The sequence below is a fragment of the Amphibalanus amphitrite genome, unplaced genomic scaffold, assembly GCF_019059575.1.
Source record: "Amphibalanus amphitrite isolate SeventyFive unplaced genomic scaffold, NRLGWU_Aamphi_draft 000919F_arrow, whole genome shotgun sequence".
NCBI lineage: Eukaryota > Metazoa > Arthropoda > Thecostraca > Balanomorpha > Balanidae > Amphibalanus > Amphibalanus amphitrite.
In genome coordinates this window covers 164907-295722 of record NW_024882413.1, presented here as the reverse complement: position 1 = coordinate 295722, position 130816 = coordinate 164907, and the positions used below count along the sequence as shown (strand labels likewise).

At 49.1% G+C, this 130816-nt stretch overlaps 1 protein-coding gene across 1 annotated transcript; it reads right to left on the bottom strand.

Annotated features, from left to right (window-relative positions):
* Positions 1-26551: 26551 nt before the first annotated feature.
* On the bottom strand, positions 26552-93176 carry LOC122368058 (insulin gene enhancer protein isl-1-like). The gene is made up of 6 exons (XM_043341672.1): positions 92743-93176; positions 85655-85841; positions 82999-83270; positions 71231-71517; positions 34506-34715; positions 26552-27709 (listed from the first exon to the last, which is right to left on the bottom strand). The coding sequence occupies exons 1-6, from the start codon at positions 92765-92767 to the stop codon at positions 27539-27541; spliced, it is 1152 nt and encodes a 383-aa protein (XP_043197607.1). The 5' UTR covers positions 92768-93176; the 3' UTR covers positions 26552-27538.
* Between the last annotated feature and the right edge of the window lie 37640 nt (positions 93177-130816).

The window sequence follows — 130816 nt, the reverse complement described above, 5'->3', positions numbered from 1 at the left end:
ACTAAACTAAATCAGCTTATTCAACGTCAAAAAAGGCTGCAAATGTCTATTTTACTAGTCAAACGCCGTGATAGGCTGATGTGCCTAGCTAGATGTAGCTTGACATTCCGAATGTGGCCTAACCCTCGCCCGTATGGGGGGGGGGGGGGGTCGAACGGACCCCTCCTCGGTTTTTCGCGGATAACTCGCATAAAAAAGACGCCGATTGCGACGAAACTTTCAGTACCCTCCAGTTGATCAATTTTACACATGTCCTTGACATTTTATGAACCTGACCCAAATGAACTTTGACCTGTGACCTATTAAGCCCAGCTGCCGAGAGCCATGGCAGCTAGTTGGGGAAGCTTCAGTCCAGATAGCATATGCAAGTAGTAGCCATTCAGCAAGTCTGGTGGGAGGCACTTTCAGCAACTGTTCAGGCGTTAATTGGATGGAGAGTCTGGGGTGTATGCGCACCAAAAAGCAGCAACTGCACACTCAGAACATTGGCAAAACCTGGGTAAAGCGAATGAGAGAGGGAGTCAGGAATCAGGCGTGCAGGGGTAGACAGCTGAAACAGGCGAGGAGAGCAGTGGAGACCTGGAGACATTATGAGGAAACATTGGTCTGGGGCCTGGGCAGACACCCAGGTTGAGGTGAGTTGTCAAGACTCAGTCACCCAGACTCAGCACTGACAGCACTGACATCACCATAAATGTTACCAAATGCCATGAATAGAATAGTAAGACATTTTATAAGATTGGACCCTGGGGAACCTCCAGGCTTCCCCCATGGGATAGTTGTCTGTCCAACCCTTAGCAGGGTGGATGTTTGGGAGAGGTGGACAAAGCCCGCGGAGGGCATGTATTTCATGATCGCTACACACATTGCAAGACTTTTTTGATGATATAATAACTCAAACTTATCCATGTAACTTGTCAATTTCAGGACTTTGTGGGCTTTTGTTTATTAATTCTCAGAGCATCATCTTTTCTGATGAGTTACTTGCAACACGCATTGCTGCAAGCTCCAAAAGCACAACTCGAAATGGCCAACCACAGCAGGGTCTCAACCTGAAACAGGAGATTGAGACGCAGAAGAGAAGGAGAGGATCAGGATCATGGAAACAAGAGGGCAGAGGGCCTTGGGGCAGAGGACCAAAATGAATCTGGGTGAGGGGTTTATATAGACTTGACTTCAGGTAGACTACATAGTACATACTTCGTAGGATAGGTACCTACCTAATAATTCCGATGGCAAATCAATATAAAAACTATTTTGATTTGTATCTCAACTAACCACAGAAAAGAAACTTGACATATACCACAAATCCACCCCACCCGGCACAGATAAACTCACAATAAAAATACATTTCAAAATCCGTTTCCTGTTCCGTGGCCTATCAAAAACAAATCCAACAAGAAAATTCATTAAATTTGAAAATGTTTATAACCTTGAGCGCCTTGAGTTGAATCCAAGGCTATATAAACCAGGTAGAACGCTCCGGGAAAAAAATTGGAAACAATAAATTAGTTGCGGCATTCCCTGATGACGCGAATGTGGGTCAGCGGCCGGCGGCCGGCCGCCGCTAACACTGTATGAGGAGGGATGCGCGGAACTTTTGCTTGTTGGTGATTGCGCTAGGCAGTTAAATGGTAATGTTAGGATATGTTTCGAAAGTAAATTGAACGACGCTTCGAACGCCGTCAATGAATTTGCGATATGACGACTATTTGTTTAGTTAGAGCCGGCGAACTTTTACCTTCCGACCACGCGCGGAGGCGATATGGTGCCACACTGGCGGTTTTTACGATAGCTCAAAATTCTTTTGAGATAAAGAGATGAAATTTGACATGTCCTATCTTTTGATCAAGCTGGATCTTATGGTACAAGTCGCATATTTAAGGTAGGTCAGGTTGTTGACCTATGTTGTCGCTCGTGAGCCTCTGCACAGTCCAAAAACAACGCAATTTCTGAACACTCAGTGCCAAGAAATCCTTCACAGAAAGATGACACTTGGCAGAAAGAAGAGTTGTCGGTTTCTTACCGTTCGTATGTGTCGTGTTTTCACAAGAGTTTAGTAAGGTCAGGTCCGTCACGTGACCTCCCCTCATAACTCAATAGGTTTACTATCATAGAAGCGTTTATCAATCGCCGGAAATCTTAGCCAATCCCACTGGACACTGGATCCATACCCACATGGGGCCCTCCTCACTGGCCACCCCCTCTGAAATCCACAATAACATTGGGCTGCGGCCACGGTTATGTATTAATGCTTTTCACTAACAGAAATACAACTTCAACCAGCACAGTGCACGCCGGCCCACAACAGTCCGACCCACGTCCCTGATATCGACTAGCTCCCGGCCGGATGCACATACGCGGAGCCAATCAGTCCGAATGTGACCTGCAGCTTACAATTGCTGTGTCGCATGGCGCATGGCACAGGACGATTCCTAGCAGCTGTCGGCTGGAGTGGAGAAACAGCACGTTGCGACACACCGCGCCGGCGACAGAGCTCAGCAGGGCTGGTTGGAGGCTGGAGCCGGAGGTAAGGGCGAACACAGGCACAGACATTGCAGGACACAGGGCTGCGGAGTCGGAGTCGGAGTCGGTCGGAGTCGACAGTTGTGACCGGAGTCGGAGTCGGAGTCGATTTTAGAAACCCAAGCCGGAGTCGGAGTCGGAGTCACCGAAAATCTATCGACTCCGCAGCCCTGCTAGGTCTGCGGAGTCGGAGCCGGGAGTTGGAGTCGGTCGGAGTCGACAATTCTGCCCGGAGTCGGAGTCGGAGTCGGAGCTGGTTTTTGAAAGCCGGAGTCGGAGTCGGAGTCGGAGTCGCCGAAAATCCATCGACTCCGCAGCCCTGGAGGACAAATAACAGGATGTCAGTTAGGGATATAATTCAAGACAAATGATTCAAGACGGACTGAAATAATACACATTTTGCTCACTTGGATACCAACTTCAAACTTGACGTTTATGTATAGCACCATGGAAACAATGGGCACACAGGAAAGAAACAAAAGATGAGGGTTTTTTAACTCAAGGAAGTAAAACAGCCCGAAGTGCAGACAAGCACATACTTTTGGACTTTGGTAATGGCTATCAGCTGTCCTACTCCTCTTCTCCCTTCATCAACTACTGGACACATTTGAAGCATCATATATAGCACCAATGTCCATAACTAAAGCTTGCAAGTAGTTTTAACTTCTATGAAGCCAAAGGAAATGTGCCTACATCATGCATGTAAACTCAAAATTACACATGCATGACAAAGGAAGCTTATGTAAAGAGAATAGTTGACAAAAGCATCTCATGGTTAAAATTATTCAAAACTGCACACAGGGCAAACATAAAAAGCAGCAAGTGTACTGTTCTGTTATGCTAAGAAATAATCCAAAACAAAATACAATCTTTTCATGTTTGAACTGGTTGTTCTTCTATGCCCCTTCATCCATATCTTGATTATAGATGGGCTGTTACTGTAGGCTGATGAAGTGACACTTGATTGCCTTTGTGCGAGTTTCAGTTGCAGCCTCCTTGGTACTGCACTGGAAAGCAGATTGAATTGAATGCCTCTGAAAGATAGGAATACAGGCAGGGTTAGCTGTAGTAGTGTCAATGATAATAGACATGACATTTTTGTCCTTTGACATACATTAGATGAAGTACAAAAAGGTACAAAATAAATTGGTTTGTTTCAAGACACGCACACTGCACAAAGCCGCGCAGACATTACACAGGCATATGAAATTGGTACACATAAAATTTGATGATTAAAAAGGTCATAACTTGCAATAATAATTGAAGTAAAAGTTACAATCACAATCATTTGATTTAAAATGACATAAGCCACAAGAGCAATGCTCCTATTCTTTTATGCTTTCATTATCCTCCACATATCAACCAGCTTGATACCAGGCTGTGCAATAGTGTGTACATAACCCCATGTTGCCATTTTATTAGAGCAAGTGGGGTTAAAACAACAATGCTAATCACTAATGTCAAACCCACATCTGCAACCCGTACTGCAGTTTCAATCACCTTACAAGCACACCGTCTGGCAGTTTGATAGGCAGAATGGTCATTACTACTTTCCCCTCATATTCAACACATATTCCCTTTATACAAATACAGTTTAGACCTGGTTATGGCAAGCACTTTCGAGAAAAGATATGATTTAAGTCCAAGACAAAGGTCGAGAGAAACAACACCAACATAAAACACCGACTATGTAGCACTAATACTGCCAAATTCATAAAAATATATATATGAGTCGATCAGAAATTCACTGTAGATTTCGAAAATGGTGTCAAATGCCACTCAAATACCCCCATTCGCATGTACGAAGCAATAAAACACTGACCTTCAATTCCGCGTGCCATTCTCCATAGGCCACTGTGTATTAAATAACGCGTTCACTGATAGCAAAAATGAGACCCACATATGACGCGTTTGCTACCAGCCAATCAGCGCTCGAGTCACCGAGCGCTGATTGGTGGAGAGGGCCGTCGTCAGCAGCTAATTACACGTTGTTTTCCTTGAACATGTGCGTGAGCGCTGATGCTGCTCACGGGCTGTTGCCATTTTTCGTAATGCTGAAGGCACGGGAGCGAACCCCCCTGGTTGAATCCAAAGCCATGCTGAATAAAGTCTGATGGCCAAGAGTTGCGAACGAAAATTATAATTAAAATCTAAATCTAAATCTTTTTGTATTTCAGACGTTTCGACAACACTGTGCCATCGTCAGTAATTGATATAAAATATTTCCTAAAGTCACAAATCACATTTTAAAAATAACATCAGCATTAAGAAATTACACATGGTAATGACATTTCGGTATTTTTACATTCGATCACGGTCGTTCCTCACAAGCGTGCTCCGTTTCAGCAAGGATAATCTGGCTGTCGCTACTGCCATCGAATAAAATCCCCCTCTTGTGTTAAGTGTGTTCTTGGTCTTGATGTGTGCAGCCTCTAGTGCCCTCCTGATATTTTTGTTCATACCTTTCTCTAAAATTTCAGCCCCTTCCCACCTTGGTAAGTGCCCGGCCTCATCCACATGAACCACTATCGCATTACTTAACACGTGCCCCCTCACGTCTCTTCTGTGTTCCCCGACACGGGTACCTAGGCCCCTACCTGTCTCGCCTACATATTGTTTTTCGCAAACAGCGCACGGTATCTGATAGACTATGCTACTTTCGTGATCCTTATCTTCGTCGCGTGCACCTTTTAAAATATCGCCACTTTTGTGTCCCGCACTTATCACCGTCTTGAATCCGGCCTGTTCAAGCTGTCGTGCTACCGTATCCACCTTTTCAAAATTGGGAATGCAGAGCAATCTACTCGATTTTTCTATTCTTGCGTTTTCTCTTTCATTAATGTTTCGTTCACGAATCTTCTGGGCCTTTTTCTTCTGAGAAATGAGAAACCCTCTTGGATATTTGAGTTGCTGAAATCTTTCAAAAATGTGCTCCAGCTCGTCCTCGAGATATTCCGGGCTGCACACTCGGTAAGCGCGCAGGAAAAATCCTATTACAATGCCCCTCTTGTACCTCTCGTTGTGTCCAGAAAAATAGTGTATGTAGTCCTCTTTGCACGATGGCTTCCGGTATACCTTGTATTTCAAATTTCGACCCTCTCTGATTATGAATGTGTCCAGAAAAGGAAGTTCACCGTTCATTTCATTTTCCACCGTAAATTGAATTTGAGCGTCTACCTGGTTGAGACTTTGCACTTTTTCTTCAAGTTTCATCTCTTCTGGGTACACTATGATCACGTCATCGACATAACGTAACCATACGGTTCCTTGGCCCATGATATTTAAGAAGTGTCGTTCTTCGAGCATTTCAAGATATAAACACGCAGCGACGGGACTGAGGGGTGACCCCATCGCCAGGCCAGAGTGTTGAAGGTATTCATCATCTTCAAATTTAAAGCTGTTGAAATGCATGCAGAGTGACACTGCTTCAACGTAGTCTTGTTTTGGAATTGGCAACTCTCCTTCATCCATTGTGTCCACCACCTCTTTGATTACGTCTAATGCCCCTTCTACCGGTACATTGGTGAAAAGGGATTTGACGTCCAGACTTGCCAGCCGTTTGTTCGCGAAGTCCTTCCCTTTTAACCGTTCCATCATTTCTGATGTATTTTTGACGTGGCATCCACTAACCGAGCCTAGCGCACGAGTGAGAGGCTTGGCCAGGATTTTTGCTATGCGGTGCGGCGCACTTCCCACGCCGGACGTAATAGGTCGCATGGGTCGACCTGCCTTGTGAACTTTAGGAAGCCCGCGCATTTTGGGGGGTTTGGGGGCCTCCTCCACAAGATGCAGCATCCGGCGACCCCTTTCCGATTTCTTCAAAATGCGTCTAGCGTTTTTGTTGAAAGTTTGACTCTCTTTCTTTATAAAACCTTTAGAAGTCTTTTTGTATGTATCTTTGTATGTATCTTTTTGCGCGGGCTTCCTAAAGTTCACAAGGCAGGTCGACCCATGCGACCTATTACGTCCGGCGTGGGAAGTGCGCCGCACCGCATAGCAAAAATCCTGGCCAAGCCTCTCACTCGTGCGCTAGGCTCGGTTAGTGGATGCCACGTCAAAAATACATCAGAAATGATGGAACGGTTAAAAGGGAAGGACTTCGCGAACAAACGGCTGGCAAGTCTGGACGTCAAATCCCTTTTCACCAATGTACCGGTAGAAGGGGCATTAGACGTAATCAAAGAGGTGGTGGACACAATGGATGAAGGAGAGTTGCCAATTCCAAAACAAGACTACGTTGAAGCAGTGTCACTCTGCATGCATTTCAACAGCTTTAAATTTGAAGATGATGAATACCTTCAACACTCTGGCCTGGCGATGGGGTCACCCCTCAGTCCCGTCGCTGCGTGTTTATATCTTGAAATGCTCGAAGAACGACACTTCTTAAATATCATGGGCCAAGGAACCGTATGGTTACGTTATGTCGATGACGTGATCATAGTGTACCCAGAAGAGATGAAACTTGAAGAAAAAGTGCAAAGTCTCAACCAGGTAGACGCTCAAATTCAATTTACGGTGGAAAATGAAATGAACGGTGAACTTCCTTTTCTGGACACATTCATAATCAGAGAGGGTCGAAATTTGAAATACAAGGTATACCGGAAGCCATCGTGCAAAGAGGACTACATACACTATTTTTCTGGACACAACGAGAGGTACAAGAGGGGCATTGTAATAGGATTTTTCCTGCGCGCTTACCGAGTGTGCAGCCCGGAATATCTCGAGGACGAGCTGGAGCACATTTTTGAAAGATTTCAGCAACTCAAATATCCAAGAGGGTTTCTCATTTCTCAGAAGAAAAAGGCCCAGAAGATTCGTGAACGAAACATTAATGAAAGAGAAAACGCAAGAATAGAAAAATCGAGTAGATTGCTCTGCATTCCCAATTTTGAAAAGGTGGATACGGTAGCACGACAGCTTGAACAGGCCGGATTCAAGACGGTGATAAGTGCGGGACACAAAAGTGGCGATATTTTAAAAGGTGCACGCGACGAAGATAAGGATCACGAAAGTAGCATAGTCTATCAGATACCGTGCGCTGTTTGCGAAAAACAATATGTAGGCGAGACAGGTAGGGGCCTAGGTACCCGTGTCGGGGAACACAGAAGAGACGTGAGGGGGCACGTGTTAAGTAATGCGATAGTGGTTCATGTGGATGAGGCCGGGCACTTACCAAGGTGGGAAGGGGCTGAAATTTTAGAGAAAGGTATGAACAAAAATATCAGGAGGGCACTAGAGGCTGCACACATCAAGACCAAGAACACACTTAACACAAGAGGGGGATTTTATTCGATGGCAGTAGCGACAGCCAGATTATCCTTGCTGAAACGGAGCACGCTTGTGAGGAACGACCGTGATCGAATGTAAAAATACCGAAATGTCATTACCATGTGTAATTTCTTAATGCTGATGTTATTTTTAAAATGTGATTTGTGACTTTAGGAAATATTTTATATCAATTACTGACGATGGCACAGTGTTGTCGAAACGTCTGAAATACAAAAAGATTTAGATTTTAATTATAATTTTCGTTCGCAACTCTTGGCCATCAGACTTTATAAACATGTCTTACAATATTGAACCATGCTGAATAGCTTGAAACTTAAAAGTGTTCTCAATCAGTAAAAGAAACGCCGTTAAACCAATCAAATACAAAAGCTGGCGTTTGCTAGCGATAGCAGTACAGAAAACTGCGCGCAACTGCGGGTGATAATTATGGTCGGCAGTTTTCAATACCACGTTTCGTAAAGTTCCCGCGTTTATTTTGTTTAAAAACCTATACCAATAAATACAAAATTCAATTTTGTTTACTATCATGCTTTAAATAGACCCCACATCGGTCTTGTTTTCTATTAATATGCCATTAACTCTCACCGTGTGACCTTAGGCGGCAAGGAAGCCAACGCATACCAGACCAAAATAATGCATCTTTTAATTCTTAAACTGCAATAAATCATACATATTTTGGAAGAAAATTGAATTTTCATTTCAATAAAGGGTCTTTGTGAGCCCAACAATGACTAGTTCGCCATCTAGCTATGTTTTCTTCCAGAACTGTTTTGTATTCAAAATTCAAAGTTTTAGAATTAGACGTAAATCTTTTAAAGTTCCCGCGTTTCTTACGTTTTGACATTTTAATATGTTATAATGTAAGCGATTCTGTTAATTTTAGTGAAATATTTAGACCCCACATCGATCTAGTTTTTGAGAATCATTACATATAGTGGAACAGGGTGACCATCGACAGCAATGGTGGTTATGTATTGAACATCAACTAAACACAGTTTCCAACCTTTAAAAGGCAACAAAAGGCACAGAATCTGATAGATAATTCAATTTTGATATTTTTTGACCATGTTGTAAGCCCCACATCACTGAAGTTACTCGACAATTCATGGTAGAGCATTGGCAGGTCCGGTAGGCTGAACAGCTCAGAACCATGGTAATTTCGAAATTCAACAAAAGGGAGTTGGCCTTTGATATTACTTTTTGTCCTTCAATTTTAAATTTTGATTGTGAAAAATTAATTTTGTCCATGAACAATTCTTGCAACTTAAGATATATAATTTTTGTAATGGCGGAGATAGCCAACAATTTATTTTCGTTAATGCTTCACAGATTCATACATGGCGTGGTCTCTGATCATAAATAAAAAATATATATACATATAATAAAACTCATTGAAATTTGTTGCTTAGTTCTCTTTTTTAGACTTAAAGGGTCAGCTGAAAATAGTGGTCAAAATACCTTAGTGTTGTAATTTCGAACCGGTTTTACCTAGTACTCTATATACCGTGCTCACTACTGCACGCACGCCCGCGCCGCACCCGCAGCGACCGCCGCCACGCCGCCGCCACCGCCGCCGCCCCGCCCGACCACTCCGGCTCCGGCCAGGCCCGAGGGGTCAGCCCGCCAACCCGATAGACTACCTGAACCGTCCTGTATCGGATAAGAATTTTTGAAAGAGCTGGGCCACCACTCGGTCGCCACCTCCCGCAGGACTGGGTCCATTTAATAACAAAGTCAGCAACTCAGAGGAGCGGAGAACAGGAACGTTAATTTCTAGATGGATACTCATGCAAGGCTCTAAATAGGCGATCACGAACATTTCGGTTAAGAGGACAGGCTAAAAGAAAGTGACGAACAGTTTCACTGGGTGACCCGCATTGACATTGAGGGGAATCAGAAAGCTGTAGGGGGAAAAGGTGTATCGAGTCTGTGATAATGTATTACCTGTTTAATTTGGCTCTCAGTTAACTAGCCAGTAGCCAATCAGTTATGAGTTAATTAGTTGCAACCAGTCACTCATTGAAAAGCACTGATGCATTCCTTCTATTCTGATCAGAACTGACGTATGCTCAAGGTCGATCGCTGAACATTTTCGCTCCGCCGATAGTCAGAAAAGGAAACGTCGCTGCCTGTGGTGAACTGCCTCGAGGCACGCTTGGTAATGAACTAGGATTTTGTATTTGTTGCGAGTAGAGTAACAGATTTGATGCACGAGGCGTAAAAAATGGGCGACATACCTTCGACTCCGGTTGAGTATTCTGGTTCCGACTACGACTCCTATTAAAGCTCCCTCGCGGCTCTGCCAGGCTAGCTGATGGTGCAAACATTGTTTTGAAGATCCGTGCAGCCGTGGAGACGGCTCCAGCACCACTCCGCCGCCCCATGGACCTCAGGAGACGGCTCTTTAGTCCAACTTGCCGCTCCCATGGGCAGCTGTGTGGAATGCTCTTTAGCTCCGACTCTGCCGTTTCTATGGACAACATAGGAGATAGTTCTTGCCCTACTCCGCCGCCGCCATGGGCAACAGTGGAGACGACTCTTTGATGACTCCACTCTGCTACCCCATGGACAGCAGACTTCTCTAGCCCATTGGCAGACACTCGTACCGCTCCCATGGACAGACACTCGTACCGCTCCCATGGACAGACACCCGTACCGCTCCCATGGACACTCCGCACCTCGCTCCCCCGGCAGCCAGATGGCTGCTGCGCCGCACCAGCGGCTCGGACACGCCCGATTGGCACCCCAGTCGGCGGCCGCTTCTGCCGCTATGAATTTCAATCTTCAAACGGGGGTGATTTATGCAAATCATGGGCGTGCGCAGGGGAGGTGTGTGACAGCCTGTCAGCCGGAGACCGCCTACTGGGCCTCTCTGGGCTGGGGAACGGAGCTGGCTTGTAGGCACCTGATGAACAGTGGCTGGACGTCGGAGCTGCGGGCAGCTGATGGACAGAGCTGGGTAACATGAGGCTGCAGCCACCTAATGAGCGAGAGCTAGGTAACAGAGCCACAGCCACCTGAGGAGCGGGAGCTGGGGAACAGAGCTGCAAGCGCCTGAGGAACAGTGGCTGGGTAGCGGAGCTGCAGGTGTCTGATGAACAGTGGCTGGGTAGCGGAGCTGCAGGCGTCTGATGAACAGTTGCTGGGTAGCGGAGCTGCAGGCGTCTGATGAACAGTGGCTGGGTAGCGGAGCTGCATGCGTCTGATGAACGGGAGCTGGTGAACAGAGCTGTAGGGGTCTGATGAACGGGAGCTGGGTAGCGGAGCTGCAGGCGTCTTATGAACGGGAGCTGGGGACAGAGCTGCAGGCGTCTGATGAACGGGAGCTGGGGGCAGAGCTGCAGGTGTCTGATGAACAGTGGCAGGGTAGCGGAGCTGCAGGCGTCTGATGAACGGGAGCTGGGGAACAGAGCTGCAGGAGTCTGATGAACTGGGGCCTGAGCTGGCCTGAAGACATCTAATGAGCGGGAGCTTGAGAACAGAGCTGCAAGCGCCTGAGGAACAGTGGCCGGGTAGCGGAGCTGCAGGGGTCTGATGAACAGTGGCTGGGTAGCGGAGCTGGAGGCGTCTTATGAACGGGAGCTGGGTAGCGGAGCTGCAGGCGTCTTATGAACGGGAGCTGGGGGCAGAGCTGGAGCCACCTGATGGGTGACAGAGCTGCAGGACCCTGGTGGGCAAGAGAGTTGCAGAGTGCAGGCACCTGATGAATGGGGCTGGGTAACAGCTGCAAGCACCTTGTGGGCCAAGACTGTGGTCCTTTATGATCAGATACGAGTTTATCAGCTAGATCAACAAGCGTCTAAACTTATCGATGACGATCTCAACGTTCAGGTGTTGTCGATCTTAAATAGTAGAAAATGTAAAAAACATGACCTTTTTTCCTCGATAATCACCAAAACTATATAATGCTGTACAAATATATACTTTATTTGAAAGAATGTAATATTTCGACCACATGTCTTTTTCAAACAGTCCTCGATCTTGTCTAAACACGACTCAAAGTCGGAAATTAGCTTTAATTTTCATCGTAGATGAGGCGGCAACTGTGCGTGCGTGCGCAAACGAAGGAACCTTTTTCATTCTCTGCCGTCCATTTCCACAGACTGTCTGGCGCCACCAGACTGTCAGGCAGCTCTAAGCTGACAAATCTCCGAGACCGATTGGGATTCGTCATCTGGCAGATTCACGGACTTTTGTGAGAATTGGCGCCCGTCTGATTCGGGCTTATCCGACCAAAAGGCGCAGCGCAAACAGACATAAGCCCGCGTTTTATTTGACTATTGTTGCGACAATGATCTGGAATAATTCTTTACCACAGCAATAAATCCCGATGACTATGTCCCTTTTCGCGATTAGGGTGTCTGCCCATGGCTTTTGCCACCGCTCAGTAATATATGCGGGCCAAAGCCAGAGCGGCGGCCGATATTTCTGAACAGCTGCGCAGTCAGCGGTGAGCACATGAATAGAAAGCGCGCCGAGTGCCCCGAATGTGGCGCGAAATCCGCTAAATCAACACAGATGACGATTGTGGCTGCTGCACGCCGCCTGAGGCTACGGAGGGGGTTCTGGGGACCGGGGAAAGTCATTTAAACGCCGGCCCGCTCCGGGGCCTAGCAATGTCTGAAAGCGGACATCTGTTCCACGCCAGTGGTCTTCGCTGCTTTGTGTTTTCATATCATGCGGTTGAGCTCCTGCGAGATTTTCAATAGCCCGAAAAAATTGTGGGGAGTATGAAGGTAAAATAATTTCACCTCAGATGAGGCTTGCAGACGAGGTCTGATTTCGACATAATGCAGCAATTTGTAAAGACGTTTCGCTAAATCAGGGTCTCTTTCGGCGTGGCATCTTTGTCATCATCCCTGAAGGTTAATATTTACCTGATATTTCAGAAAGTCTTCCAAGCTCCAACGTTAAACAAATGTGGGCATTATAATCTGTCCCGACTCACCTTTTATATGCTTGCATAATGCATATATTGATTATTGGCAATTTCCGCGGAGATAACTGATAAAGCCCCACCAGCCATCGCTGTGTGAGAGGCCTCGGCAGCTGTGTTTTGTTCCATTGTGTATATTCATCAGTAGTACAGCGCGGCACGGCCAACCATTGATTGATGAGCGGTCTGCAGTGTGGGTGGCGCAGTCGCACCATACATCTCCTCTGCTCTGACACTGCCTCAATGGAAACCGAGCTCACATTCCCTGTCCCAATGTGATAAATTACCAACGCCGTGAATTCAGCTACTGTCTGCGCCCAAAATAGACCGATCACTTCATACACCGGATCATGAATTCAGAGTAGCCGTCGGCTGCGGCCGGACCCCGTATCACCGACACCGCCAGCCAATGACCGCTCCCTTTCCACCGCGACCCCAGCGGTCCCCGTCTCGCTCCCCTAACGCCCCTGCTGCTTTTATTTTGCCTACTGAAATCAAATCAAAGAAAGCTTTTAGCTGTATTATGAAATCAGTGCCATAGCCGGGCGGCTGTCGTCGCCTCTAGCCGTTCCCCCTGCTGCGCTCCCCTGCTAAATACGGGGCGGCGCACTTCAAAACTCGGCACCAAATCATTCAATTTTCATCGCGCGGGCTCTGTGTTAGCTGCGCCGGCCGGGACGCGTCCCGCCCACTGCACTGCGAGCGAGCAGCGCACGGATCGGGGGAACGGGGGGAGTCGGCCGGGCCAGCCGCACAGTCCCACGGTGAGGGGTGACGGCGCCGAACAACTCGTATCGTCTGTACTGACCCTGTACCCGTGCCGACCCGTACCCGTACTCTCCGTACCACTGCGGTACAGGTGGAGACTTGAGGCGGCCATCAGTTGGTGATTACACCTTTCATCTTCATTGCTGTCATAATTCCGCGAGCAGGTGCTATTTTCGCTACATTTCATTCTTTGAGGTTTTGTAACTTGTTGTGTTCTTCTTAACATAAATCAATGCAGTGGCGGCGGAAGCAGGGGGGCAAGGGGGGCAGCTGCACCCTAAAGCTATGGAAAGGGGCGCCTCGAAAATCTGTAGAGGAGGCAGGAAGTTAAGAGGTGCGGCAGCCATAAAGCTGAGCAGTGCGACACCGCAACTGCTAAAGGCACTTGTGACACGAAGATGGTGGCAATGACGTGGGAAAAGTATCTTTTGATATGCTGAAGAGTGGAGGACATCCTTATCTGAAACAAAGGCAGATGCTGCCGACCCTGTCGAATATAATCTTGCCAGGCGATAAAGGCTAGGAGGGCGCAGCCACTCGAGAAGCGCGCCATGCGGAAGAGGGGCGCCTGCATGCGAAAGAGGGGCGCCTGTGTGTGGGACGAAAAAGAAACATGGAGACGTCTTTCAAAGACGTCTCCATAAGACGGCGATAAGCCGTAAGCCGTCGGCGATAAGACGGCGTCTTTCAAAGACGGCGATAGCCTCCGAACGCCAACAAGAACATATGAGGGCTTATAGCGTTGCAGGCTCCATGCGACAAAAAGGGGCGCCTGATGGTCGATATGCGAGCGGAAATTAGTTTGTGTAACATTTATCGGGGGCGGTTTGCCGTTTACAACATATGAATGTTAAGGGAGGTCCGAGATTGGGGCCTGTAAAATTGCACTGTCCGTATGGGCGGTTACACCCCTAGTGCTAGGGCGTATTTTGCGTTTTTTTTTTTTTTTTTGTTACTGGGGAGATGATTATGACCAGGAATAGCACTCTGCAAACTTCTATGGGCGCCTGTATAGGGGCGAAACTGATTTTCCAGTGCAGGGACGGCCATCGGCATTGTGGGGCGGCATTCATTCCACTGGGGCGTCTGCCAGTGTTGAAGGGCGGGATTCATTTCAATGGGGCGCCCGTTGGTGTTGATGGGCGACATGTATCACCTGGGGCGCCTATCGGAGATTGGGGCGGCATTAATTTCACTGAGGCGCCTATCGGCGTTGACGGGTGGTATTTATTCATCCGGGGCGCTTATCGGTGGTATAGGCCGGCATTCGCTTCACTGAGGTGCCTATCGGTGTTTTAAGGCGGCAGTAAATCCACTGGTGTCTGGGGCGCCTACCGGCGTCGAAAGGCGACATTCATAATTCATTTCACTGGGAGGCATATTGGTGTTGATGTGCAACATTCATTCTCCTGGGGCGCCCGGCAATGAGGGGGCGGCATTTATTCCGTTCCCCTGGGATGGGCCCCTATCGGTGTGGGGGCGTCGCCGTCGTATTACTTTGAAATGGGGGCACCTCTGGATGGTAGTAGATGCATTCATTTCGCTGGGACACCTACCAGCGTTGATTGCCTGTATTCATTCATTTCGGGCTCCTATCGGTGTTGAAAGGCGGCATTTATTTCACTGGGGCGTCACAAACCTGCTACTCCCACCATAAACCTCAGCCTATTCACTTCACGTTAGCAGTAACTAGAAGTCTCTTAGGGGGGATCCATAGGGGGAGGCTTAGTCTCGGCATAGTCTCGGGTATCATTGCGTCGCGTCGGAGCGATTAGAAACCGGGTTCTAACGATCGAAATTTCGCAGCTCTAACCAACTTGCCGGGAGGACGGATGCAACTTAAAGGAAAAGGGCCACCTTCGTGAAATATGAAGATATCGTTGCTTTTCATTTTGACATTATTATTTTTCATTTTCTTTTTAAAACTGGTGCCAGAAGTGCACAATTCGCGAAAAAGTATTTAAAACTATTTAACATATTGGTACTATGTTGATACTCTCTACGGCACCTACTGTATGATGGCATAGCGATGACGTCACACTCAAGCCAATCAGCGTTCAGAAGACAGACTCGTCGGATTGTGTCAGATAAGCTGATTGGTTAAAGCTGAGCTGGTTGGAGCTGATTGGTAAAAAACCAAAGCCTCGCCGCGGGTGGCTGTATTGTCGGATAAGAACGCATTCCTGGGATAAGAACGCATTCCTGGCGTATTTTCTTTTAAAATTGCCGATAACTACGAATGGAGGCCGAAATCGGCCGTAAGGAGGTAGACAGATAGGTTTTCGGACACGGGCTACAAGATGGCTATCTCACTTTCAATCCCCATGTTAAAGGTGGCCCTTTTCCTTTAAACGCAATTTAAATGAGTGTTTTTTTTTAACAATTCTCTGTCACCGAGTTAGTGTTATGGATTCGGCGCCTTATTCACTAGTCCACACGAAGGTATTGGAACCGTGGAACTCCTTTCGATATGCCTTATTCGGAGAATCTTATGATATGGTGATGAGGTTGTTTCTAAACGAACATTATGAAGGTTACATTTACGCTATGGAATGTACCTAACTATTTCTCGTTACATAAAAACTGTAAATTCTGAACGTGTTAACAGGTACAACACATTGTCAAACGTCTCTTCACTGTTTGTGTTACTACAACCGTGTATATGGTAAGGGGCGCCCAGCGGGAAGGGGCGCTTCAATATCGTTTGCACCCCTATCCTAGAATACCTTCCGCCGCCACTGAATCAATGCTCCTTTCTTCTTACCTTTGGAGTAGAATAATTAGGTGGGGCAAAACAGGGACTATTATGTCTGTGCCGTCCGGGCCGGTGGCAAGTGGCAGCATGTCTGGCGAGTGGCGGCACCCAGCATACCTTCAGGCGTTGGTCACTGCTGCCATCTATTGGCAGCTATTTCACCGCGTAGCGCCGCGTCTGGCGGCACAGCATACCTTCAGGCGTTGACCACTGCTGCCATCTATTGGCAGCTATTTCACCGCGTATCACCGAGTCTGGCGGCACAGCATACCTTCAGAGTTCAGGCGTTGACCACTGCTGCCATCTATTGACAGATATTTTACCGCGTAGCGCCGTAGCGCAGCGCGCAGTCGAATATGTGTCCAATACTGACGCTGTCGAGACTGCCCATTTACTTTTTGCCGATGGAGCACTGCATACGGTGCCCCAAAAGGTTACATTCCTCTGAGTTTGGAAAGTTTGAGTGTTAGTTATGCATGCCTTGCCTACTTTGATCTAGCAAGTCATGAATAGTTTCAACGCTTTCGGCTTCAGTAGTTTCCTCTAAGCATCTATGGCAGTGTTCAAATCACCATGAGTAAAACGGCATGAAAATACGCCATTGCGACAAACGCCATTACGTTGATTTGTAGAGCGGCAACTAGCCATGCTTGTGAATGTACTGTGTTCCGTTTTCCGCCTGCCGGTTGCAATGGGCCACAAGCCATGGGGTACAGGTGTCTCTCCGCTAAAGATGTCAATCAGCTACCAACTTTTTGATAAACCGATACCAAACCGATACCAACTTGGTATTTGGTGTTTCAAGGCTAAGGTATTTCGTATTTAGTTGGTTTTGTGAATCGTCCCTAATGTAAAAAAGGCTGTGAATTTCGTAAAAAGTTGGTATTTTTCTGAGTTTACCTAGTTGGTTCGGATTCGGTATTCTTCCATGGTTATTGTTAGTATTTGATTTGGTATCGGCATCAAAATTTTCCGTAATTGGCATCACTTCTCCCCGCCGCTGACTCCCCCCTCCCTTTCTGCCCGTTATGTGCGGTGTGTACCGCGTACTGAGCACGGTAGAGAGCACCATATGGTGACTCCGCTCCTCCGCTCCGGGCCCGCCGCCCCTCCCCTCCCGTGGGACCCGCCGGCGCATCATGACCGGGACCGGCTAACAGCTTTATTCGCTGTTTTTTGCGCATCATGCCCGCCGACTGGTTTGTTTAAAGGTGCCGCCGGGGCCTGGCCGGCTCCCGTCTCCCCGAGGCCGACCTAATCGGCGGATTCATTATGAAATTGGCGTCGGAGCGGGGCGGGCGCGCCGGCCGCGGACCGAACGGCCCCCGCGGGAGGGGGAGCGGGGCCGCGATTGAATTATTCCGTCGTTACCTCGGCGTATTACGGCGACTAACCTGTTTACGGTGGTGGCCGCCGTCCCAGGTGTCAGCTAGCGGACACACAGCGCGGCGGGTCTCTGTACACTCACACAAAAACACAAGGGCCCCCGGACCCGCGGTCCTGTAGGGTACTGAATAGGGGACAATGCATAATGCGCACACAAACACAATGGTACTTACCATGGAAGATACATGCAGTGCAGATGGGACAGTGGCGAGGAAACCACGCATTAGACACAAATATTTTAACACCCAAACATGCATGGTTTTACCGGGTGTTATACCCTGCCAGAACAGGGCTCAGTTTTCTGTGCGGGCTCTCGTATTGAGCAGCTAACTATCAGTATCAATCAGTGAATTATCTTCGAAGAAAATAGCCGATATACTTTCTACTAATTACTTCCAGGTATCAGGCACCTCGCTTACCCCGGTCTCTTCGCTGAACTAATGAGCTCTTCTTAGTCTCATTTATGTGTTAATAACTAGCATGCGTTCCGCGACAGCAATTAAATCGTGCCATCGAGTTCAGACGGCCACTTACGCGGTGCTTGGCTACCATTTAGAATAAGGCGTGAAGCATTAGCCGGGGACCTGTTGTAAATCATAAGTGCGAATGGGGCTGTGATTGACATTGATACAGGTAATTAGTGCATGGGACCTTCCTTCCTTCTACATATACTCTACATCTACATACACTTCTTACATGTACGAGTACGTACTCTACTATCATGAGTTATGATTCTTCAAATCGTGCTCACATATTAGGTCGTTCAATAAGTAACGAACAATCGGTCATAACTTCTTTATTTCTTTATTTAACACTTTCAAACTTTCACAGATTATAGATCAGACATTTCTGAATGCAGCCTATGCCTCAAACCAGCCGCCGCCCGCCTGCACACACTTCTCCCAGCGTTCCGGCCAACGCCGGAATTCCGCCCGGAAAAACGCGTTTTCCGTCTTTTTCACCCAGTTCATGACAGCGCACATGACTTCAGCGCCGGTCTCAAAGTGTTCACCATGGAGGCCATCGTTTAGGGGACCAAAGAGGTGAAAATCTGAAGGAGCCAGGTCCGGACTGTAGGGCGGCTGGGGCATGATATTCAGCCCTGTCACGCGATCTCCTCGCGCGTGGCGTGAGACAAGTGCGGTCGGGCGTTGTCATGGTGTATGGTGATGTTGTTGACATCCGAGCCGCGCCTCTTCTTCAGGATTGCTTTTCTCAGTCTCCTGCAGGACTGTGATGTAGCGGCCCGCTGTCCATAGTCCGCCCAGGTTCAAGAAAGCCCACCAGGATGACACCATGATAACGCTCGTCCGCACATGTCTCATGCCACACGCGAGGAGATCGCGAGACAGGGCTGAATATCATGCCCCAGCCGCCCTACAGTCCGAACCTGGCTCCTTCAGATTTTCACCTCTGGTCCCCTGAAGGATGGCCTCCGTGGTGAACACTTCGAGACCGACGCTGAAGTCAGGTGCGCTGTCAAGAACTGGGTGAAAAAGACGGAAAACGCGTTTTTCCGGGCGGAATTCCGGCGTTGGCCGGAACGCTGGTAGAAGTGCGTGCAGGCGGGCGGCGACTGGTTTAAGGCAAAGGCTACATTCAGAAACATTTGATCTATAATCTGTGAAAGTTTGAAAGTGTTAAATAAAGAAATAAAGAAGTTATGACCGATTGTTCGTTACTTATTGAACGACCTAATAATTCACCGGTTCATCGTAGGCTTTTCGAGTGCGCTGGTGCGAAAGCCTTGTGTTGAGCTTGCCTCATGCAGTTTCAGTTTGGACGTCACGTTATTACAGCTGAGTTCCCACCCAGCTACGACTTCTTCGCTGGCGCGACAAATGATGATTGCTCTTGTCTCTCATTAGCACTATTCACCCTTTATACACCGGGAACATATTTTCCAGCTCATTGCCGCATTTTCGGCGAGGAGTGGAAATTGGCTCCACCTGGCATCAGGAGAGTATTCAACAGTTTTAGCAAGGTATTCAACTTCGGGTTATTTGAGCGTAACTTACATCAATTGCCGTTCAGACTTTAGAATTCATTAGAATCATTGTTCGTTCACCCTGTGATATAAAAAACAAGCGCACTGCAAGGCATGGTAGTTTTGACAATTATTTCAAAACGTAAACTTTATATTTTGGAGTAAAGTATTCTGGCTTCTTCGCATTACATAGTAAGCTAGAAATTCATGCATTGAAGTGGCTGCCAAGGTGCTATATTACTCCAGCCTTCAGCGTTGAAAATTAACTTTTTTCGCAGATATGTTGACACTCTTAAAAAAATTATCCCTCAAGAGGCGCACCTGTAGACTGCAAACATTTATGTTAAGACGACGCTTTTGTTTCTCACGCACACAGATTGTGTTGTGGCAGTGCCGTTCCCGAATAATTTGTACAAAAACATGCGATATCACGTCGACGCCGAAACCTTCCGGCTTTGGTTGGCCCCCGGCTTTTATCTCTGAGGAAGTGCGCGGCGGGCTGCGGGGCGATTTTCCAGAATATCATTCCGGCCGGAAGTATTTTATCACCAATCCATATCAATTCTCATTTCCTGCTGGGGTGTGGAGCTGGCGCCCATTCAGCCTGCCGCGCCGTCCCAGGCTCCTCTCCGCTTCTCTCTTGCACCCTCGATTCCTCCCCCAGTGCTCAGAAACGCTTCCTATGTTTGGCCGCGTGCGGCTGCCCCGGGGCGCGGGAGGGACCCCCAGCTACCACGGGCACACACCCGAGGGGACGGCGGGAAGAGCATCCGTGGGGAGAGGAGGGGAGGGGAGGGAGGTCGGCGGCAGAGGGGGCTGTTTCCGATACGGTCTCCCCAGTGGCGCCGGCTCTCGGCCGCCGGCACCGCGGCCGAGCGTCGTTCAGAAGGCAGCCAAGCGTTCCGGACGCGAGGGAAGTGGATTCAAAGTTTGAAGAGAGCTCTTGGTTCAGGAATTGGCTGCTGATAGCAGGGGAATTGTTTAGATGGGCCCGGAATGATTGTGTGCCTTCTGACACATGCATCAGTGGTCAGCGGATATTTAGGTGGATCGATCGACGAAATCCCGAGCTGGGCGCAGCTCTTTTAGAGCTGACATTTTATCTCGGGCACTATTATCTTTAGCCTTCACTGATGGATCAAAAAGGGAGCCATGTGATTTTGTGACCTGTTGGTATGTACACCTACCGAAAAATCATCCTAATTAACAACAATTTTCTGATTGAATATAGGGAAATTGTGGCATCAGAACTTCAGGCTAGTGCCGTTTGTGCACTGAAATTAGATTTCTGTCTATCATGATCAATTGTTTGCCAAAGTTGCTGCCATATGCTTATCGCCCATAATACCCCTCTCCATTTATGCGATAATCCTTTCTGTAAACTTTAAACAAATCGATCTAGTCTAAAAACTAGTTGGTTGGTGATGTCCACAAGTTTTTAATTATTACTCTTGAGTGATGACATGGCCAATGCAAGAACTTAGGTTCTTGCATTGGTCATGTCAATGGAGAGGGGTTCTTGACCAATGCAAGAACTTAGGTTCTTGCATTGGTCATATCATCACTCAAGAGTTATAATTAAAAACTTGTGGACATCAACCAACTAGTTTTTAGACTACATCGATTTGTTTGAAGTGTACAGAAAGGATTATCGCATAAATGGAGAGGGGCTGCAGATGTCGAAATGTGACCCATGACTCCATGTATGTAGTTGGATTTTTTTTTATATCCGTGCCCTTTTGGTTTGGTCACTGTTTGCTGTACAGATTCCATGGCTCCTAAGCAAACCTGATCCATGAACTTTCGTTGCATCAGCGGCCTGCAGGTGCATAAATATATATGTACCATTTACAAATCCAATTCTAGTATTCGTCCTCGTCCATCACCAATCTCCTCTCTTAGCCAGCCGCTCCTGGTATCAGGCGCGGATACAAGGGGGGGCCATGGGGGCCATGGCCCCCCCCTTGGCCGATTTTTTTCAAAAATAAAATAAAAAGCTAAAAAGTTAAAAAGCTGAAAAGGGGGCCTCCTGAAAATAAAGTGGCCGAAATCCGATGAGTTTTTTTTAACCTACCCACTTAGTTATTTCTTAGAAGACTAGCTGAGAAGACTTCTTTGTTAGAAGATTGGTAAAGCTTTTCATAACTTGGAGGTCTCTTATACTCACAGAGATGACCACTTTTACAGGGCCTCCTAACCTGCACAGAGGGCCTCCAAGCCTGCACAGATGTTGAGATGTTGCCTGAACAGCTAGATAAGCTCAATAGACGCAGTTTTTTTTTGGGGGGGGGGCCAACAAGTGGGAAGATGGGGCCTCCAACAGGTGGGATTATGGGGGGGGCCTCCTGGTTTCTAATGGCCCCTCCCTTGGAGATTTTCTGGATCCGCCCCTGCCTGGTATGAGGGCTAATGCACTGGCCACGGTCGCCGAGTGGATGAGGGGTGCACCGCCACCTGACCTCTGGCGGCCAAACTCCTGCGACCTCTGCTGGCAGTACCGCGCTGTGCCGCACAGTGCCGCACCGGCAGCTCAATGTTGATGAAAACATGCGGCCTGAAAATCGATACTGTTATGAAAATAGGTACCGAGTTTATGGGTGCATTTTTGGTAACGGATAAACGCCCTTTTCATTACAAACGATGTCATTTTGATCAGTTCTTTGGCAGGTCGTGCATCCATCATGGCAGGTCATGTATCACTGTGGGCTTGCGGCAGGTCACGCTTAGGTACCGCTCAGTGGAAGGCCAGACCCTTCCCAGTGGAAGGTCAGGTCTCGTTCAGTGCGAGGTCAGACCCCGCTCATTGGCAGGTAAGGCCCCACTCAGTGGTATACGGCAGCACCGAGCCATCACCTCATCCAGTGCCCTCCACGCTCCGGTGGCCGGTTACGACCCATAAACCGGGCCCGCACCGGGCGCCGTTGCATGACCGTCGTGCCCGTGAGACGCGTCCTCTGGCGACGTGTCGCTAACGGCGGTCCGTGCCGCTCGTCCGGCCGACCGGATATGATTTAGTGCTGTGTTGGCGCAGACCCTGCCGACCGGCCGCCGGCATCCGACCCCGCTGCCACGTGCACCGCCCGCCGCCCCCGCCCGCAGCCCCCGCCCGCAGCCAGCCGCGCACTTCTGGTCAGGAAATGAGTTGCACTATTTATTTAGGGGAGCAGACAACTCGATGAAGGGTGGCGGCGGCGTCATTAGAAGTCAGACCGCGGTAACGGGGTACAGGGTGGAGATGCATTTGAGGTGTTGTTTATTGTGCTTACGGGGTAGAGTTAATGTTTGGATGATTCGTGGATCGTGGGTTTCCCCAATCGTCATAGTTTTCATCGAGCATGTGATGTCGTGTCTAACTAATCCTTAGGAGTTAGGATGCACCCAGGAAATTTTCGACCCAACGATTTTCAGGAAAAAAGTATAAAAATTGGAAAAATGACATTTTCTCGTTTTTTACATGAAAAACTGAAAATAAAGCTATTTGGGTGTCGTTTATGTGTGAAGCTCGAAATTTTAACTTTGATTGATTCGCTGAGACATCATCCTCCCTGAAACTTCCAAACACCAAAATTTGCCAAACCGAAAGACCAAAAGGATTGTTGATGGCGACGCCGATGTTTTGGCGTCATGTTATATGTTTTGACGAAAAAGATGGGGTCAGAATCGTTCCTTGTAGTATGCTAGGTAAATACTTCCAAACATTCATTTTTATAAAGCGTGGTGCCTCTTCTTTTTCTGCCATCACCACCGTCACCACATCTGTCTTTTGCTGTCATGACCATCGCCACTGTCACCTCCGCCACCGCTGCTGACGTCACCACTGTCACCACAGTCACCGCCGCTGCCGTCGTCACCGTTGTCGTCGCTATACCGTCGCCGCCGTCGAGCCGGTCGGCTAATGCATGGGAAGTCGGCCTAATCGAATTTCCGAGGCTTTTAGCGCGGAAAGGTTGCCGAGAGGGGTGCGTCGTCGGTGAGGGAGGGGACGATGGCGCTGGGGGAGGGGGGGGGGGGCACATCGGGCACGTGACTTCACGGTATCGCGGACCACAGGCTTGTGCTGGAGAAAGAATGGTTGTGTCGGTGTAGATGTATCAAATATTGCAAGCATAAATACTGTTCCTATGTAATGATAAATATTGTTATTCACCTGGGAAGGAATCATGTTTAGGACGAATATTCGAAACACCATACGTATCCAAACGATGTTTAATATCACGAAACGAACGACTAGGATGAATTGTTAATTTTGATTTGATTCTATGTGTGTCTAACTGTCTAGGCTGAGGAAGAAAGCCGCAGTGCTTTCGAAAGCTACCATAAATAGAAAGTACCTGGTGTTTCGAATATTCGTCCTAAACACTACTGTTCCTATGTGTGTGTCTCACGATCAGCTAATTTTCAATATTAAAGGGACCCTCCCACCTTAACATTAGATTTGAGTTGAGATAGCCAAAATGGGGTCCCTGGCTCACAATTACCGGTTTCGGCACTCACAACATCGAGAAATGCCTTAAATCGGAAATATTGAATTTCAAAATTGCAGCATTTTGATTCAGAGGGGCTAACGCATAGGAATACCCCTCTGAATGTGTGACGCCAGCGCAGATATCTAACGATTTTTAAATGTTTGACTAAAACGTTTTGTAGCACGCGGTGGTTTATGCTGCTTTGCGCGCAACAAGTGCCGCACTTTCAGCTGCCAAACTATTGCTTCCAAATAAAGTCGCTAGGAACATCGGAGATCCCAAAAAGTAAACAAAAGTAAAAGTCTAATATCTTGAAAACCGGTGAATATTTTTCGGTGAAATTTGGTAGATGTTCGTTTTCGCTCTTTCTGAACCGAGCGACATCACTTTCATGCCAATTCATAAACTTTTTTGAAGGTGGGAGGGTCCCTTTAATGATATCAAAATGACATGACATAGCAAATATTTTCTAAACATCGTTTTGATTTACTTCTTTTGGCAAAGACATACGAGCAAGGCACATGTCAATGCAAAAACGTATTTTCCGTATTAGCATGCATTTTGTGCATCTTTCTTTGTTTTTCATCATTTCATTTATCATTTGAAGCGGTGTACCTAGATATTCCAGAACCTGGTGAATCGTCTTATCACATTGCCCCTCACCATTACCGTTTTTATATTCTATATTGGATTTTATTTTGTTTGAAAGATGTTCTTCAGAAGTTTTGATAGCCAGCCCATGTAGCTAACGTTTTGTTGGATGTGGTGATAGGGTGCATTGTAACTCATCATATCCATTCGGACGATTAACAGCGCTACACTAAAGCACTTCACGGATAGGTCACTGACTCAGTGCTGTGATATTGAGTTCTACTGTGGATTCGTGAGTGCTTTGCTGAATAATTTATACATATAATAGTTTGATCGTAGATGCTTTTCACTGGTTAATCTGATGGGCATCATTTTTTTCTCAATCAACGATGCATTTGTCATGCCAGCCTGCGTTTTGCCTTGTGCTTTTTAAAGTCCATATGCAACATGCACTTTTCTCGTTATAATCCGAAGAGAAAAACGGCATTTTGCACAATTGTGATTTACGAAAACCTCTGCCAATGGATGTGTGACTCACTTTGACGGTTATCATTATCTATCATCTACCGTGATATCATTTCGATCTCACGTGTCATGACCCATCCAAGATATCAATCGCAATTGGTCTGCTTTCCAAAACAAAAAGAACGGCACATCCCATACACACGTCAATATATTCGGCGCGCTCACAACAGATCGGTCAGGGCCTGGGCCGACGGCTGAGCCCCATTCACGGGTTACACACACACGTAACACTCAACAGGAGTGGGCCGGGGAATGGAGCGGCTGGACGGTTTGGGGCGGTTCCCTCTGACCCCTGTGGGCGGTTCGGCCCGCGGCCCGGAGACCAAGAGAGAGTCGGCACTGGCTGCCGATCGACACATCAGCTGAGACCGCGCCCCGAGCCACACGCGACCTCCGCACGCACCGGGCACACGCACTGCACGCATTACCGTCACGGACGTCAGTCACACACGGGCTGGATTGGTGTAGACTCGCATACGCATTACGCACCCAAATCTGTCGGTCAGGGCCGGACATGGTGATTCAGGCTTGATCTACAACGGTAGAACGGTACAAAAATATCAGAGTGCCAGAGGAGCACGATACTGCTCGTTACCTGGTTTCATGGTTGTTGAGTTGTTTGAGGAAAATCTCGTCACAAAGTTAATTTTTGATCGGGTGATCCCTCAGTTTTGTCAACTGCAAGTCAGGTTAATTGGTTCGAACGTCGCTCACGGCGTCAGTCTTCCAAAGCTTCATCTACTATCGCCTCAGTCTATCAGTCCACCGCCATATCAGTTTGTATGTCTGTGTCGGTCGCACCTCCCATGCACACATCACGCACGCACTAGTGCCGAAGGCTGGTGGCACACATCCAGAACAACACGGGGGGTTTCGCAGAGGGTGGGAGGGTGGCCGGTAAACCGTGCTCCCCTTCACGCGCTAATATCACTGGTCGGCGGGCCCGATGTGTGGAGGAGCCGTCTATCGTCGGCCCTCTGAGTATAAAGGCTGCCGCATTGGCGGATCCGGGATATTTTGGACATTTACCTATCTCTGCAACAATCGAAAGTTACGAGAAAAACTGCCGTTTTCCTCTCACGGATCGAAAACTTGAACTTTTTTTTGAAAAGGATTTGCTCTAAAATGCATATCAGTGAATATGGCAATTCAGAAACAGCTTTACGGTTTCGCAAAAAAAATGGACGTAGTACGCCCTGCAGGGTTAACTGTCACCTTTTTGGATCCGCCAATGTCGGCTGCCACTGAGCCGGAGCGCCCCACCGAGCCTCTTACACATACAGGAGTGCCCTATCCCGGCAAATCTGGGGCCGTCCCCCTTGGGCCACAGGTCCACGCAAACGTAACGGCACGATAGAGGTCACACGGTCCGATACATGGCTACACACACTGGCACAGATGCGGGTGGCTTACCGGCAATCGCACGCACACACACGCACACGCATATGGGTGAGTCTAGTTTGCTGGCGCGAAACAATCAGATACGCCGGCTGAAGCAAGGAAGCGATGGCGGAATTAAAACGCATTCAAGAATATCATACGATTTCCACATGAGCTATGCGCCATGGGCATAAAGAATGAGGAAACTATACAATGCTCGATAGTTAGCCATAAAGTGCCGGATTATCCTACCTCTAATGCCATCGAGAAAACAGCTGCAAGGCGAACCTTTCTTGCCCCTACAACTACAAATGGACACATCTTCCAACAATAAACTTAGGTACAAAGCAAGAAATCACGATCACCTTTTCGCCTTCGAAGCTGGTTTCAAATTCAGGGTAATTGTGGCGAAAGGGAAACACAGGTTCAAGGGCTGATGATTGGCTGGGTCTGAAGGTAATCGAGGGAAGATGAAGTTCAGCCAGACAATCAGACGTTCAGCTACACCCTACAGCTCCCGCCGCAATGTCCTCCCGTGCCTCAGCACCAGGTCCGAGTGGTCTACTCGGCAATATCACCAGACCGAGCTCCGTTGTACTGTACTGGTGAAACGCTAACACCGAACCAAAGGCTGCCTCCTCCTCAAACGGGATCCTCAGCGGCATCTTCAGGAGCCGCAGCACAGAAAGCTGCTCTCCTACGAACCACACGAAGGCGGTCAAATAGGCCGCACTCCTCGGCTCGACAGGCGGACAGGACTTACCAAATGACCACAAGAGGCAACACGAGATAGAACACTGGTTTCCACCTAGAGCAGGTGCCCAAAAGAAGCGTCCTCTCTCTCGGGCCGCGGCGGCCGGGCCGGTGTGGCGCCGGCCGCCGCGGCGTACGCGGATATCACAGAGGCGAGTGAGGTGAGTCGTTCAGTCTCAGTCGCTGTGACTGGAGAGGTCGCTCTGCTGCTCGGCGCAGTCCACCAGCAGCTCGTCGGGCGTGGGGTAGCGCAGTGGATCCGTGTCGCCGCCGAACGCAGGCGGCTGGCTGGTGGGCACCGGCGCCGAACCCGGACCGGCACCGCCCTCCAGGCAGAAACCGTGCATCTGCGGGTAGAGAGCTGCCGTCAGAACACGCACATCTAGCACTTACAGGACGGGGACACAAATACTTTGCATTATTCGTGAGCGTCGGGCTATGGGGTTTCTTCCGACACAGTTTCTCATCTCGACCCTAAATAATTTGTACGTGCTTTCTAATTTTACTCTCATCTCTTTCTCCCCATTCTCATATCAATTACCTTGCATTATCCCCTCCTTTCCCTCTCTCTCTCTCTCTCTCTCTCTCTCTCTCTCTCTCTCTCTCTCTCTCTCTCTCTCTCTCTCTCTCTCTCTCTTTCTCTCTTCATGCCTCAGCAGCAGTATGCATGACTGGCTCGGGAGCGGCAGTGACGTCGCTGTACGCTGCTCTGAGCTCGCTCGGCACCTAATCAGTTTACCCGTCGACAAAACGAACGGATCGCTGCGCCAATCCGTCGGCGACATGTCGGCATCCGTGTGCGACGATCGATCAATGACCAGAGTCGGTCGGAACACCGCCGGCCAGCGGTGCGGCTTAGCTCACGAGAAACGGTGCATTGGTATGGAGGCGTAGTCGACAAAAGGCATCCTACTTATGGAATGAAGGCGACGTGTTCGGAGGTTAACCGCTTCGGTGAAATTTAACGTACAAAAAGACGGATATTGCCTCAATCGGGACAGAATCCGTATAAAGTGCACGGTCATAATTGATTAATTGCGAAAAACCCTCGATGTAATAAGCGCATAGTTGGGCTTCTTCGTGTGTGCTATAACGAGAGCAGTCGCAGGTTACCAGGGAGAGGAAAACAGCGTTTCATGCCGGAAAGAAAAGCTTCGGCCAAAGATTATTTCAGCCCTTAAACTCATGCAAGATGCAATAATTTAATTCACCATGCTGAAAATCACGCAATGCAATCATTTAATCCACCTACAATATTTCAGGGAGAAGGCTTTCTGAGCTCGTACATGAGCTAAGCGCTCCATCAACCGGGACCCAGGGTCCTCAATCACGTCTTGCAAAATGTGATCGGAACACAAAAATGTGTTCAGGGGGCGAATGGTTAGAACTAAGTAGCAAACCTTTCGTTAGCAGACTAAACCCCAAGAAAGCTCCTTGCACTGTCCAATGAGTCATTAGCAGCGACTTTGTTTCGTCGTGGGCTATTCTGATGTTCTTATGGTTTCGCATCGGGGCTTAGCACTTTGCCGTATTGCTGATACCATGAAAGGATCACTAATGGGATCGTAACTGGGCACACAGCAGACAGGCTCCTCCTCATGTTTCCACTGAAAGGCCTGGAACCCATTTGGTGAACCGAATCCCGCGTTTCAGACCGGCACGCCACCATTGCTGAAAGCGCACTATGCTTGCGAGGACAAAACGCCCATTAGCGACCGGAACAGGAGCGGAACAGAGTCGGTCCCTTGTCCGGCTCCAATGGTCAGGGGGCGCACCTTGCACGTGCACTGGTCGGACGCCGGCGGCCCTCGGACGGCGCGGCGCGTGCCGCTATACACCGGCCCCCGGCGGGGGAACTGGACACGGGGACGGGGACGGACTGACGCGGCGCCGGCGGCGGCGACCCTTCCCCCGGCCGGCGGCGACTAACGACGCCACTTGTCACCGCCCTGGCCAGTTGTCTCCGGTCGGCGCAGCTCCCCTCCGAGCGGAGACGGAGCGCCCGCCGCTGACCCCGCCAGACGCCCCCGGCGCCCGCGGGCGCCCCGGCCCGCCCCGGCCATCCGGCGCCCCTCCACTGCCGCTCTGCCGGCCACGCCGCCCACTACGCTCTGTCAACTCCAATTTGGTCATTTAATTTCGCGTCTCTTGGGGGGTCGGCCGGCCCCGGCTCTGTCCAGTCGCGAACGGAGCGACGGAGCGGGCGTAATGGCCGGCGGGCCAGCAGCCGGTGCATTAGGCCAGGAAGTATCGCGCTCCTTTATGGCACATCAATCTTGGCCACCGAGGCCGCGATTCGGTACTTTTCTGGGCGGCTAGGTGTTGCCAGCGCGATCGGCGCGCTGCCTTCCAGACTCAGCAAGGCTTGGACGCTGGGTCGGAGTGGGCTTCACACATCACAAAATCAGAGCGACGGAGCAGCGGTCCAGTTAGGCAAGAGTCTTATGTGGGGTAGTGAGATTGTCTATGGACTCGTTTTAACAAATTTGGAAAGTTTTACAAAGTTTTACAAAGCGCTAATCCAAAGTTTTACAAATTTGTATTAAAGCCCAGTACCTAGATCACGCTTCGAATACTCCTATGAATGATCGGTAGACTTCATATACACGGTTATAAGTACTTATTGCGGTTTATGAAATGCGCAGTGGTCTTTGTTCTCATATTTCAATATTCACTCTGAGACTAAATGATATCGAAAACCCAAAGCGAAATTTCCCAATCAATGTATTCTCTTCAATGCCGATGCTTTGTGACACCATACCGATTGCGTAGCCTGTTCACAGGTCACATCCTTTCTAATGCTAAGCTCCGAGCCAGCCTTGCAGTACCCAGTGGCCCTTGCCACTCCACGGGGGCTCGAACCGCCGACATCGAGGGGCGGTAGTAAAAGCGTCGGACATCGGGTGGATCGCTCGAACCCATTAACGGGCGCAGCGAAAAGTGCAGCCTTGCCGAGTGTATGGCCGCTGTAGGGCAGTAAATGCAATAAGTGGAAGACTGCGGAGTTTTGATCGCGGCGCCGGCGACCATGACAACGCTAAGTAGGGTGCGGTACTTCTGTCGCGAACGAACATTATACCTAAGTCAATATTGAATACGAATGTATTTAGGTGATAAAAGGGCTGAAAATCCTCCATTTTGAATGCAAAATTTCTGAGTTTTATTTTAGGTTCCATTGGATGTCAACGTTTAAAAACAAAGCAGAATGCAACTAAACACGTTTCTGAATTCTAATCTTTACATACCAGGCTTGCCGAAAATAGTAACCGCTAAAAAAAAAAAACAGACTTTTAACTCGAGGTATATATTACATTCACTCTTCCTCTACACCACTGCTGCCCGTGACGACCCCCGGAGAAGAGAGTTGGGGAAGCCACAAGCCAGGGCACGCGGCTGACTGACGTCAGGAAACGAACCGACTCGGGACTCTCGGCCGGGTGCGCTGCTCCGCCGCACCGGGAGTCCGGAAGCCGCGCAGTTCCGGTGTGTTCAGTCGCAGAGGAGCGACTGAACCAGATCGGAAGACTGCATTGAAGTGGGTTTGGCTCGGCTAGGCGACAGGCTTGGGCCGTGACCTACCAACAGCCGCCGGCGAAACAAATCAATGCACTGGGCTCCGGCCTTGAAGCATATATGTAGATAGTATATAAATACCTAGCGTTAGGAAACATGGAGTGTTGACAGCATGCGTTATCCTATCGACCAATACCCAGCCAGCATGCCCATGTGGGCCCCACATGGGCAGTTGATGGGCATGGTGGGCTAGGTGGGCCATGGGCTAGAGATGGGCAAATATGTGGGCTGCATGTGGGCCCCACATGGGCTGCCCACATGGGTCCCACCAAGTGGCCTACCTGGGCCCCATGTGGGGCCAAGGTTATAATGCTGGCTGGGTATGCTCAGTTTTTCGAGACATGTAAAGGGGGCAGTGGACAAGAAGTCCGCTGAATTGAGCGGTCTTTTCGAGAAGGTTTCCGTCTTGCATAATTTTTACCTCATAGGAGAGGTCGGGCATTTTGCTTTTGCTTTGCCCCATTTTCTTAAAATGATGACTGAGTATAAATCGTCCGCGATTATGAACGCCAATAAGATTGAAACGTCAGTTTACACAAACAAAGGGCTGATATGAAATGGCCTCAGTAGCGCTAGACGGGGTTTCCATTACCTAAGAGTTACGTACTTACATACCTTTTGATATGCATGTCTGCATGTTGATAATTATGCTTCGAAATGACAAGCCTTTGGTGCATCAAATGTAATGAAATTCCAAGTTCCAAGATTCCGAAAACAGCTCAACATGTTCCCGCTGGACACCAACCAAACTGGGTTGGCTGTATGACGTAGTTCCGTGCTATGGTTACTTAATAATTTAAAGGCAATCAACTCAAAGTGGTAAGATTCATATTATAATAACATTGTCGTGCATATTCTAGTGGTTCAGGTGTTGGAGACGTGCAAAGTGACATTAAAATCTCACCCCCAATTACACTTCCGCAACACATGGAAATTTGTCTTACGCAACTGATCTCTCGCCATCTTAATCAGGTCCGCCTTAAAATATTGATGTGGTACTCAGGCTCAAACTAGCGCAGCATCATAGCTCTAGCAATCTTATAGATGTTTCAGAGAAGAAAATGATGCAAGAAATGTATGTGGGCTTTATCGAACTTCTACATCAATATCAACCCCACGCTATTGAATACTCATCCCAACTATTGCGCTATGCGTATAAGCAATCAAATGCACCAACTTTTCATAAGGCCTGCGTCGTTTTTAAGAAAATTTAAACTCACATGAGCTATGAATTCATGAAGTTAAGAATACGCATGGGCTTAGCGTTATTGGTGACCGGCTTACCGTCAGGAATACGATTTGACTACATGCAAGCAGCTCTACTCTCTCCTGCATTCAAAGATCCCTTCTGTATACGCCGCCCGGCTACGTCGTGCCTCGACGGCCGTACCTCCGTCACCTCAACCCGACATCAAAGGCGCCGCTTTCAGTCGATCGCTGTACCGATATCGGCCCTCTCGGTCCCTGCCGCCGGCGGAGCAGCTCGCAGGAGGCCGCTGCACGGCCGGCGTGCTTATAGCACGGCACGGAGCCGGTCCCTGAACTGCTGGTCGGGAGGAGTGTGTCGTGATGTCACACCATGTCATGACGTGACCGCGTCACTGCACAGGTGTCGAGTCAGCTGAGTGATGAAATGTATGCAGCTATGGGTTCGTCCAGGCCCCCAAATTCTTGCGTCTGCCAGACGGGAGGAATCTTGTTGAGTGTTGACTATTTAAAGATTTGGTTTGAATGTTTTTAATGCCATCTTGTCGCTCCCAACGGCTACAGTTTCTCTATACTTTCTGTTGATTGGCCGTCGCTATTTCCTGTCGCTTCAGCCTCGGCTGACCTTTCCGCTGCCGTGGGGCGGCTCGGCGGAGCGGAGAGCACACACCTCTGCCGGTTCGGCGGACACCGGGCGGCACGTCAAAGGGGCGCGCCGCCACCTCGGCGCCGGCGGAGCAGATCCTATCGGCGCTCGGAGGTCCCGCCTAGCTGCCGCCCTCGGGCAGTCCTCTGATCGCTCTGCCCTCCTCTCCTCTCCCGCTGGAGAGAGAGAGGGACGGACGGGGGCAGGCCGGGTGTCGCTCTGCCAGCGGGCAGCCTGTCGGCGCAGCGGGACACCCTGTCGGCGCCTTTCAGCGATGACGCGCAGCCGACGAAGCGAACGCGTCCGTCCCGCGGCCGCACACATTTCTTCATCGGTGCCGACAAGAATGCCATAATATTTGCCCGCTTAAGGAGAGTCCATTACGTTAATTACGGGTGCGGTAAAAGGGTGCATTAGAGGCACCGGTGGCCGGTAGGTCGGACGGTCGGCCGCGCCGGACCGAGAGAATGACACACTGAAGCAGGCCGGCAGAAGAAAGGACGCTGATCGCTGGGCGGTGTCCGCATTGTCAGCTCACAACGGCAGCGGGAGGACACAGGGGGCCGACCTGGGGGCCAGAGAGGATGTAACGGCCAGATAACGTGGAACGGTTAGCCAGGCCCGCAGAAGAGAACTGAATCCGGATCACCGTCGGTAGAGCCGGCCAAAAATCCGAGAGGAAGGTGTGTTTTGTTTTTCGTGCATTGCCCTGCACTGGCAATGCTGCTGGTGATAATTAAGCTATTTTTATATTTTGATAACGCCTGGTCAAACTCACGGATGATGCACATGTTTGGGTTCCAGCCAACCTTGTGCTGTGTGCACGTCTCCTACGTCTCATTCATTGTAAATGAAGCAATAGCACTTCCATTAGGGATGCCAGGAGCTGGACACAAACATATGCATATCATTCCACCAGTTCCGACGAAATGGAAATAGTACGCTGGCTCCTTTGATGAGAATTTACATAATCCAGTTGTCTGGTATGGTATGTATGGGACAACTGACCTCCACATGACGGCGCTCATTACCCAAATGACGTGTGTAATAATAGACATGTCTTCTGGTGTCATTTGTCATGATGCCTGCCGCCTTTGGAAAGCAGAGCTAGACAGTTTGAAGGAAATTGGCGCGTCTATCTATTTTTCCACGCATAAAGTCACTAATTAAGCTCATCGCCGCCCACCGGACTATATGTAGTGCTTCAAAAAGAGGTTTCAATTAGCAGTGTGTACGTAAAGTTTTTCATCATGAAAATTAGAATATCACATATTTACGACAATCGATTCCGGTGCGTGCGAGGTGTTATACATTACAAGCACTGAGCAAGCAAAATAAGTTAAGATCTCACCTTATCCGCTATTGAAATGGTGGCTTGTTTGGAGTCGTGCCGACTGCCGAGGCCTGCCGTATACTGACCTCGGTGTCAGACATTGACCCGATGTACTGACCTGGATGGTTTGTTGCTGGAGGGTAGATTTGGGTCAAGCCATGACCTATCGACTGCCTTACTGACCTGGGGTCAGACATTGACCTGCGATATACTCACCTGGATGTTTTGCTGCTGGAAGGCGGGGTTGTTGGGTTATTTGCCTTTACTGACCTGACTGGCGAGCTGCTGGAAGGCAGGGTTGTTGGGTTATTTGCCTTTACTGACCTGGCTGGCCAGTGGCCAGCTGCCGGAAGGCGGGGTTGTTGGGGTCGAGTCTTTAACTAACCTGACTGGCCAGCTGCTGGAAGGCGGGGTTGTTGGGGTCGAGCCTCTCGAGGTCGGTGTTGAGCGCGAACTCTGTGAGCGCCTTCCAGGGCGGCTGGTAGGTCTGCACGTCCACCATGTGTGCTGGCAGCGGACTGCCGTGACGCACGGGTGAGCTGGCTACCAGCGGGATGGCCTGCATCTGGCCGATGGCGCCGAACCGGCCGCCGCTCTGCCGGACACAGAGGGAAGGGGTTAGGTACTGCGCGCCTGGTGAGGGGTCCGAGGGTCACACTCACAGTGAAGGAAACTCGTCAGAATGTCACACAGGTAGAGTCGTTTAACTTAGGGCGGGCATTTCTTCTGTGAGTCCACTGTCGTGTACCAACTTGATGAGCTGGCCCATCTAAAATCACAGAAGAACTGGAGAAAATTACATCGTTATCCGTAAAGAGACATGCTGGGTTTGGCGCATAATAATGTCAGCCAAAACGCTGTAATAATTAGTCTGGCCGTCGTCGGTCACTTGTTGATTTTCCATTCATAGCACGCCGATATGCATGATATTCACTGCAAATAGCCATCAGTCAATAGCATAATTGTACGTCTCCATAAAACGCAGTCCATCTTGGACGTTTTAAACTGTGGATCCGTGTCAGTCGGCTCGTGACAGCGTTTTAATCTGCAATATTCGAATGAGCAAACAACTACATAGATGCTTTAACCTATCGATCGGCACTTGTAAACGAGGCTATTTGAAAACACGATTGAACCTATAGAATGGAGCTAATCGCCTGCATGCTGCATTGAACATGATGTTACAGCGCCTCAAGTCCCATGAAGGCACTCGTAAAGGTGAAATGTTTGGCAGCGTAGGTATGCGATATTTGCTACTACTATAGCCTAAAGAGGTCAGAAACTTCAGAGAAACGGCAGATCATTAGGTGAAAGGTGAATCTTTATGGCACTTTCCGCATTTGAGATAGTGCAGCGATATGGGAGAAATAAAATCAAAGGAAATTAGCACTCTTCTCCTACAATTCCGACGTCACCCATACAATACAATTCCGACGCCATATCCTGCACCAGCTAGGTGCAACGATATCATTTCACTATCACTGTACTCTGTATAAACTATGAAGCAGTCTGAAAACTTGAGGACGTTGGCCACCCGTCTGCATTCAGCATTCATACGCCAGACTGGCTGACTGCGGCGATTGCATTCAGTGGATGATTGAATAGTACATGAACAGTAACGCCTCCTTTTGCTTTCATGCATAACATATACCCTGCTGACTAAACTTTCCACTTTTACTTCATCCATGTTTTAGGACCGTGCCACATTAGCCACTCCATCACTCAGTCGGGTCGGGGTGCGAGGCCAAATGTGGCACTCTGTGAATCACTGGCACCACCAGTCAGTCAGTCCTGCTCCGTTTTCGGCTGGCCAGAGGTGTCCGATGGAGAGTTAACGTCGCCTCTGAGGTCGGGCCACCCTGTGGGCCGTGCGGGCAGCGGTGCCTTTCGGCCCTCTGTCTACCCTCGGTCACGGGTGAGGGCCGTGTCCCACACGCACGGGCCGCACTACGTCACACACGGGCCGCCGGCCCGGCGATGGATTTACAGGGCTATCGGGGTGGGCACCGTCGATCCGGACCTACCCCGGCACCTGGGCGTCACAGAACGAGAGGCACAAGGAGATGGCGTGAGAGATGGACGGTACTCTAACATCCGGCTGGGCGGGCGGCGCGTCACCGTCCGCCCCCGCCCCCGCCCGCGCGCAAAGCCGACCCGCCCCCGCCGGCCCGGCCAGTCGAGATATCCTGGTCAAACTTTGAGGAGAGACGGGACGAAATATTATCGGAGCAGCACCCACACATGGCACCAGGGTACTGGGAGAGGCGGGATCTGCCAATACTCGTATCTATGTAGATATAATACGAAAAAAAAACGACGTACCACGAATGCTGCAATAGGCAACGAAAATTGTATTTAAAGATAGCGGTTATCCATTTAATTTTTTGCGTGCCTATTTCTCATTCACTACATAGGGGAGAGTGGGGAAAGATGCCCAGGGTTTTACTATGTCGTATATTATTCGAAAATGACGATCAGAAAGCAAGAACTTGGAGTTGCAACAGAAGCCGACATCGTTTTTCTCCAAAAATATCACACTTCGTGTCTGAAATATGATAACTTTTTTGCTATTAAGCATTTTCCTGAAGAAGTGAAAGGGGGCATCTTACCCCACAGGGTGGGAAAGACGCCCCCTGGCGTTGGGTAAGACGCCCCCCTGCACTATAAGTGACATAAATGGGTACGTGAATCACCTGAACGAATCAGTAGTCCCTTCGGGCCTGCAGTAGACACCAAACGTCATTGCAAGGGCCCTCAAAAGTAGTCGTAAGGGGCTTCAGAGGTCATCGTTAGGGCCATCATAGTCCAGCGCGGCCAAACAAGCCTCCGTGGTGGCGTTCGGAGACCACTGTGGGGCCCTTATACATAGGTCTTCATGATGCTTGAGGACCCTCGAGCCCATCGTGGGGACCTCAGATGCCAGTGCGGCCCGTGGAGCCAACCTAGGAGCCCTCAAAGAATGTCGTGAGGGGCCCTGGAGCCAATAATGGGGCCCACAGAGGCCGTCGTGAGGGCTCTCAGAGTCAGATGCCGCCCAAAAAGTCGCTGTGTGGGCCGAGAGACCGGCATGGGGAGCACCCGACCGTACTGGACTCTCAATAGTCCCAGATCGGCTTTTGTTTCTCATCACAAGTATGTAATAAATGATTTGACGGGCTGCTTGAAGGACAGCCTACGGATTTAGGGGGGCGTCTTTCCCCATCGGGACAGGGGGCATCTTACCCCAAGGTACCGAAGTAACATTAAATTAGTACAATTTTTTAGCCATAAAACTACACACTGAAACAAACTGTTTGGGACACAGTACACGCATGTTAATGTATCACGACTATAGCAAGGGACGCAAAAATTGTCTACCTTCTTTGATATTTACAATGTTTTGACACCAAAATATTTTTTGAAAGCAGCAAATAAAAAACATGCAATCACCAGCCAGCCGTTGCCCAACTGAGCTTCGCAAATTTTTGTGCAGTTTACAAGGCAGGCTTCCGCTTTACGCTAAGAACATTAATTTCCAGGTTCGATTCTTTGTTTCGCCGCTAGAGGGGGTGGGGCGTCTTTCCCACCCTGGGCATCTTACCCCACTCTCCCCTACGAGTATTTTCAGCGATGTTGCTTTGCACTACATATCGAGATCGGAGTGCTCACTGAGCCTCGACACCTGCGGTCGGCGGAGGGCAAATGGCGATCGGAGTTCACATCATCCATCTCTCTCCCACCGAAGGAGCGACGGGGCCGTCACGGCCGGGGGAGTCGGCGGCGCCATGAACCACTCCGTCTGGGAATCTTCCCGCGCGCGCCGCCGCCGAACGGCCATTCCAAAATGGCGCCACACAGAATGCCTGACATTCTGGCTTTGATAGAGCTTTTAGATCGGGCATATTCCCGGCCGAGCGGTGAAATCTCAATCGGTATCTAAATGACGGCCGTTGTTGGCGGCGTCGGCCCGGCGCTGGCCAGTGTCGGGAGGCTGGTATCGGGCGCGCATCGGCTGCGCGGCGCCGCGGCCAAACACATTTTACTGAACAATTCGGCTAATACGCGGCCCCGATGGGTATCGGAGCTGGCGGCGGCCGGCGGTCCTTCTGGAGCGGACGATAGTGGCTGGCCGCTGTCACAACAGACCGTCATTAGGGCGGGTCAGTGACGGCGAGCGCCGGGCACCGAGCAACGGGCGATAGAGTAGCACCGTCACGGTCTGTTCCTCCACACCATCACAGGGCTGGTTACAGTGCTTTACACTTCACAGTCACAGCCCAGAGTGTTCGACGTGTGCACTACACCACGTTCCGTTCCTCTGTTCTGCTCGAGTGACACATGATTCGAATCGGTCTCCTCTGGGTCTCTGGGTCTATTGGCCTTTTGGCCATATTGCACCTTCTATTGACCATGTACGTCAAACATCACTCAAAATACCTTTTTATTGCAAATAACTTCCGTCCTTGTCAAATAGATGGCATCACATCGTGCATAGGAAAAACGACTGTTTTTTTTGTCCTTTTGACAATTTTGACGTCTTATTAGATTCCAGGCGAACGGTTATACATACCTTCATAAAACAGTTCACGGTTTTTAAACGTCACTACTCGGATAAGACAATTTAAAATCTATTTGACAGTAATGCATCGGTGCTTTGGCTCACATGGCAGGACTTGTCGGGTTGCAAGGAAAAATTTATTTTGTTTGAAGAACGGTAAAAAAATGAAAAGAACAAGTTCAAGAAATGTGTTAGTACCTACTACCTACTACCCGGCGCGACTGTGGTTTGAAATATTTGCTAATACATGAAATGTAAGTCAGAGACCTAAAACATTATCACTCATCGCGTGCTATGGTCAATATTATTCCAGCTTTTGTGAAACGGGTTTAGGCTAACTTTTCGTTAGCCTAAACCCGATTTTCAATTTATTTTAATTTACCCTAACTTTTTGGATAGCATAAATTAAAACTAGTGTATTTTGATAGGAACAGCCCAGATCCGAGTTTATACTAACTTTGGAGCACGTTAGCCTAAACCAGATTTACCCTAACCCGGCCAATTAAACGATTCTGTTAGTTCATATTTTATCCACCAGAGTTTGCTTCATACTCAAAGGCCTTCCTCGTCCAGTAAAAGATCTGGCAGCGATGTGCCACGTCGATTTGGAAGCATGACTGAGATACAATTTCGGCGCAGCTGTTTGCACGCCGGAATATCTTTGAGCGTTATTGTTGTTGCACGTGCAGTCTCAAGGATGGTGGTCGTTGCGTGTCTACAACAGGTAAGCTAAATATTGTTCTCCCTAATATATGATAGATCAGGTTAAGTAAACAGCCAGAAGAACTCCACCCGCCCATATTGTTGTCACTTGTCTCCTTGTTTTGTTTTGTTTTTCCACCTACCTTCTTGCAAAAAATTGCCTGTAGGTAGCTTGTGCCTGCCATGACATGACTATGTAGAGTCCATACCGGTATCCCTTTTTGCTTTATCTTGGCGGCTATGATGGTGGATACTAGGCTCATGTGTTGTTAATGGTTACATCACTTTTCATTTTGAAATGAAGGAGCAGGGCATCCTTACAATTGTAAAACTAACCATACTTTGTTGGAAGCTGTTCTTTTAGGTTGTGCATCAGTTGGGTAAAGGACGAGGCTCAAATCCAAATATTGATTGACCAATGAAAGGTTGGAGTGGGCAGGGCCATGACCATGTAACGAAAAAATGGACGTGATTTTGTGCATCCTAGCTTTCAAATGAAAAAATAAGACATTAGCAAGTTGTGATTCACACAAGGCCTGTACTCACTCAGCGCACAATTAACTGGCGGTCCTAATAAAGTAAGTTGTGACTCAAGGCCAACAGACGTTTGACGGCAATTGCTGATCGAAAGAAACGTGCCAGAAAAAGTGAGTAATTAAGAGATGGTAAATAGTTATTATTTGTATTAATTTGTTTACAATATTGTCAATTATAGCAAAATTAATTATTATTCAATACTTACTATTTTGTATTTGTTTTAAAAACAAATTTCTAAACTTTTTTCATAGTGTCGATCCATTTATGGAATGGCCAGCTGATTGTCTGCCAAAGTGGACGCCCAGAACCTGCAAAAAATATTGTCATTTTCGGGTGAATGTGCGTACTTTCGTCAAGTATTACTCGTTAACTATCATTCCTTTGGTAAATGGAAGCTTTTCTCTTCAGTGGGTGTACTCAATACCGCATGTATTGTCCCGTTACACTGAATGCACCCCATCATAGCGGGGGCTGCATTTATGCCCATATATGGTCATAGGTACAAGATCCATTTATTGATCGATCAATGTTTTTATTTCTGCCTCAGTTTCCCCAATTGGCATGCTTCTTGTAAAACACTGATTGGCAGTGCTGCTAGCAGGTGGCAAAGAAAAATGATGAAGCTAACCACACACAAAAAAATACAGCCAAAATAATGACTGTTTTTTATGCAAAGCATGCTAAAAGGCAATCAGGAAATTGATTTTTTTTATGGAGGCAATCTGGTGTCAGAATCAAACTATTGATTCCACAAACATTAGTTTGTGTTTTGTTATTGATAGTTTGGCTATTAACAAAATTGCATAGGCGTAGGAAGTTAGGAACAGGAGGGGCCAGGTGGGCAAGTGCCCACCTACTTTTTGAGGTGGGGGGCCGGGGGCTACAGGGCCTCCTGTAAGGGATTTTCACTGGAGGGGGGGAGGCGAGGCTCAAGGAGCCAAACCTAGGGTTCCCTCAAATCCTGTTTTCTCATTGGATTTAGGCCACTTATTTTTAGTCATAGCCCTGACACGATGATCTTTTCTTAACTAAGAAAAATAAAAATAGTAGCCTATCTTATCCATGCTTTGATATTTATTTGTAACCCTTTCACATTGCCCGACCAGGTGGTTACAAAAAAGAAATACAAAGGAAATACAAACCTCCCAATTTTAACCCTCACCCGCACATGGGGGTTGGTTGCCACCCCCCCCCCCCCAGGTAGTCTTTCTGCTCTGCACTCAACATTTTTAGAGCTAGAAGGCTGATTTTTCGTATAGCTGCTCCTCTATCCTTTCTTGATGTCCACTGAAAATTTCAAGAGTCTGTGATTTTTGGTTTCGGAGATATGACCTTGTTTTTCAGGTCATGTCATGACCCAAATGGCCAATTCTCAACATCTTGCGTTTGCCATGGGACTTGTGAGCTTTTGATACCTTGATTTCGGCTTTTTTTGCCAGTCTTACCTCCCACCTATCATGGAACATGTTGTTCGACGATGTACAGGTGTCAAGGTCAGGGTCAAGGTCAACCTAGGTCATCTAAGATAATTGCGTTTTAGGCAAGCTGAATTTACTTTTTGTGAAGTTTTTTTTACTGCATTTTTGGTAAAAGCTTCTCAGATCATGATTTCATGTAGGTAATATGGACACAAAAAAATCGGTGCACACATCAGAATACACACAGACACACAAACACATATAATTGAACTTGACCTAACTTGACCTGAAATGACCTCAGCAGTAAAAATTTGGTCGGGTAGTGTGACAAGGAGGTTCTAGCTGGCTTGGCACCAGAAAACAGCATCGTCATCGGTATATGATAAGCAGCGCACTTGATATCCAACGGTGACCCAAAACAGCAACATTTTTTAGTTTGACCTGACCTGGAAGGTCAATTACTGACCTGAGAAGTTAAAACTGGGTATCATTGGATTCGTCTCTTCCCAAAGAATCTTTTTGGTCTTTACCGCTAAGCTCTATCTCCAACAGGAACGAAATGGCGCGGGGGGTGGCAACCACCCCCCCCCCCCCCCCCTGTGCGTTCTAGGATGGGAAAATGGCATGTGCGGGCGAGGGTGCTATCTTGCTCAAAATTTTGCGCTGAACCTGAATCCCCTTTCAGCATTTGGGGCCTGGGGGTAGGTCTGGTCAGGTGGGCTCAGGTCAACCAGTGTCCAGTAGCTAGCCTAGGTGTCATGCCAGGTAGCCAAAGTAGGTGTCAATCACCACTGAAAGGGAGCTTCGTAACATGGGAAGCTTCGTAACATATTTTTTTGGCACCAAAACCTCTCCTGAAAATGGATCCTAAATTCGACATCTGCAAAAAGGACACTAATACATGTTGAAACTTGAAAAGGTGAAGCAAGGTCATCTAAGCTCAGTAACCTTGACCACCTGACACCTCAGTAACCTTGCGACCCTGACACCTACCATAAGGCATGGTATTACAATCATCCCACAAGTTGGCGCGTTTTTTAAGACACAAATAGTCTGAAAACGCGTCGATAATGTGCGCTAACACGCAGAATCGCGATTCTGCCATGCCATGGTCTCTAGAAACACGCCATAGGTCAAGGGTCATGGGGTTCGGGGTCATATAATTGTCATGGTGTGTGTAATTTTGATTAGCTCGTGAATGCGAAAAGTTTCGCCGCGATCGGCCACCTTTTACGAGTTTTTTTTTTTAACTGAGGGTCATGGGTGGGTCTATCCGACCTCCCAATAAGCGCGACGTTCAATTTCTCTCAAACACAGGGTATATTTTAACAAACTGACTGCGTCCCATTTGGGGACGCAGCCTCCTGCCTTTGGGACGTAGCCCTCGCGAAATTTGAACCACTGCGTCCCACACTGAAATGACAGGGTGTCAGCGAAAAAGTGCTAGCAAAAATAAGTAACATGCCTCGGTCTTTTACTGTGTGTAACAGATGTTGCTTTTCGATTGCTTTTTGCCCTGATTTACTATGTACCTAAGCACAAACATGCCCTCTCCATTCCTTGTGCCTTGCCCTATCCTGAAGACGTACACCTTGTTATATCCTCCCCTACTATACCCCTAGGGTATGTGCCCTGCCCAGTGTCCTGTCCTTACGTCTTGTACCTTGCCCTGCCCTTCCTTCAGGCCCTGTGCCCCGCCCTGTCCTGCCCTCAAATCCGATACCTTACGAGTATGTACTCTGCCTTGAAGTTGTATGCGCTGTCTTCCCATCTTTACGCCCGTGCCCTACCCTAGTTTGAAACCCTGTGCCCTTCTCTGCCCTCAAGCCTTGTACACTTGTCCTGCCATCAGACCCCGTGCCCTGCCTTGCCCTCAGGTGCTGTGCCCTGTCCTGCCATCAGGTCTTGTGCCTTCCCATGCCCTCATGCCCCGGCCCAGCGTCCTTCCTCAAGCCTGATGCCTTGCCCTGCCTCAGGCCCTGTCCTGTCATGTTTTGCTACCAGGCCCCATGTGCATGCCCTGCCCTCAGACCCTGTCCTATTCTGCCATTAAGCCTTGTGCATTGTCTTGCCCTCAGACCCCGCCCTCGCACTAAGCTGCTGTGCTCTGCCCTGTCATCAGGCCTTGTGCTGTCCCATGCCATCAGCCCTGTGTCCTACTCTGCCCTCAAGCCTTGCACACTGCATTTCCCTAAGGTCTCGTGTCCCACTGCTCTCAGGCGCTGTGCCCTGCCCTGCTATCAGGCCTTGTGGTGTCCCCCGTCCTCAGGTCCCGTGCCGTTTCCCGTCCTCATGTCCTTACCTGTCCTCACAACCTGTGCTTTGTTCTGCCCTCATGCACTGAGCCTTGTCTTGCCCTCAGGCCCCATACCGTGTCTTGTCATACATTCAGGCCTTGTGCCCTACCTGTGTCCTTATATCTTGCTCTGCCCTTAGGTACTGTTTCTTGCCCTGCTCTAAGATCCTGTGTGTGTGTGTGTGTGTGTTGCCCTGCCATCAGGTGTGGTGTTCATCAGGTGTTCTAAGGCCCTGAATCTTGCACTACTCTCCAGCCTTGTGTAATGACAGCCTCAGACCCGCGCCTTGCCTTGCCCTCGGACCCTGCAACCTACCCAGTCCTCACGTGCCTAATGTGTCTTATCTTAGCGTCATGGCCAGTGCCTGCCCTGTCCTTAAGGCTCAGACTCTGTGTCCTGCCCTTCCCCGAGGTCCTGTTTAGAGATGTCAAGGTCGAGCCCGCAGGCCCGGCGCCGGGCCCAAAATCGGGCCCGGCAGGACTTTTGCATGGCCTGAACGCGATGCTGCCGGGCTCAGAATGAACAGCGTAATGCTGAAAGGATATACCGCCGGGCTTGATGCCGGGCTCAAGTATGAATGCTGGGCTTGATGCTGGGCCCAATAAAACTTGGTGCGGTGCCGGTTCGGTGCTAGTCCCGGATTTCGGGGAAATTTGAGATCTCTAGTCCTGTTTCTTGCCCTGCCCTCAGATTCAGTAGGTACTTATATTTATACAAATAAAAATATAAGACTTTAGCTTCTATCCCTGGACCTGGGGACTGAGCGGAACCGAGGGAGGCAAGGCGGGTAATCACAAGCAATATAAGTGACAGCGTTTATCCCTTCCGCTCCCCTCCCCAGTGGCACCGCCCACCAGTGTCCCAAAATTATATTTTGGCTTGGGTGTCAGAGGGGAAAATTATTCCGTAGACAGGGTGAAGAGAGTGGAAAATTGCCGGTAAGGTAAAGCTAAGAACAGATGCGAGGGATAAGAGTGGAGTAAAAACAAATTGATAGCTTAAATTTTCCAAAAAAAAAAAATGATAGGGTATAGCGTGTAATGTAGGAAGCATCGATATGTTGTTTAAGACCATATACGCATATGCCCTTTGCTTTTTACGTTCGGAGTGGAATATTCATCTTAAAAGGTTGAATTGAGAGTGGAAAATGGTTTTCATTTGGATGCCGTTTCACACCCAAATCGATTAATTTTGGGACACTGCCGCCCACCGCCCATTCACAGTCGCATTCACATTCGGTCCGTCCTTTGCGAAAAAAGAACGCAACTGTACGAATCGTCGAATTCCGAGACTGGCCAAAAGCAATCACAGTCCACTCAAAATATCCCACCTGCTGTCCCTCCACCAGCACAGTACACAATGACACATGTATACCCATGAGTGTCGATTTCCGCCGAGTTGGAGGTGCCTGAGCTTTCTCAATTCCACGCCGGCTTAACTTTAAAGCCGCAGCAGACGGCGCAGGTCAAGGGCACCGCTAGGGCGGCGGCGGGCTTTCTGCGCCCGGGCACCCCCCAACTCAGCGGAAATCGACCATGGATGTATCTGTACATAATCCCAATTGCATTATATACTATTTCGCTTGCCATGTGCCCTTTCTGATCGAAACATGTGCCCTATGCCACCTTTGGGACGCAGTAAAAAATCCTTAACATATGCCCTACAAACACTAGGAGCAAACAGCTTCTCTAATCTTTTGGCTCTGCGAAATTCTTATTGGGCCCAAAAATTGCTTAAAAGGATGAACTCTCCGGAATGCCCGGGGCCAATCGTCGGTGTCGACGTAGCCATTTCTTCCCCACGCCCCGCTACCCTCAATCCCCACCGACAGAGCAGTTTATGTCTCTCTTTTTGCCCGAAACAATAATCATACTTCTCGGTGTTGAGCGTTAGATTGATTGAGAGAACAATCCTCCGGGATCTGTCCTCAAAGGGATGGACTGGGTCGCCTTGGGGCGTCAGTGGGTGATCGTGAAGAAATTGTGGATTGTTAGATTACCTTAAAGTGAAAATGTATTGCCTTTCTGTATGATTGGCTTAACCCTATTAGTGGCAGGCTCCTGGCTACCATATTAGTGGCAGGGGGCTGTTTGGAGCCCCCCTTGATATCTCGAGATCTAACCGGTCGATTTTCAAAATTCAAACTGCATTCGATTCCCCTCAATGTGATCTACATTTCAAAGAAAGAAAAGTCCCAAAAAAGCAAATATAGGGGCAGTAGGGGGGTAAAAACTGCAAATTTCAGAGGCTTTTCCAACTGCTCACCACGGCCATGTTTTTCAACTAATTTTGACGCAACGACTACCAATCGATACAGAATGAACCGAAAATTAGCATGCATCATTAAAATGCATGATCAACTAGGTAAATGTATTTGGGGAACTTAAAATACCATTACCAAAACGGATTTGCAATGGTCTTTTGATGTTACAAAATATGTGATAGAATGACTACTAGTAGATTGGCAATTCATAGGCGGCGTCAGAGCACCGAAGTTGGGAGGTGAAATCGACTTCCCTTTCTGCTTTCCTGGAACCGCCTATGATCCATCTCTTGTGATCACTTGTGAACCTCTAATACCCGAAAATAATGTTGATCCACCCACAGAATGAATACCTACAGTTGTAGTGCACCAGCATAGTGATCCTCACCCAAATGACTCACTTCGTGAATAGGACCTCCCAATGGACCTTCCGATGCCCTGGAACCGCCCCTGATCAGGGTATCAACTTGAAAATTTCAAATGATGTGCCTAGTTTAGTTCTAAGAAAAGTCACAAAATTTCAGCATCTTTAGCCGTTTCGAAGATATTCTCGAAAAACCTGAGGGATGGATGAAAACAACAACTCCCCTGCCACTAAAAGTGTTAACTGCCTGCCCCCCCCCCCCCGCCCCAGTGACGCGATTTTAGCTCCACTGGGGGGCCAGCGGCATCACTTGCAGGGGCCACGGCCCCCAAGTTAACATGCTAGAGGGGGCCCTGGGGGCCAACCATATGTTTTTCCGCCCCCCCCCCCCCATACACTTTTAACTCGGGACCCTCTCGTCTCGAAATGAGAGGACGTTGTAACCTTCCAGAATAAACAAACTCAGTAAACATAAGTTCCACGTATCTCCACGCACGGACTCCAAGGGACCCTTGTTGATCCAAGGAGGCCCTCTATCCATACTCGTCAGCGGAGGCTCCTGAGACTGATGGCCTGAGAGGCGCTAGTGGATCTGAGGAGGCCGGAGGCTCCAATATCCAAACTGGTCTGGGAAGGCCCCTGACACTGGCGGTCTGAGAGGCCCGTCTATCCACACTAGTCAGAGGATGTCCCTGAGACTGGTGGTCTGGGAGGCCTCTCAATTTACATTAGTCAGAATAGGCCCCTGACACTGGCGGTCTGGGAGGCCCTTTACCCTCACTAGTCAGAGAAGGTCCCTCTATCCTCAATAGTCAGAAGAGGCCTCTGAGACTGATGGTCAGAGAGGTCCTAGTGAATCTGGGGAGGCCCCTCTCCACATTGTTCTAGGGAGGCCCCCGAGACTGATGGTCTGAGGGGCCCGTTTATTTATACTGACCACAGGAGCCCCCTGATATTATTGGTCTCAGAGGCTTTCCTGTTTATACTCACCAGAGGAGGCCCCTGGGATTGATAGTCTAACAGGCCCTTCTATTTATACTAGCCAGAGGAAGCACCCGAGACTGGTGGTTGGAGAGGTCCTACTATTCGTAATAGGTAGAGGAGGCCCCTGAAATTCAGGGTATCAGAGCCATTCCTATGCATACTAGCCAAGAGAAGACCCTGAAATTAATTATCTGAGAGGCTGATCTATTCATACTAGCCAGAGAAAGCCCCTGGGATTAACCCTCGCCCGCACATGCCATCTTCCCATCCTAGAACGCACCTGGGGGTTGCCACCCCCCGCGCCATTTCGTTCTTGTTGGAGATAGAGCTTTGCGGTAAAGACTAAAAAGATTCTTTGGGAAAAGACGAATCCAATGATGCCCAGTTTTACCTTCTCAGGTCAGTCATTGACTTTCCAGGTCAGGTCAAACTAAAAAATGTTACTGTTTTTGGGTCACCGTTGGATATCGAGTGCGCTGCTCATCATATACCGATGACGATGCCGTATTGTGGTGCCAAGCCAGCTAGAACCTCTATGTCACACTATCCGACCAGGTTTTTGCTGGTGAGGTCATCTCAGGTCAAGTTAGGTCAATGTCAATGATATGTGTTTGTATGTCTGTGTGTGTCTGTGTGTATACTGATGTGTGCACCGATTGTTTATGTGTCCATATTACATGAGATCATGAAATGAGAAACTTTTACTAAAAATACAGTCAAAGAAACTTCACAAAAAGTAAATTCCGCTTGCCTAAAACGCAATGTTTCCAGATGACCTAGGTTGACCTTGACCCTAACCTTGACATTTGTATATCGTCGAACATGTTCACTGATAGGGGAGGTAAGACTGGAAAAAAGGCCGAAATCAAGGTGTCAAAAGCTCACAAGACCCATGGCCAACGCAAGATATTGGGTATTTGTCATTTGGGTCGTGACATGACCTGATGAACAAGGTCATATCTCCGAAACCCAAAATCACAGAGACTTGACATTTTCAGTGGACATTGAGAAAGGATAGAGGAGCAGCTATACGAAAAATCAGGCATCTAGCTCTAAAAATGTTGAGTGCAGAGCAGAAAAAACTACCTGGGGTGGCAACCATCCCCCCCCCCATGTGCGGGCGAGGGTTAATGATCTGAGAGGCCCTTCTATCTGTACTTGCCAAAGGAGGCCCCTGAGACTGATGGTGGCCAGAAGAGGCCTTCGAGACTGATGGTCTGAGAGGACCTTCTATTCAAACTATGCAGAGGAGGTCCCTGAGAATCAAAGTCCTAAGAGCCCTGCGGCGGCAACTGGCCGTTAAAAAAATATGGCCTATATTTTCATATAGAAGGGCCTCTTAGATCATCAATCCCAGGGGTTTTCTCTGGCTGGTATGAATAGAAGAGCCTCGCAGATTATTAATTTCAGGGTCGTCTCTTGGTTAGTATGAATATGAGGGGCTCTCAGACCCTTAAGTTCATGGGCCTCCTCTGCCTTTTATGAATAGTAGGTCCTCTCAAACCACCAGTCTCAATTGCCTCCTCTGGCCAGTGTGAATAGAAGGGTCTCTCAGACCATCAGTCTCATTGGCCTTCTTCCGGCCAGTATAAATATAAGGGCCTGTTAGACCATCAATCCAAGGGGCGCCTTAGGTTAGTATAAATGGAAGAGTCTCTCAGACCATTTATCTCAGGGGGCTCCTGTGCAGCTGTGGCTAGTATAAATAAAAAGGTCTCAGACCATCAGTCTCGGGGCCTCCCTAGGACAGTGTGGATAGAGGGGCCTCCTCAGATTCACTAGGACCTCTCTGACCATCAGTCTCAGAGGCCTCTTCTGACTTTTGAGGATAGAGGGGCCTCTTCTGACTAGTGAGGGTAGGGGGATCCCAGACCACCAATGTCAGGGGCCAATTCTGACTAGTGTGGATGGAGGGGCCTCCCAGACCACGAATCTCAGGGACCTCCTCTGACTAGTGTGGATAGACGCCAGACGGGCCTCTCAGACCGCCAGTGTCAGGGGCCTCCCCAGACCAGTGTGGATATTGGGGCCTCCTCAGATCCACTAGCGCCTCTCAGGGCATCAGTTCCAGGGGCCTCCGCTGACGAGTATGGATAGAGGGCCTCCTTGGATCAACAAGGGTCCCTTGGACTCTGTGCGTGGGGATTCGTGGAACTTATTTTTACCGAGTTTGTTTATGTGTGTGGGGGGGGGGGGCAAAACACATGGTTGGCCCCCAGGGCTTCCTCTGAGATGCTAGGGGGGGGGGCATAGCCCCCGCAGTGATGCCGCTGGCCCCCCAGTGAAGCTGAAAAGAAAAATAGGTCCTCTCGGCATCACTTATCATTCTGCTAGGGACTTCATGGTGGTGCGCCGCCCCGCATGAAAACTGCGTGGCTTGAATCAGGCATCAGTACACGTTCAGAAACTGAGTCCACCTGTGCAGCCTGGTTGAGTGGCTCTAACCAATCGCTAGCCAGGATGTTGCGCCGGTAATACTTATCACTGATAGTGGTTTTCTGTGGCGTCATGAACAGCTTGAATATTACACAGCAGCTGAACATGCTTCAGGTCTAGATTTTGGCCGGATGTTTGACGCCGGGCGACGCCGTTCGAGCTGCTGGCAGCCCACACATGGTCAATTTGACGGCTCAACGGATATCGCAGCTCGAACGGCTTCCTATCCGACCAGGCCACCTCATTCATCTCTTCCTTCGACCAGTGGACACGCCCTGGCCTGAGTCCAAAGGTGGTGGACTGGTTGTTTTCCCGTCAATTTCATTGTCTTTTTCAGTTTGAAGGGCAGCAAAACCAAGCTAAAGGGCGGGTAATGGTGAATCATGATGTGGGACCTCTTATTATCTGCCTGGGTAAGAATTCGAGTCTGTTTGCGTTTCCCTGTCGCTATCTTGACAACTCTTCTCACCACTTGGCAAAGGGCGCCTTTTGCGATCGAGGCCGGACTGAGTCTGCCACCAAGTCCCAGTCTGTTACGCCTCAGGCAGATGTGCTACTGGCTGCTGCTGATGTCCAGCTGCTGACAGACCAGCTCCTGGCTCATGCCACCATGCCACCAACACTTAGCCTTACTACGAAACGAGAGACTGTACTCCCTTCTCTCCACTTCCTTGAACGAAAACTATCAAATGAAATCGTTGGCGACTCGACTCTTACTCAGAGCAAGAGTCATTTCGCAAGGTCAGGTCACTGCTGAATTTAGAGCAGATACCAGAGATATGTCTCATGGAGCTGAGCTGGCGGCCGCCGCGCCGGTGCACGCGTACTTGCGCTCGTGACATCCGTGCTGGGGGCACTCGTATGTGAACCGTGGTGGCGTTGCCTCTGTGACCCGGGGGCTACCTGGCCGGCTCGAATACGCGGCGATGGCGGGCAGGGCGCCCGAGTTCGATGCGGACGTTGAGTGCTTCGGTGCTTATACGCGGCGGTTAAATCAGTACTTTATGGCGCAAGATATCGGGAGTGATCAAGAAGCAAAGAAGCGGGCCGTGCTGCTTTGTGCGATCGGCGCAAAAACGTTCGGTCTGCTGGAAGATCTTATTGCTCCAGCCACTGTAAGGCAGAAAACATACGATCAGCTGGTCAGCGTTTTGCAAAGTCACTCCGAGCCGGATAAATCTGAAATAGTGGCCAGATTCCGGTTTCATTCGTGCTTCAGGAATGACGGTGAGACAGTTGCTAATTTTCTAGCGCGGCTTCGCAAGCTGGCTAAAGACTGTTCGTTCGCACCTAATGTCCTTAATGAAATGCTGCGTGACCGTTTGGTCTGTGGCATACGGAACGAGTTGCTGCAACCTTGCTTCTCAGTGAGCCGGGGCTGACGCTCCAGTCGGCGGAGCAGCTGGCCCAGGCACACGAGTCGGCGGCAGCGAGTGCGGCTGAGCTCAGCGGCGGTGCTGAGCAGCGAGCAGATGGAGCCTCCGTTCATCGGCTGACTGGTGCCCGGGGTCCGCTGCGGCTGCGTAGCAGTTCTAGGGGTGCCAGTGCTGCCCGCGCTCCTGCCGGCTACAGGGACGGCGGTGGCGGCGCAGCGGACTCCAGAGCTGGTGGTCGGCTGCGCTCTCAGCGTGACAGGACGACGCCCGGGCCAGGTGACAGCACGGCGGCGAGCTGTTTCAGGTGCCTGAGGTATCATCAGCCGGACACGTGCCCGTTCATCGATAAGGCGTGCTACAGCTGTGGCCTCAGGGGTCACGTCCGAGCTGCCTGCAGGAAGAACCAGCAGCACCTCCGCCATGTCTCGGCTGATGGCGACGCGTTACAAGGGTCGGACGCGCAGGAGGGTAGCAGAGAGGACGGCACTACGCAACCGAGGAGTTCTAGTCCCGGGACCGGTGAGGAGGTGTACAGCATTTTCACCGTCCGGACCGGCCTCGGTGTCAGGCGACCGCCGCTGATGGTGCCGGTAGCGCTCGACGGTCAGAAGGTCGAGATGGAGCTGGACACCGGGGCGACTCTGTCGGTCTGCTCTGACGCCGGGTTTCGGCAGCTCTGGCCCTGTGGAGGGCCGAAGCTGGAACCGTGTTCGGTGAAGCTGAAGACCTACAGCGGTGAGCAGCTGCCAGTCTTGGGGCAGGCTGCAGTGAACGTTCAGTACGGCGGACAGGCTCAGCGACTACCTTTCATCGTAGTCGAAGGTGGCGGGCCCTGGCTGTTCGGCAGGAACTGGCTGGGACACATCAGGCTCGACTGGCCCTCCATTTGTTGAGTGACTGCGGAGACCCGTGTGCAGCCCATCCTGGACGAGTTCGCTGACGTTTCAAGGAGGAGCTGGGCTGCTATCGAGGCGGGGAAGTCGGCATCGACGTAGACCCGGACGTCCAGCCTCGTTTCTTCAAGCCTCGCACCGTACCGCTGGCCTTCAGGGAAGCTGTGGACGCCGAGCTGGAGGACCAGATCCGTGGCGGACTCTGGGAACAGGTACGGCACAGCAAATGGGTGGCTCCCTTGGTGGTTGTCCCCAAGGCTGGGGGTCAGTCAATACGGGTGTGTGGGGACTACCGCTTGACCGTCAACAGGGCTGCTAAGGCAGAGCAGTATCCCTTGCCGCGTGTGGAGGAACTGTACTCAAAAGTCAAAACTGTCGGGATGTACCATATTTTCTAAGATCGACTTGAAAAACGCGTATAATCAGCTTCCGCTAGATGAAAAGGCCCGCGAGTATCTCACGGTAAACACCCCGAGGGGTCTTCTTCGACCCCTTCGGTTGACCTTCGCCTATTCGAGTGCAGTGTCGCTGTTCCAGCGGACGCTGGAAACTGTCCTGGCTGGTATCTCTGGGGTTGGGGTCTTCTTGGACGACATTGAAGTCGCAGGTGTCAATGCCGCTGCGCATGACGAGGCCCTCCGGCAGGTTCTTAGACGGCTGGAGGAAGCGGGTTCTAGGGTCAACAAGGCCAAGTGTAGCTTCGGCGTCAGCAGCGTGACCTATCTGGGGCTTAAGATAAGCAGCCGTGGTGTGGAGACCACCGACGAGAAAACGGCCACGATTGTCCGTGCCCCGGAACCGCGGGATGCTAAGGAACTGCGTAAGTGGCTAGTAATAAACTACTATGGGAAATTCCTTGAGAACCTGGCGAGTGTCTTGGCTCCGCTCTATCGTCTTCTAAAGGCAGATCAGCCCTGGCAGTGGGCTGAGGCAGAGAAGTCTGCTTTTCGGAAAGCCAAAGAGATGCTAGTTAGCCCTCCTGTACTAGCCCATTTTGATCCCGCCCTTCCGGTGGTTCTCGCCTGTGACGCGGGACCGGTCGGCATTGGCTGTGTGTTGAGTCAGCGGACGTCACAGGGCGAGCGACCTGTGGCCTACTATTCGCGCACGTTGAATGACACCGAAACTAGATACTCACAGACTGATAAAGAGGCATTAGCTGTAGTGACCGGCGTTAAGAAATTTCACTATTACCTAGCGGGGCGAACTTTCACTATACAGTTAGATCATAAGCCTCTCATAGGCCTCATAGGAGAGCATAAACCTTTGCCCGTGATGGCGTCACCTAGGATGTTCCGCTGGGCTCTGATGCTTGGGGCCTACGATTACCACCTTGAGTACCGGCAAGGATCTAAGCAAGGCCACTGTGACGCGCTTAGCAGGCTGCCTTCGTGCGAGAAGGCTTGTTCGAGCGTTCCAATGCCGGCTGAGACTGTCCATTTACTTGAGTTCATCGACTCATCCCCAGTGAATGTGTCCCAGATACAGCGGTGGACCGCTCTGGATCCCGTGTTGTCAGCGGTACATCGATATGTCAGAGATGGCTGGCCGGATGTCAATAGTGTTTCCCTCAGCCCTGATTTTCAGCCGTACAAGTCCCGTATAGGTGGACTGAGTGTGCAGGATGGCTGTGTTTTGTGGGGGTCACGAGTGGTGGTCCCGCCGCAGGGACGGGGTGCCATGTTAAAGTTATTACATGAAGGTCATGCTGGCGAGTGTAGAACCAAAATGTTGGCTTAAATGTATGTTTGGTGGCCAAAAATCGATGACGACATTCGTGATATCGTGAAGTGTTGTGTGAAGTGTCAGGAACTGAAGGGCAGGGCCCCTGACGCTCCACTGCATCCTTGGCAGTGGCCGACTCGACCTGGCAGCGAGTCCATGTAGAGTATTGCTCGGCTAACGGATAAATGTTTCTGGTGATAGTCGACGCCCACTCCAAATGGATGGACGTCTACCCAACTCGTTCCTCCAACTCACTGATCACGATTGAAAAATTACGAGCGTCGTTTGCGTGCTGGGGAGTGCCAAGAGTGCTAGTGACAGACTACGCCCAGTGTTTTTTATCACAGCAATTCAAAACGTTTTGCAGTGTAAATGGGATCAGGCACTTAACGACACCCAGCCTATCACCCAAATCAAACGGCTTAGCCGAAAGAAGCGTGCAAAGCTTCAAAAACGGGCTGTACAAACAGATCTCGGGGTCCATTGAGACCAAGGTCTCTCGATTTCTGTTTAGGTACCGCACAACTCCGCATACTACGACCTCATGTACGCCCGCCGAATTATTTCTGGGTCGTCTGCCACGCACTTATTTAGATGGTGTGCTACCAGATAGGCAGGAGCGTATACGGAGACAGCAGGAGGCTCAAAAGACGTACCGTGATCGAAATGCCCGTGAACGATGTCTGAACCCGGGTGACCCTGTGTATGTGCCTGCTGTCGATAGATCGCAGGGATTGGAGCGTTGTCGGTGGGCGCCCGGTCGTGTAGTGTTCGTAGAGGGAGTTAAGGTCACTGTGGAGCTAAATGACGGAAGGGTGATTGTGTGGCACGCCGACCAGGTTCGTGAGCGATATTCAGCTGTTCCGCATGTCGCTAACGATCCTCTCCGTTCCAGAGTGACACCGATACCTGCTCCTGATCCGGTCACGGAGAGCGCCGCTGCATCTGCACGGCATGCTCCCGTTCCCGGACAACTGGCCTCCACTCCCGACCGGCTGCCGGCTCCTGATCGAGCGCCTGCTCCTGGCCGGCCGCCTGTTCCGGCGCCGCCAGGGCTGACCGGAGCGGTGCCCGCGCCGGGTGTGACCACCGTCCCGCCGTCCGCACCCTCTCCCAGCGCGCCGCGGTACCGGCTGAGAGACCGGTCCAACCTGCGGCCCCCAGACCGATACGTGGCGAGCTATGAGTAGGCGTTTTGTTTCAGTTGTTATTTGTTCTGTGAGGTGCATATTTATTTGTTTGTCCATGCTGTGCAAGTATTCGGGGTGGAGGAGTGTCATGGAGCTGAGCTGGCGGCCGCCGCGCCGGTGCACGCGTACTTGCGCTCGTGGCATGCGCTCATGACACTCGTATGTGAACCGTGGTGGCGTTGCCTCTGTGACCCGGGGGCTACCTGGCCGGCTGGAATACAGTTTGGACCGAGACACCGTCTGTGATAATATGCATTCATCCAATTTTCCAGCTTCCACATTAGACAAGAAACTGTGCGAGCAGATATGGCGAAAAAATAGATGTTCGGATAATTTCGTTACACCCCTGTATGTTCTAGTGCAAACTAATGCTATGATGCTAGGGGAGCGGCTGCAGGCTGGCGTAGCGCGTGCGGCCTTACGGTGGTTGGGTGAACGTGCCACCTTCTGCTGTGGGGTGGGTGGGGTGGGGGAGGTCCTCCTTGACCCCGTGCCGGCCCCGCCACCTGTGCTGCGCCATCTTTGGGCTGGCGACGGTGTGGAAGCGCGTACCTTCCGTCAGTTTTCCAGGCAGCTGAAGTCTGAACTCGGCGCTGGCCTTGTCGTCGATGTCTGCGCGTGAGCCGTGACGGGTGCCACAGCCTGCTGGCACCGGCGGGTACGTGCCGTGTACATGTGGTGCGGACTGCGGGACCGACTTGAACCACTCGAAGCCAACGGAGACCAGCCACCCTCATTCGCTCAGATTTATGTGAACGACCCACGAGCCGAAATACTGATGCCGAGGACCACGCACGCATTGTGGCATCACATAGAGAACACCTATTACATCCGGGAACGACTCCGAACGGCCATTTTCGGGAAATTTACCGTCCGCGGTGAATATTCCTGGGAATATGCTCTGAACGTATCAACCGAATTTGATGTTAGTGCCGGACCCGTGGACTCAGAAGTCAGAACTGCGTCACTAATGCCTGTTCATAAATGTAGCGCGGCGTGAGCCATCCATGGACTGCGTGTTTCTTTTTTTCAACCAAAGGTAGGCACTATACCTGAAGATGCTTCTTTGTAACCAAACCAAACAAAAACTAACAACCTAACCTAACCTAACTTGACCTAACCTACAGCCTACAAACCTACAACGCGCCAAAAATTTCAGCCGCCGGCGGGATTCGAACCTTCGGTCCTCTGAACACGGGGCGAGTGCGCTAACCAACCACTACACCTCGCAGACAGCTGGCCGGATAAAGGTGTTGTAAGTCACTTGACAATGACGCACTGGGATATACTCCGTATAGCACCTTTCTTTAATTGGAAAAAAGAATTACGCCCGTGGACTAGCCTCTTCAACTCCGTAGCAGTGTCTCCCAATCTGCGGAAAGTTCAGCTGGTCGCATGATAACCGTGGCGAAGTTTTCTGGCTCTGTTTCAACGGCTCCTTCATATTCCCTTCATATCAGCATAAGCCAGATTTAGGCTAACTTGCAATTAAACGATAAAAAATGTTAGCTTAAGTTTCGTTAGGGTAAATTAAACGGTGTTTTATTTGGTTAGGCTAAGCCCGAAAAACGCGTATGTATGATTTCGTTGTGATTTAGGAAGCGTCAGATTAATCACAGCTTCATTAGCCGTTCGGTGGTTGCCAAGCTCCACTAACCCCGCCTCAATCGCACCAAACATTCAGTAATCGAACCCAGCCACAACTCATCCGTGGGTCCGTGCCAGGGACAGGCCCCTCCCTCCCACACCATATCGCTTTCCACGTCCGTCTTCCGACTCCCCGCCGCCGGCGTGACGGAGACTGGCGACAGGGGTGACAGGGGCGCCAGCGCCCGGTCCATCCGTCAGACAGCGCCTCCGGCCAGAGGTGCGGGGGACCGGACCCGTAGCGGACCCGGACCCGGACCCGGACCAGATCTGCTCCATCCGTCACTCAGCGCCGCCGGCCAGAAGTGCAGGGCGCAGGGCTCGTGCCGCCCCGGCCCGCCGGCCGATCTCCGCACTGGCCACCCTAATGACCCGCTACCGCGGCGCCGTAACGTAATGGAGAGCTCGTGCGGCGCGCCTGTCCCATCTCCTCCTCCCCCGCGCCGACCGACCTGCCCAGGTCGGTATCGCACATTCCGATCACCCGCGGCGCGCCTGTGTCCAAAGTGCCTGCCAATTGCCGTCGTAAACCCGAGTCCAGATCGTCCTCCTATCAGCGCTTTTTCAGTCGCCGCGCCTAATTCTTCATCTCGATCTCCATCTCGCTCTCTTTTTTCTTCTTGATCCTTACTTCTTCCTTGTCTGGTTCTTTATCTTCGTCTCCGCCTTGGTCTCGTTTCTTGTCTTTACCTTGTGTTTTTCTTTTTTTTCTTTTTTTTTCGTGTGTTGTGCTATTGCATTTACATGATAAATCTACATTTCCCTTCCTCTGTTCCTGTTCTTCCTCATTACCACAGGCCGTTTTTCATTTCCTCTCCACCTCTCCCCCAATCTCTCCGATCCCTCTCTAGCCGCCCCTGTCGTCGCCGCCGTGACCCCTGCCGACCTCGTCCGTCGCCGCCGGCGCAGTCGGAGCCCGCCGCCGTCGTCGTGGGCGTCGGGCACGATGGGCGGCTGGAGAGGGGCCATAAATCGCCCGCTAAGAGTGTTGTGCCGGTCGGTCGGCGGCACAGCGCTCTCTCCGTCGCCGTCGACAGCCGTGTTGTGACGGCCTCCAGTCGCGTCGCGGCGCAAAAACGGTCCGTCAGCGCGGCGGCGCGGGCGGCGCGCGACCCGCGCCAGGAAGTGCCGCCGCCGCAGCGCCGCCGCCGGGACAGCCACCCAATGAATGACGTCGCACCGCCGCCGGTGGCACCGGAAGCCGAAAAACGGACGCGCGCCGTGTCGTGCCACGTGCCGCATGGGCTGTAGCGTCATCACTCGTCATCCGTCATCCGCCATCCGTCAGCCGTCATCCGAGATCCATCTCGAGCTAGTCCATTGATTGCGGTGGTGGTGGCGGGGCGGCGCGGCCCGGCGCGGTGGCGGCGGTGGCGGCGCGGGGCCCGGTTTTTCTCGCGGCTATCAGTCAGGTATCGGCGGCGTTTTTGTCTTGGCCGGACATCGCGGTGGCTGACAGCCGCCGTCCTGGCGCCAGCGAGCGAGAGAGAGAGAGAGAGAGAGAGAGAGAGAGAGAGAGAGAGAGAGAGAGAGAGAGAGAGAGAGAGAGAGAGAGAGAGAGAGAGAGAGAGAGGGCCGGCCAAGCTCATCTGACACCGGGTACCGTCCGACCCTGGTGACCTGCTGTCACCTCCAGTGACCCGTGTGACCCGAGCGAGCCGTGTAACCCTGCACCACGTCTCCGGTCATTCGTGCGACTGTCTTTGGAGTCGTCCCTTACAATCTGGCGGCACGGAGCCTAAGGACAAGTCACCACTCGTGTTGTTAGGGCTTATCTTCCGTGCCTTATTGAATATTCATTTATATTGCATCATCGCGGCACATGAATCAGTGTCCGAGGCAGATTCAATTCGATAGTGTTTGAATAAACTCAAGATATAGCAGCCGCGTGCAAACAACGACTTACGTTCGTCAATGTCTCGACGGTATTATTAATCGCGTGCAAACGTTCCAATTGAAAATATCCAACTGTTAAACTTTGTGGTGCCCGCTTTACGCTCCAGCTTCTTCAACCTGATGAGGTCACTCTACGCTCCCAGACTCCCCGCATATGACCTGTCTGCCCCCGGTAACCCCAGTGCCACCGTTATGACCCCGTGGCGCCACTGAGGCGGCGGCCTGTCTCATCAGGGCACGAGCGTACGACGGCGGGACACTGGCCGCGCCGGCCCGACACAGGTAAACAATCAACACCGGTCTTAATCACCGTGTCTATCAGAGAGGTTTGGAGCCGCCCGGTGGCGGCGGCGACGGTCCCAGCGGCGACCGGTTCATTGGGCTGCTGGCGGCAGCCTGAGTGACCGGTCCACCTAAGGCCCGGTCCAATGGTTTTCCCAGTAGCAATATTCCCTGCTGGCGATGTCGGTAGCAATATTCAAGTACCACAGGGACAGATTCACTTGCTGGCGCACGATTAGAAGTGAACTGTGATTTCAGTAGTCTTTACCGCTTGATGCTCGACCACAGTCAGCCAATATGTCAATTGTTTGACGTCAGCCTGGGAGGCGCTATACTAGCCGACGTTGCTTGCAGCCACCGACCACAGCCAGTTAGCACCGCTGCCTGTCTGACCGCAGTTGAGTTTATCAGAACCACTGGCTGCCATGCCTGCAGTTACTAACAACAGCCAGTCAGCACTACTGTCTCTAGTCAGCGACCGCAGCCAGTCAGCTCCGCTCGCGCTGCTACTTATAATATGTCAGCAACCACATCCCGTCAGCTGCGGTCCGACAGTGCGCCCAGCGTCACTCGGCCTGCTGCTGTCTCGCCCTGACAGTAATCGGCTCACCGCGTGTGCCTCCGATCCGCAGCTCACGTTCATTCCGACCCCTCGGCTGTCCGTCTGACCATCCATCTCAATATTGTTTGCCAGCGTGCTCGCTCTCCCTGAAAACCACTCGGCTACCTCTCATCTTATCCATCCGTCTGTCTGTCTGTCTGTCAATCTGTCGGTCTGTCGGACTGGCCAGTGCATGCCCCTTTGTCTCTTGGTCTGCCACTGCGATCTAACCGCGCACAGGCGTGTTGGATTCTTCTATTTTGGTTTGTTTATTGGATGTTTATTCCGCTATACCTATATTTACTCCTTTCTTCTTGTCACCCCTCCTTCTCCCTCCCGTTTTCCGTTTTCTCGTCCGGCGCCGTCGCCGCTGAGGCAGATTACTAGACCCTCCCCCTCTCCCCGCCACCCCCGGCGCTCTGCCCCAGGCGGCGGCGATCAATGGTTTAATCTTGGTAATGGAAGCCGGAGGTGAGACCAGCTAAATATTATGGTTAAAGTTGCCCTGTCATTGCTTCCGATAGGGGGGGCGGTCGCCGCTCTGGCGGCCGCCAGCAGCCGCAGGCGGCACGAGCCATCACTGTTTGCCTTCTCTGTGTGTATGTGTGTCTGTGACGTGGCTGGGACCGATGCGGCCGACTGCGCCGCGAGGGAGCTGCCCAAGACTGACCGACGGACGGACCCGCGTACGGACGGAGTACGGACGTACGGGGATGGACGCCAGAGGGAGAGCACTCGGCCGCTCAGTCCGGCCCGCTCGGGCGTGAACTCAAGTGTAATGAATGTGTGAGGCGGGGACGGCAGGGCCGTGATTCGCTGTCGGGAGGGACGTGATTTGCTATCGGTCGGGCGCGGCGAGCTCTGATGGATTGTTTCAGGGGCGAGAGAAGGGCTAACCGATTCGGAAATCCAGTCGACCCTTTATGTAGGGAGAGCGAGGCCCGACAGCTCAAGGGGGATGCATGATTTCGGACGCTTCTGCACTCGCTGTGCCATGGTGGTTATATCGGTATTTTCGACTGTTCTACAGCAAATATTGTTCCAAGTAGGACTTAAATAATTTCGCCTGATCCAGCTCCGCCTGTTCGGTTTGTTCAGCCCAGCCTGGACACTGCCCAATGTCCAGCCCGGCCCTGTCCACTGTCCAGTCCGGCCCTGTCCACTGTCCAGTCCGGCCCTGTCCAGCCGTACCCAGCTCAGCTCGCTAATCCCCGTCCCTGCCCCCGAGCGGGGTCACCCGAGCACGGGCCGACCGGCCGTAGATAACTATCGCCGCCTCCCCATCGCCGGTCGGCGGGCCCCCAAACAAATATCGGCGCCGACGCCGCCGCGACCTCGGCCCAGCTCTTTCAACTGTAACGATTTCCCGGATTAGAGTAACTGGAGCAAACGGGACGGACTCAGAGCCGTAACACAAGACAAAATGTTTATCGAAGATTTTACCGGTATTTTCCCTCAGAGATCTATGTGATGTTTGGAAAGATTCTGTATCTTTTGGTCCCGATCCATTTCCCCTAAGAAGATGGAGGCGGAAGGCCTTTGAAGAATGGAGATGGGAGTTCGTTTTGACGAAGGATGGTTTTCGCGGGTATGGAAGCATGATTCCGAAGGACATTACGCACGAACAACATCCAACTCTTCAGAACGATGCTGAGCAAAAATAAAACAAAATAATGCAAAATACAGCACTGAGCGATTGAATATGATTCCAACAAGAAAACGAAACGAATAGAAACGGAAAGAAGCATTATTCCGGAGAACATTACGCACGAACAATATACATACAACTCTTCAGAAGGACATTGGGCAAAAAGAAAAAATAAAGCAATTTAAAATGCAGCACTGAATGATAAGATCTCGATGCTACAACACTGAAGGAACTATGTAAACGTCAGCAGTACTGTCCTGGCCTGAAGCTGACATATTATGTCAGCATCATGTAAGTGTGTAGATATGATGTAACTATATGACGTACAGTTATGTACAGTAATGTAATTAGTACAGTACTGAGTACAGTACCTAATGTAGTAATTAACCAGCTGCAGCGTAAACAATTTTAGATCACTGCGTTGAGGTCAATACCAGGTGCCCAAAGGCGAGGCATCAGCAATCAGAGGCTGAATCCTGTCACTAATTCATTAATTTACACGTGGCAACTGACATGTCAGCGAATTAGGCCAACGAACGAGCTATTGTTTGCAGTCTCGTGGGCCATTTCTGTTTCAACTTCCAAATCCGGCGAGCCCACTAAGCCGGCTGGATCCCGGCAAACCAAAGATTTGGCCACCGATCCACCGAATCGGCAGCTGGTCCACCCTATCTGGCCCTCTCAGCACGAAATGTCCACTGTTTTCGCTGCGATAGGACCGGATGATTACCTGAGCCATTTTCTGATAATCGATAGACCGCCTCTCGATGCTGAGTACAGATTCAACAGTCGGTTTGCGATCAAACACGCCGAAAAGTCGCGTGGTGTGTATTTCCGAGAAGCGCCGGTACTCGTCGGAAGTGGCGGACGCCGTGGGCGGCAACAGGAGTGGCAGGCCCGACGGGCGCGACGCTGCGCCGGCCGGCCGCGTAGGCGCAGGGAACGGCCCACTGGCGTCCACCGCGTGACATGAGGCAGCTTGAAGCTTCAGACGGCTGCTAGAACTGGCTGGACGACCAAACGGCATGGATTGTTGGTTAGATTGAAGTCCCGCACCCCAAGATGCATCACGTTTTTCTTTTGTTGAGGAGCGACTGAAGGAACACAACACGGTTGAATTTCGCTTACCAACGACGGACCGCACCTGCTGAGAGCAGCGGTGTCGGTGTCAGGCACAGGGTCAGTTGCGATCTGCATTGAACTCCGAGATAAGCTCCTGCCCCGTTAGTAGCGGTTCAGACATGATAACGGCCAGTGTGCTGTATATCGGGCGTCACTCGGTATCACATTCAGACAACATGCAAATGACCCATGACGGTCACATCACCCCTGTCCGCCCGTGCGGCATGGGCGGCAAATGATTGCCAGGTACTACTGCCAATGCTTTCCAAGTCCCCCCTCCCTCCTGTAAATCCTCCGAACCCTGTCCAACAGCCGCCGTTCGCTGCTCTGCGGGCGCTTACAGTACGCCGCCGGGTGCCCCGCGTCGTGCGTGCACGGGCGGCCGGCCGGCGCCCGTGAGTGCAGCGCTGTGTGCGTAAGTACGGTGACCTTGCAGCGGCGCCGTCCAGTCGGCCCGGCGGCCGACCGACCCGTCCGCAGGCTCCACCTCGTCTCCGGGGCGGCCAATAGCCGGGGTCCGGCAGCAGTCCAGACGAGCTACTCTCGGCGGCCGCGCCGGCCGGCCGGCCCTCTGCTGCCCTCTGGGGACTGGATGAGCCGGCTCTCAGGTGGCCCGGGGCCGAGCGCCGCTCTCAGCGGCACGGAACGGCGAACGGCACGGCGGGTTACGACACATGATATAGCGTACGGCGCGCGTTACGGTACGACATGGTACGGCCGCAGAATGCCGGAGTACGGCGGAGTATGGCTGGATAGATATGTCTCACGGCAAGGCATGACGGGGGCAGCAGCACGAAATCGTCGCCGTGCAATGTTTACCTAATCACGCGCTTCTGTCCGCCTTGGATGGAGCTGAAGGCCCGGCGGGGTTCAACGCGTACCAGCACGGTTTTCAAGCCCGCGGAAGGCAACATCCTGGGGACTAACGGCGAGAGGACCAGACACAGCCTGGAGTTCGGAGTCTGTCCAAATATGAGGTGTAACAAGGATTCTCAGATACTCGGAAGCAAAACCAGATATAGGATGAAACACTAACTGGGCTCGACGCCTACCGCCACCGTCAGTTACTCAAGATCCGACGTTCTTGTGGGTATTACCAGCCAGACTGCTGCCTAATGCTTACCGGTTGAGCTTTGAAAACCACATCAACCGACGAATCAGCTCAATCAAGTTAGTGAATCAGTTGAACTTCTCTGCCGTTCAAAGAACTCTCCATCATGTCGAGTTCATGAGGATCGCACGAGTTTTGACGTTCTTGGAGACATTCTTAAATAGGTATAGGTATACGGACTTGTGACCTATGTGGCAGTAGTTGCAGATAAAACATATGAGTGAGAGTTCCATAAACGCTTCAATGGCGTGGCATAGTTTCAGGTGAACCACATTATAGGTACAGACACTTTCATCATGCTCTGGCCCCATAGGCTATCGTTATTTGGTCCCTAAGTTTCAAAGCCAGAAGTACGACCTCGTAGTTCCATTGCTTCACAATTATGGAAAGCGTCCCGTAAAATTTTCAGCATAAATGATTTTTTGCTAAAAGTATCCACAGCTGCCAATGCTGAGTAGCTCATGCATTTGGCAAGCAAAATAGTCATAGTAAGATGGGACGCGATAGATTAGAGGCGTTACGTGCGCATCTTATCTAAATTAGCATGTTTGACTTGAGAGTTGATGAATAAAAATCCTTTTAGGAAGAACTGTTTCCATTGCATGATACCCAAGGACACAACACTCGCTTTTCTTTTCTTTTCTTTTGAATACGCTTCCACAACCGTATAATAAATGTACTCATGTGTGAATGTCCTGACATGCACTCTTCAGGAGAATCATGTGAAATAATATAAGAATAGCATACTCAAAAGTTGGCTGAAACGCTAGGTAATAAAACAGCTATCTGTACAATTTACCTCTAGACGATACTAATTAGGCAATAGATAATGTCGGTTATCAAAGTGCCAGCCCCAATGTGTCCGGAGTTGTGCCATTAACTAATGTTAGGGCGACGGACGTGGCGCGGCAAATGTTGCACGCCATAAAGCAGTTAATGACGGCGAATGGCGGCTGATAAATCATACTACCGGCCCGACCGTGTCAGACAGAACAGGTGACAGTGGCGGGCTGAGTTCTGACAGATCCAGGTGACAGTGGCGGGCTGAGTTCTGACAGCTCCAGGTGACAGTCGGCTGACGGTGGCAACAGCCACGGTAAGGTAAAACTCACACTTGGTGACAATATTTGATTCACCAACCTACCATAGTAACAAATAACCGTAATTAAAGCTATAAAACCCACAGCCACATCCATTTAGTGCTAAATAGTTACAAACCCACAGTCATGACAACATTGAGGAACTCTAGTCCCCAGACGCACAGTCAAGGGGCAAGTCACTGAGGGCAAGGAGCAGCTCTTGCCAAAGTCTTTTCGAGACCGTTAACCTAGGTAACAGAACATCGACGTTCTAAAAACAAAACAAACTGCGCGCAGTGACATCAGTGTGCACCAATGCCTGACCGCGTGGGCGTAATGCCGGTAGTTTATTTTCGGCCGATTTGTCAGCAGCCACGCCCCGTGTCACGGCGATCGGTGCCCCATGCCGAAGTCCACTCTCCGGCTGACTCAGAGAGCCCTGAGGGCGATCTGGTCCGTCTCGAACCACTCCCCTACCGGACCATGGTCTGAGGTCCGACCGGCGCGGTGTCCACCGAGCCGGTCACCTCGGCCGCAACATCGCCCGCGCACAGCCTCTCGAGTGATCAATACGGCCGTAAGTTTTATAACATTGCCACTAAAAACGCCGCACCGGTCTTTATGGCTCCAATTATAGGGCAACTTTGCTCGATGATAAATTCATTTTAGTTTTTGGCTAATTAGATGGCGGGCAGCGCTCGCGCGGCTCGCCGGAGGAGGCGCTCGTGTCATGTCTGCGACACATAACGGCAGGCGCCGTGTCGCGGCCGGCCGACCGCGCCGTGCCGTGCCGCGCGCCGCCAGCATTAAGCAAATTATCTCTGTGCCGACTATCGATTTCGGACGGCCACCGCAGTCGGGCGCAGAAACAGACGGCAGGCGGCCGCGACACCCCAGTCCAAGACCAGAAACAGCAGGCACCAGGCCGCGACACCATAGCGAGGACCAGAAACAGACTTCACTCGGCTACGGCCAAAAACAGACGGCAGCGGGCCACGACACCACAACAGGGCACATAAGCAGACGACACCCGACCACGACGCCATAGGAGAACGACCAGGGCAGTGATGGAGAACCGACATGAGCGACAGAAAAATAACAATGAGAAGGCAAGCAGAAAATTAAGAGCAGTGACAGATATCGGCAAAAGTCATGTGGGTATAATATAGTGTTTACAGCCGTAGAAGTAACCTCAGCCACAATCGCAGCCACATACAGCCAGCCACAGCCACAGCCGGGCGGCGGGAGCTGCGCCCACCAGCAATCGATGACATCAGAGCGGCTCGGCTGTCAGCCCGTTCCGGCCCGGCGTCCACCCTTCACTTCCGTCCTTCCTTCCTCCTTCCTTCCTGTTTTCCGCCCTGTCTCCTCCCGTCTATCTTCACTCTCGGTCTACCATGCGCAGTCTCTCTTTCCCTTTCCTCTCTCTCTCTCTCTCTCTCTCTCTCTCTCTCTCTCTCTCTCTCTCTCTCTCTTTCTCTCTCTCTCTCTCTCTCTTTCTCTCTCTTTCTCTCTCTCTCTCTCTCTCTCTCTCTCTCTCTCTCTCTCTCTCTCTCTCGCACCACGCTGCTCCCACTGTCGTTCCGGACTCTCTACCCTCCGCTTCTCAATATCTGTCTCCCCACCGTTTGTTCTGCGCACTTGAAACGTAGGGAGAGTTTCACAAATGCTATCGGTGGCACGTGCCGTTTGGATTGTCTCAAGAGGGTCTGCGAAATCTTGTGCTACTCGTCATTTGCGTTTTTGTCACATTTGTTATCGATTTCAGATCTTCCACGGAAGGCATGTATGAAGGATATCAACTTTGTGTGATTGACATATTTTTCAAGTGGGTTTAGCCGGTGATGTAAGCAAAGACAAAGAAGAGATAGAAAAAATGGTTGGTAAAAGGTAAGGTACAAAGCTTAGCAATCATATCAAGTCAAAACAATCAGTAGCAATTATGGTCTTGGATTGTAAGAGGCATGTGACCTGCTACCTCATAACTCATTGCGCCACAGGGCACGGGGCCATTCCGGACACGAGTCGCAGCGGTCGAAACTTCCGAGTGCACCGCCACCAATTGACGGCAGTTTGTTGCAAAATATGGACCGGATATAACAGCGGCGCTCCAAATTGGTTGGTGTCGATTGCCTGTTCCGGGCTCGATGGGAGAATGGCTTGGCGGCGGCTATGGTGCGACCAATGGGCACGCCACGTGCCTTGCAGGGCCCCTGGTGTGCCCCAAAGCCGTCCGCCGCCCGCCGCCCACCATCCGAACGACATACATTGTCTGCCAACCAGGGCCCCGGCGTCTGCCCGCGCCACTTAACGCATGCATTTTTAATGTCGCGCCGTGCAACGTCTATTTACTGCCCAGTTATGTTTCTGATCCAACAAGCGGGCCGGTGGAAAATGAGCCGTTTAAAGCTCGGCACACAGGTGCACAGTGCTACAGCCGATAATTGCGGCCGGTCGCCACTTCTCGATGAGCAAAGTTGTTTCTAATTTCCTGTGAAACGGGCGAGTGCAAATATTGAGTCCGTATTTCATGGGAGGGGGATGTAATAGAGCCGCGCAAATGCAGCAAAGCGTGACTATTGGAAACAGTACCACCACCTGCTGCGGGTCGCAGGGCTTTGTGCAGGGCCTTACACGGCAAGCCCTCAGGGCGCCATTTTTATTTCTTTTGATACAATTTTGTATGTCGGGTTGTGAAATAAGATAATTTTACCATTTGAATATTGACCCTGAATATTGCGGTTTTGCTGAGAGCAGGTAATTTTATTAGTTTGCTCAGGATTGAAAACATTGATGAATTTACACCAATAATAAAATTGGTGCAGATAGGTACACATAAACTTTATCTATGGGACTGTGACTACTTCAGAACATTTCGGAAAACGATAAATACTGAAGCCATTGATTTTTCTCACCCTTCCGATATGAACGATGTAGCCCTACATGCAACGATGATACCTATTCTCCTAGCACTCTTGTAGGTAAAATGATATTCTTTGTTGGCAGGATATAGTTTAACCCTCGCCCGTATTGGTGTTTTTCCAGCCGCGAACGTATAAGGGGGGGGGGGGGGTCCGTTGGACCCCCCCCCCCTTGCCGTTTCGCCCCTGATCGAGCTAGAGCTTCGCGGAAAAAACGAGCGTGTTGCCCGTGACGAGAGGAAGCCGATGATACCCAATTTTAAGGTCCTAGGTCATTGGTTGACCTTGCAGGTCAGGTCAATGACCCCAAAGGCGGGAAAATCGGGACCTGTTACAACGTCGTAAAGTGTGGCTGCTATGGGGGTTTTTCGGGTGCTGATCACGAATATCATGTTAGTTTTGATCACAGATGATGTCTTTTTGTATTTAGGCCAGGTCGGGTCAGGTCAGGTCAGGTCAACCAGTAAGCGTATTCGTAGTAGGTGGCAACCGCCTCTGACAGCTTCGTAACATGTTACGAAGGCACCAAAACTACTTCGTAAATGTTCATATGGTTGCTAAATTCGAATTCAGCTCCAAAAACTGGCCTAGAAACATGTAAAACTCGAAAAAGTGAACCAAGGTCATCAAAGGTCAATGACCTGACCTGACCTTCAGGTGACCTTGACACCCACCATAATGCATGGGGGCAACATCATATCACATGTTTGAACGCTTGAAACCACGAAAAGACTGCAAACGCGCGGCTAATGCGAGCCGACATACACCGAATCGCGATTCCAGCCAAACATGGTCTCGAAAAGTAGGTCACAGGTCAAAGGTCATTTGGGTCAGGGTCATGAAATTTTCAGGGTAGGTGTGAAATTGATGAACGCGAGGGTACTGAAAGTTTTGTCGCGATCGGCCGCTTTTTACGCGAGTTATTCGCGAAAACCATGGGGGGGTCCGTTCGACCTCCCCCCCCCTATACGGGCGAGGGTTAAAGTCATTCAATGTAGCGTTGTCATACGACGGCTAATTCATAAACTGTACCGCTTTCTTTACATAACTCGAATGCACCACTTCATCACCAACATGCTTTGCGAGGCACACTAGTCTGCAACAACGGACATTGATGGCAGTGGTGATGACATATTGCATCTCTGTTAACAGCTCAATAACAATCACGTAACAGCCTCACCCACCGATTGGCCAACACCCCCGGCCAGTATGGCTCCTGATGTTCCAGCACGCCCCGCGGCCATTCCTCCTGTCCCGTCCGCGGCAGCGCGCGATGTTGAGGACCGACAGGACCCCCAGATGTTGTCAAAATACCACCGAAACAACAAACGGCCGGCCAGCGAGGCCCAAACAATGGCCTCACCCGGGCCACACATCAATTAACGCCACGGCACGGCCAAATAAACCAACTGTTGACCTGTCACCGCACTGCAGTCGCAGTCAAAAGGGCAGACTCAGTCACAGGCACAGACCCAGCCTCAGTCACCGCACCAGACTCAGTCAAAAGCACGGATTCAGTAAGTCACCACTGCAGTCAAAAGCGCAGTCAGTGTATGCATTTCCAGACTCTCAAAGAATCCGTCACAGGCACCGACTTAGACAAAGATTCAGTCACTGACACAGTCGCACGCAGTCGCAGCTAGACCACTGCTTTATCTGAGTAACTAAAAAGTAATACCTAACCAATAACCATGCCAAAATCATTGAGCCACTGTGACTGTCACGGCTACAGTATTGCCCTGCGTCACGGTCAAAGACATTGGCTTTGTCAGACTGCGTCACAGTCACGGTCAGTGTCACAATCATTCGTCTTCACACCTTGTATTTCGCGGATTCAAGCTGATGTTCCAGCGTTTATCAAGGTAAGATACATCTTTCATTCCTTTTGTTTCTATTAGCAATGATTTGAAGATATCAATCGCTTGAAGATATTGAATAATTGATGCACTGGCAATATTTGGCACCACATTCGTTGCACATGTAATGCTAGTAAATAACTCACACCAGGGCCCATTATTTCAGCAGTCCCAAGTGTCTGAAAATTGTGAGTCGTAACTCGTAATGCAAGTTAAATTGCATTTTATTGAAGGAAACACTTTAAGCTGGTAAACAACTCCTTGTGTTGAACTTGGTCTTGAGATGCCAAGAATAATTTATGAAAAGTCTTATTTCAATTTCAATTTAATTCATACTGCTATTATTTACCACAGCTGACTATTGTTTTTCGAGTGCCTAAGAACAAAAGTGATGTACTGCAACGTTAACAACAGCATCGTTAAGGAGAGTTATATACGTTTTTATTTACTTCTGTCAAAACCTGCTTTATTTGCGATGTTTATCAGCACAATGAAAACTATTTCAATCTTCCCTATTCTCTAAGCGAGGGTTAACTCTGTTGTTACTCATTGTAGAGTAAAACAGCAGCGTTTATCCTCTTCGCTAGGGTAAATTCTGTTGGTAAAGTAAAACAACAGCGTTTATTCTCTTTGCGAGGCTACATGAATCGATTTTACTCGCCGGTGTGTGACAAAAAAGTTTGTGTGCCTCGTACTCTCTCCTAACGCACTAACACTTCAGGATTTATAAAACAAGTTATCAGTGTACCCAGGTGTGAATGAGCAATCATGAGCGAATATGATGAGATGGCGCATGAGGGCCCAATGCGCATGTGCATGAGAGCTTCGAAAGATGAATATCAAAGTTGTCAGCCACTTGTGTCATTCAAAACACAAAATAGGAAATCAGACATCGCAATGAAGTCAGAAACACACAGAGAAAGCAAATACGATCCAAAAGCACAAACCTAACTGGCCGCGCTCGGCCAGCGACGCATTGCACAATTTGAAAGAAACTAATTAGCCTTGAATTTCCTTTGCCACAGCACTACCTCGCACGAATTCTCTCTGTTTGCAAGGGAACACCCGGCGCTATGAAACACCATGCAACGTTGCCGCCACTGAATGGCTTTAGAGATTTAGCATCAAATATGCATGTTTTAATTTGGCACCGATGATACAGCGGTGGTAATTTGGCCAGTTAGCGGCTTAACGAGCGCTCCACCGCAGTAACAACGCTGGAATGTGGCACGTACTCGTTTGAAGCACGTGGCTTCGTGCCGGTGTTCGTTGCTATGACGTGTTGTTAGGTCTGTTCGCATTGTCTCCTTGGTCTGTTCGGATTGTCTCCTTTGGAGATGACAAGGCTCAAACCTTATGGCGATATTCTTAATTATTTTTGCTGGGGCTTGGATATGAATTAACTATGTAATGTTTATAGATGACCGACTTCAAGGGTGTCAATATCAACGTTATTAGTACCCATATTCCATATCGCAACCGACAGGATTCCGACGAACCGACGACAGACATCGAAATCTGTTCATCTCGTTCTGCCTTGCTGGTTTCGACGTGAGGAGTTTGGTAAAGGCCTGTGACTGTTCCGGAGGTTCAAGCATGCATGCTATAACTGTAATATCTAGTGTATGTTTTTTCAACAGCACAAAACGTTCCCTTTTCTGAGTTCCACTGACCGCGTGCCTGCCCGTTTCAGTTCAGCCTCTGTCTGTATGTTTGTGTGCACCTGTGTGTCTGTTGGTGTCCCTGTGTTCTCCGCTGTACAGGGACATGCTACTGTCGGCCCGATAGTATCGACAGGCTGGCGGAGCGGTGTGCCGGGTTGCAGTGACGCTGTCGGAGCCGCCGCAACTGCACTAATCAGTCTGCACGCCAGGGTGGACTTAGTTGGGCCCACAGCCGCCCGCCCGTCCCCGGAGAGCCCTAACCGAGCGGCGCTGCACGCGGCCCCGCGCGAGGGGAGGAGGACCGCGCCATTGCAGAGGGGCGGTCAGCCGTCACAGTCAGCCACCCGCACCGAGAGTCAATGCTTGCACATTGCACAATATCCACCGCGTTTGATGCCGTATACCTGAGCATCATTGGGTATAAAGTGAAGTGAGGATAAAGTTGGGCAAGTCCCCAAAAACAATCCATCGAAATTCCAAAACTTCCATCACTATTGAGATCGTCATGACCCCTGGCCCTGGAATGAGGAAAGACCGAGGCCTAGCCAGCCGGCCACTCACCTTCCCCTGTTCCTGCATCTGCTTCAGGTAGATCTCCCGCTTCTTGTCCTTGCAGCGCTTGTTCTGGAACCAGACGCGCACCACTCGCGGGCTAAGCCCCGTCATCTCCACTAACTGTTCCTTCATGAGCGCGTCCGGCCGCGGGTTGGCGTTGTAGCAGGTGCGCAGCGTGTGCAGCTGCTTTTCGTTGAGCACAGTCCGCACGCGGGTCGTCTTGCTGTCACCGGTCTTTCGCTCTCGTTTGCTGGATACGGTGGCGTCGGAGCTGTCGGCCGAGGGCGATGGCACTGCCGACGAAAGAGCGGCTGGTCAGGGGTTCAGCCGAGTCCGGGGAGAATCTCCGTGACTCAAAATAGATAGAACTATTCAGACATAGACGCAGATCCATGTCTGAAGCTCATCAACTCGTCAATGGAACTGTAATGCAAGAAGGAACAGCACGTGAAAGGTCACATTAGTGATGAATAGCTGGTGAATATGGGAAAGAATTCAGTTATCTCTGCGGCCTTCAATCTTTGAGTAGCATCCACCGGGATAAATAAAGTCGTTCGAGGAAGTAATCCTCTGCAGAGACAACTGAGAAAGCCCAGGCTAAAAAGGTGACTCAGACGGACAAAAACCTACTTAAAGGTAGGCTGACGGGCAGCTCGTAAGATAGGCACACAGTAGTGAGTTACTGAAGCTTCTCCCAGCAGGGCGAGGTGCGGCACCTTTGAAGAGGTGTCATCAAAAGGGCCGCACCAGAGCGACACTCCCAAGGGTCAGAGGTCGACAATTACATGTGTTCATCGCTGACACGCCGAGCGCAGTCACTGAGGCAGCACGCATGAGAGTAACATATCCCACACTGCAGATTTGTGACCCGCAATTAAACGGTGACTTAGGACACACGTTGAGTAGGCATTATTTTACAGCGGCCCATTTAACAGGCTGATTTCAAACAATGCCGGGAGCTTACGGTGGAGTTACGGCCCTGAGCGAACATGGTGGTCTCAGGGGCATATTGCAGCCATTTCTAGCAAGCTTAAGTGACAAAATAAAGAACGTCAAAGAAGTGCAGCAGCGAAAGGGTGCCAAAGATTAAAAAGGTATATTGTCCTTTGTTCATTTTCACTATGCAATGCATTCCGATCAATATAAGTAGCGCTCGGTTTTGGCGTAAAAAAAATATTGCCGTTTTACCCTTTCCTTTTCCAATCTCCTTATGCTTTTAGCACAATCAATCGTGCAACAATGCGTGGTTGACAGCCAAAGTTCGCAGAATAATTGTCCTATTCTATCCAAATTTGACTGACCCTCCACTACAAGCACCCTCCCACGGCCAATGGAAAGTCCGTTCGATGGCTGGCCCCAAAACAGGCCCATCACATCGATCCGACTCCCGGCACATTGAAATATAGCCCGTGACAAGACCTGACACGCGATGTTATTTAAACTCGCCGGGCCCGACTCGGGTCTGGGCGGCCGTGCGCGAAACTGATCAGTAATTCCGGTGGCTTTATTAGCTCGTCCGCGGCCGGCCGCATCATGGACCCCCGCGGCGGCGGCAGGGGCGGCAGCAGGGTCAGGCGGCGCCTCCCGCGGCGCCTGCGGTCGGCGGGCTGCCTGATGACGGCACTCTGCCGGCCCCACATCACACACACCGCTCAGCGCGCGGTCAAGTAACTCTATTACGACTCCATAAGCGGAGCTCACTGTGCTGTCGGTGCATTACAGGGGCCGAATCTCCCGGGTGTAGACTCTCAGGTTTTCTGCGCTGGACGCGTCCTTGGCCGCTTCTCCCCGGGGTCTCGTTTTGTATCTCATTATGATAAATTATTCTGACTTCTAATTAGCCACGCGCCTGGCAGCCGCCAGTGGTGACGTCATCCAGGTCGGGGCGGGCCTAATTGGGCGTGTGTGGATGGGGCCTGGCGGTACCCAGCTGCCCCCCCCCCTCTGAATGATCCACTGCCCGCGGGGGCACAGGATAGTGACCGGGCCCATAGGATATAGAGAGGTGTGATGGTTCCACCGCACGAAACAAGCGCACTGACGAGAGCCGTGGTGTGGATTAACACGTCACGATGAGCAGGCATCACGAACGACGAGTGACCTGCTTTATCACTTTTATCAGCGAAAGATAGCATGATTGGTTTGCTTTATTGAGAAAGGTTTTGGAGGCCAGCACCAACAAAGCATAGCTTTTTGCTACCAATTTCATCATGGTTTGCCTACTTTTTCATTTCATCTTCTTGATTTTGGTTTTTACTTTTTAACTACTAGATCAGAAAAATGCGTGAAGAACTACACACCTGAATTGAGCTTCCTGATCAAGGTATTGGACCCTCAAATTCATTTTTATCAAGAGCATCTAGCATTTGCTTATCCACTGCAAGAGTAATGCATGCGCATCGCACATTGCACATTGCGCGGGTCCAGTGTGGCATTCCAGCCTGCGCTATCTGTACCTACCGGCTACCACCCACGCACTTACATCTCAAATGTGTTACGCGTCATCTGAAAACCTCAGAGATCCAACAAAGATACCGTCAGCACGACTGTCCGACTGTCCGTCCGACAGGAAATGCCGCCGCTCCTCCTCTATGACGCTCTTCCGGTCCGGAGAGAGGACGACCGGTCGCCGTGGGAGGACATCCCTCCGCGTGGACACTCCGATCAGCTGCTCAACTAATCCCGATTCGCGGCGGCGCGCCGGTGTGGCGCCACACTGGCGGCTTCCGCGGTCCGACCGGCCCTATTAGTGTCCAATAAATGAAATATAACTCAGCCGGATTTACATACGGGCGGCGCGCGGCTACCCGGCAGACATATCAAACAGGCGGCGCGTGGACGGCGCAGAGGGACGAGGCGCCGGCGCGGCGCCGCCGCCACTCGGCCCGGCGTTTTATGTCCGCCGTGGAGACCGACTGACGGATCCACCCACCGGCCCGTGAGATAATGCATTGACGCACTCGCAGGGAAAAACGCCGCCACTGCACTGGGGCGCTCCGACGAAAAACGGGGCGCGGCCGCCCAACGATTGAGCGATTTATTTCTTGTTGGCAGTCGGACGAAGATTGACGTGAATTTCATGGAGGAAAAGAGAAAATGACTAGGATTGTTCGGTTGGAAAGCTAAAGGAGAAAAAGACACTTTGCTTTCGTGCCTGGACAAAATCTAACTTAAATGACATTCTCATTTTGAATTAAACCTCCCCGGCCGAGGGGGGCGGGCGGGTGCCGCACTCCCATGGGTTTTTTTCGCGATAGCTCCGAACACGCTGGCGATAAAGAGCTGACACTTGGCATACCTGACCTTTGATTCAAGACAAATCTTTTGACACCGACTGCATTTTCGGGTCAAGTCAGGTCACTGACCTATGACGTCATAAGTGAACCTCTGCACGGTCTTCAGATGTCGCAACTTCGCAGCGTCCTCACTGCCAGAGGACTGAGGAGCTTTCACAGGGAAATGAAACTTGCAGAATCTAATATCGATTACGAGTCTCACAACTTGTATATCTCGGATTTTTCCGAAAGGTCATATGAGGTCAGGTCATTTTCGCGACCTCACCATTATGAGTCAATGGGGAAAATGAAAATTGCTATTCTGGCGCCGGGAACGATCTCCAACTATCTAAAGCACACAGAATCGTGCTTTGGTGCACTCCTTGCAAGGTTAGATGCGTCACTTTTGCAATGTTGACCTTGCGTGACGTCATTTATGACGTCATTAGGGTCATATTAGTTTTTCGTCAATAACTCCCGATCAAATTGAGCTAGCGAGTCGGGAAAGCCACCATGGACTCAGGAAGACCTGCCGAATCGAATGATATGCGCCATGACCTACTTCGTCCAATTTCGTGACCTGGGGGTGCTGACCTGACCATGACCTGAGGTCAACACGGAACACCCTAAGTTGACCTCACCCAAATAAAAAGTACATCATTCGACGCGCCTGAGCGAGGCGAGTACGATGCTGCCAAAATCTCGGCTCTGCGGCTGTTTTTTGCGAAGTTATTCACCAAAAACGGAACCGTCCCTTGGGGCACTTGACCTGACCTCAGAGGTCACCGGCTTACCTAGGACCTTAAAATCGGGTATCAATCTCTGCGTCTCGTAACGGCGCACACACTCGTTTTTTCCGCGACGCGCTAGCTCTTCCAGTGGCGAAACGGTGAGCGAGGGTCGTACCCGCTCCCCCCCCCCCCCCTCGGCCGGCGCGTATGTAGAAAACCAATAGGTCCGGCGAGAGTTAAGTCAGCAGTTATTTCAAACCATCAACATAATTTGTAAGCGAATGTTTAAAAACCTCTTTACCGCTTCCCGGTCAGAACCTTTTATGACGCGGGCGGTCAGAGTGGGAGTTGATAAGAATGATTAGCGAGGGGAGCATAGAATCGTTTTCAAAGCGATTGTGGAAAACCAGCATACGTTAAAAGACAGGAATTTCAGGGGTCAGGCTCAAGAGAAGCACAATGCCTGTGACTGCGTTACTGTTCCAGACTACATAAGCTCACAATTAGTCGGGAACTCAGGACTCCTTGGGAATTCATTAGGGAAATCGAAAATGCATTGCTCCGAAATGCTCCAAAATGTTGTTTCCGAGATGCACTTGTGTAATTGTTTTCCCACACCAAATACATAAAGGTAGTTGTAAAACATAGGTATATCCTTATCCAGCTCCCGAACCCTTTCACGACTCACATACGTCCTGCCTGTGATGTCAGCTATGGTATTACGTCTGTTCCACGCAATAGTTCCACGTAATACCGGAATTACGTGCAGTGTGGACGGCTGGTCCTGCATTACCATTCGTGATGACAGACACTTGTGACCCGCATGAATTACATGTGATTCGCCTGAGCTGAGGCACGTGGCTGATTAAATACCCTAATACAAGTTGCAGGCGAAACAGTGAAACATGCATGTCCGTGCCAGTATGATAACAGCGGGAAGTGTGATTAGGGTAACTGTGGGGAAAACGCACCCCTGGGTTAAACGCCTCCCCTAAAAAAAATCGTATTTCTTATCGACGGATAGGTGTTTTATCCTGTCTTTCAGAACAGTCAGCTGCTTGTTTACGCAGGTCTCTATTTCCGGTTCTGCGTCTTGAGGAGCAGCGTGGGTAGGAGCTGATGTTGGTTTTGGGTGTTGTTTTTGTTGTTTTTACAGAAGATTCCTAATATTTTGATGCCCTCTTTATATCACAAAACTTGCTATTGTGCACATCACTCAAAACTGCGTTTTATTGTCATTCTGTTGAATGTATTATGCTGCGGCGTTAGTGGCGCGTTTTTTGTCAATATTTTGTTGACCGGAAATGGAGTGGATGGGGCAAGACGCCTACTCGATGCATGGGGCAAGACGCCCCCAGTTTTCTGAAAGGGGGGCGTTTTGCACGGTGGTAAGAGTGCAGGGTAGCGCCCTGTAGGTCGGGGCCGAAAAGGCCTCTCCCTGTCCTTTTTTGCTGATATATCCTAAATGACTGCAGATATCGTCACCAAACTTTCAGGACTCCTCCGGGCATCCATTTTACACATTGCAACAAAATTTTATTCCAAAGGCTATGATAGGTTGACCACAAATGACGTCAGAATGACGTCAAGTTCTGCCATGCTATTCATTTTCTGTTGATGGATGGGGTGGGGGCGCTTTGCACATGGGTGTGGGCGTATTACCCAGGGTATGGGGCAAAACGCCCTTTTGTAAGGGTATGCGAAAACCTTTTTGGGGGGTTAAGTACCACACGCAGGTGTCTTTTCTTGGTCTCAAAGCGTAGTAAAAAGAATGAGCTACATGATGGTGCCCAAAGGTTTAAGTAATCTGTGTTGGGTTGAGTGTCAGAAGGTTTCGCGCTTAAGGGGGGCGTTTTTGACCTATTCACCCTACATATGTGAGGTTATGATAGCAGTGATGTATAGTAAACCAATTGATACCGATACCAAACCACATTTTAACAATAAACATGGAAAAATACCGAAACCGAAACGACTTGGGAAACTGAGGAAAATGCCAACTTTTTACCAAATTCACAGCCTCTTTTGCATTAGCGGCGATTCACAATGCCAGCAAAATACCAAATGCATTAGCCTTGAAATGCAAAATAGCAAGCTGGCGTCGGTTCGGTATCAGTATACCGAGAAGTTGGTATCTGATTGACATCTCTACTGGAGATGTCAATCGGATACCAACTTTTTGGTATACCGATACCAAACCGATACCACTTGGTATTTGGTATTTCAATCCTAATGTTCTTGGTATTTTGTTGGTATTATGAGCCCTCACTAATGTATAGGAAGGCTGAGCAATTGGTAAAAAGTCGGTATTTCCCTCATGTTATGAAGTTGGTTCGGTATCGGTATTTCCTTACGGTTTATGTTGGGATTTGGTTTGGTATCGGTATTCAGATGTTCTGTAATTGACATCACTAATCTCTACTAACTGTGTATGTAGTGAAGATAATTTCGGGGATTAGTTGACAAACTATGGGAAATGTTCGTTGATGAAAAATACGTATAGGCATTGGGCAGGATGGTTTTAAAGGGACCCTTCCACTTTAAAACGTTCATGAATTTGCATGAAAGTTATGTCCCATGGTTCAGAAAGTTCGAAGATGAATATCTATCAAATTTCGCCGAAAAATAATCACTGGTTTTCAAGATATTAGACCTTTACTTTTTTACTTTTTTACCTCCGCTGTTCCTTCGACGTCATTTGGAAGCAATAATTTGGCATTCTTAAAGTGCGGCAGATGTTGCACGCAAAGCAGCATATACCACCACGTATTATCAAAACGTTTTAGTAAAATATCTAAAATCGGTAGACCTGCGCTGACGTCACAAGTTCTAAGGGGGCATACAAATGCGATAGCTCCTTAGCATCTGAAAACTGCAAATTTGAAATTAAATATCTCAGAATCTAAGCTTTTCTCGATGTTGTGCGTGCCCAAAGCGGTAGGTAAGTGCAGGCCAGGGACCCCAATTTGGCTATCTCAACCCAAAATCAGGGTTTGGTGTTTGTATATTTGTTCATGAACAGTTCATGAACAATGTTTGTTTGTTTGTTTATTTGATAGTTAACGAATGTTGGCATTCAAGGTCACATGTTCACCAACGATTCTCTGTTCACGAACAGTTCATGAACGTTCATGAACGTTCATGAACAAGTCATCATTTCTGATAGGTCTTTCGAGCAATTATTATCATGCGGTGCGGTGTAGACACGACTGCAGGCATGTTTTACATGTGAAAAATGCACCAGTCATATCTCAAGCACATGGAATCGTGATTCATAATTATTATTGCAACGCTGAGGCTTAAATTGTGCATTTAAGACCTTGCATGACGTCATATAAGACCCCACTAAGGTTGTTTGGTGCAGTCGAAGCTTTTCGCTAATAACTTTCGATCAAATTGAGCTAGCGAGTCGGTTGAGCCATCAATTGACTCAGAAAGAGCTGCCACATCGAATGACATGCAGCATGACATCCTCCATGCAGCTTTGTGACCCGAGTGGCTTTGACATGACCTTGACCTGAGGTCAACATCCTAAAAAGACTTAATCAAAACAAAAGTATATCATTCGACGCGCCTGGCCACGACGAGCACGATGGTGCCATATTCGCGGCTCTGCCACCATTTGTGGCGAAGTTATTTACCAAAAACCAAACCCCTACTTTATGACACTTGACCTGACCTCAAGGGTCACCGGTTGGTGTAAGACCTTCAAATCCGATACCAATCGCTGTCGTTCGTAAAGACGCAGACGCTGGCTTTTTCCGCAAGTATCTATCTCAATTAGGAGCGAAATGGCTACGGAGGGGGTCTTACATATCTACCCCCTCTTTACCGTGTTCGCGAACAGTTCATGAACGTTCGCGAACTGTTCGTTGTTTGTTTACCAAAATTTGACCGATGACGTCACTTGTTCGCGAACACATTTGTTCGTGAACAGTTAGTTTATGTTTGTTTATTTAAAAAATCAAACAAACACCAAACCCTGCTCAAAACTAATGTTAGGGTGTGGTGGTCACTTAGAAGAGCTCTAACAGCTATGAGTATAATGAAACGACATAAGATTCAATAGTAGGTAACTGTCAGCGTTCAACGCTGCCTTCATATTGAGATCCACTGAAACCAAACTGGCCACTGTGGACTCATCCATAACCGTGTTGTATGCACATACGACTTTCCGGTGAGTTTTTGCTCCAGCAATTGAGGATTTTAGTTAATTTTTCTATCCTTAGTTAATGGCTATCTTAGAGTCAACTTCCACCGAGCTAAGAATTTAAATGCGAGCGACAGAAACCAATCGAACAAGGATTGCTTCTATGAGATTTTGATAAAGGTTTGTTCCGATACTTCTATCTTCCAGTCAGCAGGGGGGCATGTGAATGGTTCATACAAAAACAACAATAACAAAAAAGCAGTGGTGACGAATGCATTATATGCTCCAAATCAAACGGTACCATTTTCATCCCGTTTCATTGTTAGGTCTTGTGAAATGCAAACATTAGACCAAATCATATGCTAAGCTATATGGACTATTGCACTGACCGTGGCAGCATGCCAGTCATTCTTGCATATCAAACGCCTTCACGTTAACTCTTTGATCATACACGTAACTTCACCAGTGTTGCATTTGCATTATTGAAACGAAATGTCCTAGTTACAGCCATAGGGATTTGATTCTAGTAAACATTTCACCTGGCTCGATATACGGCCGTTTTGGGCTGCGTACAACTCACTGTCATGACGTGGCGCCTCATTCCGATTGGTAAGCTGCCAGCGGCACGTGCCACGTGACGTGAGTCGCACGTGGAACACGTGCCGGCGGCGGCCCAATCCCCGCAGGCCATGACGAGGCACGCCGCGCGGCACGGGACGGCTGACGGCCGTACCGCCGCGCTAATGTGCGTGGGACGGGTAAAGGGGAAGAGGAATGCGTGGAACGGGGAACGGGGAAACGGGACAGGGAAACGTTTGATGGACAGCGAGTGGGGAAACAGGGGAAAGGGCGCACTGGGTCGGTGGGACGGTTAATGGGAAATGGGAGATACTGGAGACAGGAAAAGGAGAGCGGGGAAATGGGAGACGGGGAAGGGAACATGCTTATGTGGGAAAGGGAACGAGGGAGTGAATGGGACGGGATGAGCAAATGTACGGCAACTTAATCCACTACGCAAGACAAAAACAGGGTACCGAGATGCGCACAAAAAACAAGAAGTGCATCAAAATGAACTTAACTGCGCAAAGTGTGTGAGAGCCAGCATAGCATACCTAAAAGAGGCTGAATGAAATAGCTCGCAAATAAACGTAGTCAGCTTTTGCGCCCATGACTTGCAGCACATGATGCGTATGTCTGTGCGCATTCGTTTGTGCCTTTCACGCGAGCGCCGTCACCTGTTTGTGTGTATTCACGCGCTCCGGAGCCCCGTTGACGTTTACCTGTAGTCTACTCTGCGCTGTGTACTTGAGAAGATAGCCAGTCCCCGGCTCTCGATACGGCGCCGCTGGCCCGGCGATGCGCCCTTTTCTCAAACAACGGCCGCCTATCGGAGAGGAATGGAATGCGCCGGTGCGCGCGGTACCCTTTGAAGGCGGCTGCAGGCGTGCGCCGGTGCCGCGGCCGGTGCCTGCTGATGTGACCGGAGCGGCTAGCTGACACCAGACTCTCCCGCTCACACTGCCGTCACCGGCTTGAGGAAAGATGTGGTGATGCGCCTCTGGTGACGTCGTCTAACTGACGTCATACTGGTAATCACTGTTTCCAGACAGGGGACCAAACTGGACAGCAATGTACCTTGTTCTGCTCTGAGCCGTTCTGCAAAGTAAGCACGGTCCTATAAGGAATGTGCTGGCGGTATGAGCATTCTGCGATACTCTGGCGTTCCTGCGGGTTCAAGTACCTACTGCTTCTTTGGTCACAGGTCCGGAAAAAAACTTGAAGCTAATTTAGCTATTTAAGCAAGCTGAGAGTTATTATAGAGGCGCTTCACTTCCCTCTAACTACCTTGCTCGTCAGTTCGCCGTTCCCTGTTCCCTGCCAGCCGGCACCGAGTTCCTCACAGCATCATCCCGGTCAGGTGCTGGCTGGCCAGCACCAATCGTCGGCCATTCCTCCCGGTCCGCGGCGCGCCTGGCGCGTCTGAGACGGCATGACTGTGCTGCTGCTGCTGGCCAAGTGGCCCTCTCTGGCGGGCCCACACCGGCACATAATGAGAGGCCGGCGCCGGTCAGCCGGTCACAGCCCGCGCACGCCAGCTGACGCCGCTACAACCGCGGCGCAGAGGCGACAAATGTGCGCCAATCGTCGGTCCAGAACGGGTGGGCGGTGCAGCACGGCCATCTGCCGACCGAGCTGTCGACAACTGCTGACATACGGCGACGAACAGACCTGTCAACAGCTGCTGACACACGGCACAGAACAAAACCGTCAACAGCCGCTTCGGACCGCGGGAGATGTGGTGCAGAGGCTCGATGACAGGCCGAGAAAACAATTATCTGTCCACGGAACATGCAGGCATTTCACAGGTGTAGGCTGCGAGCAGCCGCATTTTTTGTGCACTTCTTGTGCACGAAAGTTTGGACTTTTAGGTTTGGAATGGAGCAACCTTATTCGAGTGTTGGTACTCGGCTCACATAGAAATATCTCCTTCGTCTTTCACCTTTGATGTAAATCGGATCACATTTCTGCTCTCACGCTTGAAGCAGCCGTATTGTCAAGATCACTTCACTGCTCATATTCCGCATCTCCCCTCTCTGTTTCCCCTCCAGCGTTCCCAGCGTTGGTAAACGGTGGCTCTGGAGCCACGCGCCACCCCATCAGCCGGAGACCATCAGCGCATGCGGTATCACGGCCGCCCCGTCGGCGGCCACTTGTCGCAGTGTGATACGGACGCAGATAGCGGGGTGCCCGCGCTCCCTCGGCACAGACACCCCGGCGCGGCGGCCAATCATAATCAAATCCACCGGCCGCGCCTATCGCTGTTATCTCAATATGTTGTGCCGCCTGCGGGGGCTGCTGGCCGGGCCTGTGCTCTGTGCCCCCCTCCCCTGACAGCTATGATGCCCGGCTGGATATGGTCCACGGAGCACACGCCTTGGCCACCCGGCTAATCCGAACGGGCGCGACACGCGGCCGGCGTCATTGAAAGCCGGGCCCTAATGAAGCGCGAGCCCCCCGCCGGCCCGGGTGGCCCCCGCCCACTGATCACGTCCCCCGGGACAGCAGCCACGCGTAATCTGTTTTAAAACTGAGAACCCCGCTTGGAGAGTCACCAAAGCAGAACTGGTTCATTGAGTGAGGCGCGGGCGTGTCAGGTGTCCTGGGAGCGGGTCGGGCGCGGGGCCGGGACACTGGGGATGCGTCTGGTGTCTGGGGGAGGGTCTGGTGGTATCGACCGACCCGGATAGGCCGACCCCTGGGAGCTGCACTGACAGACCGCCGCCACCGGTAGCCCCCGGGACACTCAGGGGGAGACAGGTCAACAGGGGAAACACACCAGCTGGTGCAGAGGCTTACATAATGGGCAAACGTGTTCATCTGCTGAATCACTAGAGGACCAAGCCACGGTAACAATCAGTGACCATAAATCACACAATCAGTGGTGGTACTAGTCGAGTATCTTCCTGCTTACATGGACTCATTTTCTCGAGGTAGAAGTGAGGCTGTCAAAAAGTAAATTGAGCCCCGCACCCCCTCCAAACAAATCCCGAATATTCCCCTAAACGAGCGGCAGAATTACAGCTGACATGCACGGAGAATGCGCTTCTCACCACCCACCTGAGGACTTTGGCGTGGCCGCCTCCTGCTTGAGGTCCAACGCCGCCACCTTGGTGTTATTGTTGTTGTTTTCGCACAGTTTGTCCGTCTGGTGGTCGTCCTTGCAGAAGAGGCCATGCTCGGTGAGCGCGAACTCGTCACCAGGCACCAGCTGCCTCTCACACAGCGCACATCGAAAACACTCCACGTGGTAGATTTTGTCCTTCGCGCGCATCACAAAGTCCGTCTTTCGAAACCCATCACCGCACTTTTCACACTTGGTTCCGAACAGCCTGAAACGAAACAAATCAGTCGTCAAAGAAGCATTTGTTCGTGACAAAATCGCAAAACGAAAAATAGCTTTTAAGGCCTGGCTTTGAAAAAGAACAAATATTTCCTCCCACGGTTTAAAGTATAGTTAATAATTTAAGTCGGCTGGCACCGAAAACTTTTGAATACTTTGACGAATTGAGCGTATTGAGTGGCGGTTGTGTCGACAGACCCGGCGCACGGGCAATTTACCAATGAAACACGAAGGAAATAACTGTCATTAAAACGTGTTGTGGACAGTAGCTGTCATCATCAGGCCTCAACTGTCTGTGGCTTGCCTCAATAGCTGTTGTTTCATTCCTCCTTGTTTTGCCCACCGCACGCCCTCATTTCGGTGAAACAGCATTTCGGGATTGTCTGCACCAACTTTGCTTTTAGTGGTGCGCCGAATTCTGCGACCAAAGTTTGGGCTATTGATTTCACATTGTTCCAGGGGAAGATTGCTGTCGTCGACCAAATTGCCTTGCAATGCGGCCCGTGAGGCTAATTATCGTGCATAGTACGAGGACGTGCTTTCAAACGTCACATAACCATGCATAATATTGCTTTAGCATTTCCACCGTCATTCTTTGGTAATGCTCTTAGTCCTGGCTCGATGAAGAACGTTTTTGCCGGCCATGCAGAAGAGGGAGCACATTTTCTTGTTATGTAGTTAGGTTCTGACAGCACTTGCATGGTATAATTAATGATTGCATGTAATTGCGTGTATATAGCTATTTTCATTGTAATGCGCACCCACAAACAGTTTTTTCCTCAAACAATTACTTAGCACCGGAATAAGGAAACAGATAATTGTGAGAAGCCCCGTCAGACTACTTGTAGTGACAGTGGGTTGATTCACGTTGACGTCCTTTATTAGTCCTTTAGGATATAGTTAATTCGCTCATGTCGTCTCGACCAGAGTTGCCGCCACCGTCACGGCGCCACCGTCATTATCACGGTCACTATCGCCGTCACTGTACCGCCACCACCACCGTCCACCGTCACTGTCATTATCACTGTCACTATCACTGTCACCGCCACCGCCACCGTCACTGTCACCCTGTCACCACCTCTGTCATTGTCACTGTCACCCTCACTGTCACTGTCACTGTCACTGTCACTGTTATTATCGCTGTCACCGTCACCGCCACCGTCACTGTCACCCTGTCACCACCTCTGTCATTAACCCGGTTTACATAGCATATTTGACGAGGCTCTAGCTCGTTAATTTGGCGATAATTTCGTTGCAGTGGTCTTCAAATATTTAGAGTTGATCATTTTGTAAATTGTTAAGCACCATTGGCATCTTTTGCAACATCACGGACGGAGATATAAGCTTGCAACAAACCCTATGTAAACGCGTCTATTGTCACTGTCACCCTCACTGTCACCGCCACACCGCCACCGTTTCCGTCACCACATTCATCGCCACCGCCCCAATTTACATTGGCTCGAGCATGCGACAGAGCGTAACCAACTTTTTACGTGTGACCATATCACAAGTTGGCACAATGTAGCTCGCGTGTGAGCTGGAGCGCAGGTCAAAACCGTGACCGCGCAGCCCTCCCCGTGACGTTTGGCGGCCGGTGCGCCTGCCAGCCACAATTAAACATTAATGACGGGCGGTAATTTGAGCGGTGATTGCTCGCCCGACACCGCTTTTTGTGTCGCTCGCTGCTGACGGCTGCATGTTGAATCAGATGTGCCGGTCCGATAGGGCGCTATCAGCCGAGTGGGGACCAAAATGAGCCGTCTGTGCCGGCCCGAGCGGCGAATAACGCCGCCACTGTTCTCGCCACTGTAGTCAAACAGCGCTTGTCGCTTCAGCGGACCCCGGGAAACACGGAAACACGGAACGGTCAAAGTCTGACGGACGGACGATCATGTGATCGGAGGTCATGGCAGGACAGGGAGTACTGGGTTATCTCGGTCTCTGTCTGGCTGTCTCTCTCTCTCTCTCTCTCTCTCTCTCTCTCTCTCTCTCTCTCTCTCTCTCTCTCTCTCTCTCTCTCTCTCTCTCTCTCTCTCTCTCTCTCTCACTCTCTCTCTCTCACTCTCTCTCTCTCTCTCTCTCTCTCTCTCTCTCTCTTTCTCTCTCTCTCTCTCTCTCTCTCTCTCTCTCTCTCTCTCTCTCTCTCTCTTTATGCCTGTCTGCCTGTCTGTCCCTCTTCCTCCCTCTCTCGTCTCCTTTTTATTTTTCTGAGCTCGTTAATCATCTAGCTCATTTAACAATACCTTCCACTTTCATGTCATTGCATTTCATCACCTCAGGTGTGCATTCAAAGCTAAATATTATTATCTCCTACAGGTAAAAGCTAAGCCGTCCAGTAACCTCCACTGATATGCTGTTTTGCCGTGAACCCACCTGACGTAGTCGCTCTTGCAGTAGGTCTTGCTGTCCCGGACGAAGCAGGTACACGTTTCGTCCAAGAACTGGTTGCACTCGGCGCAACGGAGGCAGGCGGCGTGCCACTCGAGGTCCGGGGAGACCCGCAAGATGTACTGATCGTGGATGGCGCCGCCGCAGCCGGCGCAGTGTGACGTTTTCTTTCCTGTCGAACAGAAACCAAAAGACGGTCAGACAGGCATCAGACAACACGGAGTGCATTGAGGCAGGATTCTGTTGCAACAACGAGATGTTTTCCTACTTGAAAATGTTCAATAAGATCAGCATAGCTGAACACACGATCTTTGGTGCTGACTGCTGAGGAAATGTTCGTGTGTGGACTGTGGAGTGTCGAAAATTGTTGTCCATCAGGAATCAGGAATGTTTGATCAGGGCAGAGCGACGACGCCCCTCAGCCTGACTCTGCACGATTTTGGACGTCATGGCGTGTTTCCAGATTGGCTCATGGCTGTCCAAAATAAACCGCTGCCAGAGCACGCAAGCACGTTCTCCATTGATCAAAATCTACGCCTACATAAATAAATCATAAAGCGTGCCAGCTATGAATATTTACATCCATAAACTGATTACCGTTTCCGCACTATCTCACATAATCCATGCGCATTTTCTGCAGCACTGCAGGCGTTATCCGTGAGTGGGCGCCCAAACTAGATGTCGTAGAGTTCGGAACTAGGCGCATCACTCCCAATATTGGCCGCTAATCTTCCCCGATCTGAGAGAGCAGGACAGCGGGGGAACCAGCGGGTAATAGCGGGGATTGGCAGCGGCTCAGCGGAGGGAGTAGTCAGTCGATAACATCTTATCTTGTCCGAGTTCACCTGGCATATGTCGCCTCCCCTCTCCAGCCAGCTGTTCGGAGATCAGGGCAAGATCACGCCACTTTTTAGCCGCCGTGCCATGACGGATGTTCGCAGCCAGGGCCGCTGTTTTTCGCATGAGTGAAAACGTGTGTCTAGAGGAGGATGGAGGTGAGATGGATTAGCCGCCGCTAAGGTGTTTGGTAGGATTTGATTCGTCTCGAACACCTGTTCATGTCGATTCTCTTCTGACGTTCGCCGCCGTCATCGTTACGGTGCATCTTTCGGCACAAAGTTTATCTGCTTTACTGGATGTCAACATCGTTTCTTCTCCTGAGTCTGAGTCTGCATCTGCGTGTGCTTCAGGCTCTCCAACTTTGTGCCAGTTTCTAGCACTGTCTTCGTCTGACGTCCCTATTCCTTCATCCCTATCCTCCACCCCTATCCAGTCCCAGTCCTGTCCTGCTTCCCCCTTCTTGTCTTATCCCCTCCCGTCCCACCCACCCTGCCTCTCCATCATATCATCTCGACAGTATGCCTCTTCAAAGTTCAAACTGACGTGCACTTTGCCATCCCCTTTTAAGTCCGCGGTGGCGTCCAATCACTAATTTCAGACCGTCCAGGTCAGGGGTTTTATAAATCGAGCATGCTGCACCAGCACATCGCCGGGGTCTCACCAACTGACTACGGGCCGGGCTCATCCTGTGCTTCTTTATCCATACATTGCTGCCATGCCTCGTTTCATTCCATATCACTGTCTGCCGCGTCTTGTATAATGCCACAAAAATGTTCACATACCCAGCCCTTTTTCATTCTAAACCTCCCATTTGTTCTGCATTTTCTAAGTCGTCGCTTTCTCTCTTTGGTCATTTCCTATCCCGCATCATTTTTTTCTCTATAGCATATCCCACCATATATCCTGGTTCACCCTTCATCTCAACCCATTCACGAAACTTCAATTATCACTTGTCTCCTTGTGTCAACAGATGCCCTGTCCCGTCCCATGAGGTCATAAGAGGTCAGCAGAATTCACCAGAGGTCAGCTGAAGCAGGGGTCACATCACGGTCACGACCCTGAGCGCCGTCCGCTCGTCAGATGTTCCACCGTGATAACGCACACGAGAGACAGGAAGGCGGCGATTATTTCCCAGTGAAAACGGTGTGCGCTAACAATTACTGTGACGCGATGTAACAGCTGGCTGATTCTGAGACAACACCGGCCACCGAACAACGGGCCGCACTTGAGCCGTTCATAATCGGGCGTATTAGGACGTCATTGAAAAGGTGGAAGGAAAGGCGTGATTGTAGTGTGTGTGTGTGGGGGGGGGGGGGGGGAGAGACTCTGCGGACAAGAAACGAAAGAGAACGAGATGTTGAACATGTTTCTGATTTTTAAATCTGTATATCTTTGATAGCCCGTGGAGTGCCTAAGGCTCAAAAACGCAATCGAAACATGGCCCATCTATGACAGAACAGAACTTTGGTCTCATTGTGACAGTCTTTTCATGAATAACCCAACGAACGCTTTCATTAGGATGTTTTCAGAGCAAAACAATGAGTTAAAATCCCAAGTATTTCCAGGTTTGAGTGTGTGCAATCTTCAGTATTTTTAGTTGTAAATCGTTTGTAAAATGCTTTTAGAATTTAATATGAATGAAAAATGTGTTATTTATCATGAGTGATAAAAATGGTAATTCCCATCCATGGTTAGAGGTACCAGTTGTACGGCATGTTATTGAAAGAAGGAAATGGGTGATGCAGCGATTATTTGAAAATTTATTGTTCGCCAAAGAAAGTCGCACTAATCTTCGGCTAATATCTGTCGGTTTATATCTGTAAGCCCTTTCTAACGAACGTAGAAGCCTCAAACAAAGTGAGTGTGTGCATGTTGAGGGGAGGCAGCACCCTTCTGGTCTTACTTTGTGAGAAACGCTACACACCTATGACCTATGTATGTATGTACTACTAAGGACACACGTCTTCGCATTGTTGTTGTCATGATTCTTAGCGGTATCTCCTCAATCATAAAATTTAATTTCATGGAATGTTGAGACTTTTGGTAAAAGTGATGAACACAAGTTTCGCAACTTATATAGCTAAATTTACTCAAGGCCTTAGTTGCCTCAGCCACACTTCCCGGCTTCTACTTCTACACCAATGTCTCCTCAGTCCCAACCGTGGGTCATTAAGCTTCTTCAGATGATCCGTCAAATGAGTTTGTAGTTTTTTCCAAGCATTTAAACATTCAGAAGAGAGAAAATTATCAGATGTCGTTTAACTGATTTGTTAAATGTCTAGTGACGATTAGCAAACTGTTAAACATCTAGTAGACATTCCTGCCATATTACTGTCACGTTATTTTCACCAGTATGCGCAGGGAAACGCAATGAAACATCATTTTCCTTTTCTTTTTTAGTTTCTTTTTTGGACTTCATCTTCAATGTACCTGTCAATTTCAGACCGATCACATTGTTTGGACCGTTTTTCAAAGCTTCATCTGTCTCTGCTTCTTGTTGTCTCAGACTCTGCTGATATATGTCGTATTTTTATATAAAATGTATTTTTTTACCTTCAAGATCCCGAAAGATATCGGCGGTACGGGATAAAATTATCAAACCGCTCGTAGGTATATTTTTTTACACGTCTCGCCTTTCGGCTCGACGTTCAAAAGATTTGTTCTACCTACTCGCGGTTTAATATATAAGAAATGTCTATGTTTAACTGATAAAGACAGTTACAAGTGTTATTCAAAAAACATGTTCTCTAAATTAAGCAATGCACTAAAAATGTGCAATTCACTTCTCCACAAACTGCGGAATGTGCATATTTGCTTACTAGTTCACTTTACCAGCAGATAATCAGGACCACGTCACCGACATACAACAAAAGAAAAGTCTCTTTTGCTCCATCCGTGTAAAATATTCACTTGGGATTTTCCTTCTAAGTTTCCTTTTCATCCTCTTTAGAAAATAATTTATGGACTGTATGGACAACCTTTCATCGTCTTTGAGAATGCTCCCAGCAACCAAGATATTTTAAAAGTCTTTTGAAGGTATGCCTATATGTAATGTGTTGGTCATAACCCTTATCCCGCACCGTAGAGAGTGGTTACAATTGCTTCACATGCAAAGAGAGAGAATTATCAGATGTCGTTTAACTGATTTTTTAAACGTCTAGTGACAATTAGCAAGCTGTTAAACGTCTAGTAGACATTTCTGCCCTTTTACCGTCTCGTTATTTTCACCAGTATGCGGATGGAAACGCAATGAAACATAATTTTCCTTTTCGTTTTTTAGTTGTATTTGGGACTTGATCTTCAATGAACCTGTCAATTTCAGACCGATCACATTGTTTGGACCGTTTTTCAAAGATTCATCTGTCTCTGCTTCTCTTTGTCTCTGGCTCTGCTGAGGTAGGTATATCGCATTTTTATATAAAATGTATTTTTTACTTTTAAGCTCCCGAAAGATATCGGCGGTACCGGATAGAATTATTAAACCGCTCGTAGGTAGAAAAATCTTTTAATCGTCTCGCCTTAAAACCCTCGTCCGCACATGGGGGGGGGGGGGGTTGCCACCCCCCAGCAGTACTTCTGCTCTGCATGCACTCAACATTTTTAGAGATAGAAGCCTGATTTTTCGTACAGCTGCTCCTCTATCCTTTCTTGATGTCCACCGAAAACTTCAAGATTCTGTGGGTTTTGGTTTCGGAGATATGACCTTATTTTTCAGGTCATGTCATGACCCAAATGACCAATTCTCAACACCTTGCGTTGGCTATGGGCCTTGTGAGCTTTTGACACCTTGATTTCGGCCTTTTTTTGCCAGTCTTACCTCCCACCTATCATGGAACATGTTGTTCGACGATGTACAGATGTCAAGGTCAGGGTCAATGTCAACCTAGGTCATCTAAAATAATTGCGTTTTAGGCAAGCTGAAATTACTTTTCGTGAAGTTTTTTGACTGCATTTTTGGTAAAAGCTTCTCAGATCATGATTTCATTAATGTAATATGGACACATAAACAATTGGTGCACACATCAGTATACACACAGACACACACAGACATACAAACACATATCATTGACCTTGACCTAACTTGACCTGAAATGACCTCAGCAGCAAAAACCTGGTCGGGTAGTGTGACAAAGAGGTTCTAGCTGGCTTGGCACCAGAAAACGGCATCGTCATCGGTATATGATAAGCAGCGCACTTGATATCCAACGGTGACCCAAAACAGCAACTTTTTTTGTTTGACCTAACCTGGAAGGTCAATGACTGACCTGAGAAGGTAAAACTGGGTATCATTGGATTTGTCTCTTCCCAAAGAATCTTTTTGGTCTTTACCGCGAAGCTCTATCTCCAACAGGAACGAAATGGCGCGGGAGGAGGTGGCAACCCCCCCCCCCCCATGTGCGTTCTAGGATGGGAAAATGGCATGTGCGTACGAGGGTTAACATTAGTTTTCAGTTGAGATAGCCAAATTGGGATCTCTGGCTTGCAATTACCAGTTTGGGCATGCATTCACAACATCAAGAAATACCTTAACTCGAAAACATTTAATTTCAAAGTTGCAGCATTTTGGATTCAGAGGGGCTAATGCATTTGAATGCCCCTCTGAATTTGTAACGCCATGACGTTATCTTTTTTTGCAAAAGACGAAATGTACTCCGGGTTTGGCAAATGAAATTACTTTTAAGCTAACTTTAACATCATAAGGGCAAAATATCCGTCCAAAAGAAGCATTTAGTAATTTCAATGGAGCTGCTCCATGATTGACACTTGTCGAGCTTGTGTCGAACTTTGAGCTTTCATAGCAACATTGCAGCAAAGCTATGTTTAGAGTTGATTGTTTTGTGTGTTCCGACGATTTTTGGAGCAAGTCAATTCAGTGGCCTCCGCATAACATGGGCTGACGCGAGGGGAAACTTTGCTTGACTACGAGCTACTGAAATCAATATCTGAGCTGATTTTGGATGGATCAAACTGTCTTTAGCACATGTGTTATGCCACTTAGGTGTTGGCTATCTTTTATTGACAAAGTTCTTCAGGCAAATGAAAGCGGCCAGCCAGTAGTTTGCTATTTATAGCAAAAGTTTGCAGGACTTTGATGCAATAAATCCTCTGATGTTAAATGTTTTGCCAGTTTGTGTAGGTCCGCGGTTAATCTGGCTTAGTCTCCTATCGTGGTGCAACTTCAAAACAGCCCATTGCTCTTCACATATCACCACACCTCAGTGCACATTGAACAATAAAGGGCTTCTTGCATGGGCTATCCACTCTTGAGTCTTTTCAAGTCCTTGTTTATCCCAAGGATCAAGTAGTTCAACTCATCATCAATGAGCAGAACAATGCAGTCACAGTTCTACCTTCAGAAACACTGCTTGATACGCTATGAATAGAAGCCAATCCAAGTGTTTATTCGGCTGACTTCTGTTCACTTTGTGACAGATTCAGTATCAGTATCTAAACGTTGAGTCTTGATTGTCGTTGAACCAGCTATGTGCTAACTGCTAGCCCTAGCAGCCCTGGACTCAGCCCCTTGACCAGCGTTGAGACATTGAGGTTGCCCATCAGCAGTGCTGGATGGTAATCAAGCATCAGCCCCTTCAGTGCTGTGGCTGACCTTTCGGATCGTTGGGAGATCCGTCAGCTCACGCTTCCGACCAGCGCGGAGGCAGTCCCTCTAGGCGATGTCCTAGCGCAGCCGCATGCAGTTAGGGCCTGCATGGAAGCAGACCCTTACTGCAGACTCTAAACCATGGAAAGAACATTCAATGTGACCAATTATCATCAGCAGCTCCAGGTGGAATGTCAGTCAGCACTGTAAAGAGAGTGCTGGTCCGAGCTGAAAACAGCGCTGGGCGTTTGGAAGCGGTCGGCACTGCCCAGCGCTGCTGTGACCAGCGCTGGTCGCGGTGGTCAGCTCTGCCACCAGCGCTGGCCACCAGCGTCCCTGCGGCTGACCCTCAGCAGCCGGCACCACATCATTAGCACGAAAATCCGGCCAAACGCTCGCTCCTATCTCCGACATGATAAGCCTGACAGCGACTAAAAGCTTTTCCATCCCGGTAGCAGGAGCGCCAGGTTCTGCCGCCGGCGAGACGGAGCCTCCGCTAGCAGCCTCAACGTGGGCATCTTTGGGATAGGTCAGGTCGTGTCAGGTCAAACAGGTCATGCCAAGGCCAGGCTAAAATTAGTTCAAGTAAACACATGCACTGATTAGCGAAAGACGCTTGGCTCCTGCTTACCGTGAGCTCCGGTGTGGTCGCCCATTGCGAGGGGCGGACGGTGGCGGCCTGTCGTCCAGTCTGGTTGCTGGATCTGGTTGCTGGTTGACGGATGACGCCCACGGTTTGGTGGCTGGTCCCAGTTGCTGGCTGCCGACCGTTGGTGGTTGACCAGCGATGGGCTTTGGTTGCTTACCAATGATGGATGGCTGCTGCCCAGTGGTTGCTGGTCGCAGTCCAATGGTTGCTGGCTGATGTCCAATGGTTGCCGGTGGTTTGTCACCACCAGCCGCAGCAGGTCACTGGCCGGGCTCTAATCACGTGACCGCGGGTTCTGCCGATCTCTGGGCACTGATCACTGGTGCGGTGCTGGTTGCTGGTGGTGGCCGCTGGTTGCTGGTGGCCGGTGGCTGGTGGCTGGTGCCGCTCCGCCCGCCGGCCGGCGCCGCTCTGACAGGGCGCCGCCATTTCCCGGCCCGCTGGCCCCGCCCCCTGTCACGTGACCGTCGCGCTCCGCCCGCCGTCTGGCCAGCATTGATTGGAGACGCCGGCTCGGCGGCGGCGGCGGCGGAACGCCTTCGTCCGCCGGGACCCGGAGACGAGCCAGCGCCCGCGGGCAGAGGCGCTGAGGAAATACACTCCGGCACGGGTCCACGTGGCCCGGAGGCCGACATTGTCACGCCAACTCCCAGATCGATGTTCGATATAGAGCGTATCGTGCTCCATCGGAGCGTGTTTGTGTGCTATTTTCGTAGTTTACCGAATTATCACCAAGTTTAATCCGAAAACGAAGCATAATTGTTAGAATTTGAATTGCACTTTGGATCATGAACTTGAACTAGATTCTCACTTTAAGTGTAGGTAAGTGCTTTTGGAGAATTTTGAACATTTTCGTTGTCTCTCTTTTTTAGGGCATCATATAAACTCGATTTTTTCTCAGTTTAGTCCCAGCTCAAGCGTGTCCCTAAAATGTGCGTGGCTTAATCAGCTATGATATATCTACGGAAATGAGATGCCAAACAAGAACAACAACAGCAACGAAACATCGGTGTGAAATATCGGTACAGTAACTAAATGCCTGTTCAATCAAATTTGAAGCCATCGTTTCCTTACTGCCGATCGATCGAGACATGTTCTCAGGCTCACTTGCAAAGAAACTCTGAAAGAGATAGTTTCGAAAGAGGGGAAAATTGGGTGCACGTATGGGGCAACAGATCACACGAGCTATTTGGAAATTATTGGCACTTCCAGAAAGGTGGTTGGAGACTCAGGAAGAGGGCAATGCTCATAAAAAAACGTTCCCAAGTTTCCATAGCTTCTCGGTTGCTCCTTTCTTATGCCTATGCTCATGCGGATGGACAATTAGGGTTTTTAGGGAGTGCTCGAGCACCCCTAAATGTGCTTTTCCCCTGATATGTGCTTTTCCCCTTAATATGTGTTTTTCAATGTAAAAATTATACGCTTCCATTCGCCAGGTGCTGAAAAGCACCCCCTGGGAGTATAACAATTATCCGCCCCTGTTCATGCTGGTATGCACCGTAAAGTAAGCAAATTACAACAGAAGTTATTTGCTTTGTTTCCATTCTAGGAACACTACGTACTTTCACGAACTTCCGGCGCTGTTGGAGAGGCGACTGCCCAAAATGTGTTCCTCGGTTCCGTCAATGGTGAAAATACAACACAAAACCGAAGGAAAAGATATGTAGTGGGAAGAGACACGGAGAGGGAGCTCGTCATATCACTTGTCAGTCTAAATCTTAGCTACAAGGACGCGCTGGAAAAGGGACACAATTCACCGAATTCCCAACCTTAATTTCCACAACTATTTTTCGTCTTTTTGGACTTCACGCCAGCAACTAGCTGTGTTTTTGGATTCCGTTTTAGAGCAGTGAATTCTATCTGGCTAGGCATTACATTGAAATATTCTACAAATTTCTCTCGTCAATATCAAATACTCACAATCGTTACCTTCACCAATGAAGCTCGCATTGTGTAGATCACGGCCATTCTTGAACGACAATTATCTATGGTTCAGTATTTTGTTTTAGCTGCTTCGGATAATAAACAGCTTCACTCTGCAGGCCCGATGGATGACCGTTTATAACAAAAATATGCTAAGAGTGTTAAGGCGTTTTGTCATGAGGTGTTCTCACTTCTCAGGGGATAGGTGCTGGTCAATTCAGCAGTCGCTGTGGCTCTTAGAACAGCTGCTTGTTGGACAGTCGCTGCTCCCGAACAGCTGATCGGTCGGGGCAGTCACCGATGACCGATGACAGGGTCTATTTGACGCGATCTGCGGCTCGAGCCCACGCTCGCCGGCGGCGGTCGCTGCCGACCTGTTGTTTATTGTTTGTTGGTGCTGGCACGAGTCCAGAGGAAACACGGTGTGCTGTGTGGTCCTGGACGGCCGCCCGGTCTCACAGCCACTGCCGACAGGGACAGAACTGATGAGACGCGCAGCATGGCTTGAAACACGGCTTACCAACGTCAGGAGGCCTAGCTCAACGTTGCACGCCTAGCTGGCGGAAGCAGCTCTTCCCTGGTTTCCGCAATCCGCATGTCATGTATGTATGTGCTGGCTGTTTGTGTTGATCCTCTTGCCTCACAAATATTCTGTATTTTCTACTGCATAAGTAGCCTGACACTATGCGCCCATATGCTTCCAAGTTCCCAAAAGATTTTGCGTTTTCCTGTGAGAAAGAGACTCACTAATAAGGTTTAAAAATGCTGCACTTTGAGCTTACTTGGTGGAATTGTGGAATTACCTAGATGATCTACAATGTTGACCATTGGTTCAACCTTCTCTGGAAGGATCCAGTTATTGCCGATTCTGAAATGTTTGTTAGTGCGTGCTTTCCAGACATCCATGATCGGAAAACGTACTTTTTTTAGCATTCTCCTTGCAATTTATGATTATAGTCCGCTTTTTTCCAAAGTGGTTTGGCTCCAAGTACATTTTCTGACATGTGGTAATCGACATTGTAACCCGATTACGACACGCTGACGAAATTTTGTGTAAAAAACAATTCGGAAGCTCCTACCAGAACGATTTCTTGTGGATTGACCCTCGCCCGCACATGGGAGGAGGGGGGATGGTTGCCACCCCCAGGTAGTTTTTCTGCTCTGTACTAAACATTTTTAAAGCTAGAAGCCTAATTTTTCGTATATCTGCTTTTCTATCCATTCTCAGCGTCCACTGAAAATTTCAAGTTTCTGTAATTTTGGGTTTCGGAGATATGACCTTGTTCTTCAGGTCATGTCATGACCTAAATGATCAATACCCAACATCTTGCGTTGGCTGTGAGTCTTGTGAGCTTCTGACACCTTAGCCCTGTTCGGGCAGCGCATCCTACTGCAAAATTTTGCACCACGCATGCGCAGAAGGGGTCTCTCGGGTGCCAGGCTCCGCCCTACGGCGTATGACGTCACATGTGTGACGTCGGCACGCGCAAAATCTTTCAGTTTTGCGCAACAAGAAAATAGTAGCTGCAGGAGGCGAAAGTGGCGCGGATTAAAGTTTACCCTCATATATTTCTTATTGTAAGTGGTTAGTATGGTGTTGTTTTGGTATCATTATCTTTCTTTTCAGTGGCACATTGCTATTAACCACATTTGAACGCATTTTACTTAGTAACTGAACGAAACACACCAGTCCATCCGCGCCACGGTTCGCCGCGTGTCGCGTGGCCCTCGGCTTTGCGAACCGGCGGAGAGGGGGCGGAGCATGGGCGGAGCTAGGCGGCTGACATCATCGCATGTGTGACTTCACACTCAGCAAAATATTTTGCGCGGACCCGAACAGGGCTCTTGATTTCGTTTTTTTTTTTGCTAGTATTACGGATCACCTACTACATATCATAGAAAATGTTATTCGACGATGTACAGATGTCAGGTTCAAGGTCAAGGCCAGCCTATGTCATATAAAAACATTGCATTTTAGTCTAGCTTAATTTACTTTTCCTGTATGTTTGATGCAGTCTTGCAATGCAATCCAGCCATCCAAGAAACTTTGCGCGAGACGTTTTCTTGGATGGTTTTCTTGGATAGCTTGATTTCATCAAGGGCTTCTGTTTTAAAGAAAATTTGTAAGCTTTGCTGAACTGTTAAGTAATTAGAACTGCCAGTATTTCAGTATTTAACATGTAGTTAATGTTACTGTATTTTATTTATGCATATTTCGGCCTTTTTAAGCAAATAACGAACGATATAAAGAAACATACAGGAAATAAAATCTAGGACTCTACCGCGACGAAATATTTCTATCTCGAGTTTTCAAAGAATTTCATGCACTCGGCCAAGGCCTCGTGCATGAAATCCTTTGAAAACTCTCGATAGAAATATTTCGTTTTCGCGGTATCGTCCAAGAATGTATATTCATGACGTTTTTTACAGCATTTTTGGTAAACACTTCTCAGTTCATGATCCCATGTATGTAATAGGGACACACAAACCAATCGGTGCACGCATCAGTATTCACACAGACACACACAGACATATAAACACAAATAATCGACCTTGACCTAACTTGACCTGAAATGACCACAGCTAGTGGAAACCTAGTCGGATAGTGTGACAAAGAGCTGTTCTAGCTGGCTTGGCACCACAAACGGCATGCAGCGTCATCGGTAGGTATATGATGGTCACAGGGACGTGATATTCCAACGGTGGCCCCAAACAGCAACATTTTTTAGTTTGAGCTGACCTGGAAGGTCAATGATTGACCTAATGAGGTTAAATTGGGCACCATTGGATTTGTCTCCTCCCAAAGAATCTATTGGTATTTGCTGCGAAGCTCTATCTCCAGCAGGAACGAAATGGCGTGGGGGGTGGCAGCCCCCCCCCCCCCGCCCATGCGCGTTCTAGGATGGGAAAATGGCATGTGCGGGCGAGGGTTAAAGATATAATTTACTTGTCACAACAATGCAATGTAATGTGTAACTACCCTGTAGAGAACCGCTTACTCGATTTTGACCTCGGAAACAGTGAAAAAAAAACAGCAACAAAGTTCTCCTAAATTTGTCGACACTTCATGCCATCGCAAGGAAATTTGGTGCCAGCTGCCGCGAATGACGTCATCATAGTGTGCTCATTTTTCAAGACACCATTTCCATGCATGTACCGAGCACAATTTTAACCTGCGCCCCGTAGGGGGGGGGGCCGAAACGTCCCCCCCCCCGTCCTTTTCCGTCGATATCTCCTAAACTGCTTGAAATATCGCCACCAAACTTTCAGGACCCCTCCGGGCATCAATTTTACACATTATGAAAAAAAATTCCAGAGGCTATGATAGGTTGGCCACAAATGACGTCAGAATGACGTCATGTTCTGTCATTTTCGACCGAAAAAAGACCTTCGCGAGAAGACCTGTCAGGCCTACAGCTTTGAAGATACAGAAAAATGGTCAGGACATAAAAGGTGTAAAATTGACAGAGCTACAGAACTGCTATCTCGGATTTTTGAAATTTTTGAGTTTTGACCCCAAAAATCAAAAAAGCATTTTTTTTATATATTTGCCAAAAAATCCAAAAAGTTTTTTGAGTTTCGAAAAAACCGGAATATATGTGATAGTACCTACTGTCTTCTATCTACATACCAAATTTCAGATCAATACCTTGTTTTTTTTTTGGCCAAGTTATAGCGAAAAAACTGTTCAAAAATGATGACGTCAAATTTTCAAACTCAATTTTGGGAAATTCTGGACATCGTAGAGCAAAACAAAGACCACCATTAGACTCCCCGTGACGAGCTGCATTGACTCGATACCCATTTAATGCAAAAATATCAACTTTGAAATTTGACCTAATTTGACCTGACCTTGACCTGACCTTCACCAAAACGTGACCTAGGCTGGCCCCAAAGGCTGCCTAACCCACATAATCGCATTTGTCATGTAAAATGGACCATAAACATGTATCACACGACACTTCCATATTGTGACCCCCGGTGACCTGACCTCGCTGTGACCTGACCTGGTATCAGTGACCTCAGATAGCAAAGTATGTGTTTGACGAACAATGTACCATCGATGGTTTTCAATAAATTACCAATTTACTCGATTTCACAACACAATTCTTGAAATGCCTGTGAACGGTGAAAATCCGACCTTTGACCTGACCTGTGACGTCATCGGTTTGACCTAGGTCAATGAAATTTGGTCACAAGGTAGTTCCCGGTTGGGGCTATCGAACGCCGTTTGAATTTGGAAAATCGGCCGGTAAATGTCCGAGATCTTAGGGGGGGCCGAAACGCCGCCCCCCCCCCCCCCTACGGGTGGTAGGGTCCGCCGGTAGCCCTACGGGGCGCGGGTTAAATTGAAGATTTTGGCCATAAGAAATTCTTGGCGAGACGCTGAAGCTGCCACAACTCAAGTAACAGCTTCGAAAACGAGCTTGGAGCTAAACAATTTTTGCAAAAAAAGAAAAAAGGCACGTACATACCTGTTCTGTTTTTACATGGCTATATGTGTGTTGCGTGAAGCCCTACATGACGTTGGTAGGGGCATTTGAGGTCATCAGAGTTTTTTCGTCAATGCGTTCCAATGAAGTAGTCAGGAAAGCCACCGATTGCCCTACTTAGCCGACATGCCGAATCGATTGATGTGCGGTATGACTTTCTTCTACTAGCGTAGTGTCGTGACCTGAGCGGCTTCGACCTGACTTTGGTCACCACTCCTATGTAGTTTGCCTTTTGCGAACAAGCAGTAGGTTTTTGACGCCCTTGAGCATGACGAGGACTAAGACTCTCTTAATTGCGGCTCTGCGACTTTTTTTACTAAGTTATTTACCAAAACAGGACTTTTGGCGAGAGGCCTGTGTCTTGACCTCAGAGACCGCCAGTTTACCTGAGACCTTACGATGGGAAAGCTTGCGCGCACACTCGCTTCTTTAGCGAAGCTCTAGTTCAATTAGTGGATAAAAGCAGCAACCAGCCCCCCCCCCTCCCCGCTCCACTTGCCCGATTTGGTTATCTTTTGTTTTCATAGGCAATGACATGACGTTTTTACGCCTTTTTCAGTTTCTTGGTGACTTTAAGCATTACATTTTCTCACATGCACATTGCACATCCTTTACATGTGACTTTGAGCATTGAAAGGGACTGTCCCACCTTAACATTAGATTTGAGTTGAGATAGCCATCTTGATGGACGTTCTTTGAAAATCAGTGCCGTGAAAACCGTTTCTCCAGCAATTACTTCATCGCAAAGAAATTTGAGTTTGATTTTGACATCTGTGCAAATAAGTGCCACAATGTATTGGTATTGGCACTTAAATCTGATGACGTCATCAGGCTTTCGAACGTCCGTTAAATGTTTGACTAAAACGTTTTGTAGCACGCGGTGGTATATGCTGCGTTGCGCGCAACAAATGCCGCACTTTTAAATAAAGTCGCTAGGAACAGCGGAGATCCCAAAAAGTAAACAAAAGTAAAAGTCTAATATCTTGAAAACCGGTGAATATTTTTCGGTGAAATTTGGTAGATATTCGTTTTCGCTCTTTCTGAACCGAGCGACATCACTTTCATGCCAATTCATAAACTTTTTGAAAGGTGGGAGGGTCCCTTGAAACCCTCATCAGTCCAGAATGGTTGATTGCAGAGAGGCAGGCCCCCTGATCTGATTATTGTTTTGTGTGATAGATTCGAGACAGCCCAGGTCGTATTGCACTCAATCATTGCTTTATTTTACGTTATTCTTCCTGCACTTTCTTATAATGCTACGCCTCCCCCTCAGGTTTTCCACGAATATGTATATAAAACAGCTGAAACGCACAGGTTACATCCTTTGATGTATTTTCCGCACACTATAAAGCTTCAAACGTGGTCATTTAAGTCAGTGGCGCAGCCAGGATTTTATTTCGGGGGGGGGGGTCATCGCCTCCAAAGCGGGCCCCCTATAGTGTGCGGGCCCCCCACTCATTTTTCAGAATATCCATATTTCATACGCATTTTGCTGAGCGGGCCCTTACCTGCACGATAACCCTGAGCGAGTTTGAATCGGAAAGTTTTGATAGAACAATAGCTCGGTAATCACCCGGTGTTCAATTTCTGCGCAAATTGACCACGACAGAAATATACTATTACTATGAGGTATGAATTCGGATCTTTCGAGGCCGAAATGTGCCCCTTCCGCAATATGCATAGCATACTCGTGCACATTACACGGAACTGTTGCCTGCTTCTGACAAGATTTGACCCGCGCACCGTAGAGCTATCGGCGGACCCTACCACCCGTAGGGGGGGGGGAGGGGGAGGGGAGATCTCAGAAATTTACCGGCAGATTTTCAAAATTCAAACAACGCTCGATAGCCCAATCGGTGAACTACCTTGTGACCGAATTTCATTGACCTAGGTCAAACTGATGACGTCACAGGTCAGGTCAAATGAAGGATTTCCACCGTTCAAGAAATGTGCTGTGAAATCGAGTAAATTGGCAAGTTATTGAAAATAATCGATGGTAAAATGTTCGTCATACACAAACTTTGCTATCTGAGTTTACTGATACCAGGTCATGTCACAGAGGTCAGGTGACTGGGGTTCACAATATAAAAGTGTCGTGTGATACATGTTTTATGGTCCATTTTACATGACAAATGCGATTATGTGGGTCAGGCAGACTTTGGTGCCAGCCTAGGTTACGTTCTGGTGAAGGTCAGGTCAAGGTCAGGTCAAATCAGGTCAAATTTCAAGGTTGATATTTTTGCATGAAATCGGTACCTATCGATTCCATGCAGCTCGTCACGGGGAGTCTGATGGTGGTATTTATTTGCGCTATGTGGTCTAGAATTGCCAAAAACTCAGTTTGAAAATTTGACGTCATCATTTTTGAACAGTTTTCGCTATAACTTGGCCAAAAAAGACATATTTATCTGAAATTTGGCATGAAGATAGAAGACGGTAGATACTATCATATATATTCTGTTTTTCGAAACTCCAAAAACTTTTTGGATGTTTTGGGTAATTTATCCAGAAAAATACATTTGTGATTTTTGGGGTCAAAATTCATTTTTTTTTTAAGCCGAGATAGCAGTTTTGTAGTCCTGTCAATTCTACACCTTGTATGTCTGACCATTCTTCTGTATCGTCAAAGCTGTAGACCTGACAGCTCTTTTCGCAAAGCTCTTTTTTCGGTCGAAAATGGTTGAACATGACGTCACTCTGACGTCATTTGTGGCCAACTCATCATAGCCTCTGGATTTTTTGAATGCGTCTTTTTTGCTGATAGCCTCTAGAAAGGTCATCCGAGGTCAGCTGAGGTTACAAACAGACTTTTGCCAATAACTCTCGATTGAAAAGAGAACGCTGGGGATGGCTTCATTGTGTTTGTCTTGTGGAGATGCATCGAATGATATGCAACATGACCTATTTGGGTCACCACGTGACCTTGACCGGAGGTCAAAATTTGACCTTGACCTTTCCAGGTAAAAAAAAATATATGTTTCGAAGCGACTGAAGGAGAGAAACACGATAGTGCCGTAGCCAATTCCTTATCTTTGCTGGTTCAAAAGTTATTTTGGAAAAGTTTTATCCAAAAACAGCTATTTTCACAATATTTGACCTATGGAGGCTTAACTGTTGACCTGAGGTCAATTTTGATGATGATCTTATCAAAAGAAGAGTTCAAAAGCTATCGTTTACTCTTCCATGCGTTTTTCTAGCTATCATAGTTACTGAGAAAACTGCATGTTTTCTGAAAAAAATATAATGACATTTTGCAAATTTTGCCCTTTGATGACCTCCAGGCTCCAGTGACCCCAATATTGCTCTAAGTTGAAAAATGACTAAATACTTTCAAACGTACGCATTGAGAGCTATCGACTGATTTTTACAGCGTCTTTCTAGCCCACTTAGTTTTTTAGTTAGAAGTGGGTGGTAATTGGGTGGTAACATATGCCCCCCCCCCCCACTAGGGCGAAGTTGGCTGACACCGCCACTGGGGTGCGGGTTAACCCTATTAGTGGCAGGGGGGGGGGTTGTTTTCATCCACCCCTCAGGTTTTTCGGGAATATCTCCGAAACAACTAAAGGTACGTTGCTGAAATTTTTTGACTTTTCCTAAAACTAAATTGGGCATATTCCCTGAAAATTTCAAGCTCATACATTTACCAGGGGCGGCTCCAGAGCACTGGGAATTGGGGGGTCCTATTCGTGAAGCGAGTCATTTGGGCGAAGATCACGATGCTGATGTATTATAACTGTATGCACCAGTTTTACGAACAGTGAATGAAAGGTATCATGTGATAACATATACAAGGTTATTGTGCATCCTCTTTTGACACGTTTTTGCTATAATAGGCGGATCCAGGCGTCCAAAAAGGGGGGTTATGTTTTACCTCCCAACATAGGTGCCCTGACACCGCCTATGCATGACCAATACAATTGTAGTCGTTCTCTCATAAGAAAATTGTAACATAACAAGACCATTACCACCCTTTTTAGAAGCAGTACCAACAAAAACCTTATTTACTATACTTTTTGTGTACCCCCAATCTCAATGATCTTTATCCGCCTATGATTTTTAAAAATGCATATTTTTAGGATCCATGTGAATTCCTGGTTCATTCTCTATCGATCGGCAAAAGTTGCGTTAAGATTGGTTCAGAAACCTGGCCGTGATAAACAGTCTAAAATGTATCTGCAATTTGCCCGTTTTTACCCCCCTCTACCCCCCTATTGACATTTTTTAATTCTTATTTTTTTAGAAATGTAGATCACGTTGAGCGAAATCGAATGCCGTTTGAATTTTGAAAATCGGCCCGTTAGATCTCGAGATATCAGGGGGGGTCGTAAACAGCCCCCCCCCCCCCTGCAACTAATAGGGGTAGCCAGGAGCCTGCCACTAATAGGGTTAAATAGCTTTAACCTGCCATGTCAGATCAAGGCCGCTCAGTTCACGAAACTGATCGAAAGCATAGATTTCGATTTGGCAGGTCTTGTTGAGTCCATTGATAGTTTTGCCGTCTCGCTAGCCCAGTTTGATTGCGAGTTGTTGACGAAAAATTCGAATTCCAGCACTCAGCATGGTGACTCGGAATTTTTATATTGATGACCTTAACTCAGGTCAACTTCTTGACCTCCCCATTATAAGTCAATTGGAGAAAAAGCAGCTCGCTGTGTTTTCCACTAAAACGCGTCGGAATGGCCCAATATACCATGAACGACCTTAAACTTCGTTGCCGCGGTTTTTCCGCTATTTACGAAAAATATCAGGGAGGTGGATTTTTAACCCTCCCCTGTCGGTGCGCGGGTTAAAAATCAAAGAGAAACACGCATTTTTAGCTTTTTTCCAGTGTCTTTTTTCTTACCGATAGCATCCGTTTTCACGATGGGCTATCCGGCGAGTGCACCTAATTTGACCAAATCTGCACCTTATCTCTTTTACAGCAAATATCTTTATTTCATGAATTTATTTCAGTGTTTTAATCGATGATACTCTCTGATAATATGACGAAGCATGCATATAAGCAATTAGTGCAACCCTAGCTGACAGCTACTAAGAGACACACTGAACCTAATTTGACCAAATCTGCACCTAATCTGCACCAAATGTGCACCAACTGTGTACCAGATGGCCGTCGTGAAAACGGCTATTACGTATATACAGAACATTTATATCAGTAGGTAGCAAGTACATATGTACATTGTATCTTACAAAATTGTTATAAAAACATAATTTTTCATGACCGAGAGCAGTGTTAATTTGGCTGAGCTCTACTCACAAGAAAACTTCCAGCTTGAGGATAAAGTTGCAAAACAAAAATGGACAGAAAAATGAATATGAATGCTACATCATTCTAAAAACAAAACAAAGACGTGACGGTTGGTATCATGAATAAAATTACATACCTATGCACGTAGTATGGCACCACCAGTACCTATCAGATAGGTATCAACGCAGAAAAAATGCGTGGTATAAGTATACGAGGGTCGAGCATGTGAGATGCTGCTGTATTCGGCGAATTTTCCGTTTCTGACACCTCTCTCGCTAAACAAGGGTGAGCACTGAAGCTCACGTTTGCCCCTATGAGCGGCCACTGCGTGTCGAATGCCGCACTCACGCCGCATTTCGTGCCGCCTTTCCAGCCGAGCGGCCAATGCTGCACGGCTCATTCACTTCCGCTTCATTTGTGGCGCACGCCGCACAAGCGCCACATCTGTCGACGAGCAGCACCCTGTTGACTAATGACTCGGTCCGTGCATCACATTACTACCGACACATTGACTCTCCCTGCGCCGCCGCTGCTGCCGTTGCTGCTGTGGTGTGTGGTCGTGGTCATGGTGTCTGGTGATGGTGATGGTGGTGTGTGGTGATGATTGTGGTGATGCTGGCGATGGTGATGCTGTGATGGTAGCAGAGTGTCTGCGAGTGGCCGTTTTTTGTGGAGAAAAAAATGGCCATGTTGAGGCTTACTTCTAAATTTTGCCCTTTTTAGAGTGATTGAGTGGTCGCGGTCTGGGTTTGCGATTGAGATTTAAGAAACTTTCATATGATAAAGGATAGCTTCGGCAAATATGCGTTTTTCACAAACACATTCCATGTAAACCGCTGCAGTTTTTGGGCGCCGCCGCCGGTGCTTTGTGCCGCTCCGAGTGGGTCGGCGCGGGTGACGGTCGTGTTTTTGACGTGTGCCTGTGTGTTTTGGGGGCGTGTTTGCCGACACCCGGTGGCGATGACAGACGAGATGGCCCGGACTGGATGTCACGCTCACGCTCGGCGACCGTGTTTGTTCAGGGGGCAGGCTGCGGGGGACGCTCAGAGACGGTCTGGGGGCTGCGGTGTAGCAGCGCCGGCCGGTGAAGGTCTGGAGCTGAGGTAGCAGTGCCGAAACGAACCCAGATCTAAGAGCTGAGGGACCGATCAGTTCCGGGTCTGGGGAAATTATACCTTTGTGGCTTAGTTACCAAATGTGGTGTTTGACATCGATGCACTTTTTGGTCATGGCTGTCCTCGACGGCAAAGGGGCATAGGTTTATACGGGTCTCTTGCAGTTCGCTCCTTATTCGATATTAGCCGTTTTCACGACGCGCTATCTGCTGAATGCACCTAATTTGACCAAATAGAGTATGACAGTTGGCTTTGCCACCAAACCTGCCTCTACTGCTTCTGACAGCCGCCGAGCTTGCGTTTTCGATACCTAGCAAGCAGACTTGTGATCAGCTCAGTTGAGCCGGCTCAAAAATCAGCTCAGCTCTTGAGCCGGCTCAACATTTTGCCAAATTGTTGAGCTGTGAGCTGAGCCGGCTCAGTAATGCATTGAGCTGAGCTGCTGTCTGAGCTGAGCTGAATGAGCTTGAGCTGAGCTGAGCTGATTGAGCTGAGCTGAGCTGAGCTGAGCGAGCTGAGCTGAGCTGATTGAGCTGAGCTGAGCTGAGCGAGCTGAGCTGATTGAGCTGAGCTGAGCTGAGCTGAGCTGATTGAGCTGAGCTGAGCTGAGCTGAGCGAGCTGCGCTGAGCTGATTGAGCTGAGCTGAGCTGATCCAGTTCTAATTCTTTTCAGTTCATGCTTGGAAATTAACTCAGGCTTTGATGCTTCAGCTATGAGCTAGCTATGGAGTGAGCAATTACACTGCCTTCGTGATCGCACTTGAAAATATCAAAACTCTAAAGAAATCAATAGTAATCACTAATCAAGCTTAATTTCTTTCACCCATATTGCATGGAAATTGGAAGACCAGGGTCTTGGCCAATTTACAGGATAATACAGCCAGTCTCAAGTTTCAAGTCTTACTGCAAGATGAATACCTACTGTCAGGCTTTGATGCTTCGCCTTGACACTCTGCTCCGCAATGTACAATTCAGCATTCTTCACTTTGTTATTTAAGCAGTTATTTAAATTAATTTTATCAATAAGGGTTCTTACCTCTGCATAAAATATTTACAATTAGGAATTAGCAAATAAAGTTCCTCTTCGTTGGTTGAATGTGGGCTAAGCAACCATATCCTATTGAAAGTGGGGTGGGGCAGAGGCGCTAACTAGAACTCTCACCTTCTGATGTCCATAATATGGGAAAAGCTCCCTTATTCACACGCCGACTATGAATTATAATAGTGTTGACATTGCCTTGGTTGAGATCAGGGTGGTGTTATAGGTTTCACTGATAACAGCACGCTGCTATCACACGTGTCAAATGGGGTTTCCATGGAGATATAAACAAACTCTTATCTCCAAGTTCCAACACTACCCCAAAATGTAACGTCAGCTCCTGGCAGGGTGCCAAGAGCGGATGGCGGCGTGGGCGTGCTACTCTCGGCCGTGAAACACCGCCTAGTTGAGATGATTCCATGACGTTCTTTTCGTCTAGAAGATTTTCGTCGGACAATTTTTCGTCCGCAGATTTTCGTCCGACTTTTTTCGTCTCGTATTTTTTCGTCTGTACATTTTTTCGTCCGTGCATTTTTTCGTCGGTACATTTTTTCTGAGCGGAGACTGAGCTGAGCTGAACGGGAACTGAGTTGAGCTGAGCTGAGCTGAGCGGAAACTGAGCTGAGCTGAGCTGAGCTGAGCGGAAACTGAGCTGAGCTGAGCGGAAACTGAGCTGAGCTGAGCGGAAACTGAGCTGAGCGGAAACTGAACTGAGCTGAGCGGAAACTGAGCTGAGCTGAGCTGAGCGTGAGCGGAGCGCAGCCGGTTTGAGCGGAACGTGAGCTGAGCTGAGCCGCGTTAAACTGAGCGGGAGCTGAGCGGGAGCGGATAAGACGGAGTTGAGCTGAGCGAGCTCACTTTTTTCTTGAGCTGTCACAAGTCTGCTAGCAAGAAGCTTTTATTTCACAACATAACCTCCTCTTGTAGAGGAGAAATAAAGAATGAAAGAAGGACACATATAGTGAGAAAGAGATAGAAGTTGCATTCATCTACCCTTCAGCACACCTCTTTCATCATAGACAGTCACTGCGTCAGTCGGTGCTGAGCAGAGCTGCCTCATCTACTGGCAGGTCCCGCTATTAGGGCCGCCTGTCGCCGCGCCACATGTCGGGCGATTCCACAGAAGGGGTAAAGGCGGCTCCAGTCGCGCAGAAAACGCCGCCACTCTTTCTGCCTCATTGGGTCTTTGATCCCTTTATTTTGATCAATTCGGCTACCATGCGTTAAAAATTACCTCGAAAAAACAGGGGAGGGAGGGAGGTCGGAGTCGGGCCGGGTTAGTGCAGCGTGGTGGAGAAACGGTAACATCTGTCGCGGGAGAGAAGGGTGGGAGAACAGGCGATCTCTGAACGCTGGGTGGCCGGAGCGCGGCCGATTTAGACGGTGATAGAACAGCGGGACAAGTGTCAGACGATGCATGCATGGCATGAATTCTGCTGGGGCAGGATGCCCTGCATGCCTCGTGCATCAACATAATTCGAAGCAAGCTGGTTTCTTATCCAATGGCGAAGCGATGCCAAACAAGAAATACTCGCATTTGTGTGTGTCTTTGATGTCTCATGCAGTTCCATTGTGGATTGACCAATGCCTGTGTAGTGTCTGTCCTGCGCCCCCTCCACTGTCTGCCTCATGCAGAGTCTGTTCACTGTCCAGTTTCTCTTCAATGCATTTTATTGAGGCCGGATCACCAACCACAGGTCACCATCTCCCTACCGACCGTGCGACCCAGGCGTGCGACTGGTCACCCAGCGGACTGCGGTCACTGGGCTCTCCACCGGCGGCGGCGGCGGCTCGACCAGTCTGATCCTGATGTTATTACTGACTGTCGGCGCCATGTCGCCGGTCATTGTAGCTGTCTAGTGTCTATGTCGCGCCACACCGGCGCCGAGGCGCCCGAGAGTGGCCGCAAAAAGCCACTCGGCCACGGCGCCGGGCGCCGCCCGCCCCGGCCAGCCGACCCGCCCACCACCCCCGCGGCCGCGGCAGCTGCACGAGGATGTGTGAGCATGCAGAACATGCAGAACAACAACTGGGACCCTACGGGACATCACTGGGCCATCTGGGGTCATATGGGACACTGATGGACCCTTTTGGGTCCTTCGGAAAACTTTCGGGTCTCTCTCGCTGAACTGCACTGACTCCTGTTGGGTCACTCGAAAGCCTTTGGGTCTGATTCAATCCAATTCGGTCCCACCAGAAATGGATGGGGAGCCACTGAACTTTGAACTTTTTGAACGCCAGCGAATACCGCAGGACTGGACTGAATCCTATTGGATTTTTTTTTGTCCTTCTAGGCCTAACCAAGCCCTATCAATAAGGTTGAGCACGCGCTGAGCCCATACTGGAGCTAACACAGACTCGCTGGAGCTTTGATAGGCTCTCACGTAGTCCACCGTTTCTCCCAGACTTCCTGGAGCCTTCCCAGATATGTTCCCACGTAGTATGAGACCACGGCTAATCCTCTGAGGGGAAGTCGAGGTTTAGCTCGGCGCCGGGAGATACGGTACCGTGTCCCCGTTCCTAGCTATCCGACTGACTGGAGCCAGCCAGAAGCTGGACGATCACGAGCCCGCAGAAAAAGCCGTCCCAGCTCCCAAAAACTGGTGGTGCCGGTCATTTGTGGACGGCAGACGGCGCCAGCGACCGGGCGACGAGACGGGGCCGTAAATATCAGGTGGTCGAGATCGGCAGACTAGCACTCACGGGTACACAGGCGCCATAGGCCGGAGTCACGGTCTGGTGTTATGGCCCGGTGTGACAGTCTGATGTCAGTGCATGGTGTCACGGACTGCTGACAGAGTTAGAGCAGCTGCCACAATCTGCGTACCAATGCCGTAAAAACCGGCACTATAGAAAACTGTTGTGAAAATATCAATCATATTCCATATCACCTAGTTTTACAAGCTCAGTTCGGCATTTCTCTGTGAGCCAGTGCCGCTGCCCAGACGTTCCTCTTACCTCACCCAGAGCCCCACCGGAAAGTTTCGCCGTCACCTCCGCCATCCATCTCCATACAGTCCCAGTCGCACGTTCCCGACCGCCCCTGTCACTCTGCCGGGACCACCCTCCTCTCCCCTCCCTCTCTCTCCCCGGCCCATCCCCCACCGGGCACGGTGTTCGATTTCGGGCAGAAACCCTCCTGTCCTGACCCAGCAGGCCTGTTTATTTGCAAGGTCAGAAGCGTTCGGTTCCTCAGTAAACATTCAGACACGGGGGTCGGGCGGTGTAGGACAGGGGACGACGGCAGGGACGCGGATAGGACGGGCGGGGAGGAAATCGGAGCAAGCGGGGAGGGAATCGGAGCCAGCGAGGAGGGAATCGGACCGGGAGGGATGGGGATCGGACCGAACGGAATCAGTGGGGTGAGTACGAAAGTCGGGTGGGTTCATATCTAGTGATACGGGATAAATGACCTCGTAGAGACAAAGGTGCACGAGTATCAGACCAAGCTCTAGCTAGATGTGAAGTATATCGGTTTAGGAATAAGGCAAATTTAATCGGACTAGCAAGGTATGGCGGAACGGGTCGAAAATCGAACCGGATAGGGTGAAAAATGACCCAGAATGGACGGATTAGACTGATAACTGACCGACAGAGAATTCCGGGTAAGACAAGGTGACAAAGTTTGGAGATCAGCTGATCAGTCGACGACGGTCGTGGTGTGTAGAAAGCTAGAAACGACTGGGAATGATCGATTGAGCGGTCAGGAAAGATCGCGGGTGGTCTGGGTGGTCGGGTCGTGGCGGCAAATGAGCAGTCTAGGTCTAGTCTGAGGTAATGGAACCGGCTGACCGGGGATCTGGCCGGGGTTAGCCTTTTCGGCACCTGACAACTCGGCTGTTTTGATGGCCGAGGGCGGTGGCAGACCGCCACCCATGTCCAGACAGTAGCAAACAGGGTTCCAATCAGCGCTCGCAGGCGAGGTGCTAGTATAATTAGGGCCAGGACGCAGCGGGAGCCGACAGACAGGTTGACAAGGGACACGACAGGTACGACGTGATCAAAACTTACCACCCATAGTCATGATCTTGTCTTGGGTGGTTGAACAGGAACATAACTTATGCAAATAATCCCCAGTTGCGTCAAATGTATGGAATGGTATGGAAACAAACTTATCAGAGTAGGGAAAAACGTTTGTAATGTGCACTTTTGGTGTTATAACAGCGCAGAATGAACCACACACAAAAAGGTAGGACTCTGTACTGTGCCAGCTACTGCTTCATGCGTAAAAGTTAGAAATTTAATTATTTCATATTTTCTCCTTAAACGTAGCCTCCTCTTCATCCTCTCTGAATACATTCCATTTGCCTCGTTCCATACCTCCTATTTATTTTTTATTCTTTTCACATTTTTTCCTTGCACGAATGCCCCCAGTTGTGGCCTCCAGCCAATGTATCAGCACTATTCGCCGTATTCAGTTGCCACTAATATGCGCTGTGTATCCGTTCCACTCGAAACTGCCACAATGGGTTTGCGGCAACAATACCACATCCGCAAGTCGAATGGTCGCCGCTCTCTGCCGGCGGCCGCCGCTTTGTAAATCTTTTTACGGCCCTCCGGCGCTGTGTGGGGTGCGCCTAATGGCAAACTCCGTCTGCTCGACCTCCAAAGGGGTCCCGGCTGCGCCGCCGCCGCCGCCGCCGCCGCAGGCCGCACGCGCCTCTGTCGATATCGCTGTCATTGCTCGGCGCCGGCGACGACCCCCAATGGACTGCGGCACGTGACCCGGCCGCGTGCCGCCGCCGCCGGTCACGTGATCGCATTGTCAGCTGACCAATTGGTCCAACCGGCAACAAATGAACTGACACACGCTCATCGGCAGCGCGCGCGGCCGGCCACAATGCCGTAATGAGACGATTGTTGGGCGGCAGCCGAGCGAGCCGGCCGCGCTCGGCTCGTATGAATTTTAATTGTTGCTGCCGGTGTACACTGGCCTGGGAGCCAGCCGACCTGTCAATCATGCGAATGGTGCACGCCACTCTGGTCCCGAGGGCGTCCTGCGCTCCTGGTTCTGGTCCTGTGGTCCTGGACTTGGTGCCCGAAGTCTGATCGCGAGCTGGTGCAGAAACAGACCATATATGTACAGCTCTGACACTGATGACACAGCTCGAGGACTGCAAAGCAAGAGCGGAACGGCGCACGACACAGCGTTGGAAGCAGCGGGCGGCGACGGGCTGGTTTGTGTCGATGTAGGGGAGAGTGGGGTAAGATGCCCAGGGTGGGAAAGACGCCCCATCCCCTCTAGCGGCAAAACAAAGAATTGAACCTGGAAATTAACGTTCTTTCTATCGTCGTGATACATTAATATGTGTGTACTTTGTCCCAACCAGTTTGTTTTAGGATGTAGTTTTAGGGCTAACAAATTGTACTGATTAAATGTTAATTCGGTACCTTGGGGAAAGATGCCCCCTGCCCTGATGGGGAAAGACGCCCCCCCCCCCTAAGTCCGTACGCTGTCCTTCAAGCAACCCGTCGAATCATTTAGTACATACTTGTGATGAGAGACAAAAGCCGATCTGGGACTATTGAGAGCCCAATACGGTCGGCTGCTCCCCATGCCGGTCTCTCGGCCCACACAGCGACTTTTTGGGCGGCATCTGACTCTGAGAGCCCTCGAGACGGCCTCTGTGGGCCCCATTATTAACTCCAAGGCCCCTCACGACATCCTTTGAGGGCTCCCACGCTGGCTCCACGCGGGCCGCGCTGGCATCTTAGGTCCCCACGATGGGCCTGAGGGCCCTCAAGACTCAGGAAGACCTATAAGGGCCCCACAGACCACAACGTTCTCCGAATGCCACCACGGAGGCTTGTTTGGTCGCGCTGGACTCTGGTGGCCCTAACGATGACCTCTGAAGCCCCTCACGACTACACGACTACTTGCATCTTACCCAACGCCAGGGGGCGTCTTTCCCACCCTTTGGGGTAAGATGCCCCCTTTCAGTTCTTCGAGAACATGCTTAATAGCAAAAAATTATCATGTTTCAAGCACGAAAGAGTGATATTTTATGGAGAAAATGATGTTGGCTTCCGTTGAAACTACAAGTTTTTGCTTTCCAATGGTCATTTTCGAATAATATATGACATAACAAACCCCTGGTCATCTTTCCCCACTCTCCCCTAGATTGTATTGGACTCACAGGTGTCCTTTCCTGATTCTGCTTGAAATCGTTCGGGGAGTGGTGGATTATGCATCTGGCCACTCAAAAAGTATTTCAGTCTCCATTAAACGTCATGACCTAGCGCAGGTCTCATGACAGTGCTTGTATTGTATTGAACAATCATGAGCGATCCACATTCTGAAAGTGCGTGGCGATTTGCTTGCCCATTATGTTTCTGCTGTCAGTGCTGTCATAAAGTAGGCATGTCTCTCATATATAAAGTCGAAGTTATGCAACGCAGTTATGAGCATGGGACGCTAAACAGTCATTTTGATGTACCTATGTTTGTTTGTTTTTTTTACACCGTACCTTCTGGTGGATCCCAAAAAGGTGACTTATGCGTTCTTTCCCAAAGAATTTCCCAGTTTTCAAAAATTCTACGGATGTTATTCGTACATCTTTTTGAGTTGCTGTTGAGCTAAAAATGTTTATTCCATTAGAGCATATGAGGAAAGTGGAAGCATTTCGCCATTTTTTGACGCTACGGGAGAAGCCAATGCCCTAAATTCTCTCTTTAGATCCACCTGTGCTGATGGCCGATATGTGTCACTTTTAATACACAAACGTTATGAATTGTCAATAAACTTTTTTTGACTTTTTTGACAGAAAACAAGGACAGCCATCTCTCTCTCTCTCTCTCTCTCTCTCTCTCTCTCTCTCTCTCTCTCTCTCTCTCTCTCTCTCTCTCTCTCTCTCTCTCTCTCTCTCTCTCTCTCCCTCTCTCTCTCTCTCCCTCTCTCTCTCTCTCTCTCTGGATTCCTTTTTTGATTTTGTTTGCTCTAAAAATTCATGCTCTCACCTTACTATGACACCTTAACCTTCCAGGCGGTGGGGAGGGGGGGGGGCATTTTTTGCCCCCCCTTTAGTTTTTTCGATATATCTCGAGAACCGCTGCGCCGATCGTCACCAAACTTTCAGTACCCTCCCGGGAGCAGCTAGCGCACATGGTGACCAAAATTTTTTTCCAAAGGCTATGATAGGTTGGCCGGTAATGACGTCAGAGTGACGTCATTTTTGCCATTTTCGACCCAAAAAAGGTTTCGCGGGAAGAGCCGTCAGGCCTACAGCTTTAGAGATACAGAAAAATGTTTCACACAAAAGGTGTGGAATCAAGAGGGCTACAAAACTGCTATTTCGGTTTTTCGAAGTTTTTGGATTTTGACCCCCAAAAATCAAAAAATAGATTTTTTGAATATAATAGCCGAAAAATCCAAAGTTTTTTGAATTTCGAAAAAACCGGAATATATGTGATAGCCCCTACCGCCTTCTATCTACATACCAAATTTGACGATACCTCTTTTTTTGGCCAAGTTATAGCGAAAAAACTGTTCAAAATTGATGACGTCAAATTTTTAAACTCGATTTTTAGCAATTCTAGACCTCGTAGCGCAAAACAAAGACCACCATTAGACTCCCCGTGACGAGCTGCATCGAATCAATACCCATTTTATGCAAAAACATCAACTTTGAAATTTGACCTTTTTTGACCTGACCTTGACCTGACCTCCACCAGAAAGTGACCTAAACCGTACCTGATGGTCTTATAACCAACACCATTGAGTTGGAAATGAAAAACTGGCCATAAAACATGCATCGCATAACCTTAGTAAAGTTGGGCTCATGTGGTGACCCTTGGTGACCTTTGGTGACCTGACCTGTGACCTGACCTGGTATGACCAGTGACCTCTAATAGCTGCATATGTACTAGACAACTGACGCCTTATCGCTGATTTTCGACAAAATGCGTTTTACTCGGTGTTATAGCGCTTTCCCTAGAAGCCCCGTGAACGGTGAAACATTTTATCTTTGACCTGACCTGTGACGTCATCGGTGACCCCGAGGTCAATGAAATTTGGTTTCCTTCGACAAATTTGACAGGGCTATCGAACGCCGTTTGAATTTTCCGGATCCGTCCAGTAGTTTCGGAGATACGGGGGGGGGGCAAAAAAGTGCCCCCCCCCACCGCGCGGAAGGTGGCTGGTAGGCCCACCGCCTGCCGGGTTAATAGCTCAAACCAAGCAAGCGTCATGACGCGTCAGCCTACGTTCTTTTTTCATCCACCGGCCGAATATTTGTTGGCATTCAAAAGGCAAATGTTCCTTGCCTTGTATCGGCCCAAGATTTTTACAGATAAGGTTGGGACACTAGTCACGTGGTCCTTTTTCCTGCTTTTCCCAACCCTCTCACGATTTTCATTAGCCTTGATTTATTCTTGAAACACCTTGCACAGAGGCGTTTGTAGTTAATGTATTTACAAAGACTAATTCAATGATATTTTAAAGTAACAAACACATTTTTACTCGCAATCTCAAACAAAAGTTGAATTTATTCGCGTTTCATTAAATTAATCAGCTGGCAACCATCACCCATCGTCCTCGGTGTAGTCGAACTTGGCGCACTCGGATAGTGTTCGAAATTCGTGATGCTTACTTGTTGCTATGACGACCGGGCAGCCCTACGCGCTTTTCATTCGTCAACAAGTGTTTGCGGTCACACTTTTGAACACAGTCTTTATGCGTCAGTTTGTGTGACGCGTCATATCTGAAACATATTTCGTGAGGCTCCAAAACCATTCAATTCATCTCCTTCAAAAGAAGTGTTTTGTAACATTTTTGATATCTTTTTGGGCTTAATTGCTAGCACCATTCATCTTATCTTGCGTGAGGATAGTCATCACTCGGGGACCAGTAGGGTGGTCCACATCTACATGGTAAAAAATAAAGTTCGTCAGATTCATCGGGCCGGGTCGGAATTCTTGTCGATACTATAGCACAAGCTTCTGTGCAAAATTTCATTAAGATCGGATGATTTTTTCCCGTCCCGCAAAGCGGTCAAAGTTTCCATTATACGTACCAGTCTTTAGTATAGGGCGAATATTCGTCTTTCAACATTGCCCAGTCGTGCCAGCGGCTATCTACCAATGAGCTTGCCTGCTCATCGCACCAGCCCTCTCTAGCCTTCTCAATGATAGATCTAGTCTTCCTATCAGCCACAGACAGGAACGATAATCCACAATTCCTGTTGCAGTTGCTGTTCTCCAGTGCCAGTAGCAAGCCATATATATGCCAGGAGGTGCGATATGCATTACGCTAATTGTGGCTTTGCCTGCGTTTGGGATCACCGCTGCAGCTGCAAGAGGCACACGCTCAATCACCGAAATGTGGCTTGTTTTGGCAGCCAGAAAAAGCAAATCCTTGCTGGATGAAACAGTCTCTTACGAACGAGCAAGTGCAGGGCGCCTCTTTCACTTGGCACTCACCATCCGTCTTCCAGCCATGGGCTCCCGAGATCCCGTCGTTCAAGCGGTTTGTAAAGTGGTGGCAGCTCACGGAACGAGTGTCGTTCAAACCGCTCAATTACTTAATCGATTTCGCCGACAAGATGATTGTCACCTGATGCGCGTTGCTGATGAAGCAGCGGCCCTGGGATGACTGCCGCGATGTGGTGCAGTTCACCATCGTCGTGATGGACGGTGATTTTGAGGCCAGCATCCGGAACCAGTTGCCTTACAACGTGGTCGTTGGATTGCAAAGGTGATGAACACACTCAAGATCATTCTCTTCTGCCAGCTCGCGCTCACCGAGCACGAGAAGAGGACGATGGTCCGGTTCACCACCTTAATTGTCACAAGGTAGGTATAGCATCGTGACTGTCTGCCCATTGATCGACCTCAGCATGGGGAACTGACATCGCCCTCCTCAAAGGCCCTCGCCGCTTACCACACGGATATCGGAAGGTAACCGGGAAAGGTGATAAGCAAGGTCTCAAGGCCATCGGTCTCCTTCTTCGGCGTCGGGACGGCGGTCGAGGAAAAGCAGGCGATCGCCACCTCCTTGCAGCAGCGGCTAAGATAGAAGAACCCTCCCGCGTCGACGTCGCCCTCGACGCAGTGGAGCGGCGCTCGCTGGTTGCTACGTTGGTCTCGGCACCGCCCTCGGGGCCAGTCACGATTTCCTCAAAGTGGACCCGGCCGAAGGGTCGTACAATGACGACTTGACCACTGCTCGTCGGCGACCGACACATATACGGGTGGTAAACGACTTTGCAGGAGCCGGGTGCTGCACTATTGCCCTCATCAGCGGCAAATTTTTAGCGCCATCGCGCACGGCAAGGAACAGTGACAGCACTTCCTTCAGGTCGAGGAGCGTAACTACACTGGGCGTTGCATCCGGGCGGGAGATTGGTTTAGGATGGCTCGCACGGTGGACCTCGTCTTTTAATCTGTACCGATATGCTATTTTCACTAATGCCTATTCCACTCTGACGTGTTTCTCTCCTTTGCTGTTCTTATTTAGTGACTGCCAGTGCGTATTGAGCAAAAAATGTGAACTGAGTGGGAGAATCCGTATTATCGCCCATCCCCTTATTGTTAACCCTCGCATGTGTGCGGCGTTTGCCAGCTTCTAATGTGTAGGGGGGGGGGGGTCGGTTGGACCCCCCCTTGCCGTTTGGCCCCTGATCGAGCTAGAGCTTCGCGGAAAAAACGAGCGTGTTGCCCGTGACGAGAGGAAGCCGATGATACCCAATTTTAAGGTCCTAGGTCATTGGTTGACCTTCCAGGTCAGGTCAATGACCCAAAGTCGGGAAAATCGGGACCTGTTAGAAAGTCGTAAAGTGTTGCTGCTAAGGGGTTTTTCGGGGTGCTGATCACGAATATCGTGTTAGTTTTGATCACAGATGATGTCTTGAAGCATTTAGACCAGGTCGGGTCAGGTCAGGTCAGGTCAACTAGTAGGCGTCGTGACGGGTATTCGTAGTACGTGTCAACCGCCTCTGACAGCTTCGTAACATGTTACGAAGTCACCAAAACTACTTCGTAAATGTTCAAATGGTTGCTAAATTCGAATTCAGCTCCAAAAACTAGCCTAGAAACATGTAAAACTCGAAAAAGTGACCCGAGGTCACCCGAGGTCACCAAAGGTCAATGACCTGACCTGACCTTCAGGTGACCTTGACACACACGGGAGTAACATCAAATCACATGTTGGAACGTTTGAAACCATGAAAAGCTTGCAAACACGCGGCTAGTGCGAGCCGACATACGCGAAATCGCGATTCCGGCCAAACATGGTCTCGGAAAAGAGGTCACAGGTCAAAGGTCATTTGGGTCAGGGTCATGAAATTTTCAGGGTAGGTGTAAAATTGATCAATGCGAGGGTACTGAAAGTTTCGTCGCGATCGGCCGCTTTTTACGCGAGTTATTCGCGAAAAACCATGGGGGGGGGGGTCCATCCGACCCCCCCCCCCCCCCCCTACACATGCGAGGGTTAACATAGGGAAAACTTTGGACGCTTTGCGGGACGGGATAAATTTATCCGATCAGAATGAAATTTTGCACACAACCTTGTGTCATGATATCGACAAGAATTCCGACCCGGCCCGACGGATCCTAGAAACTTTCAAAATGGACCACCCTAGGGACCAGTCGTTGAAAGCAAGAACAACGAGAGTAGAAGGTCTTGTAAAAAGTCGCAGCAATTGCATTGAGCATTAAATGACTAAAATATTTTTACCCCCCACCGCCTCAGGCGATCACATGCCGTCACCCAATGCCAGCGGCGTTCCGTGCTCTGATTCAACCGACGCACACTGGTCGGAAACGCCCTCACGAGAGGCCACGGGCGATTCCGGAGTTTCGGATTATTTTTTATATAGATCGATTTGAAATTGATCAAATTATTATACTTAGGCCAAAAAACTAATCCGGGTGACCAAAAATAGCTGTAACCAGCCCCCAAAGATGGGGTATCCCAGAACTCGGAAACTGACGCGGAGCAAGAGGTTTCTTGAGCCGGATATTCAGAGTCTTATTGCTGATAGACACCAAATTGAAATCCCACATATTATGCATCAAAATGTTCGTTATGAAGTTGCCGACTGGTCAGTGCAAATTTTTTGGTATACTTTTTCCCTAACTAAGATGTACTATAGCTTTTTTATGAAGGCTCTCCTACAGTGATTCTGGAATATAACTGCAAAGTTTAGGTAAGGAAACAACAGGTAGTCCCATCTAGTTCCACTCTGATTTTTTGTGAGATGAAGTAGGATTTAAATTTACACCAGGGCAACATAAAAGCTAACTGCGCATATTTGCGCAAAATTTGCAGAAGCCGCTCTTCCTACCCAACTACCGCCCGCCCCGCCCCAGTTTCGGCTCGGCCGCCGCGCCCGGCTTACGCTGACCTGTGTGGCCTGCACGCATCCATGCGTAGTTGACTGGTCATTAAAAACAGATGCGCTTGAGTTTATGAATTTTGTGAAAAGCGCGTTTTATGTATGCATTTATGTATGTATTGACATCAAAAGCCTTCCACATATTGCGTGGCGATTACGGCTTGCATTTAGAGAGCCTTGCTATTGACAACCATCACTCGGCTGAAGAAAGTGGAAATTGAAACCTTCGTGAATATAAGACACTGCAAATATAGGACACCTGTCACTGACGTCGGGTTACCTTGGGCCGTCTTTTTACATTAGATCACAATTCCGGTATTTAACCCTGGCCGGACCGATTGGTTTTCTACATTGACCGGGGAGGGTTGGTACAACTCCCTCGCCGTTTCGCCTCTAATTGAGCTAGACCCTCGCGGAAAAAACAAGCTTGTGTGCCGTTATAAGACGCAAAAATTAGGTACTACCCGATTTTAAGGTCTTAGGTCAGCCAGTGACCTCTTAGGTCAGGTAAGTGCCACAAGGCACGGGCTCGGTTTTAGGTTAATTACTTTGCCAAAAATGGTCTCACTGCCGCGATTTTGGCATAATCGTGTTTGTCTAGCTCAGGCGCGTTGAATGCTATACTTGGTGTTCGGGTGAAGTCAACTTAACCCTCGCCGGCACAGGCCATTTTGCGTCCTTCGACGGCACAAGGGGGGGGGGGGGTTGGTACGACCCCCCCTCGCGTTTGGCCCCTGATCGAGCTAGAGCCTCGCAGAAAAAACGAGCGTGTTGCCCGTCACGAGAGGAAGCCGATGATACCCAATTTTTAGGTCCTAGGTCATCGGGTGACCTTCCAGGTCAGGTCAATGACCCGAAAACCGGGAAAATCGGGACCTGTTAGAAAGTCGTAAATTGTGGCTGCTATGTGGTTTTCCGGGGTGCTGATCACGAATATCGTATTAGTTTTGATCAGAGATGATGTCTTTAAGCATTTAGACCAGGTCGGGTCAGGTCAGGTCAGGTCAACCGGTAGGGGTTGTGACGGGTATTCGTAATACGTGTCAACCGCCTCTGACAGCTTCGTAACATGTTACGAAGGCGCCAAAACTACTTCGTAAATGTTCAAATGGCTGCTAAATTAGAATTCAGCTCCAAAAACTAGCCTAGAAACATGTAAAACTCGAAAAAGTGAACCGAGGTCACCCGAGGTCACCAAAGGTCAATGACCTGACCTGAACTTCAGGTGACCTTGACACCCATCCTAATGTAAGGGAGCAACATCAAATCACATGTTTGAACGTTTGAAACCACGAAAAGCTTGCAAACGCGCGGCTAATACGAGCCGACATACGCCGAATCGCGATTTCGGCCAAACATGGTCACGGAAAAGAGGTCACAGGTCAAAGGTCATTGGGGTCAGGGTCATGAAATTTTTAGGGTAGGTGTAAAATTGATCAATGCGAGAGTACTGAAAGTTGCGTCGCGATCGCCCGCTTTTTACGCGAGTTATTCGCGAAAAACCTTAGGGGGGGTTGCATCAACCCCCCCTGTGCCGGCGAGGGTTAAGGTGTTAACCTCGGGTCAAGGTCAGGTCGGAGCCCCTCAGGTCACGAAAATGGTCGAAGGAGGTCATATCGCATATCATTTCGGCAGGTCTTCCTGAGTCCAATGGTGGCTTTCCCGACTCTCTAGCTCCATCTGATCAGGAGTTATTGACGAAAAACGCACATGGCCTTAGTGACGTCATAAATGACGTCACGCAAAGTCAACAATGCTTAAGTCAAACACTGGACCTTGCAAGGAGTGCATTAAACCATTCCCGGTGCCCGAATAGCAGCTCCCAATTTCCCTTGTTGACTTAAAGTGGTGCTAGATCCTGTATTATACTCAATTATGACGTCATAACTTAACAGATTCACGTCATATATTTAGTGCTTGACATCCAAATGATAGCTTACATATGACAGAGAAGGTATGCAAAGTTTTATGAAGTTTGCTTCACTAGTTGTGGAATAACAAGCAAAAAACTTTTGCGGAAAGGCCGCTGGCCTCTCGCTGGAGCGTTTCCGACCAGTGTGCGACGGTTCCCGTTTTGCTGACAGCTGCATCCACGGAGTAGGGATCCGGTGTTCACCGGGGCACTGGGAACGGTGGGCTGATACTCCGGATCACCTTCCAAGTTCCGGTTCAGTTCCCGCTGACTAGTCGTAGGTTTCATCAGCTACCTACCTGGCTACCTGCCCGTCAAAAGGAGCAGCTGGGGGCTTCACCTGTTTGCAGCGGATGTGGATTTTGATCACATTATTAGCTCGTACTAAATCTAAATGTGGTGGAACATTCAAAACTAAAGCGAATTTGCGTTTCTTGCAGTCACATGGACACGCATCCAATCACCCGGAGGCATTTAATTGTTTTCCATGTTTATCGTTGCTAAAGCGCCCTTTTCTAACCTTATATACAGCGCGTATTATTCGAGACTGCTATTCAGGGTTACATTTATGTTACGCCGTTATAAAAAAATGATTAGAAATAGATGTTTGTTTTGTTTATCTAGAAGTGTTTATGTTTATTCTAGAAGGAGATAGAGCGGCACTGCTGCGTAATAAAATTCTTCCACCCTCCCCTTAAGTAAAGGCTGCTGCATGAAATTCGTGTGATTATGAACTAATGACTGTTGATTTATCAGAATAAATAGGTACGCTGGCCGTTTTCACGACGGGCTATCCGGCGAGTGCACCTAATTTGACCAAATCTGCACCTAATCTCTTTTACAGCAAATATCTTTATTTTATGGATTTATTTCAGTGTTTTAATCGATGATACTCTCTGATAATATGACAAAGCAGGCATATGAGCAAATAGTGCAACCCTAGCTGATAGCTACTAAGAGACACACAGAACCTAATTTGACCAAATCTGCACCTAATCAAACACATCGTTGGCTGTTAAGCCACAGCGTCGAACATACAGAGCTGCCACAGCAATCGTCCAGTAGAGTAAAAATAAAAACACACGAACATGATTAAAAGATAAACGTGACAAAGTGAATGGTTTAACCCGGCAGGCGGTGGGCCTACCAGCCACCTTCCGCGCGGTGGGGGGGGGGGGCACTTTTTTGCCCCCCCCCGTATCTCCGAAACTACTGGACGGATCCGGAAAATTCAAACGGCGTTCGATAGCCCTGTCAAATTTGTCGAGGGAAACAAAATTTCATTGACCTCGGGGTCACCGATGACGTCACAGGTCAGGTCAAAGATAAAATGTTTCACCGTTCACGGGGCTTCTAGGGAAAGCGCTATAACACCGAGTAAAACGCATTTTGTCGAAAATCAGCGATAAGGCGTCAGTTGTCTAGTACATATGTTGCTATTAGAGGTCACTGGTCATACCAGGTCAGGTCACAGGTCAGGTCACCAAAGGTCACCAAGGGTCACCACATGAGCCCAACTTTACTAAGGTTATGTGATGCATGTTTTATGGCCAGTTTTTCATTTCCAACTCAATGGTGTTGGTTATAAGACCATCAGGTACGGTTTAGGTCACTTTCAGGTGGAGGTCAGGTCAAGGTCAGGTCAAAAAAGGTCAAATTTCAAAGTTGATATTTTTGCATAAAATGGTATCGATTCGATGCAGCTCGTCACGGGGAGTCTAATGGTGGTCTTTGTTTTGCGCTACGAGGTCTAGAATTGCTAAAAATTGAGTTTGAAAATTTGACGTCATCAATTTTGAACAGTTTTTTTCGCTATAACTTGGCCAAAAAAAGAGGTATCGATCTCAAATTTGGTATGTAGATAGAAAGCGGTAGGGGCTATCACATATATTCCGGTTTTTTCGAAATTCAAAAAACTTTTTGGATTTTTTGGCTATTATATTCAAAAAATCTATTTTTTAATTTTTAGGGGTCAAAATCCAAAAAAATTCGAAAAACCGAAAAAGCAGTTTTGTAGCCCTTTTAATTTCACACCTTTTATGTCTGTCACATTTTTCTGTATCTCTAAAGCTGTAGGCCTGACAGCTCTTCCCGCGAAACCTTTTTTTGGGTCGAAAATGGCAAAAATGACGTCACTCTGACGTCATTAGCGGCCAACCTATCATAGCCTTTGGAAAAATTTTTGGTCACCATGTGCGCTAGCTGCTCCCGGGAGGGTACTGAAAGTTTGGTGACGATCGGCGCAGCGGTTCTCGAGATATATTGAAAAAACTAAAGGGGGGGCAAAAAAATGCCCCCCACCGAATGGAAGGTTAAAATCTTTGGCTGGATTAATGAGCGCATCACACACCTCCGGAGCTTAGGTCTTTGATCGCTTTCTCTTTCAAGCACTTTTTGAAAGTGTTTGTATTTCTATTGTCGCGGATGTGGCTTTCCAGTAGGTTCCAGGTGTACAAAGAGCGAGTGGGCACGGTTTTCCTACTACACTCTAAGCGGCACCGGCGCGTATGCAGCAGACCGGCGGCGGTTGCACGGGTTTCGCGCTCAGACACATCGGCACGGAAAGATATCAGCCGTTTCAGGTTCTCAGGCCCCTGATCCTTATGCACCATCGCATGCACCAGCAGGGCATCTCTGAAGTCTATCATTGCATCACAGTTCATCCAACCCAGGTCTCGTCGAGAGGCCGATATGGGGTGGTGCCCAAGCTGGCAGGCAGTAATTAATGTGGGAAAAGACGAGGGATTGAATGAGATGGGCCAAGGTTTTCTGCGGGAGCGTATCTCTGAGTTTACTGGTTGTGACGAGGCTGCTGTAACAACGCTGTGTCACCCTGCTGACTTGCTTCTGCATGCTTAGTTCCGGGTCAAGAGTCACACCCAGTACTTTGACGCTTCCGGCCGGTTTCAGCTCTACGCCATCAAAATTCACCGAGAAGCTAGAGGACTTTTTGAGCGCTGATGCGGTTCCAAATAAAATCAGTTCTGTTTTGGTGGGGTTGACCCTTAATCCATTGGAGGTAAACCATGCAGAGAGCGTGGTCAGGTCGGCTTCTACGGCGAGACGCATCTCGGCCATGCCGGACGGAGTAGGTGGAGCACTGTGAATGATTTGTGGATCGTCTGCGTATGAGACCATGTATGCGTGACGTGAAAGATGACATGAAATGTCATTGGTGAACAGATTGAACATGAGAGGCCCTAGAGTACTGCCCTGGATTACTCCAAAATCGACTGGGAGGGCGTTGCTGCCCTCTACAGACTGGGTTCGGCTAGTAAAATAGTCAGAAAACCAGTGACACGAAATACCGTACCAACCGAGCTTGGCAAACAGCGCACTTCTATCGACACAATCAAACGCCTTAGACAAGTCACAGGACGTCAAACATGATACTCTCCCCTGATCCTTGTTCGCGGACAGTACACTGACGAGGTCGACCGTGGCACTTGCAGTGGAGTGGGACGCTCTGTATGCGTACTGTGCCGGCGACATGATGTGGTGTTCCGTCAGGTACTGCGTTAATTGTGTGCTGACGATCTTCTCTGTCACTTTAGCAATCACACAGAGGACACTGACCGGCCTGAAGTTAGATGGTTCAGCCCTGTCACCAGAATTGTGTATAGGCACTACTTTCGCGTGCTTCCATACAGCGGGCACCTTGCCACTGCTTAGTGACACGTTAATCAAGCGCAGGAGGTGGGGACCGACCACTGGAAAGCAGCGCCTGACCAGCTGCAGCGGCACACCGTCACATCCAGTCGCCTTAGAGCCGGTGCCGGCGACATCTTATCCTTACTCCATTGTTGTTCCATCAGGGGGATAACTGCTGGTTTCATGGGTCAAGTGAATAGCATAAATAATTAGTCACATCTTAGGTCAAATTTACGTTTTTTTCTAAAACTTCATGAAAATATTGCATGCACGATTGAGGTCCTGTTTGCAACTCAGTCCACTACGGTATGGTTTTAGTGGGTTCGATATGCTGAGTTAGAACTTCATAATTAGGTAACTGAGCGATTTCAGCACAAAACAAAACATCAGCCCGGATTCCAGGAGTCCAAAACAACGTACATCTCTTTGAAGCTCAATTTCTAGGTCTGTTCCTTTTGCCATTGTTTACCGCCATCCCTCCGTAGTGGCTGGCACGGCGGTAGCAGCACCAGAATCAGAAGCAGCGCCGGAGGCAGACAGCCCACCCAGCCCCGACTAGCCGCCGAGCAGCCGGCCAGAGCTGCCCTTTCCGGCCGGCGCCGGGCGCCGTGCAAACGCGCCACGCCAGCCAATCAATACAGAGAATGCCCGGTTGCCATGGTGACCCGGCGGCGTTACCTGCCGGGCCGCGGCGGCCGACCGGCGCGGCGGCGGCGGCGGCGGCGGTGCTCCGACCGCAGCCGTCTCCGCGGCGGGACCACCGTCTCAAGCCTTTCGGGGGCCGGCGGTCAGACCACGCTATCGACACTCGGCGTCGACGGGAGAGGGACAAAGTGTCGAGATAAAAGGGCCACTGGTTCGACTCTATTTCTATCAGACTCGAGGATAAAGTAATTGGATGATTTGAAAATGTACTTAGGAAAGGATTCTGGGTGCAATTAGGCGCGCTAGCTGGCGTTTATAATAGCCTGGAGGGGGACCATGGGACGTGTTGAAAGGCAAAGGATACCAAGCCTCCCGTGTGGGTCGTGTTAAATAAGGCAATTTCACTTTTGACCTCTGTGGGGTCTAATTAGTCAGGGACCAGGGTAAACTAATAGGCATGTTGAACAGTTTTTTATCGAAAGGAGTACAAAATGAAAAATGAGAATGAAAGAAATGATATATTTCAACACAGGTCACAGGCACTGGTCGAGGATGAAAACATCATTTTCAAGTGCAGCTCAGCTATCAGTTATCAATAATCAAGGTTTAAAACACAACGTCTTCATACCGTTTCGTTACCAGCATCTCACCAAAATTCGCATCAAAGTAGGTATTCATATGCGATGCAAGAAGAGGAAATGACGCGTTTTGGCACCCACACACACTTAGATTAGATAGTTTGCAGGCGCAGGTCGAAATATATACCTACAACAAGATAAACAGAAAGAATACCGTGGTGTATGAGGCCATAAACTTTGGCCTTCCAATTTTCAGATCCTTGTCACCTGTTTCAATTTCTGATAATTCTAAGACGAAACCACAAGTCACGCACCTTTTAGATTATATAGATTATACATTGTATTGTTCGGCTACCCAACACAATTTAATTACAATAAGTGCGTTAGACAAGCATCTGCAGCTGTCACTTGTATGGCAACTTCCACAAACCAATACAGGTCAAAAGGAATGCGCCAGAGTGTGGCACCTTTTAAACCCTCGCCCGTCGGGAGGAAGGGGGGAGGGAGAGGGTGATGCAAATATCCTTGAGTCTTTTCGTGGATAGCGTCAAATCGGCTGGGCATAGTGCCAATCAGTTTGGCATACCCTTTGACGTATTTTTTTTGCATAACCTCAGAAAATTTCACGTCTCAGTCGTTTCAGGTCAGGTCACCGTGACCAGGTGACAAAAACCGGTACATAGTCAGAGTAAAATTCGAATTATATAGCGGCATCAGAATGAGGAAGTTTTTTGTTATAGGGTTAACACGGTGACACCTAGCGCCACCAAATTTGATACATTCTTTGGGGCATCTATATATTTGACGCCTGCCCTGGGAGTTTTGAGTCCCAGTAATCTCAGGTCAGGTCACCATGGCACGAACACCGGTATCCCGAAAATAACACGGAAATTACACGAGTTTTTATGAATCCCAGAATTTTGTATCGTTCTGATTCAAATTTGCAGGATGTGGTAAGCTCATTGAGTGCCTTTAGGTATATCCCGGCACCGCCTACAGTGATGCAAATGGGGTTCACGAGTGGCCATAAATACCAAAAAGTCAAGTTTACCAAACCGAGTAAATCGCTATATGGATAATCAAAGAAATGTTTGGCGCATCTGAAATCACATAGTTTTCATATTTTTATCAAAACCGGCCTCGTGTATGATTGTCAGAAGTCGTGACATATTCTATGTCGTAAAATGACTGTAAGATACTCGCAACTTCAAACGCCGCTAGCGTGCGTTCATTTCATACAAATGACAAAAATTATACATGGCAATGATCCCTAAAGCCTGCTGCTTCCCATGTCGGGTCATAAAAAGCCGCATCTTTTTTGGTTTGGCGGTGATCTAATCATTTGTCATCATGTTGCAATCGCAGTTTTTTACTAAGAAATTTTTGCTTTCGTTTCACCTACAGCAGTTTACACAGTGTGTGCCCGTTAGTGCATCATACCATATCATTCCCTAACCATTTCTGAGTCACACCGTGAAAAAATTAAGGCGCTAGCACAGGGCAGACCGGCGCTATTGAAGTTTTTGTCCGGCGCGGTCGGGTGTCGCGGTCGGTGCGGATTGCTTTCACCGCGGATCGCAATTTGGACAGACGTTTAACTTTGAACTGCTATAAGTAGGTCAAATATTGACTTTAAGTCAAAAGTAATATGCTCACTCGCGAGATCTTGTCAAGAGCAATCCGTTGGTTTTTGTCGCGAGGCGCTAAGACACTTCGTTTAGGAACAGCAGAGGGATGCACCGACGAACCCCCGCTGAGGCCGTCCGCCCGCGGCGCGGCCGCCCGGGCTGCCCACCGCGCCGCGGCACCCGACCGCAACGGACGAAAACTTAAGTAGCGCCGGTCAGCCCTGTGCTAGCGCCTTCATTCTTTCACAGTGCGGCTCAGAAATGATTAAGGAATGCTATGGTATGGTGCACTAACGGGCACACACTGTGTAAACTGCTCTAGGTGAAACGAAAGCAAATATTTCCTAGTAAAAAACTGCGATTGGAACATGATGACAAATAGTTAGATCAACGCCAAATCAAAAGAGATACGGCTTTTTGTGACCATGCATTAGAAGCAGCAGACCTTGGGGATCATTGCCATGTATAATTTTTGTCATTTGTATGAAATGGACGCACGCTAGCGGCGTTTGAAGTTGCGAGTATCTTACAGTCATTTTACGGCATAGAAAATGTCACGACTTCTGACAATCATACACGAGGCCAGTTTTGACAAACACATGAAAATCATGTTTTTTCAGACACCCCAAACATTTGCCTGACTGGCCATATTACGATTTATTCGATTAGGTGAACTTGAAATTTGGGCCTCTTCGGTATTTATGGCCACTCGTGAACCCCATTTGCATCACTGTCCTGGGCTAATATATTTCCGTACCCACGACAGCCGGGGGGGGTCGGATCCGACCCCCCCCCCTGTTATCTCGAGAACCAATGGTCGTATCGAGCCCCGCGAGGCTGCGTTCGAAAGGTCTCTACGAGACCTTCATAAAACACTCTTAAAATTTTAAGATTGAGGTCAACTTTCGGGTCAAGGTCAGGTCAAAGGTCAAATTCTGGGGTTTTGCATGATTAGGCTTACGGACAGCGGAATCGATAGCTGCTGCTCGAAACTCACCAAAAATGACCTCAAAGACCTAGTAAAGGCACCATGTGCGCATAGAAGTCATACTAAGTACGGGTCAAGGTCAGGTCAGGTCACGAAAGGTCACGGTTTTCACTTTCTGCTACATGGGCGTGCGACACATGTTTTATGGCTTATTTTTCACGCCGAATCCGATGGTAATGGTTATATGTGACCCCAAGTCACTGTGCTGGTGATTAGTGTGCACTGAAAGCATAAAAAATCGTTTATACCATACATAACTAAACGAGGGCTAAGAAAAAGGTCAATTTTCAACTTTTTATTTTTGACATAAAAATGCACTTTTATAGACGAGATTTGTCCCAGGAATCTAGTGGCGCAATTTGTTTTCACATGCCATGTTCAGAAGTGCCTCTAATTCACGAAAATGCTTATGACGTCACCATGCCCTATGCATGTTGAAGCAATTTTTTACAATTTGGGGGGCAAAAATCAAGATAGAAAGTTGAAATTTGGGACATCTCATGTTCTAATAGAGCTCTACATATAACATATATTCCGTTTTTTTTGGAAATTCTCCAAATTTTAGATTTTATTAGCTGTTTTCCAAAAAGTATAGTTTTTTGAATTTTTAGGGGTGAAAAACGCATTTTATGGAAAATCCGAGATAGCCATTTTAACCCTCGCCCATGTAGGGGGGTTGGTGCAACCCCCCTGAGGTTTTTCTTAGCTACACGCCGAACCGTTTCAGATAGCCTGCTCAAATTTTCAGTACCCTCTGGGGCATCCTTTGCGCAACTTTTGTTTTTTTGTCAAGGTCATGTCAGGTCACGGAGTTATGACGTCATAAAGGGAACAACCTCCGGCCAGATTTACGCTAAATTGGAGATTGCTTCACATTGGTATAAATGCCGATTGACCTGACACACTGATGGATTGTTTTAGAATCACAACTGGCTGATTTGACATTGGCACAATGTCCGTTGACATTTTGAAGGTTACTAAAGGTCAAGCTAAGGTCAGTGACCTCGGTTGACCTGTAATGACTTCTTGCACTTGTATGCCTTTTCGGGGTATTTTGATGCCCTGAATTCGAATTTGCTATCCATTTCAGGCATCGTCGGTTGTTTCTTGTAGTTCATTTTGGGTCAGGGTCAGGTCAGTGACGTCACACGCCTGACGTGACCCAATGCACAAATGACCTTGCAGACTCCCGATGCTCCCAACGCATCATTTTTAGAGTTATGACATCGAAATACACACCAAACGATAGAGCATTGATCAAGGATCACGATAGTGAAGGTTTCAAGTCGATATCTCTTACCGTTTTGCGGCAATCGGCGCGGAAATCTGAAAAAAATAGATTTTTCCGAAAATTTGACCTTTGACCGGTCATAAGTAGGTCAAATGTTGACCTAGGACCAAAAAATATACCACCAATTGCGAGATCTCGTTGAGAGTGATCCGTTAGTCTTTTCCGCTAAGCTCTACGACGCTCCGTTTTCAAACGCCAGGGGGGATCGCACCAACCCCCCCCCCCTGCATGGGCGAAGGTGGCAAAACACCGTTTACGGGCGAGGGTTAAAGAACTCGTTGAGATGCGTCTACTCATGTCCTTAATTTGCAATTTGCTTTAAACCTTGATTTTTGGAGATTTTTTAAACATTTACCACTTTTTGACTGAAAACGCCATGTAGTTACATCACTAAAATCGATATATCTCAAAATTTAGTGGTAAATCTGTCTTAAAAATTACACAGGAGACGTCAAATTGATAGGGGAGAAGATATGTTAACCCTAGAACGCCTAGGGGGGGGGGTTGTCGTAGCGGGCTGAAATTTTCAATACCCTCTGGGGCAACCTTTGCGCATCTTTTGCCGAAAAAAATTGATCGGGTCATGTCAGGTCACGGAGTTATGACGTCATAAGAGGTACAGCCTCCGGCCGACAGTTACCAAACGTGTGCGCCGAATCCCTAGGTTTTCTGCCGGTGATACCCACATTGTTTGATGGATCATGATGAAACTTCCCATGCATGTTGGGGCAAGCATTGGCTATCGTGTGGTGCAAGAAAATTGACCGGGTCAGGTCAGGTCACGGAGCTATGACGTCACAAGAGGAACAGCGTCCGGTACTATTTTTGAAAAGCGCCCGAACCACTATTTTGCTAATTCTTGTCACCTCAATGGGAATATGCAGCAATATTAGCTTCTATAGGGAGCAAATGGACCTCCCAAATCCAAAAATACAATCAGATTTCAAAAATTTAAATTTTGGTTTTTCGAATTTCTGCCGCCGACTGTGACCTTGCCGACTTCCGGCGCTCCCAACGCGCCATTTTTAGAGCTAGGGAAACGAAATACATACCAAACGATAGAGAATTGATCAAGGAACACGATAGTGAAGGTTTCAAGTCGATATCTCCCACCGTTTTGCCGCAATCGCCGCGGAAAGTTGAAAAAGTTTGATTTTTTCGGAAAATTTGACCTTTGACCGGTCATAAGTAGGTCAAATGTTGACCTAGGACC

What these genes read in the sequence shown, in the direction of transcription:
- LOC122368058 (XM_043341672.1), bottom strand. Translation starts at nt 92,767, where the DNA reads ATGGGCGACCACACCGGAGCTCACG. An exon ending in GGCCACGCCAAAGTCCTCAG is followed by an intron (nt 71,518 to 82,998) that starts GTGGGTGGTGAG and finishes TTTCGTCGGCAG; the next exon opens with TGCCATCGCCCTCGGCCGAC. An exon ending in TCCAGCAGCTGGCCAGTCAG is followed by an intron (nt 27,710 to 34,505) that starts GTTAGTTAAAGA and finishes CTCTACCCGCAG; the next exon opens with ATGCACGGTTTCTGCCTGGA.